Source organism: Ursus arctos, unplaced genomic scaffold (genome assembly GCF_023065955.2).
Source record: "Ursus arctos isolate Adak ecotype North America unplaced genomic scaffold, UrsArc2.0 scaffold_7, whole genome shotgun sequence".
Lineage (NCBI taxonomy): Eukaryota > Metazoa > Chordata > Mammalia > Carnivora > Ursidae > Ursus > Ursus arctos.
Window position 1 is genome coordinate 27,760,890 of NW_026623089.1, and position 144,179 is coordinate 27,905,068.

Genomic DNA, 144,179 nt, shown 5'->3' on the forward strand with positions numbered 1-144,179 from the left:
TTTTTAAATAGTTTGCCTCTCATTTTTCATAAATTACTCAGCAAATATTCTACACTGAAATTATACCAGAAAAAGTTGGGAAAGAATCTAAGTTTTAAAAGTGAGGTAAGGGACTCATTTAAATAAAGGCAAAGCTCTTGCTATACACATTCATTAGTACCCAAATCTGTGCACACTATTCATAGAGGCTACACTAACTAGCTTTCTGACTAAGGGCAAGCTCTTTCTATTATGCCTCAGTTATTCTCTTAAAATAGAAACAACAGTTCTATTATCAGTGTGTTATTAATATGAGATTATAAATATGAAAGTGATAGATAAAGCTAGTGATGAACTTCACAATTTGGGACCCTGCTCATAGAAAAGCATCTTTCATCACTAGAATCCATTCTCCCTATCTGTGGCCTCAGCTGAAAGAAACAGATATTTTGCTAACATCTATAACCTCCCCAATTTTTACTATAGGTCTTTGTAAATTGTTAGATGAACCTTATGGCTAAGTCACTTCTCTACCTGGGACCAGAGGCAGAAGTAATCTGGTAAACACTAGAGATCACTTCTGCCTTTATAAGTCTGAAAACTTAAATCCTCCTTCCCACATCTGGAAATTTTTATGCTGTACCATTTTACTCTGTATCCTTAGTGTCTTGCCCATCTAATGAGTACATAATAAAAAGAAAAAATGAAAGAAAAAAATCTTCCCTTTTATATTTGGCTACAGACCATTTTTAGCAATGTCCACAACAGCCAAAATATGCAAAGAGCCCAGATGTCCATCGACAGATGAAGGGATAAAGAAGATGTGGTATAAATATCAAAAAGAATGAAATCTTGCCATTTGTAATGATGTGGATGGAACTAGAGAGTATTATTATGCTAAGCGAAATAAATTTGTCAGAGAAAGACAAATATTTGATTTCACTCACATGTGGAATTTTCTTTTTCTTTTTTCTTTTTTAAAAAATTTTTTATTATGTTATGTTAGTCACCATACAGTACATCCTTAGTTTTTGATGTAGTGTTCCATGATTCATTGTTTGCATATAACACCCAGTGCACCATGCAATACGTGCCCTCCTTAATACCCATCACCGGCCTATCCCAATCCCCCACCCCCCTTCCCTCTGAAGCCCTCATTTTGTTTCCCAGAGTCCATAGTCTCTGAGACTCTCAAGAGACTATGGACTCACATGTGGAATTTAAGAAACAAAACAAAACAGATGAACATAAGTGAAGGGAAAGAAAAATAAAATAAGACAAGAACAAAGAGGGAGACAAACCATAAGAAACTCTTAACTATAGGAAACAAACTGAGGGTTGCTGGAGGGGAGGTGGGTGGGAGGATGGGGTAACTGGGTGAGGGGCATTAAGGAGGGCATTTGATGGAATGAGCACTGGGTGTTATATGCAACTGATGAATCACTAAATTCTACCTCTGATACTAATAATACACTATATGTTAATTAAGTTGAATTTAAATGAAAAAAAGAGACTACCATAACAGAATGGAAATTTTTATTTTACAAATGAAAAAGCAAAATTCTGCTATTAAATTGACCCTGAAGTCACACTCTAAATTCATACCTTACAGTTCAGTTTTCCCAGTTCATCAATTAATTCCACAAAACAGACTAAACCTCTGTCTGTGGAAGAAGCATAGACCACATTTAACCATGATAACAGAGATGGCTGGCAAGATTAAGAAAAGGAAGTGATTGTAGCTCTGTTCGAATTCTTTGTCTTCTTGGAAACACTCTCCATGGCCATGTGAGACTTAAACTGTGACTGTCCTGGCCAGACAGAGAATAAGGTTAAAGCTGTGTCATAATTATAGACTACTCTTCTACCTTCACCTTGTGATATCCATGTCTCTCAAAGAGGTCTGTCTAAACCAGAATATTCTTTGCAATAGCATTCAAAGTCCTTACTCGTGCCACATCTGTTACCTTTAGAGAATATTCAGAGCTAGAAAGAGAGGCTCCCATGGCAACAGAGAAATTTCTGCAACAGAAATAATAAAAAGACAGATAATTACATAAGTTGTTAAATGAGCCCTCCTACTGGCGCTTCATTTTATAGGCTATTTAATGGTTCAAGACCTATTTAATAGGTCAAGGACCCTGGATTCCCATATTTCATAATTTTTATTAATTACTTGAAACATCTAGTAGCCAAATGCACCTGACAATATACTTGATTTTATACCTAGAAATGTAATTTTAAGGCTCTTGCCTCTTTTACATCTCATTTTCCCCAATTCTAAATAGAAATAATGAACTACTAACTATTAAATTATGGGAGTCTTCTAGAGTATAATAAAAAACACTCAATAGTTTCAATTTCTCAATGGTGGTATAATTCCAAAATAACTAAAAATAGCAAAGGTTAGAGACGACTAAAGTATTAAAGGTAGGAGGGATAAAAATGACTATGACTCTTCCATCCTTATACCATAGTTATTAACTCTGCTAAAGGAAATCACAGTTGAATGGGCATGCATACATATCTAACTCATCTGAAGCTTAGCTGCTGAATTAGGGTTTATTATTAAGTGGTCTAAGTTCAGCAATGACTTAAAAATATAAAGTTCACCTACGTTCAGAAGAGCCTGCTTATGTGAGGCAGGATACAACCATTTTGTAGTTGAAAAACTGCAAAAATGACTGCAATACTTACATTTTAATTGCAATCATGCCATCAACTAAGGTTTTCCTCTAACAGGATATAAAGATTAATCTGTCCCTTGTTGTATGAATCAAAGAATACATTTTTACCGAAATTTCATTCCTGAATCTCTAGAAGACCGAGCAGAACAGTGAAATTCTGTAGCACCCGAACCCTCAAGGATCCTTTGTAGATTTCTGTCTGTTATGCCACCCCCTGTTGGAAGAGTAAGTAATACATTAAGTAGAATAGAATTCTGTATAAAATTCAATGAATAATAGCGACTGCTTGCTCTACCTGAAATTCCCATACCAAAATTTCTCACTGACTCAAGAGTTACTCTCTCTCTACTAAGCCAGAATGAGATTAGAAAGAAATGATAAAAGACATAGATAGGCTACAGGCTCTGGAGAACAACTAATAAGGTCATATAACCCCTATGATGGAATCTTATACATCCATTGGTTTATGTAACAATATCATGTGATACTGACTTTAAAAAGATTATTCTAGGGTAAGGAAAAATCACTGAGTGCTCTATCCCTGCTCCCCCTCCATTTAAGCAAAATCGAATTAAAACAAAAAGTAAGGGTAAGTTTGAGGATGAAGCTACAAAAGCACAGCCTGAGAGTGTCTGAAAGACACAAGTTCTCTCGCTAACCCAGGATTCAAAGAGCACACTGACTTCATTGGAAATGGGAGTAATGCAAGGTGTTACACAGTTTATTCATTACAATACCAACTTTGTTTTTCACAGAAGAACCTGATTCTACTTCAGTAAAACTGCACAATCAAGTACCTTGTAACAACTCTTTTGTTTTGTTGGACAATCTCTTAATTAAATATTTGTATATAAACGATCATATTCTGAACTGATACCAGATTAATATAAAATTACTCATCTTTATATCCTTCTTTCCTAATATAAAGGATGTATTCAATAAAGATTTTTTAATGAAGTAACGTGACTTTACATACTCTTTTGGAATCATTAACTCGTTTGTTTTCTTTTTTCTTAGTGGTACAGTAATATCACTGAGCCCTAAGAACCTGAAAGAACACAGACTTTTTTTAGACATGTGTGAAGACAAAATGTCATGATGCTTTTCACTTTAAAATACTAAGGGTAAAAAAAGATAAGAGATGTGGGAAAATGTTAAATCTAGGGAATGAATATAGGAGTATTCATTATGCTATCTCCTACTTTCTTATATGTTTGAGAAAATTAATATGAAAAAATTAAGATTGTCTTTATATTTGTCTCACTCTGATTCTAGATCCCCTTATTAATTCTTTAAAAATTGCTCATCTCTAATGAGCCAGTATGTACCGAGTTGATCTTATGGTTATCATCAGAAGCATATGCTCCCATTGTTCTGGCTATAAGGAAGAATTCAGTGATCAGAGATTTTCAAGAACCAAGAGAGTATTATATTTGTCCATAGATAGTGCCTAAACATTTGCTTACACCTTGTTAACAACTAGGACATTTGGCCCTAACTCAGTATAGCCATGTCAACCTTGGTGTGCTTCACCAGAGATGAACATCCATGCTCACAAAACTCTATACTATGGGAGAGCAAACATCCCAATCAATCCACTTCCCTATTTGCTACTATCTGAGCTAATTCCTGCTAGAACGCTCTCCTTATCTGAAGTTTTAAATTCCAGCACAGATCTCCCAATCTTAAATTTTTAATCAAATTACATATTCTTCTCTCTGAATACCATGTATTAATATTTTCTCCCATATTGTCCTGCCTCCTTTGTTCTTCCTCCACTGCACCTCAGTGTTATACTAACAAATGGATAGATAATTAAATACCTGGCATTACCACAATCCTCCCTTTTGCCTGAAAAAAGAAAAAAAAAACAAATTTTAATATCTTTCTCTAAAATGGGGTAATAAGGCAGTGAGAACAGAAGCATGAGTGAAAGTATATTAAATTTTAAAAACTAGTACTAGTGTCTAACTTTCAATAGTCATTTCTATTTCTTTGGGATTTTGGGTAAGATGTTTAGCATAGTAACTCTTTCTATTCAGAAAGGTTATTTTATTGTATTGCTTTGAAGACTTGTACTGTGATGAACACAAAGAGTAGGGGACTACAGTATAAATACTGAACAATCACATCACCTTAAGAAAAGCCATTGAAAAATAATACTAATTCTGAGTTCTTGGTATGCAGTGGAATGGAAGTAGTTGAATTTAAACAAGATTTCAGCAGGAAAAAAAGAGCACAGTATAACAGTAAATTACTGGGAAAAAAACAATCTACTTAAATCTTATATCCTTAACTAAATTCCCCAGCTTATTATATCAGTTAAACAAAGCCGTAAGTCCATTTAACTGGATTTTAGGTATAAAATTAGACTATACGGATTAATTTCTGATAATTCTGGATGATAGGTATTGAAATTTCCTTACTTGTATTCAAATGTTCATTACATTTCCTAAATAAGTCTTGGGGATATGCTCAGTATCACTGAAAGTCAAAAGGATATCACCCAAATGCAAATTTAGTGGAACTACTAGTAGCAGGTAGGTAGTGATGACAGAATAAAAATTACACATTATGCACCAGCATTTTTCACAGAGCTAGAACAACCAATCCTAAAATTTGTATGGAGCCACAAAAGACCATAAATAGCCAAAGAAATTCCAGAAAAGGAAAAAACTAGAGGCATCACGATTCCAGATTTCAAGCTACATTACAAAGCTGCAGTCACTGACATGATATAGTACTGGCACAAAGCCCAACAGATCAATGGAATAGAACAGAAAACCCAGAAATGGACCTGCAACTATACGGTCAACTAATCCTCAACAAAGAAGGAAAGATTATCCAATGGAAAAAAGATAGTCTCTTCAACAAATGGTGTTGGAAAAACTGGACAGTAACATGCAGAAGAATGAAACTGGACCACTTTCTTACACCATACACAAAAATAAATTCAAAATGGATGAAAGACCTAAATGTGAGATGGGAAACCATCAAAATCCTACAAGAGAACACAGGCACAAACCTCTTCAACCTTGGCCACAGCAACTTCTTACTAGACACATCACTGGAGGCAAGGGAAACAAAAGCAAAAATGAACAACTGGTACTTTATCAAGATAAAAAGCTTCTGCACAGCAAAGGAAATAGTCAACAAAACTAAAAGGCAGCCTGTGGAATAGGAGAAAATATTCGAAACAACATATCTCATGAAGGATTAGTATCCAAAATCTCTAAAGAACATATCAGACTCAACACCCCAAAAACAAATAACCCATTTAAGAAATGGGCAGAGAAGACATGAATAGACACTTTGCCAAAGACATCCAGATGGCTACCAGGCACATGAAAAGATGCTCAACATCACTCATCATCAGGGAAATATAAATCAAAACCACAAGGAGATACTGCCTCATACATGTCAGAATGGCTAAAATTAACAACACAAGAAACAACAGGTGTTGGCAAGGATGTGGAGAAGGGGGAAACCTCTTGGTGGGAATGCAAACTGGTACAGGCACTCTGGAGAACAGTTTGGAGGTTCCTCAAAAAGTTAAAAATAGAATTATCCTGGGGCGCCTGGGTGGCACACCGGTTAAGAGTCTGCCTTCGGCTCAGGGCGTGATCCCGGCGTTACGGGATCGAGTCCCACAACAGGCTCTTCCGCTATGAGCCCGCTTCTTCCTCTCCCACTCCCCCTGCTTGTGTTCCCTCTCTCGCTGGCTGTCTCTCTCTGTCGAATAAATAAATAAAATCTTAAAAAAAAAAAAATAGAACTATCCTATGATCCAGCAATTGCACTACTAGGTATTTACCCAAAGGATACAAAAATACAGATATAAAGGTGTACATGCACCCCGATGTTTATAGCAGCATTATCAACAATAGCCAAACTATGGAGAGAGCCCAAAGGTCCATCAAGTGATGAATGGATAAAGAAGATGTGGTTTATATACACGATGGAATATTACTCAGCTGTCAAAAAAGAAATCATGCCATTTGCAATGACATGATGGAGTTAGTGTATTATGCTAAGTGAAATAAGTCAATTAGAGAAAGACAAATACCATATGATCTCACTCACATGTGGAATTTAAGAAAGAAAACAGATGAACATATGGGAAGGGGGAAAAGAAAAAAAGGAGAGAAGGAAATAAGCCATAAGGGACCCTTAACAATAGAGAACAAACTGAGGGCTGATGGATAGAGGTAGGTGGGGGATGGGCTAGATGGGTGATGGGTATTAAAAAGGGCACTTGTGATGAGCACTGGGTATTGTATGTAAGTGATGAATCACTGAATTCTACTCCAGAAACCAATATTGCACTGTATGTTCACTAATTAAAATTTAAATTTAAAAAAATTACATATTATGTCAGGCTCGCTAATTTTTGGAATGAAACTATTTAAACTATATAGAAATTGAATTTTTTCATGTGTGATTCTTGAGATGAGTCTTTAATACCGGATCAGCCAATTCTACCCCTCAAAACAATTCCAAGACATTTGTCTCAACTATGTAGTTTATGCTCTCAGGGTTGGGTACATAATCTTTCTTCTATTGGGTGCTACTGAACTATAAAAATATTCAATAAAGAATCGCACATAGTTACTTTCTTTTTCCACACAAAAAATGAAACATTTGACTAATATATTCAAAAAATACAATTAATGTTGAGAATATTTAGTTCTATATCATGTCCAGTTAGGACAAATAAGAAAACAAAAAGATTGGCTTAGTGTGGGGAGAGGAAAATGGGGAGAAGAGAAAAGGAGGTAGCATGTCCAATGTGAAAAGAAGGGCAGAAAAGGAAAGGAAAAAGAGGATATGAGAGGACAGAAGAGAAGAGAAACCAAAAGAATGGAGTAAAGTAAAAATTAGTTAACACCAGGAATAACAAATGCAAAGAAGGGAATGAAACATGAGAGACTATGGACTATGAGAAACAAACTGAGGGCTACAGAGGGGAGGGGGGTGGGGGAATGGGATAGACCGGTGATGGGTAGTAAGGAGGGCACATATTGCATGGTGCACTGGGTGTTATACACAACTAATGAATCATCGAGCCTTACATCGAAAACCGGGGATGTACTGTATGGTGACTAACATAATATAATAAAAAATCATTATTAATTAAAAAAAAAAAAACAAATGCAAAGAAGGGAGGAGAAGCAGAAACTCTCAAAAGCAATGACGGCATTAAGACAGTAAAAAGGAAAGGTAATAAAAGTAGGGAAGATGATAGAGATGATCATGAGTAGAGGGAAAAACAGCCTTTCCCATACTTTTCAGACAAGTTACAGATACTTTAATGAGCTCTAAGTAACTAGCAGTGTAAAGTTAAGCATTCATTATGATTTTTGAGGATCTTTACACAATAGCAACATACTCTAGAACAGCTCCAGAGAGTTGGATATATTATAAAAGTTATCTTGTGAAAAGCATTCCAAATTTTTTAGTTAAAAAATTATATGCTGGTACAAAAAAGGAAATAGAGACTGATAAATTAGTTGCACATTACAATACCTTAAGGTGTCAAAAAAATCTCTTTTGTAGATCTGAGGCAACAACTCATACTCTATAATGTGGAAATTAGAACCCCCAGACTAGTATTTAAGTAACAGGGACTCATTAGAATAATCAAAAGTGACCTCAATGTCCAACTTCTGGTACATTTGTCACTGAAAAATCACAATTTTTCATGACAGCTGAATTATATGTCATTTTGGAAAGGTAGCTCCAAAGTTACCAAAAAAGATTAGTTTCTTTTTCCATAGAAAAAAATCAGTAGACTGCCATTTTGTAGATTTTTCAGAGAACTTCCTTCTGATCATTTTCTTAAACCCTGTCAAACCGATCTATCATCATGAAAGTGTTTATCGGTGTCACTTTACTCACTCATCCATCCATCCAACAAATATTTATTAAGTGCCTACCACGTTATCAAGCACTGTTCTGGGTACAGAGAATATTGTGGTTGAAGGGCTGGATATAGAGAACATTGTGGCTGAAAGGACCCAGAATATGCCACTGTGTCATAAAAATTATTTTGAGCTGAAAGCATTTGAGTTCCTGAAATTCCTTATCTGCCCTAAAAGTAGAGCCTCCCAAAAGAACTCAAAAAGAACTCAGTTGTCTGGGGCGCCTGGATGGCTCAGTCATTAAGCGTCTGCCTTCGGCTCAGGGCATGATCCCAGAGTTCTGGGATCGAGCCCCACATCAGGCTCCTCTGCTGGGAGCCTGCTTCTTCCTCTCCCACTCCCCCTGCTTGTGTTCCCTCTCTCGCTGGCTGTCTCTCTGTCAAATAAAAAAATAAAATCTTAAAAAAAAAAAAAAAAAAGGAATTCAGTTGTCAAAAATCCCCTCTGGGAGCAACTCATTAGCACCACATCCAAACAGACATTGTCTCAAAACTATCATATCTTCAATTTATTCTCAGTAGGGTCCATCTATTTATCTTTCCAAAGAGTCTTTCCCTCCCACCTCATAAATGCTCTGTCTTCTTCCTCTTCTAAATTCCTAAGTGCCCTTCTCCCCCACCTTCTTCACCTATTAAGATGGTATGTAAGACCCAAATTCTAAGCACCTCTGAGTTACATATCTTTATGAACTCCAATACATATACATACATAATTAAAATCTGCTTTTCCTCTCACTAATCTGTGTTTTGTCAGTTTACTTCACAGGCCCTCAAACACAAAACCTAAGAAGGCAGAGAAATAGTCTTTCCTCCCTGACATGGTAAATAAGAGAACATTCCTACTGTCATGAAGCTTACATGTTCATGGAAAGTAGACAACAGATAGGCATATTTATATAATAAAATTTCAGGTAGCAATATGTACAATGAAAAAACAATAAAGCAAGGTAATGAAATAGAGAGTAAAAGGGGGAAGGGGCTATCTCATAGAATTTAATAATTGTTCAGAGAAGTAAGTAGAACAAGACCATTTAGTATTCTCAAATGTGCTATAAAGCAAAGCATCCATAATACAAAATATTACTATCCAGAATGCTGAAATGATTTTAGGAGGGAAAAAAAAGTCACATTTAACTCTTTCTTCCAAGTGAAAGCTTTCCAAAACATGGACAAATTAAACTAATTCTCCCACTTTGGGGAAGGGGCTGTTTCCATAAAAAATTATTGAGAACTACATGCTCACCTAAAGCTATCAAAGTGATTTAACAATATAAAGCACTTCCGAAGTATCAGACTTTGTGCTGTTATCTGAAGCAGTCCACAACTATTCTAGGAGGTAGGTGCTGTTAATATGTTAACTTTGTAGATGAAGAAACTGAAGTTTAGGATGGTTAGGTAATTTGCCCAGAGTTACTGTTAATAAGTGGCAAAGCCAGGATTTAAACACAGATCTTTCTAATCCCAAAACTTATGCTTTAACCTCTAGGTTAGGTAATGGCTTCAAAAAGTAAAGTTGGCATGATCTCACTTATATGTGGAATCTAAAAAAGTCAAATACATAGAAACATAGAGTAGAACACTGCTATCAGGGGTGAGGAGGTGGGGAAGATGGGTAGGTATTGGTCAAAGGATACAAAGTTGTAATTATGCAGGATGAATAAATCTACAGATCTAATATACAACATAACTATAGTTAATAATATTGCAGTGAATACTGAAAATTTGCTAAGAGAATAATATTTTGGGTGCTCTCACCATACATAAATATACAATGAATGATAACTATATGAGGAGATGGATATGTTAATTAGCCTGACTGTAAGCATTTCACTATATATACCAATATCAAAATATCCCATACACCCTAAATACATGCAATTTTTATTTTATAAAAAAGAAGTAAAGTTAGTGTATGAGAATATTTAATCCAGTGCTTCCTGCCAACCAATGATTAAACTACAAATCACATACACAGCACAGTGATTATGAAATGCAAGACAAGACTATGGCATTATATCTACCTTATTGTCTCCTCCATAGCGATTAACAATTTTAAAATGAAAACCTGATTCATCAAGTCTTCTATTTTAAAACCCTCCAGATTTCCCTACAGACCCAAGGATAAAATCCAAACTCTTCAACAGTTTTCAAGGCTCTGGACAGCTTTCTTCTCTTCATATCCAATATTCTGGTTTCTTCAGTTTCTTAGTAAGTTATGCTTACTTTTGTTTCCTGGCCTTTGTATATACTATTTCTTCTGCATGAAGCATTCACCACCCTCCCTACCCGCTTTTACATAGGGAACTCTTTTTTTTTTTTTTTTTTAAAGATTTTATTTATTTATTTGACAGAGGTAGAGACAGCCAGCGAGAGAGGGAACACAAGCAGGGGGAGTGGGAGAGGAAGAAGCAGGCTCCCAGCGGAGGAGCCTGATGTGGGACTCGATCCCATAACGCCGGGATCACGCCTGAGCTGAAGGCAGACGCTCAACCGCTGTGCCACCCAGGCGCCCCTACATAGGGAACTCTTAATCATCACTCAAATGAGTAAGACATTGCAGTGTGTGTAATGTCTCTTCCTCTGGACAGCTGACTACTGCTAACCCCATGCCCAAATCTGGGGTTAATTCCTCTCTCATGACTCCGAGATCAAGAGTCTCCTGCTTGGGGCGCCTGGGTGGCACAGCGGTTAAGCGTCTGCCTTCGGCTCAGGGCGTGATCCTGGTGTTATGGGATCAAGCCCCACATCAGGCTCCTCCACTATGAGCTTGCTTCTTCCTCTCCCACTCCCCTGCTTGTGTTCCCTCTCTTGCTGGCTGTCTCTCTCTCTCTGTCGAATAAATAAATAAAATCTTAAAAAAAAAAAAAAAAAAAAGAGTCTCATGCTTTACAGACTGAGCCAAGCCAGGCACCACTTAGTACTTTTTTTCATAGCACGCTATTAGAATTGCCTATTCTATTAAAAGTGACTGTTGTACACCAAACTGTAAGGGCAGTGACTAAACACACACACACACACACACACACACACACACACACACACACAGTGGTCATTACCATAGTACAAATGCCCTGCAGCTAATACATACTTAATAAATATTTACAAAATCATTAAGTTCCAGACTAGCAAAGTCACATCAGATCCTTAGATGAAATTTCTGAAAATTATTTTCATGGCTATAGGAAAGTAAACATATCAGATTTCTACACAGGAGCACTAAAAAATATTAGTAACAGCAGTAATAGTAATGTAGTAAGATCTATTATACGTCAAGCACTGTGCTGAAGCTCTTACTATCTTATCTCTGCCAATCATCAGAACCTCATAAAGGGAGGAATAAACTTATCTCAATTGCACACACAAGGAAACAGAGGCTTAATAATCTACTCAACATGACACAGCAAATAAGTGTCTGAGTCTTAAATCCAGAATTCTCTTGTCTCACTAAATCCATACTCACGAACTTAGAATGGTTCTGGACTGGTGTCAGAAAAACAGATGTAACACAAGTACAAAGTCAGCTTTATACTATTCTACAAATGATGCTAACTCATCTTGGAAATTCATACAAGAGAAAAATGTATTTCCTCCTATCTTGACAGATAGGGAGAGATTAAAGAAGAATATAATTTTGCCTTAGAATTCACTTCCAAATGATAATTATTTCAAATTTTATATGGGATCCCCTGAGTATACATAGGCTGACAGTGAGATGATGTGGCTTAAAACTATGAAATGTATTAGCCATCAGGGAAATTCAAATCAAAACCACACTAAGATACCACCTTACGCCAGTTAGAATGGCAAAAATTGACAAGGCAAGAAACAACAATTGCTGGAGAGGACGTGGAGAAAGGGGATCCCTCCTACATTGTTGGTGGGAATGCAAGTTGGTACAACCACTCTGGAAAACAGTGTGGAGATCCCTTAAAAAGTTAAAAAATTGAGCTACCCTATGATCCAGCCATTGCACTACTGGGTATTTACCCCAAAGATACAGACGTAGTGAAGAGAAGTGCCATATGCACCCCAATGTTCATAGCAGCTTTGTCCACAATAGCTAAATCGTGGAAGGAGCCGAGATGCCCTTCAACAGATGACTGGATTAAGAAGTTGTGGTCCATATATACAATGGAATATTACTCAGCTATCAGAAAGAACGAGTTCTCAACATTTGCTGCAACATGGACGGCACTGGAGGAGATAATGCTAAGTGAAATAAGTCAAGCAGAGAAAGACAATTATTATATGGTTTCTCTCATCTATGGAACATAAGAACTAGGAAGATCGGTAGGGGAAGAAAGGGATAAAGAAAGGGGGGGTAATCAGAAGGGGGAATGAAGCATGAGAGACTATGGACTCTGAGAAACAAACTGAGGGCTTCAGAGGGGAGGGGGATGGGGGAATGGGATAGGCTGGTGATGGGTGGTAAGGAGGGCACGTATTGCATGGTGCACTGGGTGTTATACACAACTAATGAATCATCGAACTTTACATCAAAAACCAGGGATGTACTGTATGGTGACTAACATAATATAATAAAAAAAAAACTATGAAATGCTGACAGCAGAGAAAAGGTAAAGTTTGCTGTGGTTATCCAAGTTAGATTAAATTCTTAAGCATAGTCTATAATTTGACCTCAAGAGCCTTAACCACTAAAAACACTCATGTGAAAGAGGGTGCTTTGGTGGCACAGTAGGTTAAGCTCCGACTCTTGGTTTCGGTTCAGGTTGTGATCTCATGGTCTTGAGATCAAACCCTGTGTTTGGCACCAGGCTGAGTGCAGAGTCTGCTAAGACTTTCTCTCCCTCTCCCTCTGTCCCTCCCCCCCCCTCTAAATAAATAAATCTTTAAAAAAATAATTAACACTTATGTGAAAGAAATAATAATTATATAAATATATTACTATCTGCTTGTTTTTCTGTATAGGGGAACTATTAAGTCAGTAATATTTAGTTTCCTAACCTAGCTGAACAACAGAATATCAGGAACAACCACAGCAGAGTTAGGAAGAAAGGAAAAAAATTATATATACCTGATCTATGAGCCGCTTTATTAAGGGTAGCCCTTCTAGTGCTGAACTGTCACAGCCACTGGTCAATACTCGTTCAAATCCCAAGGTTAAGAGGGTCTCTAGAGCTGCCATTGGATCATGAACCATGTCAAAGGCTGAAATAAATAAAATTGATTTGAATTTTGTACCGATATCCTCTAATACAGTGCTTTCCAAAATGTAGTATACACACAGTGGTGTGCTGGACTTAGCTCGTACTGGCAAAGACAAAGCCAATTATTAAATATTCAGGAGTTTTGCTTTTGCAAGCATTATTTTTAATCCACTGACAGCTTGAAATCAGTCAAGGTGGGAGAATTTAAACCACAGAAATCAACAAATACTATGTATCAGAGCTCTTTTTGTCCAAGAACTAGTTTACCGGCATACCACAGTCTGTATACCATGGTGGTATGTAGAAGCATTTTAGATGGTACCCATTTGAATAGATGTATTTACTTAAACACAGATTTGAAGTGAAACATTTCCATTTTTCGCGAGTTATAAAAGTTTCTCTTTAAAATAAATTCATTTAAGACTTTATTTAAAGAAAATTATTAAATAAATTTTCACAGGTAGCACTCAGATATGGTAAAACTGTAAATGTGATAGGCAAGTGACTCAAATTTGGAAAACTCTGTTCTAAGGCTTCAGACAAACTGGACCTCAGACAAACATTATACTCACCAGTTCTAAAAAAGGCCTTGGTTCACATTCACATCATTAACTAATATTCTATGCTATTCCATTTACCCCAAATACTTAAAGCTCATAGTATAAGGACAGTTGTTTACAACAGACTATCTAGACTTACAATTCCATTCTATTTTCTAAGAGGCTTTTCTCCTCCTCAGAGAGGAAAGTGGCACTAGGAACCTCAAAAAGAAAAACTGCTTCTGCTTTGGTTCTCAGCACTGCTACCTAATTTGGAAGTTCTAATCCATGGTGGATTAGGTGCCTGACCCCTTTACTTTACACTTTAGTGTATGCAGACAGCGAAATGTACCACAGAGGCTTTTCCTTTCTTATAGTAGTGCCTCGCCGGTGATGAAACTATCATACTATCTCATTAAATACACGAGTGAAAAAAAATGTAGAACCCGGGACAATGCAAAACTTTGAAAACATGAAAATATGTTAAATGTATTAAAGGAAAAGAAATTTGAAACAATTTTCTTAGTTTAAGAACAGAGAAAAATACACCCTACATGACATCTTTACTTTTTAAACTATTTAGCATGCCAAAATTTAAACTATATATTTTTCAGATAAATGTTTACTAATTTAAATTACTTTTCATACTTTTTGGTCACTCTCAAGGTGCTGAATTTTAAACACTCTAACATCTTTTAGTTATTGCTAGTTTATGAGAAGCATTGCTAAACAGCAAGTCAAGAAAACAGTCTTCTGGTGGTATTATTCATTTCAGAAAGAAACAAGAATAACAAATGTTTTATCTCTAATTTCTATAAATAGATGCAAATGACAGTGCCCACTCTTATCCTAATCTTTGAATGCTTATTCAAAAGGCCAGAAACACATTCAACAATTTCTCAAGCATATATCATCAAGTTAAAAAAAAATGACAAGACATTTCTCTTTTCATGTATAACAGAGCGCCCTCTTCAGGCAAAACTGACACTTGTTCCTACATTTTACCAGCCAAGGTTTGACAAAAGTGTACAGAAATTAGAACTACCTGATTTATAGGTAAGAGGCATTTTTTACATGAAATTATCAGATACTTTTTAGAAATCATTCTGATGTAGACAAACCATCAGTAATATAGTTTTGTGCGCAACAGTGAATATCTCTTCATTGACTATCTCCATCTATTCCTTCTTTACTCCTTCCTGATAGTATCCAATTCTTATGTAGATATCCACCCCTCTCTCTGCCCATGAATCTAATATTCATTTGAGAAAGCTGGCTGCACCACTAGCTCCTGGAATGGTCTTGTCTGGTTTAAGCCAGGTAGTACATTCCATTTCACTGGCCACAGTGGTTTTTGGTGGTTGCATATGGTCTAAGGCAATCTAATAAAAATGAATCTCAGGGGGTACCTGGCTGGTTCCGTCAGAAGAGCTTGTGACTCTTGATCCTGAGGTTGAGAGTTCAAGCCCCACACTGGGTGTAGAGATTAGTTAAAAATAAAAAATCTTTAAAAAAATTAATCTCAAAATTCTTGCTTGAATACACTTGTAGGCAATTCCTAACCTCTCCCTCTATTATATCCCACCACTACCACTACCACCACCACTTACTTTTAACAACTTTTCATAACAAAGCTTCAAATTGTGCATCTCTAAATTTACAACAGTTAGTCCCAAGGTCAGTATAAAGAAAACAACTGGTAACACTATAACACTCTGGTATTGTGTTTGTTCCATAAAAAGGTTATGGCATTTGGTGAAATTAGAAAACTGACACCATTTAATAGAACTTTAAAATGGAAATGACTCACCACGGTGGAAAGTGACTGGTAGAGGACGGCATATAGCTATAAAAAGAAAGCCAAACAACAATATAAACGAAGAGATCATCACTGATTACTATACACAGAATTTTCCATGTTATATGGGACTTTTTTACATTTTCCTCTCCTAAGAAGTAAAGACAGTGAATTTTTAATTATTTTATAATAAAATCGCAGCTTTCCAAATTCAGAATTCCTATGTTTCCATTATCTCTGATTTTTTTAAAGACTTTATTTATTTATTTGACAGAGATAGAGACAGCCAGAGAGAGAGGGAACACAAGCAGGGGGAGTGGGAGAGGAAGAAGCAGGTTTCCAGCGGAGGAGCCTGATGTGGGGCTCGAACCCAGAATGCCGGGATCACGCCCTGAGCCGAAGGCAGACGCTTAACGACTGAGCCACTCAGGCACCCCCTCATTATCTCTGATTTTTATACCAAAAAAAATGGCCATCCACTCCTTAGCTAGACCAAATAAAAATTATGCAATCTGGTTACTATAAAGGCAGCATTATAGCTACTACTTTTACCCCTGAGTATATTTAAGAAATACTTTGGCCTAGTAATATTAGTAGTATGCTTCTGTCCTCTCCACATCTCCCCATCCTCACCAACTGCAATAGCTTTTGAAGTTTTTCATACAGTGATTAGAGGAATTAAGGTAAACTTCCCTTAAACCTTCCAGGAACAGTAACAGAACTTGATCTATAACAACTTCAACTTAGGAGTCAATAGGAGTAGAACACACATACACTATGCCCCCAAACATCTAGATAACTACTGCTTAAAGTAGGTTAGCTTAAGTGCCTGCAGGTGTGACTGAAAAGCCAGTTTTCAGAAAAACTTGCATTTTTCTTTCTTTTATTTAAAATTGAGGTGACACACAATGTTATGTTAGTTTCAATATCAGGAGTATTAAATGTAATCATCATTAGAGGCTTTTTGGTCTCAGATATAAATTCTTACCCACAAGGGACATGCACAACTCTTTGTCAATGTTTCCATCTTCAGTCAATGCTCCAAATACCAAACCATCAGCACCATAAAGCTTGGCAAGACGAATGTCAGCCTTCATCACCTCAACTTCACGATCTGAATATAAAAAGTCACCGCCACGTGGCCGAATCATCACAAAAACTGGGATCTGGACACATTGCTTCACTACTTGAAGGACACCTAAAAGAATAGAGAGCAGACTAATTAAAATTCAACTGTGAGGGGCGCCTGGGTGGCTCAGTCCGTTAAGCATCTGCCTTCAGCTCAGATCATGATCTCAGGGTCCTGGGATCCAGCCCTGCATCGGGCTCCCTGCTCAGCAGGGAGCATGCTTCTCCTCTCTGTCTGCAGCTCCCCCTGCTTGCGTGCTCTCTCTCACATACTCCCCCTCTCAAATAAATAAAATCTTTAAAAAAATAAAATTCAAATGTGAACTAACAGCTCAAGGAAGTCAATAAAATTTATTAGCCTTTTACATTTGCTCCTGTGTATCACTTCTACAAGAAAAGGAAGCAATGACTGAGGAAACCAGAGAAAGGAGGATCTAAAGGGAATGACAACATTAATAAAAAAATGTTCATATAATAGAAGTAATAAGAGAATCAAGGGTAAAAAAGAGCAATTTAGTAAACAGAAGGAATTTACTGCATTTTCAAAGCACTTGTAAGTTGACTAAAGAAAATCCTTTTGCTGGTATATGACGTTTGAAGGTGTAATAACTAACAAGCTCAATATTCTGCCAGTGTATTCCATAAGATCTGATTTTTTCCTTTCTGATTGATTATAGCTCTATTTAGAACCTACTATAGACATGGTTACATAGTTCTAAAGTTTATGACCCTTTAATGAACAAAGAAATTTATCAAAACCTTTTTTGAAAGAGTTATATAATAAAGAGCAAAGTTCTACTTGTTTGTGATTTTATGTAGAGATCTATGAATAAAAATACCTAAATGACACAATTTATCACTAGTCCAGAAACCCTCAATAGTTGCATATGACACCCATTATACGCAACTAATGAATCATCAAACTTTACATCAAAAACCAGGGATGTACTGTATGGTGACTAACATAACATAATAAAAAAATATGATTAAAAAAAAAAAGAAACCCTCAATAGTAAAGATCTTCCGTGACTTACACTGTAATTACATCTCAATAAACCCATCTTAAACTGAAAAAATCCTAAGTCAAAATGCCTTTAATACATCTAACCTACTGAACATTACAGCCTAGCCTAGCCTACCATAAACATGCTCAGAACACTTACATTAGCCTACAGTTGGGCAAAATCATCCAATGGAAAGTCTACTTTATAATATGGTGTTGAGTATCTCATGTAATTTATTGAATACACGGTTGAAAGTGAAAAACAGAATGGTTACATTGGTACAGAATGGTTGCAAGTGTATCAGTTGTTTACTCTTGTGATTGCATGGCTAACTGGGAGCTGTGGCTGCCCAGCATCATGAGAGTATCATACTACAAATGGCTAGCCCAGGAAAGGATCAGAATTCAAAATTCAAAGTACAACTTCTACTGAATGCATATTACTTTTGTACCACCATAAACTCAAAAAATCATAAGCCAAACCATCATATATCGGGAACCATCTGTATAAGTTCTGTGACAAGCATGATTGATTTACTTCTTTCTCCTTGCTAACAGAACCCCAATTTTGCATGGGATAGCAATATGCCCCATACCAAGCAATGAATCATGATCGCTATTGCAAAAAACAGACTGCAGTCAAATTTAGGTATGTTCTAGAGATTTCACAGAATGGCCAGGGAATGCCCTCCTTTAGTGAGAGGATTCCAAAGAGCTATTGCTTATATAAACTCTTTATACTTAAGAATGCTATCATCAACCTTAGAATAACATCGAAGAGTCAAAAATTCATACAGGGACTTCTGCTTTTGACCAAGACAGAGTAACAGGGACTGGATTTACCCTCCCACCTATAATAAGCAAAAAACACATATGAATATGAAAAATATATGAAACAATGGTTTGCAAGAGATTGTGTGTCACACAACAAAAAACAATGATGCCTGAAAGATGGGAAACAAATGAAGTGACCTCTATAATTGACCCAAATTACTACTTTGAGGGTTTTCTAGGCTGCAGCATAGAAAGGGGGAACCCAGGTGGAGGCCAGAGAATTCTGAGTTGAAGAGAAATCTGAGGGTCCAGGGAGACCAAGTGACTAGAGTTCCCAGGAAAGAGCATCAGGGAAGAGAGAAGGAGAATTTTGGAGATTTACAGAGAATCTCCCTCCAATATTCAGCTCAGTACTAATGAGTGCATATATGCAAGGAAACCATACAAGGCCAGAGAAAAATCCATTGAAAAGAATTAGAAAGAAATAGTACCTTTCGGGGCACCTGGGTGGCACAGCGGTTAGGCGTCTGCCTTCGGCTCAGAGCGTGATCCCGGCGTTATGGGATCGAGCCCCACATCAGGCTCCTCCGCTATGAGCCTGCTGCTTCCTCTCCCACTCCCCCTGCTTGTGTTCCCTCTCTCGCTGTCTGTCTCTATCTCTATCGAATAAATAAATAAATCTTAAAAAAAAAAAAAAAAAGAAATAGTACCTTTCATTCACACCTGTCAGGCCAAAAATAATGCCGATTTCCAAAAGGCAGATAGAAAAAGTTGAAGATTCATGGGGCAGTGGATAGAGTACACAGAAGGGTTTTGCTTCAGTAGTAGGAATAATTAACTCTAGACACCACTGTTCCAGACCTGTTTTACAAATTTTAAAGACAATACCCAAAGGAATAACCTGTTTCCAAATAACCCAACTGCTTGAGAATTTTTGTAGGAATACAAACATATCCAGGACCCAATAACCCAAAATTCATGTCTGGCAACCAATAAGAAATTATCAGGCAGGAAAATAACATGCATCACAAGGTGATAAATCAATCAAATGAAACCAACCTAGAACTGATATAGATGTTAGAATTAGCAGCCAAGTCATTAAAACAACTATTATAACTTTATTCCAAACCTTCAAAAGAGTTCAGAAACACTATATGAGATATAACAGACTCAAATTAAACTCCTAAAGATGAAAATTACAATATGTGAGATGAAAAATATACTAGGTGGGTTTAACAGCAGATTAGACATTGCAGAGAAAAGATTAGTAAACTTGAAAACAAATCAATGGAATCTATGCAAAATGAAACAAAGAGAAAAAGGAGATTAATATAAAAAGAGCCTGGGTGGCTCGGCTGTTTAAGTGTCTGACTCTTGATCGCAGCTCAGGTCTCGATCTCATAATCATGAGTTTAAGCTTCAAGTTGGGCTCCACGCTGGACATGGAGGCTACTTAAAAAAAAAAAAAAAAAGAGTAGTTCATCAGTGAGCTATGGGACAACTTCAATCAGCCTAAAACAAATATAACTGAAGTCTCTGAAGAAGGGGGTGGAGTACATTGAATGATGAAAATTTTCCAAATGTGATAAAAACTATAAATGCACAAGTCCAAGAAACATGAAGAAAACTATAATCAGGTATATCGTTATCACATTGCTCAAAGCCAGGAATAAAGAAAAAATTTTAAGGCAACCACAAAAAAGAGACATTACATAGAAAAAAACAAAAAAACATAGGTATGGATGATATTTCATATGAAAAATAACACCAGCAAGAAGACAGTGGAGAAACATTTTAAAATACTGAAAGAAGAAAAAAAACTATCAACTTAGAATTCCACACGAAGCAAAAATATCTTTCACAAAATGGGGAAAGATGTTTTGAGACATACAAAAGCTGAAAGAATTCATCCCCAGCATACTTGTACTACAAGAAAAATGTTAAAAGAATTACTTCAGACAGAAGGAAAATGAAATCAGATGGCAATAAAGACCTACACAAAGGAATGAAGAACACCAGAAATAGTAATTACACATAGGTAAATACATGATTGTTTTCTTATTATTTTAATCTCTTTAAGAGATAACTGACTCTTCTTTTTTGGAAGATTTATTTATTTGAGAGAGAGAGAGTGTGTGAGAGAGCACTACTGGGGGCGAGGGGCAGAGGGAGAGGGAGAGAAGCTCAAGCCGACTCCCCACTGACTACAGAGCCCAACGTGGGCCTCAATCTCACGAGCCTGAGATCATGACCCAAGCCGAAATCAAGAGTGGGATGCTCAACCAACTGAGCCACCTAGGCACCCCAATTGACTCTTTAAAGAAAAATACTGGGTGTTATACACAAATAATGAATCACAGAACACTACATCAAAAATTAATGAAGTACTGTATGGTGACTAACATAAAATAATAAAAAAAATAATGTGGTGTGGAGTGTATGTATTTTTAACATATACAGAAGTAAAATGTATGACAACAGCACAAAGACCAGGATGGGAGAAATGAAGACAAAAGTCAATATGCTGAAGATGCCAGGATGGAAAGATTAAAAAAAAACCAAAAAGAACCCAGGCCGTTGATATTACTGCAGAGCAACTGAACCAACGTTAACTTTGGTTAACTGGTTTGGTCAAAGTTGAGTATCTCTCAACTTTTTGAAGTATAAGGATCTCACCTTTGATAGACAGGTGTATTTACAATCATAAGCACCTCTAACTAATTCAATATCCACAGCATTGTTAACATATCAGTAACATTACTAAAGGACCTCAATGAAACATATTTTCCATTGTCTCCAAGCTCTATAAACTCCTGCGAGAAAATAAGGAAAACACTTACCCATGCTGGGTGTGGTTCCTCCTTCCAGTAAGCCAGAACATAATTCAATCCGGCCAGCACCTAGGATTACAAAAAAAAAAAAAAGCACCCATCAATACAATAAACTTTTAAAAATTAAGAAAAATTTTAAAAGGGAGCCTGGCGGCTCAGTAGGTTAAGCACCTGCCTTCAGCCCGGGTCGTGATCCCAGGGTCCTGGATTGGGTTCCCTGCTCAACAGGGAGTCTGCTTCTCCTTTTACCCCCCACCCCGGCCTTGTGCATGTACGCGCACGCGCTCTCTCTCTCTCTCTCAAATAAATAAACCTTTTTTAAAAAGAGAAATTTTAAGAAGCATTTCTCAAAAATTATCATCCAAAATAAACATTTTTGAAATAGTACATTTAACATTTTTTCCAAATATAGAGCAAAGAGTCTTAGAAACTGAGAGAAATCAAATTATAAAACTAGAGTAAAACTCTATTTTTAATCCCAACTATATTCTGCAACCCACATTGTGTTACTGATGGCCAAATTAAAGAGTTAATTCAAGTTAAGCTAGGTCTTTTGAAATTTTGTATTACAGGGTTGCCTCTCCATGTACAAGGATGTGACTCAGAATAAATATGGTGTGGATCAACCACAGTGGAACACTGACACCTCATTGACAATAACAATTTTTTCCAAGAGTCTTTATTATTCTAAGATTTATAAAAGTACAAGGTAATTTTAAATTGCTTAAATCAAGATAATTTCAAGAATAAGAGAATGCTGAAAGCAGATTAACTATCAGACTACAGCGTCATGTCAAAAGAGTCTCAGGATCAAGGCTGAAGAGGCTTGTACCAGCCAAACATGGGACACTTTGAGAATCAATAACTATAGAGGAGTAAAACACATCAAATATGTCTAAATCTAGATTCATAATGATAAAACAATTCACCGGGGGATAGAGAATAAACTCATTATCCAAAAATCAGTAAACAGGGGAAAAGGAGCAAGCATTTTTCTTGCCTTTCTTATAGTAACTGAACCTCAATATAAACAAACAGTTGATGAGGGAAAGTTCTTTATAGAAGCAGCATACTGCTAGTAAGTGAAAAGTAAACGTTCGACGTAATATAGTACGATTTTTCAAACCCTACTAAAAGATGCACTGCTAAAATTATTAGGTAACAAGGTGAAAGAAAACCTTATAAAGGATGGATCAGGCTGACAACATCTTAATCCACTGCAGGCCAAAGGCCACAGCTTTTTTTGTTATGACCTATAAGTTAAAAATGTTTGTGTGTGTTTTTAAAAAAATAAAAATCTTTATTGATATATAATTCACATACCATACAATTCACACATTTAAAGTATACAATTCAATATTTTTTAGTATGCTTACAGAGTTTTGCAGCCATCACCCAATCAATTTTAGAACATTTTCCTCACCCCAAAAGGAAACCTCATACCCTATAGCAGTCACCTCCCATTCTCCCATGCCACTAATCTACCTTGTCTCTAAAATTTGCCTAATGTGTACATTTTGTATAGGTGGAATCATACCGCATGTGGTATTTTGTGACTGTTTTTTCCCACTTAGAATAAATTTTAAGATTCATCTATGTTTTAGCACGGATCAGCATTTCACTCTTTTTTATTGCCAAATTAAGAATGGTTTTTACATTTTCAGAGGATTATTTTAAAAATACAAAGAATATTCCATGAAGACCAAATGCTGCCAGTAAAACTGAAAATATATACTATGTGGCTCTTCTTTTTTAAAGATTTATTTATTTGAGAGAGCATGTGCACACACACATGAGAGCAGGGGGAGGAACACAGAGAGAGAAGGAGAAAATCTTAAGCAGATTCCTTGAACCCTGACCCTGAGATCATGACCTGAGCTGAAATCAAGAGCCAGATGTTTAACCAACTGAGCCACACAAACACCCCTATACTATGTTGCTCTTTATAAAAAGTGTCCTGATTCCCTGATATAGTTGAAATATTGGCCATGTGCTGAAACTAATAGATACTGAGTGATGGGTACATGGGGATTCACTATACTATTCCACTTTTGTATATGTTTGAAATTTTCCATAATAAAAAGTTTTTAAAAATTTCTGATCCTGAGATGATGGGAATTTTTATGCTTCCCCATTAAAGCAGATTCAGAATGCAAAACAAACCTTGAAGTAAAAACAGATAATGCTACAAAAAAAAAAAAAAAAAAAAGATAATGGGGGCACCTGGTTGGCTCAGTGGGTTAAACATGTGCCTTCAGCTCAGGTCATGATCTCAGGGTCCTGGGATCAAGCCCCGTGTCTGGCTCCCTGCAAGGAGCCTGCTTCGCCCTCTACCTCTGCCCCTCCTCCCGCTTGCGCTCTCTCTTTTGCTCTCTCAAATAAATAAAATCTTTTTTAAAAGAAAGATAATGGTAAGTCTTGATGATGAAAATGGCAGCAAAACTCTTAAATCATCTTTAGCCAACTGTTTGAAAAAAATGAAGTCTTTGCTAAGCTCAATTTAAAAAAATGAAGTTGGTGAGTAGGCACTATTGTCCAAAATGTGATCAATTGGAGGAGTAAAATTAGAAGATGATAAAGATGATAATTTTCCAGTATGTTTTCCAGTCGGTTGGCTGTTTTCAAAAAGATTACTAGGATCCTTAGAGATCACAAGGGCTCCCAAGATCAGTTCATGGGATTCCTTTTCAGACTTTTTTTTTTTTAAAGGGAGAGAGAGGGCGGAGGGAGGGGCAGAGAAAGAGGGAGAGAGAATCCCAAGCAGGCTCCACACCCAGTGCTGAGTCTGACTTGGGGCTCAATCTTACAACCCTGAGATTATGACCTGAGCCGAAATCAAGAGTTGGATGCTTAACAAACTGAGCCACTCAGGCACCCCCATTTTCAAACTTTTAGAAGGACTTCCAACTGTCATTCATTCTCTTTCGTCTTACCTCCTCGTTCTGCATTTACAGCTGACTCTACTGAATCAACACACACTTCCATGAGAAATCCATTTGTCATTCCTAAAATACATGGAAAACAATGCAATTTCATGATAGTATTATCCATCCAGACCAATCTACCACCATTATTTTATATTTTCTGCCCAAATCCAATGTCCAATAATAGGCAAGTAGGTAAATACACTAGAGATCACGAATGCAATAAAATACCATACTGATTATATTAAACTGATGTCTCTGTGAAATAAGTACAGACATATGTGTAAGAAATTATACTGAAGAAAATATACACTGAATGCCAAATTAATTTTAAAACACAGCCTTCAGTCAGATTTTTTCAATGTTTCTCAATGTTTTCAGAATATGTTTAAATGTCTTTATGAAGATTATATGTTTTAAGAACAAGGATGGACTTCAAATCTTGGCCCCACTACTTATTTGTGTGATCCTAGACAAGTTACTTAGCCTACGTTTTCTATAAAACAGAGTAGGCTTTAGTACCTACCTCAGAGTAGTGAGGACTAAATAATTCATGTAAAGTGGAGAGTATCCATTGTGTGTACAAAAAGTTATCATTAATAAACTACATATTATTCCTCCATATACCTCCAGTCCCCCTCAATTCTCATCTCTGCTCTTGATTATGCCATCTCCTCAACCCACAAAGTCCTGCCAGCTCCATCTTTGAATGGTAAAATCTTCCAATGCTTATATTAAATCACATTTCCATATCTCTTCTCTCCCAAAGTAGGATCTCCCTCTTTTGAATTCATGTAACTCTTCATAAATTATATGTTTCTCTTTAAAACACTAATTGTATCTTTTTAAAATACGAATTACTTTCTACCTCTTATCTCTTACTACGTATGTAGATAGGTATCTGTTCACTTTTACTTGACCTAAAGTTCCTAAGTAAGGTCTTTATGTGAGAAATCTTTATTATCACCCACAGCAAGCACAGTGTCTACCTTGGTACATAATAGTCATGCAAAGACTTACTAAGGCTGAATAATTATAAATTCATAAATTTCATTCATTTATATATACTAAAAGTGTGATGAAAATAAGTTTTGAGTTTTTCTGTAAGTTAAGCACACAAGTTTGTTTTGTTTTGTTTTGTATAATTAAGAGTATTAAATGCATACTTCATGCAATAATACCTGAAATAATCACCACGTGCTGATAATGGTGACTACTAGGTGGTAAGATTTGGAATTACTTTTACACTCCTCTTTTTATCCTTTTTTTTTTTTTTTTTTTTTTTTAAAGTAGGCTCTACTTAAAAAAGCCAGCGTGGAGCTCAGTGTGGAGCCCATCCACTAGGCTGAGATTAAGACCTGATCTGAGATCAAGAGTCCCATGCTTATCGGACTGAGCCACGTGATGGCTCCTCCCCTTTTTACTTTTCTATGTTGCTTTTTTCTACCCAATATTGCTTTTATCATTTTTTAAAAGGCTATTTTTAATTTGAAAAACAAACATCTATCATCTGCTTACATCAAACTGCAACTGTCTCACTTATTTAAAAGAAGACTGTCAGTCTCGAACTGTTTAAGAGTTAAGTGCCACTTTATGTTCTTAACCAACGGCACTGCATTCAAGAGTTTCCGGAGAGCCACCCACACCAGCTGTCACATCAATCTAACTGGGTAGTGCTGCAGAGGTACCATTTGCCTCACAGGAGAAAGGACCTTGGCCAGGAGAGGGTGGAGGTGCACACGGAAGGCAGTGACAGAAGGCAGAGTGAGACACTTGTCCAGGAAGCAAAGTTATTTGTAGGAATCAAAGACATTTGTTGGGAGCAGTAGTTCTCAAAGTGCGGTAGTCCAATTAACTCCGGGGGCCTTTAAGACCTTCTCAGAGTCTGTGCAGTGAAAAGTATTTTCATAATAATAAGACTTTCTTTGCCTTGTTCACTCTCATTCTCTCACAAGTGGAGCGGAATTTTCAAGCGGCTCCCTGACAGGTCAGACTGAATGCAGAAGCAGGTATAACAATTCCATTAATGCAGATCTTAAAGAGATTTGCAAAAAATATAAAACGCTGGCATTCTATTTATTTGTTTAGGAAGACAGTTACCTGTCACACACAAAATGTTATTTGTGCTAACATGTAATGGGTTTCTAATTAATATTTTAAAATTTGTTTTAACTTCAAATACGGTCAACACCAACAGACTTAGCCTATGTAAGTAAAAGGTCTCTGAGGTTCTCAGTAACTTTCAGGAGGGGAAAGGGGTCCTGAGATCAAAAAGCTTGAGAACCACTGGTCCGGAGGAACCAAGAGTTCACGGTGGGGGGAGTAGGGGGATGGCGGTCCTACCAAATTCCCTAGCACCTGCCACGCCGTCCTGCCTGGCACAGCAGCAAGCACTCGGGACTGGGGGCAGCCACAAGCTCTGGCACCCGGCAGCTGTGCAGCTTTGGGGACAGTCCTCACCCCCGCCGCAGCAGCTCCAGGTTACCAAGCGGTCACCAGGGGTAGGCGCTGTGCTCAGCGTTCGGCATCTAACTGTCCCAGCGATGCCACGGGGTGGGAGACTGGTAGCCTCGCGTGGCGTCGGGGAACGTGAGGCTCAAAGGAGTTAACCCACTTGAACACGGTCGCACACTAGACGTGGTGGCGCCGGGATTCGAACCCACATATCTGGTTCCAGAGCCCAGTCACTCTCGCTACAAGCCCCTTCTCAGGCCCTCAGTTTCCACACGTTTAAAGCCAGAATGACAGAACGTGCCGCGCGGGGAGCAGTGAGGAGGTGGGCAAAGTACTCCGAGAGAAAGCGCGACACCCCTGGCCAGAACTCCCGCAGGCCCGCCCCGGACAGTCCGGTCGGACGACCGCCCCCTCCCCGCCCCCTTCCGCACCGGCTTTCCCGGACGGTATGCGCGCCCGTTTCCGCTCCAAGGAGGCCCCCTGCCTCTTCATGCTCGACGCGTTCCTTCCTCGTGCGTCTTCAGTTTTTACTGAGTTCGGGTTCCGGCGCGCGACCAAGGAAGCGCGCCTCACGGCTGCGCGCACCCCTGCGCGTCCCCGACACCCGGACCCAGCAGCCCCCGCGAAAGCCGAGTCGCTGGCGCAGTCGCAGTCGCAGTCACTACTAGCCCCTGCCTTCTGAGAAGGAGGGGCTCGCTCTGCATGACCCGGAAGTGTTTCTGTGTTCGGTGGTGGAGAAAGGAGACCACAGAGAGTTGGGGTGTGGAGGTGGTTTCTTTGCACTGTCTTCAGTATGCAGCGATTACTCTTTCCGCCCCTGAAGGCCTTGATGGGGAGCCCGTGTCTTCGGCCCCTAGTTCCTAGGGCGGCGCCTAGAACGCAGGTATTGCACCGCAGAGGACTCAGTCGCGGAATCGTACAGGGGTCGAAAGAGTAAGGAGGAAGATAATCGATAACCCCACATCACATTGCCGTAGTTCCTTAGGACGCACAACGCATTACTTTGTGCCCAGAGCCCTTGAGGTAGGATCCGGACCTGCCACTTACTGGCTGTATGATATTAGCCAAGTTAAGTAATCTTTTTGTGCCTTAATTTCTTAATCTGTAAAATGGGAATAGCAATACCTACTTCATAAAGTTGTGATCAAGATTAAATAATTTCATATACAGCAACCGTTTAGCACATACTAAAGCTCAGTTAGTTTTACCTAAATATTTGATTTTTGCTAAAAGCCCGCAGGTAGTCAGGTAAGGAACTATAACCCCATTCTACGGAGAAGGAAATCGAGGCTTAATTTAAATTGTTTAAAGTTAGGAAACAGTACACGAATCTTTAGACTCAGGGACAGAGTCAGAAGACGTGCATTCGCTCAACAAATAATTATTGAGTGATTATTATGTGTTGGGAACGGGGAAGCAAAAGGTAAATACCAAAAGGCTCCTGCCCTGGAGGAAGGCACAGTTAATTCATTTGTAATTCGTTTGTCTTGTTGTCTTGTTGTGTAAGGGAACTGTTAGAAAAAGTGGCAAGAGAGAAAGAGCCAGACTTACGGACACTGCTGTCCCGCAACTCATAGCTTAGTGGGAGATGGAGACAAATGAACCTGAAGTACATTATACTGTGTTAAGGGCTGAGATAGGGAAAGTACAGTGTGCTGTGAGAATGACCTGTTGCAGACCCAGGAGAATCTAGGGACATTTCATAGAGGAGGTGACATCTGAACTGAGATCTATAGTAGATATTCTCAATCAGGGGACAAGGAGCAACCCAGTCAGCGAGAAGGAAAATAATCCATATCTAGGTGTAGAGTTAAGTCTGGGGGAATTATGCAGAGACCCGAAGGTTCATGTAGTGTGGGGATGGATTGGAGTGAGGCAAAACTAGACGCAGGAAAACCAGCTGTGGCTGGATGCAGTAATCCGGATACATGATGATTTACTAGGGCAGAAGCAGTGGAGATGTGGCCATACAGGGTATTCCACTCTAGACAGAATGGGATTGTGTGTGAGAGCAGTGGACTGAGGCCTTTCCCTTTGTCTCCAGTTCTAATTTGTCTGTCTTGATCCTTAGTGTGGTTGCAGCTGTGGGATCAGACGCCCCTTGAGGCCAGGGCAATACAGCACCATCTCTGAAGTAGCTTTGCAGTCCGGAAGGGGTACAGTGTCCCTTCCCTCAAAAGCTGCTGAGCGGGTGGTGGGCCGATGGCTCCTGGTCTGCAGTGGAACAGTGGCTGGAGCAGTTATTCTTGGTGGAGTGACTAGGTGAGTAATTTGCTCGTAGTGAGTCAGTTCTTTGGGTAATTAGTAGAAGCACAGGGTGACTAAGGGGGAAGGGACCTTAGGAATCATCTAGTCTCGTTCCCTTATTTTATATATGTAGAAACTGAGGCCTAAAGAGGGACTTGTCTGAGGGCTTGCCTGCCGTAGAACAGTTTAGAGTTTTATTATTGGGAGCCCTTCATAAAGCCTGGTTTAGGTCTTACCTGTTTGCTGTGCATTATTTTTACATATTTTCCTTCTACAAACAGTTTTCAAATTTGTCTCAAAAATTTTTGTGCAGTTTGTTTAAATTAAATCCACATAAATAGATCACAATTGGTTTGCATGCCTCTTAGGTCCCTTTAAATCTATACAGAGACTTTATAGATTTAGATTCTTCTCCCTCCCTCCCAGAAACATAACTGACTGGTCCTATGGAGTTTCCCAGTCTGGATTTGTTAACTGCATTCTTGTCGTGGTGTTTAACATGTCCTATTATCCCCAGTATTTCATGTAAACCGGTTTTTGCTTGATCAGTCTCAGATTGGGAGCATGGGGCAAAATACTTCACGGGTGATTACAACATTCATAAATATCTGGTGTCCACTAGAGATGCCAACAGCCATTGATGGTCATTGCCTAGATCCATGATTTCATTAGAGTTACAAAACTGTAATATTTTATTAGCTCAACTCTAAAGAGAAACTTGCCCTCATCAACAATTTGGTTATCATAAGGTACAGTTTGTATAAGAAAGGCAGGATAAATACTTGAATCTTTCTCTTTATTTATCAATTTTGAAAATAATAAAGTGGTTCCCAAGCATCCTCCAAAGGTGATCAATAAAGGGTTTGGGTTTTTAAGTATTACAAGGTCATATTTTTAAACGTATTTGATGTTTCAATTCATTGCACTGATGATTTGCTCAAATCGTTCCATCTTTAGTCAATGGGAGCCTCTTCAAATTGCCTGCTGGGTCTTTTTGACAGAATCCTAGTAACCTAGTAATTAAATTCTTAGCTTTCTGGATAAGATGTTCCAGGTTCATCTTACACATTTCCTGCCTCTGATCTAAAATCAGCCTTTCACTTTAGGAACCCTCACTCCTTTTGGTGAAAATACCTTCTGGTGTTTATATAGTATGTGTTCCTCAAATTCCCTCCACATTGCCTGTGCTCTTATTTCAAAATACCTTATGTTATATGGGCTGTTATGGGAAACTGCAACAAATTTAAGTTGTATTAGCTTTAAATTCACTCAAGAATCGAAACTGCTTTACAAATCTCTTTTCCCTCTGTAAATAATGTCACTTATTCATTTAGGGCACGTTTCTTTGCTCTAAGGATTGATTTTACTAGTTAAGGAATGCTAGTGAAAGAAAGAAGTAAAGAGAGCTGAATGAAAGGATTGAGAGAACAAGGAGTAAAGAAATTTGGGGCGCCTGGGTGGCGTAGTCGTTAAGCATCTGCCTTCGGCTCAGGGCGTGATCCTGGCGTTATGGGATCGAGCCCCACATCAGGCTTCTCCGCTTGGAGCCTGCTTCTTCCTCTCCCACTCTCCCTGGGGGGTGTTCCCTCTCTCGCTGGCTGTCTCTATCTCTGTCAACTAAATAAATAAAAAATCTTTAAAAAAAAAAAAAAAAAAAGAAATTTGTACCTAATGGCAGCTGTTTCTGGTGAAATGTTAAGCAGTAAGAAGAAAGCAAGGTGTCAAAAAAAGGATACAGTGAAATGATGTGTTCACCTTTAGAGGGGTTAAGTTCAGATCCATTTGTTTCTATAAACCATTAATGAGAAATCCAGCATTGTGTGTATGTGTGCGTGCGCACACACACTTCTTTCTTATCTTAAGGTTGACAGAGTCTGGTCTCTCAATGGTAGACTGGCATTTGATAAAGGAGATGAAGCCACCTACCAGTCAAGAGGAATGGGAAACAGAATTCCAAAAATATCAGCAATTTCCGGAATTTAAAATGTAAGTATAGGGGCATCTGGGTGGCTCAGTTGGTTAAGCGTCTGCCTTAAGCTCAAGTCATGATCCTGGGGTCCTGGGATTGAGCCTGCATCAGGCCCTTTGTTCAGCGGGGAGTCTCTTTCTCCCTCTGCCCCTCCCCCCACTTGTGCGCTCGTGCTTTCTCTCTCTCTCTCTCTAATAAATAAATAAAATATTTTTTTAAAGTAAGTATAATAGAAAATCAGGTAAACATCCCAGTAAGCCCTTTCAATCTTTTGCTTATTTAAACATTTCAGAACAGTTAGATTCCATTATTTCTTGATATTTGCTTCACTTATGTTTAGTGAGCTCCCTACTCAAAACCTCCCATTCCAAAGTGATCCTGAGGTCACTGATGAGGAAGAAGGCAGGCCTTTCATTTCAAGCTTCAAAACGGAGAATGCTCCTGCATTCTCTCTGGAAATAAATATGGATGTTTCCTCTTTCTTTTTTGACTTCCCTTTTCACCCAGCTTGAATCATGACATGACATTGCCTGAATTCAAGTTCATCTGGTACATGGAGTACTCACACCGAATGTGGGGTCGCCTTGTGGGCCTCGCGTACATCCTGCCTGCTGCCTACTTTTGGAGAAAGGGCTGGCTCAGCCGTGGCATGAAAGGACGTGTTCTTGCCCTGTGTGGGTTAGTCTGCTTCCAGGTAAGATTCATTCAAGTTTGGGAAACCAGAGATGCTTCCAGGAGCTTCCTAGTTGGGATTGTTTTTAAGGAAGGCATCTGAGTTTGTACAACAGAGTGGGAAAGAAGATGAATTTTAGTGTTACCTGCCCAGCCCTGCCACTTAGTAGGGCAGGTTATCTACCTTCTGTAGGCTATGCTTTCCTTACCTGTAAATAGGGTTAATAATAGTGCCTACTATTAAATGAGAGAGGTCATGGATATCATGCATATAAAGTACTTCGTTTAGTGCCTGGAATTAGCGCTCAGTCAATATATTTTTGTGTCACAAGAGGTTCTTTCCTCTCATGGCTCTCCTCCTGGGTTCTTGTCTCCTCCCCTTTTCTGACTTGTCTGCTAGATGGGGAAAGGGATTCCTGTGCTAGAATGGCTAAAGAAGCGAATTTGAAGAACCCCACAGTTACAGGTTCACTGAGACTGAGAGCCAAGGAAAGCAATATGAGAGAAGGTACATACAAATATTTGGGTCACGATTATAGGCCCTCAGAGAGTCTTAGAGCATCAAAGAAACATCAAAATTTGGGAAGAAGCTAATTGGTTAATTAAACTCAGAAGTAGTAAGAATAAGAACCAGTTAGAAGGAATTAAAGAAGGAGATGGAAGAGACAAAATAGAGGCAATAGAAACAGATAAAGAGACATTAATAAAAGTCTAATAATAATTAGGGGAGGGTTGGTGGAACAAAGTGGAAGTTTATTTTGGGATTAAAAAATAAACCACCCCAAAGACAGACTCCCAGGAACACAGCAATTTGAAGATGGCCGATAGGATTATGGGAAGAAGAAGGGAGGCTGGCAAATCACACGGTATACTCCTTTGTCTTCCAGTGTCCTATGCAGATGAAAACAAGATGATTAGAACATCCAGGGTAATCACTAAGAGGGCAAGACATACCCCAAAAGATTTCCTGAAGAGATCTATGTAGAAGAGGTGGGAGAATCCCACCTCTCTGACACGCTTCTGTTCACTTGGGAGGGTGGGGTTGAAAGGGCTGTATCTTATCTGATAGAAGTGAAACCGACAGTTGTTTGGTTAATTGAAAAAACTAAAGCAGGGTATCAGAGTAATACATACCTTGAACTTTTAAGCTTAAACTTGTACTTTTATTACTTTTTTTTTTTTTTAATGAAGAGCTAAGGCCTGTTCTTTGAGTTCTCTGATTGGAGTTTAAAGATTTTTTTTATTTATTTGACATAGAGAGAGGCAGTGAGAGAGAGAACACAAGCAGGGGGAGTGGGAGAGGGAGAAGCAGGCTTCCCGCTGAGCAGGGAGCCTGATGCGGGGCTCCATGCAGGGCTTGATCCCGACATTTCGGGATCGTGACCTGAGCCAAAGGCAGATGCTTAACGACTGAGCCACCCAGGCACCCCTCTGACTGGAGTTTAACTTCAGATCTCTTGCATCCCCGTAAACTATCATTTCATTTCATTTTCCTTAAAGAGGAGTGGGAACTGATATTTGCAAAGCCATCAGCCAGCAAAGCCTTACAGATTTTTATGATTCCCCTCCACCCAAGACTTTTATTATTGTCTATTCCTACTAACTTGACAGTAATTGTTTTTATTTTTTATTTTTTTTAAGGATTTTATTTATTTATTTGACAGAGAGACAGCCAGTGAGGGAGGGAACACAAGCAGGGGGAGTGGGAGAGGAAGAAGCAGGCTCCCAGAAGAGCATGGAGCCCGATGTGGGGCTCGATCCCAGAACCCTGGGATCACGCCCTGAGCCGAAGGCAGACGCTTAACGACTGAGCCATCCGGGCGCCCTGACAGTAATTGTTTTTAAGCAGTTATCTTTATCAAAGCTTTTCCAAAATGCCTAATCTAGTTTTTATAGAAAAAAACTTTCCTTTTATTCTTACATTTACTTAAATTTCACTTTACATAATGTTAAATTATATCAGATATTTTTAAGGTTTTGCCTATAAATAAGCTTCTGTGTACTTTTCTACATTTGACTTATACTTCAGTAAAATGTTAATCCAAAGAGTGGTCAAGCATTTATGGTGCTTTATGTGAAAATGTGGGTAGGGTATGACTCCTGGGATATTGGGGATATGGGAAGGTATGGAAAGGAGAGGTCAGGTTGGGAGTACTCCTGATAACTGACAACTCACTTTCTTAAATAGTACAGTTGAATGGACAGATCCAGCCTTGTTTTATTTGCCTCTTCTGTTTTTGGTTCCAGGGTCTGTTGGGATGGTATATGGTGAAAAGTGGATTAGAAGAAAAACCAGACTCCCACGACATCCCTCGGGTCAGTCAGTACCGCCTCGCTGCCCACCTGGGATCGGCCCTTGTTCTGTACTGTGCCAGCTTGTGGACTTCACTCTCACTGCTACTCCCTCAGCACAAGGTAAAAGTCAGTCTGTATTGTTAGTATATCTGCACAGATCCTGACAAGGTCAGAGCAACAGAAATTCTGCTTCTAATGGGAAATTATAAATCAAACTGCACACATTCCCTTAGTAACATCTACCTATTTACCAGAAATTGGGTATAACCAAAGATGATAGAAACACTGAACTTTGAGATGCTGGAAAGCTTTGGAACTGCAAAATAAAATGTGCCATGATTCTTTTGAGCTGGAACAACTCATTCAGAGGAAAATTAGTACAGGGGCCAAATATTCTGTCCGCATTGCCTTTTGGGAAAAGTGAAAACATGAATTTTAGGAATGGTGGGAAGGGGTTGCAACAGCAGCTCTCCCAACCATGTTTGACTCCCAGATGAATGGTGGCTACCCAGGTGAGGAAGGCCATGATGAAAGTTGTTTCTGGACCTCTGATGGTATATAAAAGCCGTGAGAGTTGTTTGTTCTTTAGATGGGGACCTACCATTCATCAAGTCCGCCAAGTCTGATCTTGTGATCTTAGTGATCTTGCCTGTAAGTATTTTCCTATACGCTGATTAAAGGAAAATATTAGTTTTTCTAAAAATGAGTATTATCTTAGGAATTAGAGCCATGGTTGACCTGGATAACCTGTTGATGGAATGAAGTTTGAGATGCCGGTAGGACTTTTAAGTAGAATTATCCAGTAGGTATTGGAATGAGTAGCCTCGATTCCAATAAGGAAAGGAGTTGTGGATTTGGTGGTCATTCCGATGGGAAGCCAGATGGGGTCAAAACATTGGCATAATAGATAGTCTGCATTGGAATAATTCTTGTTCTCTTTCAAAGCCAAACTTCCCAAATGAATTGCTTACGTCTGTAACTGTACTTGCTGACAACCCACTCTTTACTTCTTGTCATCTGGCACTCCCACCCACCCACCGCTGTACATACACACCCGTGCATTCACCCATGTGCCTGCACATATACCCATGTATTCCTAAACACTCTGTACTGGAAATGGTACTCTGAAAGCTTGCCAATGACTTTTTAATTATCAACTGTTTTTCTCTATTTATTTATAGTCCACTAATTGCATAAAGGATTTGAGACGATAGTCAAACATGTCATGCTGTGCAACACAGTATCTACTAGTCACATGTGGCTATTTAAATTTTAATTCAAATTAAATAAAATGTTTAGTTTTAAAAAGCAGTTATTTACTTGAAATTTAAATAAAATTAACTTTTTAAAAAATTTTCAGGTACTATGGCTTCATTTCAGGTCCTCATTAGCCACATATTGGCCAGTGCAGATAATAGAACATTTCTATCATCACAGAAAGTTCTGCTAGATAGCAGTGATATACGGTCCTATGATATCTTCGTAATGATACCTCACTCTTCATATACTAGATTATAGACCATTTAAGGGCAGCACTCTGACTTAACTCCTTTGTATCTTTATGGTAATCTGTTTATAAAATTCTTTATAAATATTTGTTGATTCATTGATTAGTATCAGAAGTTGGCTACTGTAAAAATAAAATGAAATTTTGATCTTACCAAAACACTAAATGCAAGAATCCCTACTTTGGGGACTTTTTTTTTTTTTTAAGATTTATAGATTTATTTAAGAGAGAGAGTGTGTGTGTGTGCACGGCGGGGAGGGGCAGAGGGAGACAGAGGGCCTCAAGCAGGCTGTGGGATGAGCGTGGAGCCTGACGCAGGGCTTGGTCTCACGACCTGAGATCACTACCTGAGCCGAAACCAAGAGTTGGGCCCTTAACCGACTGCGCGACCCAGGCTTCCCTCTACTTTAGGGATTTTATACAGTTTTCATTCTGACTATATTTGCTAAACACGAAATACCGCAAACAACATGAAAATCTAGTCCTATATCTTCAGCCGCATCATTTTAACCATGGTGAAGCACTTTTCCCTTGAACAATGCAAATCATTATTGGACATATATGTGTTCAGTACTTACGTACCAAGCACTGGGTTAGGATTAAGCAAGACAGATGGCAGTTCCTGCCTTCGCAAGACTTACAGGATAATAAGGAAGACAGATAATAAATGTATCAATGTAGTAAGATATGATGCATATTAGACCAGAATATCTGCGGGGAGTGCTTACCCTATTTAGGAGGTCAGAAAAGATCTGACATTAGGTTGTCACTTGTGTTTGGCCTTGGAGATCTTTGCTGCCTCCCTTAGTTCCTGCAGCACAGTGTCTCTGAATGGTTTTCTTTTCTTCTTTAGTTACCTGAAACTCGTCAGCTCCTGTGGTTGAGACGATGTGCGCACGGAACAGCAGGCCTGGTGTTCCTTACTGCTCTCTCAGGTAGGATCCTTCTCATCCAGCGTGGTCTAGTTTTGTTCCACGCTCGGGTCTCTTGCTGAACGCTTTGTCCTTTCCTCCTGCACCTCCATATTTCCCTTTCACACCTGCCTCTCTCATACTCACCATCTTCATTCTCTGTTTTCTTTTCTTTTTTTTTTTTTTTTTCCATTTTCTGTTTTCTGTTCCTTCCTTCCAAAAACCCTGCTTTCCAGGCATTTGAACACAAATATTGAGCATTTATCTGGATCCAGACTGCGTAGGTTTGAATCCTGGCTTTAGCACCTATGAACTATCTGACCTTGGGCAAGCTGTATAACCTCCTGGGCCTCAGTGACCTCATTGTAAAATAGGGATGGTGGTAATAGTATGAGTGATACATGTGACGTGCTCAGAACAGTACCTGGCATGTAGCAAAGGCTAGGTGCAAATCAGAGAAAAGCCCTTTCCTCAAAGATGGTCTAAGATGAGGAGCTCATTGGGGTGAAGAGACTGACACAGGTCTTTTTCGTTCTTTAGATCACACCTGTACCCTACCTCTCTCACTCGAGAAGTGTACTGTCCAATACATTAATCACTAGCCTCATGTGACTGTTTAAGCTTAATTAAAATTAAATAAAATTTAAAATTTAGCTCCTCAGTTACACTAGCCACATTTCAAGTGCTCAGTACCCACATGTGGCTAGCAGCTACTGTGTTGGCTGGCAGATAGAGAACATTTCCATCATCACAGAAAGTTCTTTGGAGTAGCACTGCTCTAAAGAAAACCATCAAACCAGTGATTCATCTCCCCCCCTTTTTGGTGGAAGAACATGAATTTTGACTTTATAAATGCTATTTATAAAAACAAGGAATGTGATCTAAACATCCTTGAGTCGTCTTTGATCATAAATAATGGATCAGTCATCCATTAACTCATGGATACTTTATGTGTTTATCCAGGATTTAGTTTATAAATTTTTTCACTTCTCTGTTCACTCAACAAACATTTTTTTTTTGAGCACTTGGGGAAGACAGATAATAAACAATGAAAACATATGGCAGATGGTGTTCAGTGCTGTGAAAAAAATAAAGCAGGATAAGGGGATAGAGGTGGGTTTGGGGAAGTGCTGTCTTACACAGGATCATTGGGGAGAGCTCTTTGATAAGGTGACATTGAGTGGAGACCTGAGGAAATGAAGGAGTAAATTATGCAGATATTTGGGGGAAGAGCATTTCCAGAATAGATCAAGTTCATAGTGGGATAAGGAGGGCATCAAAATCTCTAAGGGAATGTTTCCATCCAATATGCCTCTAGTTCACTCCTTTATGGGACGCATGCAGAATCTTGGGGTGGGAGAAGGTGAGGATGCACTTGTGTTGTGGTTTTTTTTTTTTTTTAAGTTTCATGGTGATGATGATGTGTATTCTGTTTGAGAACCCCTTCCGTAGATCTTTTTATTCTCTGACTATTCCTTTTGTCTAACTTTGGGATAATAGACTTTTTCTATGTCAAATCTAGTACTTGAGCTCTTTTCTATCTCATTTTAATAAATACCATTTCCCTTGGAATATAGGGGCTTTTGTGGCAGGGCTGGATGCTGGGCTTGTTTACAACTCTTTCCCGAAGATGGGAGAGTCTTGGATCCCAGAGGATCTCTTTACCTTCTCCCCCATCCTGAGGAATGTTTTTGAGAATCCCACCATGGTGCAGTTTGATCACCGGATTCTGGTAAGTCTGGCTGGTGGTTACTGGCTGCTGAGCACAGGGAGCCTCACAGGCTTTGGGGGCGTCCGAGGCACTGATGGCAGCAGTGAGAGAGGATAGAGCAGAATGAGCACTAGATTTCCTTTGCTTTTTAGAAGAAATTTAGCACCAGTTCTCTGCTGTGATGTTTTTGTCCTAATTACCCACACCTGTTCCAGCCAAATTCTGGCTTTCGGGATACTGTCATCTTCTTGAAGTTCAAATATGCCTTTTACCATCTGGCAAAAGATAACTTCCCTCAATCCGACACACACATAGGAGAGTGATTTTAGTGGAGATGAGGCTGAATAGAGAGAGGGCAAAGACAGTGGTTGCTGAACACATAGTTGTCAGAGCTGACCCAAAACCCCAGGAAGCTAAGAACATCATAAATATTTCTCATCTTATTTAAGCTAATATTTATTAAGCACCTGCTGGGGTCATGTCAAGATTGGCTTCGGAGCCTGGGCATGATACATTGGAGCAGGGAAAAGACTGGCAACAAGGAGGCCAGCAGGGAGCAGAGGTGCCATTGCAGTAATACAGGTGAGAGCGGTGGGGCTCTAGGCTGCATGGAGGAGCGGGACTTGAAGAGAATGGGAGATCACAGAGAGGCTCTGAGGAGGAGAAGATTGGTTATAGGAATGAAGGTGAAGAAGATGCAAAGTTTGTTCTGTGGCATGCTTAAGACACACCCAGATATGGACTGTTGAAATGAGTGTTGGGCTGGAGATGGAGGATGTCATCAGACTGAGGTGTGCTGGCTATGAGATGATTGAAGCACACCCAGAGAGAGCTCCAGAGGCCTCAGATCCCCAAAGGCCACACTGGGGCTTGGGCCAGTTACCTTGTGTGGGCTCAGGCCCCTCCACCAACAGCATTTTGTAGTAAGTAAAGTCTGGTTGAAATTGTCATCGTGAACAACTCTGAAAAGGAAAAGTGAAATAGATATAGAAAGTGATAGAAAAACGTTCTCCTTGGCATCACGGAAGTGGGGAGGAGATCCTATTGCCAGTGGGGGGAAATGAAAATGAGACTTTGGGTTGTTTTAGCACTAGCTGCCAGCACCATCACCTCCTCTACTCACAGCCCAGGAAAATAATAACCCTCATGTGCTGGGGTCAGCCCTGCTTTAAAAATACAGGATTAGAGAGGAGGTAAAATTAGGCATTAGGATGCAAAGAATGAGGGCCACACCTGGGGAGGCACCCACGTGAGAAGAGAGAGTGAGAGTGTGTACAGTGATAGGTGCAGAAACTGCAGGTAGAGCCTTGGGGCACACGAGCATTGAAGTGGCAAGCAGAAGAGCGTGGGGGAGACTGAGGAGTAATCCTAGGAGGAGCCACCCATGGTTCTGTGTCTGGCCCAAGAAACCTCATGGTTACTCACTGGTTCTAGCGGAGAGATGTATCAGATGAGCAGAAAGCAGGAGGGTGGAACATTTCTTCCTGGCACTTGACGAGATGCCTTCCTCCCTGCAGGGAATCACTTCAGTTACAGCCGTGACAGTGCTCTACTTCCTGTCCCGGAGAATTCCCCTTCCTCGAAGGACCAAGATGGCAGCAGCGACTCTGCTAGCTTTGGCATATACACAGGTATAAACCACTTCTTTTTGATCTGAGGGTGTCCCCAAAACTAAGTTAAAAAAGAAAGGTGGGGCGCCTGGGTAGCGCAGTCGTTAAGCGTCTGCCTTCGGCTCAGGGCGTGATCCCGGCGTTCCGGGATTGAGTCCCACTTCGGACTCCTCCGCTATGAGCCTGCTTCTTCCTCTCCCACTCCCTCTGCTTGTGTTCCCTCTCTCGCTGGCTGTCTCTCTGTCACATAAATAAATAAAATCTTAAAAAAAAATTAAAAAAAAAAGGTGACAGTCTAGGAGAAAATATTTTCAATATTTATAATATTGATTATATCTTTATATATCTTAATAAATTTTATTTATTTATTTATTTAAGATTTTATCTTAATAAAGAATAATCAGAAAATAAAATGATATCAGTATACACAGTTCTCACAAGAGGAACATGTGTGGCCAGTAAACATGAAAAACTCTTTCGCCTCATTATTATTAGAGAGGAGCAAATTGAAACAATGCAGGCCATTTTGTGCCTGTCAGATTGGGGGGAAAATTTTTTAAGAGATAATCAGGTATTGGCATTGGCTTCAGAAAATGGATACATTCATATATTCTTGGTGAAAGCATGAGTTGGTGTATTTTCAGAGGGCAGTTCGGCAATAGCTTTTAAAATAGTAAATGTCTAATCCTTTGGTCCAACAAATTGACTTCTTAGTGCCTGCCCTAGAAATATTCTAAGGCACAAAGAGTTGTACGCAAAGTAATTCATGGTAGAATTGCTGTGATAGTAAAAAAAAAACCCTGGAAACAAAGAACTATGGTACACACATACTGTGTAATACTTTGTAGCAATTTAAAATAATAAGATCTCAAGACATACATTGCCAAGTGGGGAAAAAAAGCAAGTGACAGAACAATCCCATTTTTAAAAACACAAAAGTATGTTTTTCTATAAACATAGATACAGAAGTACAAGTGTATAGAAACTGATGACTATCTTTGGGGAGGGTAGCTGGGCTAGGATGAAGGATAATTAAGGAGAATTTTAGGTTTATCTATTTTGTTTGAATTTCCTTTGCTGTGAATATATTTACTTGTGAAAGTTTTAAAATACATTTTTAATGTTTTGATGGTAGAATATGGAAATTTATGTATCTGGTTGTCTATCCCCAGTCATTTCAGTTCTGAATTTGTGGTTCCTGCTTTTTTTACTGCATTCTTTCCTCCGTAACAGGTGGGCTTAGGCATTAGCACTCTGCTGATGTACGTTCCAACTCCTTTGGCTGCCACTCACCAGTCGGGCTCCCTGGCTCTGCTCAGTGTTGCCCTTTGGCTCATGAGTGAACTCCGAAGAGTCCCAAAATAATTCTCAGAGGATCAGCTTCCTAGGACTGAAAGTGCTTTTGAGAGCTCATCAGAGACCACAAGAACTTGGGGGTTTTCTGAAGGATGACCTTGGAATACCAAGTGGTTTCCAAATTGGTCGAGTTATTTAAAATTCTTTGTTTTTGACAAAGTTACCGGATCAAGAGTGTCATTAAGTGTATTTAAAGAGTCCTTTTTTAAATATTTGTACATTTGGTTTTCTCGTTGAAAATCATGTTTAATGTAGAGAAAGAAACGTCTGCCTTTGTTTCTTCTTCATAGACTGTCTCAGATTTCTTAATGTTGGCAAGCTCTTGATTCTACATGCATCATCTCTTGTCTCCTTGACCTCCTGAGTCCTGAATTATGCCTATGTAGAAATTCTTTATGATCTCAACTTCCCTTACATCAGATGAAGATTCAAAGGGAAGGACTGGCACACACCCTAAAGTAGCCAGAGAGCCTTCAGTGGGAAATAGTGTCTTCTGGAATTCTGATTTTCACAATGGAGAAAGGATACAGTTTGACAAGCTTAATGTCTGTTTGTAGCAAAATGGCTTATAAGTACTTAGAAAAGGAGAAAATCACTGGTAACCCACTTTGACTCATCCAGCACTAACTTAGTTCTTCTTTGGATTGTGCTGTTCATCGCTAGGTCAGATGAATGGAATGGATAGTATAAATCAATTCCTGAAAGGGTTTCCTAACAGCCTCATGGATAATTAATGTATGGCCTTGATGGTATATGTAGTGAATGGACATCTATTCAGATACGTAAACAAATTTTTGTTTAATGAATTGTTGTAATTTTGGTCTTTTGGTCTCTGTTGATATTTAACAGGGCTCTGTCTTATTCAACTTTATTTTTTAAATTGGTGATTTGGATGAAGGTGTCACAAAGATCAGATTTGAGGATGGAACAACCCAACATTGCTAATACAATATAGATGTCAGTCACAACTCAAAACAGTTCCAGACTGGCACCAGCAAGATGAAATTAAACAGATTATAAATGTAACATCCTTATTTTAATTAAATGGGTTGTATAAGTTTGAGGTGGAGAAACCTGGCATCATATCATTTCATATAAAAAAGACAGGGATTTCAGTTGGCCACAGGCTCAACATGCACCAACAACGATGACACTGATTAAAAAAAAAAAAAATTAGTGGTGTTTCAGATTTCATCAATGGAAGTGTCACAGCCACACACAGAATACCTCAGTGCAAGTGCTGTGTTTTACCATGCGTACCACATTTAAGGAGGACATTGACCACTAAGTATGTATCCATCCAGAGGAAGGGACCAGGATGGTGAGGAGTCCAGAATCCTACACCCCACAGGGAATACCTGAAGGAACTAGGGGTATTTAGCTGGAGGAGAACATTTGGAGAGAGCGATTCCTGCCCTTCAGAAGTTGAAGCCCTCTCACAAAGAAGGAACAAGCTTCCCTCAGTTACCATGCTCAAGTGGTTCTTAGCAAAACAGAATAGTTTGCCTTTGATTTTTTTAAAAAAAATTCCAGACCCTGGGGCTTATGCTATTGTTGGAAGTAGTTTCTAACTTTTTTCACATTAGAATTTTTGAAAATCTTGGGGCTCCTGGGTGGCACAGCAGTTAAGCGTCTGCCTTCGGCTCAGGGCGTGATCCCGGCGTTACGGGATCGAGCCCCACATCAGGCTCCTCTGCTATGAGCCTGCTTCTTCCTCTCCCACTCCCCCTGCTTGTGTTTCCTCTCTCTCTGGCTGTCTCTATCTCTGTCAAATAAATAAATAAAATCTTTAAAAAAAAAAAAAAAAAAGAATTTTTGAAAATCTTAAAACCCAAGCCTCACCCAAGACCAATTAAATCATGATCTCTGAAAGCAGTAATAGACATATTTTAAGTTCCCTAGGTCATTTCAGTGTGCAGGCAATTGGGTACCACTGGCCTAGGCCCTAATAGCCTAGTCACCTTGGAAAGTTTGACCAGCTTATTGCCATCTCCTCCAAATTTCTACCCACCCCCATCTGATTTAATCTGATCCTATTACTGTGTTCATAGTTATCACCTCTTCTATACAGAATTCTTTAAAGAAAGGAGACTGGTCACTGGGGCAGGTTCATATCCATCATCTCATGATCCCCAAACTGAGGTTGTCCTTAGTTAATAATTGAGTCAGCAGAGAGCAGTCTGACCCAACCCCAAAAGCCATATGCTAGTGCTTCTACAGTTCCCTCCAACAAAGTGGCAAAGAATAAGATCAAGTTCCTGATGCTTTACTTCGTTTTTCTTTTATTACAGATGAGTAAGTTTGGAAAAGCAGATTCTGGTTGCATTTAGCTGTATAACTGTATTGTGCCTGTCTATGAGCTCTTGGTGAATGGAGATTATCTGAATTACTTTTATCTTTCATTATTCCCAGCTTCAGACATACACCAAATATCGCATGAATGAATGGGGAACGGACAATTACCGACTGAGGTCCCAGACACTTCCTTCAGAATAAGTCATCATATTCCTAGAAGATTAAGTGAAGTTCCCTTAGTATTTTTTAAAGTCTTGATAATTCTGTCAGTTGTTTTTAAAACATCAAAGGAAATTAAAACACCTGGCTTTTTTATCAATCCACAATTTTTGTCTTTAACTTACACTGACAAATGTCCACTGTAGACGAGGTATCGATTAGCTACTGCCTAAAGTGATGATCATGACATTAGGATAACCAGTCGATCTGCAGCGTTCCTTCCAGTTCTGGAATGAATGGTGAGTTCTGTATCGGCATATGTAACACATATACCCATGTCCCTACATAAGGGACAGTGCATCTGTCTCTGATATGCATTGACTTTTGTTCAACACTGACTTAACAGTATTTCACAGAATTTTAAGAACTGTTGAGCAAAATTATTTAATGTGAAGCATTAGAAAAACATACAGTCTTAGCAACCCCCCAGAGTGATGCAATATAGGCAGCCTTTGGTTTTTTAAATCAAGAAGGGAGTGTCTGGCTGTGGGTCATAATAGATGCCTTTCAACACTGTGCAGTTCATTGTTGAAGGCAGAAGTAATAAAGGAGATGAGGCATACACTTCAGGGCTTCCACAAAGGGAATTGTAGAGTGAGAATTTCAAACACAACATAATGACAGCAATACCAAAACTCAGAGGATTTGTCTGGGATCCTTGCTTGCAGAGAAAGAGTTGTGAAGCTAATAAGGTACAGAGCCTTCACCACTAGCAGTTTTAACGGGCCAAACCTGGGCAAGTCCTCTGCAGGAGGGGCTCCTCAAGAAAGCATCAGGGCTACCTGAATACCGGAGAAGCAGAGTGGTAGGCCGCCAGGGGGTCTGTGAGCAGAGGCACTACTTAGGAGAGGCTCAGGAGCAGACGTGTCCTCAGGCTTGCTTGAGATAATACGTGCATGGCTATAAACATCCTGTGACTCAGAAGTGTTTTTCAACTTTGGTCTTTATAAAAATGGCAGGCCGTGACTGAATACACTTTCAAAGCAAAAAGCCCTTATAGTATGAGTGATGACTCGATTTTACAAATAGAAGGATTTTCTTAGTGCTCAGACTTCCAGAGAAACAAAATGGTCAACAGATGCTGACCTCCTCTGTCCCTCTAATAATGGCACTGACAAACTGGAAATAATGAATTAGAGTAAAAGGGAAACACTTCTGTAATAATACAAGGGAAGTCTATTAGCATATAATAAAAAGAGTCCTTGTTTTTTAACAAGTATTTTTTGTTAACACCAGCCAAATCCTTCCAAGTGTGACAGAGCGTGTGGCCCTAGTGGCTGGACTCTGAAACTAAGCATGACCAAAGAGGCCAATCTGGGAGAATCTGAACTATCTGTTGCTACTTCTACCTTAATTCTTGATCCCAGGTGAAGTTACATCACATACCACAGCACACAGGGAAATTATACTAGTTCTGAATTAGTATGCAAAGAAGTTTAAAGACAGCAGAAAGAAACAGCGTTTTATTTCTGTAAGGGAGTCTGAGAACTGCCCGAGAATTACAGCCAAGTTCATTAATGAGGTAGATCTAATAGGCATTTACACCTTAAATAATTTCAGTTATAACCATCAAATGAATTGCTTAGAGCTGTGGTTAAGAAAATTGTACAAAATTAAGCAAATTGTTTGAAAGAAACATCTAAAATTTTAAAGTATTAAAAGAAATATAGAAGGTAGAATAGATGTAGTAACAACTTGGTGCTATTTCTAACAAAGTATTTCTTTCATATTTTATTCCTAAATGTGAGCAAAGCAATCACAAATGAAGATCAGAAGCAGTTATAAAGATTGGGCATGGCTACTTGCAGTCAGCTCTGTTATAAAGAATAGATTCTGTTGAAATACATAATCTTGCAGGAAGATTCTGTCAATGAGAATTTCATTGCAGCTGTCAAAGGTATGTATCTGTAGTACAAAGAACAGAGAAAACGAAATCCAGGAGGCCATTCACTGTGCACACATTACCACTGCTCTTGGCCTCAATTTCATCATCCATAAAACCAAGGGGGTTAACAGAAAATAGACCTCTAAAACCCCAGCTGTAAAAATCTCATCTTCTGAAATTTGCATATAATGATTGCTGTTGGAAACTCCATTCCCATCAACCTTAATGTCAGGGACAATGGATAAAGTAGGAGATGACCACTGGCTCCCTTGAGCAACCTGGCCTTTTAAACCAAAAACCAAAATCCACTTCCTGAAACTATCACTTTCCTCCATTCTCCCTCACCTTTAGTTCCTTAGGCCAATGTTTGGAACTAGCCTCAGAGCATCTTGTCTAGTCACCTTGTTTTATAGATAAAAAATGAACCAGAGAGGGCAAGTGACTTGCCTGGAATGCCAGAACTAGTCATTGACAAAGCCAGGACAAGAATCCAAGTCTGCTGTTCTGACACCAGTGTTCTTTCCCCTAAGTCATACCATCCACTTGTCTTTCACTCCTGACAAAAAGCAAAACAAAAGCATGGGAATAGGGGTGGAGAAAGCATCTATTTAGATAATACCAATGAGAAGAAGAAGTTATTTTATTTCAAAAATGTAAATATGGATGTGAAAGGCATCATGCTCTCTGATTTCAAACTATATTACAAAGCTATAGTCATCAAAACAGTATGGTATTGGCATAAAAACAGACACACAGATCAATGGAACAGAATAGAGAGCCCAGAAATAAACCCTTGCATTTATGATCAATTGATTCCAACAGAGGAGGCAAGAATACACAGTGGGGAAAGGACACTCTCTTCAATAAACGGTGTTGGGAAAACTGAAGAGCCACATGGAAAAGAATGAAACCGGACCACTATCTTACACTATACACAAAAATGAACTAAAAATGGATTTAAGACTTGAATGTAAGACTAGAAGCCATAAAACTCCTAGAAGAAAACATAGGCAATAAGCTTCTTTACATCACTCTTGGCTATATTTTTTTAGATCGGACTCCAATGGCAATGGCAATGGCAATAAAAAACAAAATAAACAAATGAAACTACATCTAAAAAGCTTCCGTACAGCAAAGGAATCCATCAACAAAACAAAAAGCCAACCTACTGAATGGGAGAAGATATTTTCAAATCATAAATCTGGTAGGGAGTTAATATCCAAATTATAAAAAGAACCATAACTCAGTAACAAAACACATGATTTAAAAATGGGCAAAGAACCTGAACAGACATTTTCCAAAGACATACACAGATGGCCAACAGAACACACGAAAAGATGCTCAGCATGAGTAATTACCAGAGAAATGCACTCAAAACCATGAGATGTATCGTCTCGCATCTGTCAGGGCGGCTAGTATCAAAAAGATAAGAAATAACAAGTGTTGGTGAGGATGTAGGGAGAAGGGAACTATCGTGCACTATTGGTGGGAGTGTAAATTGGTGCAGCCATAATGGAAAACAGTATCGAGGTTCCTCAAAAAACTAAAAATGGAACTACCATGTGATCCAGCAAGTCTACTTCTGGGTATTTATCTGAAGAAAATGAAAGCACCTACTCAAAAAGGTCTATGCACCCCTATATTCACTGCAGCATTATTCACAATAGCCAAGATAAAGAAACAACCAAAGTGTCCACTGATGGAAGAGTGGATACACATGTACACAACCCCCAACACGCACAAAGGAATGCTACTTCAGCCATAAAAAAGAATGAAATCTTGCCATTTGTGACATGGATGGACCCTGTGGGCATTATGCTAAGTGAAATAAGTCAGAGAAAAACAAATATGTAGAATCACTTATATGTAGAATCTAAAACAGAAAAGGAGAAACAACAAAACTCATAGATGCAGAGAAGAGATTGCTGGTTGCCAGAGCCGGGGGAGCAGGGAGGGTGGGCAAGACAGAAGAAGGGGGTCATAAAAGAAGTCATGTCATGGGATGTAATGTTCAGCAGGGTGACTAGAGTTAATAACACTGAGTTGCATGTTACTTAACTTTATACGGTGACGGGGAAACTAGACTCATTGTAGTGATCATTTTGTAGTGTATACACTATCAAGTCATTGTGTCGTACACCTGAAGCTAATATGATGTTGTATGTCAACTATACCACAACAACAAATATGGATGTGATACTAAATGTTAAAAGCTGAAAAGATTAGCTTAGCAAGTGCATGACAGACTCAATCAACCACATTTTAATAATCACTGCCCAAGGCCTTTGAATTTAAAGAAAGCTGTCAGGCTGAGAGAAGTGGAGGCGGAATGCTTTGGATAACATGAAAGATTAAGACAAGTTTGTTAGAAAGTGACTAAACTCCCTACACCAAGGAAAATCAATCCAAGGAGCTAAGGTACAGAGACAAAGATAGTATAATTTGGCCTAGAGTTAACTGCAACTTAAGTCAACGTAGTGCCATATACATGGGTATTATACATATTTTCATTTTGTTCTAGTGACAAGAATTCAGAGAAAAGTGATGGGTTGTGCCACTGTAAGATTATTAAAGCATCACCTCCTATCCGCCACCAACTCTGATTTTGACATTTGTGGCCTGTCTCAATGATAAAAGTACTAAAACCGTTCACATTCATTTTGCTGTTATCAAGAAGACTGAACTGCTGGGATGTGAATGTAATGAAACCATAATTATCTTCATAGGGAAACCACTGAAAATGCAGAAATACAAACATATTTTTAAAAATCTTTAAAAACTAAGAGCTAAAAGAGGGTTAAACACAAGATTGATTCCATTTGCAAGACAATTATGAGAAAGCAAAATATATAAGTAATTGGCATTCAAAGAATAAATGGCTTCTGTTTCTAGCTAATGAGATTTCATTTAAAATTATTAATTGGGAACAATGAAAGCAGCACAGGAACCAATGCCAACAGCAAATACTCAATTTTTCTGAGGAATATGATAAAAATTTGTCCTTCTTACATTTCTACCATAGAACTCTGAAAAGTCATACAGTAACCAAGACAAGCCTAGATCCTATAATATTAAAATAATAAACAGGATATAATACACTAAACAAAACCTCAAAAACGAATTAAAATAAATTAAAAATAAGAAATACATTTACATTGAAAAAATGATAAGCATAGGATATCCTGAGTTTCTCAATTATAAAAAGAACACAAAAAGTAATATCCATCTGAAAGGCTGTCATAATGATTAAATAATATACATAAAATGCTTAAGAGTGTATGGTACATGTGAATGCTTCACAAATGGCAGCTATCATTATTATAACCAAGAGGAAGAATAACTTCATTAATAAGAGCTTTCAAACTGGACTCACCACCACCTCCTCCCGGCTTCAGCTTCATTTCGAGCACACGAATGTGATCACTATTAGCCAATTAGGTAGCTTTTGACCAGATCCTGACCAGATCTCACAAGAAAACCAAAAATAGTATTTGGAAACCAAGATGAGGGAAAAAGAAAGAGTACCTGAGAAGGCCCTGGCTAGCAAAAACCATATTCTGACATTATTTACAAGCAGCACTCATAAGGCGAGGGCTCACTCACAGTGACACGAACGTTAAGAGGTCAAAGAAAATCAAGGCAATTTAGAAGTCTTCAAGATTAAGGGAAATTGCTGTGACATAAAGCCCTAATGAAAAGTAAAAATATTTCCAGAGGGAGCTATAAGACTCTTTGCTTTTATCTAATTTGTAAACAGTTTAAGACTCATCTTTTCACCTACCAACTAAGAGTATACTTATTTTCATCTCAGTTTATTTCTACGAAGACCTTGATTTCTTTTTCTGTTTTATGAAACATTTAATTCCTTTCTGATCCCACTATGGAATTTATGTTTTAATAATTCTACTTTTTCCCCCATTAACGTCAGGGATCATTCCCTGTACTCAACTAACCCTAAAAATAAAGTGACAAAAAAGAAAACAAAGCTACTTCAAGTCTGGGAGCATATTCTTGGGAAAGACAATCAAGCCTACGTGTAGGAAAGGGTAAAGCATGAAGATCCCACGGGGAAGGTACAAGTTAAAGGCTCCATGTAGGGAGGACCAGAGCTCCTAAAGGGCAGTGGATGAAAATGTCATCATATGGCTTTTCTTCTCTCCTCATGAATGCAAATGTGGTCTCTGACTGAGCAATCTCTTAACACAGGTTCTTAAGGTTGCCAGGCGGCTTATTAACAGATTTACCTATTTATTCCCAAGTTTAGAATTTGGTTCTTTTCAGACATTCCAAGAGTCAAGTTGAGAAAATTTCTATTTCTCAGGAAGACATTTATAAATAAGAGCTTGGATTGTATTGCCTTTGCCCACTCTCCTGACACTGTTCTTTACTTCTTTAAAAACAACCCAAATATAACCCCTTCCTGAACTATATATTGATCTTAGTGAAATAAAGGAACTCTTTTTGAATTTTCCTATAAATGGGCTCATAAAAAATAGGCCTAGAGACAGTGACTTAAAACCAGACAAATCCAGATCTCCAATCCCATCAGTTTCTCCATCCTACAAGCACACTTAAGGCTCAAAAAGAAAAATTAATGCCCAAACAGCCGGTGAAGCACATAGACACAGAAACATTTTCTATCCTGGTCATACCAGGTATCACATAAGATACTGTCAAAGTCTTCAACTGACCATTCACTTAGAAGGGGTTCTAACCTTTCAAAATCACATACTAATTAATTAACATCAGCAACATTATGGCAGGGATCTTGGACCACACTCAATGGCTTCTTTGTCAAGTAAGCAAAGAAACCACGTCGTTTTGTTTGCCTGGAAGTTCGTATCTGTTCCACTGAAATGCAGATATCTTGGATCCCTACTAAAGGGTGTGGATATCCACATAAATGATATCTCTGTTACAGAGAAAGAAGGGCCTGCTGCACTTGCTGGAATGTCTTCGGCTTTGTATCGGATGCTCCAGCTTGGTTATAACCAGGCTTCCAGTTTGCCCAATGCCAAACTTCATGCTTTAGCAAGGGGAGGAGTCTAGATGCCAGGAACATACCAGACCTCTCAGATAAAGGGGTAGAAGCATGCTTCAACTGGAGTAAGGTTGGTCCTCTTTGTTAGCACCAAACTCTCATTATTTAGTTCTTCACAGACTAAATTACAGCTTCTCTCAGAGAAGAGGACCTAGATATTGAAAAGGAATTAAAGTAGAAACTAAGGTAGAAATTCCGAGGCCACGTATCCCAAGGTCAGGCAAAGCAGCATCTGAGGCCAGAACAAGAAAGTGGTGGAATTCAATGGGCAGCAACTCCAGGGTACTTGGGCTTCCCAAGTCCTTGTCTGGCCTCACGGCCCTACCTGTACCCCAATCATGGGCACCACCTCCTCAATCCACAGCAAGTCCAATGGAGCCGAGGTTCGAGCTTGTCGGTGGTGAATTCGGCGTAGCCGCAGAAGGTACAGGATGATGGCCAGCAGCACCACCAGGATACAGGCAAAGAAGAGATAGTGGTTGTAGACAAAGGAGAGGCGGAACCAGCTACCATGGGCCGGCCGGACACCTTCTTGCCGTAGATCCCTAGGAAGAGTTGGAAGGTGGGAAGTCATGTTAATTTCAAAGAGAAACAGTTATGCTTATTGAAAAGACCAGTGGTGTTATCCCATTTACTCTATTCATGCAAGTATGCTAGGATACCAGCTACACAGGGCAAGCGAAGCTGAAGAATGTCTCCAGCCCGAGGACTGCTATGTGATTCCTCCTGTACTTTCTTTGCCAGAGCCCACAGAGGGAGCCTCACAGGCCTACATCCTCCAGGATCCGGGGACAAAATTAGAAGGCAAAAAAAAAAAAACCGGTAAGATAAGACTGATCATCTGTAATCTTGGTCTTAACAGTGACCCCATACCATTCCGTAAATACATAACATCCCGTTTGTAAATATGGTACTAACAAGAATAGGGTGGCCCCTAAATCCAGTCAAGAAATCAGAGTGTATCTAAATCTTTTAAAAAAATTGACTGTGCTTCCTGAGGTTTAGGCTGTGTCTAGAGAAAGCTGTCACCTGGCCAATAGGACTGTAGTCTGGAAAAAAGTCAGACCTGTAAGCCAAAGTGCAACAGCGTGCATGCTTAGAACAGAAGCCGCTCTTTGGTCCAGACACCAGATCCATTTTTGTTTCGTTTCACCTGCAATGTTTTCTTAAAATGTGAATCTCCAAACTGAAAGCCTACCTATAAAATATGGGCTTCTGGCTTGTCCTGACAAATGAGAACTGGCAGACTGGGACAGCGTTTCTGCACGGCAGTCCTCAGCCCTTCATGTGGAGAGCATACTCTCCAGCTCCCCGCTTCTCTCCCCTCTCTCTGCCGCCTGCCTTCTGAGGTTAGAGAAACAGGCAGCAAAGATTAAAAACTCATTTTAGTTTATCTGAAATAATCCAAGGGAGAGAGAATCTAAAAATTATCCCAAATATCTAATGGTACATAGAGCAAGACATCAGGTTATCACAGCTTGAAGACAGTACCCCCCTAAGGGCATCTCCTGTGCTGGGCTCTAATTCTGGCCCGCCAAAAAGCCTTCTAAATCAATGACATGATCTCTAGACTGACTCTACCCACTAGGAGAGACTGCTCTATACACACAGCCTACCCCAGTTCTCTAGTCTGATGTTTTCTCCAGTAACTGAAGAATGGCATTTTAGTTTATCACTCGGTATCTTAGAACTGGTTAAGTAACAGCTCAATCCTAAAGACTGAATTGTTATGGATAAACAAATAAAACTGAATTCCTGAAATTGTAAAGCTAAAGAACAGACTACGGATTAAATTCTCAACCTTCTTCCTGTTTCCACATGCCTGGGTAGTAATAATAGTTCATGGGGTAGTAAAAAAGGGAGTTAGTTTGGATGCTTTTCTGAGGGAGAGAGGTCACTTAAGAAACCTATTCTGAGAAACCAACCAACATCCTCTGATCTCAAGATGCCAGTTCAGTTCACTTTACCTGAGTGGTAAGAATCTTGTTTTATACAGAATGGCTCCCAGTGTCCACTGAACCTCTCGGTCATATACCAGCTGGGCTGTCTGCAGGTGCGGGTAGTCATAGGGAAAGTGGAATCCTTCATGAAGGACTTGGTACATCCACGCTGATTTAAAACACTGATATCTGTGTGACAAAATAATATATTTTTAAAGAAGAATAAGGAAAAAAAGAATTCTAATGCTTTCTATATACTCCTAGTGGATGCCAAAAAAAGACAGTTCTCTCTCCACTTCACCTTCCTCGCCTCTAGGTGGAGCCAAACCTAAGCCTACTTTATCTTAGGGTTTACCACAAAAGTGAAAATTGCTTTAATCAGTAATAATATCGTGACTGTGCTTCCCGCCTTCCTTCTTTCCTTCCTTCCACCCTTCCTCCCTTCCTTCCTTTCTTAAGAGAGCAAGACAGGGTGGTGGAGAGGCAGATGGAGAAGAAGAGAGAGAATCTCAAGCAGGCTCCATGCCCAGCATGGAGCCCGACGTAGGGCTCAATCTCACAACCCTGGGATCACAACCTGAGCCAAAATCAGAGAGTTGGATGCTTAACCAACTGAGCCACCCAGGTGCCCCCTTTTTTCTTTTTATGAGTCCTTATCTTCAAGGAGCCTGCTGAAGTATCTACAAGTCTACTGACATGATGTCTGGGATTTGCTTTCAAAATAACCCAGCTGTGTTAAGAGGGGAGTAGAACGGTGGGAAAATAGATGCAACAAGATTGGGCAGAAGTTGATAACCACTGGTAGAGAAGCAGGGTGACAGCACATCAGAGTTCATGATACTGTTCTATTTTTGTTTATGATTAAGATATTTTACAAATGCTTATAAAAATGGGAGGACCGATGAACCAAACTGGCAAAATATTGGCATTTGTTGAAGCTGGGTGAGGTTTATGTTACTTTTGTTTCTACCTTTCTGCATGTTCCATATTTTAATTTAAAAAACCCACCACTTTTGATTTCAAGCCACTAAGAACTTTTCGGTGACCTTGGTTTTCATTGACTTTGCTAAACTGGCTCACTGTTTTGGTCCCTATGGCTCAGAAAACCAAAATCTAAAATAATCAAATTCTCCTTCAACATAAAATCCCATCTGTGCGCTTACTTGGTCTCTCTCCCTCATTATAATCTGCCATCTACATTTTCAGGCCACACCTAAGGGAGAAAAGGGAGTTACTTACTTGAGTCGATGCTCATCTGCATGTGATGAAAAGAGGCCGTTCTTGAATCTCTGAGTCAGTACTGACCAGGCCATGCCACAGTAATCCTGGAACAACCACACAGAAATGGTGCAACGTGAAATGAAAGCCAAACGCTGTAACTTCCCTACAGTCACAGCTGCTCCATGTCTAAAGTTACTCGTGGACTACCAGTTGACAAAGGAAAACAGAACCACCAGCTTCATTCACTGGACACTGTGCAACACAAGTGCCAAAATGCAGGCTGTTGGAGGTCTCCTTTTTATTCCCATCACCTCAAGTCCAGTACAAAGCCAGCCCAACATGGCTCCTGAGCCTCCTCGGCTTCAGACAGGGAAAAGGTTAGGACCAGGAAGAGCAACATCAAAGCCAAAGGGAGCCTCATTCTACTCTATGTCAGACTAACATGAGCAGGTAAAGTAGATGGTACAGAATGGTCAAAATTCTACCACCAAATTCTACCAAAATTCTACCTGTCTCCATGTTGTAGTTTTCCCCAAAGGAATCATTCCTTTTGGTATGATCAGTAAATTAACGTTTCCTGAATGTCTCCTTTGTGCCAGGTGCTATTCTGAGTGCCAGGGAGATCTAGCAGTGAACAAAACAGACAAAACTTTCTGTCCTCATGAAGCTTACGTTCTAGTGGTAAGAGACAGATGGTAACCAAATACATACACGTGCATACATACATACAACATGCACATACGTACATACATATACACATACGTATAGTGTGTTAGATGATATAAGCGCTCACAGGAAAACTATTATTATTTTTTAAGATTTTATTTATTTGTTTGAGAGAGACAGCCAGCGAGAGAGGGAACACAAGCAGGGGGAGTGGGAGAGGGAGAAGCAGGCTCCCAGTGGAACAGCCCGATGTGGGGCTCGATCTCAGAACTCCGGGATCACGCCCTGAGCCAAAGGCAGACGCTTAAGGACTAAGCCACCCAGGCGCCCCTCACAGGAAAATTAAAACAGGAAAGGGAAACGTAATATATTGGGAAGGGCTGCAGTTGTGGATATGGTTGCTAGGGAAGGTATAACTGGGAAATTAACAGTTGAGTCAAAGTAGAAAAAAGAGGGAGAACAAAATGATCTCTTTTACCTGGGAAAGAGAACATATTAAGCCCTAGCAACCTGGGTAAGCAGTAACTTGAGCCCTTTGGTGTTCAAGGGAATAGAATCTGAAGAAGTTTTAAAATGAGAGAAAGATGGGGGCCATGGACATTTAGGGAGCCCTGGATGCTGGAAAGGAAAAGGAATATGAGTGTATTCCTGGAGGCTGGAGAAGAAAGAACAAATACAAACCAGGTTTTCCTCAATGTTTCTTTTTTTTTTAAGATTTTATTTATTTGAGAGAGAGAGAGCACATTGTGGGGGGTGGAGGGAGAGGGACAAGCAGACTCCCTGCTGAGCAGAGAGCCCAATGTGGGACTCGATTCCAGGACCCCGGGATCATAACCTGAGCTGAAGGCAGATGCTTAACCGACTGAGCCACCCAGGCGCCCCCTCAATATTTCTTAGGGACTGCCTTTAGGGAACAGAATATTATACATACTACAGATATATTTTTTTAAAGATTTATTCATTTATTTCAGAGACAGCACAAGTGGGAGGGGCAAAGGGAGAGGGAGAATCTCATGACTCCATGCTGAGCACAGAGCCTGACTCGGGGCTTGATCTCATGACCCTGATATTAGGACCTGAGCTGAAACCAAGAGTCGGATGCTTAACTGACTGCCACCCAGGCACCCCACAGTATTATTAAATTGCAAGTCTTCTTTCCAGAGAACCCTAGAGAACTGTAACAAAGCAGAAAGGAAAGAATAAAAAATATAAGAAAGGACAGATTCTTCCCATTAATTTCTATGCTAAAAGAGAGATCAGAAAGATAGGCAAAACTTCAGAAAGGAATCTAAATTAAAGGAGATTGGGCGCCTGGGTGGCTCAGCTGTTGAACATCACTCTTGGTTTCAGCTCAGGTCATGATATTGGGGTTGTGGGATCGAGCCCCACACTGGGCTCCTTGCTCAGTGTGGAGTCTGCTTGAGATTCTCTCCCTCTTCCTCCCCCCTGCCCTCCCCCAACCCCAACTGTACTTGCACACAGGCTCTCTCTCTCAAATAAATAAAATCTTAAAAAAAAAAAATTAAAGGAGCTATACTCTCCCTCTGCCTCCCTCCCCCTCCCCCCCCCCCCCGCTTACCTGCTCACTCTCTCTAAAATAAATAAATCTTTTAAAAAAAAAAGAAGGAGCTATAGAAAGCTAGCTAAACTTTTACCTGTTCAGGTAACTAATGATTTAAGCCTATAAGCTGCTAATGTCCTGGATGTGCTCTAAATGAATTTTTATTTCTTCTGCATTTTAGTTTTAAATAATACTTCCACTGACATTGCTTTTCCCAACATCTTTCTAATATTCCAAGTGACCCTATATACCATTCTGGCCTCCTAATGACTCAAACCAAGAAAATGAAAGTGCACTTGCCCACCTGTGTGACATCGTCTCCAAAAGCACATTGCAACTGAGAATACGCAGTAAGGGGAAAAATATCTAGGGATGACACTCTGGCCACAAACATTAAAAAAGATTATTGGAAAACGAGAGGAAAAACTGTTAGCCACCACCACAACTTTGGACTAGGGTGATAATTTAGGTGATCCCGACATGCATGGAAACCTAAGCTTAATGAGCAGTCCAGCACAGTGGGTTCCTTAACTTCTGAGTCCACTTTCTCATCTATAAAATGAGGGCTCATAGGGCCCTTGCGAAGAATCCAGTGAGATCAGGCATGCGAAGCTCTTTGCACAGCATGTGGCACAAAGTTAGACAGCCACTAAATGGCCGCAGCTGGCACGAGTCATCTTTATTACAAATAATTTACCTGGGCAGCCTTGGCAAATGTGGGCCCGTGATAGTGGCCACCGATGCGTAACACATCCTCTGTACAGTAAAAAAACTCAGAGAAACCGTAGAACTCGCTGTTGTTGAAGTCAATCGGCGACTGGTAGATGCCATTCAGCGAGGCCTGGCTGGTGTTGGAACGAGCCAGCAGGGGGCTCAGCATCGCCCCGCAAGACGCCCAGTCTCCTCTTCCCCGGATGTGCAGCACCTGGCTGTTCCTCTCCACCACATCTGTGAGGCCCACCGGCAGGCAGGGATCCAGATATGGATTGTTGGGACTCAGACCTGTCTTCTGGCCCAGCAACCTGTCACAATGACAAAAACACACAAAACACATCACTAATGTACTCAACCTCTTCTAAGAAATGCCTAGAGTTTAAGAAACTTGGTCTAAGAATGCGCTTCACAGATCATCTTGTTTTACATGGCATCCCGAGAAACAAGACTGGAGCTTTAGCATGCAGTCGTAACACACCAAAATTTACCTTAAGCAAATGCAATTCAGTAGAAGGAAAGGGAAAGGAAAGGGAGGGGAGGGAGGAAAGAAGGAAGAAAAGGAGAGAAATATGGCAGTGATCAAGCTTTGTTCAACTGTTCAGTCCACATGTCCATCTCCCAGTGTAGAGTGAAACTGGAAATGTTAATCTGCTGGCCTCCATCTAGTCTTCATTTCCACTGGCCTCTTAAAAGTGTCGAGATCTCACATACCGAGTGAGGTTCTTACGTTTAACAAAACACCTGGGAGGAGGTAAAGAGGGAAGGCCTGGGACAGGCTCCTGAGGAGGGGACCATGTCAGTGGTGCAGTGACAACTGCTGGCAATAGGAAGGACATGCCTGGCCCTCTCGGGGAGAGGAGGGGCAGGTTTTCATCCCCACTGTGGCTGTCACACAGTTCTGGCTATTTCAAGTCAGCACTTGCCCAGCAACAGAATTCCCATTCCTAAGGGGATGAAATACAGATCTGGCCGAGAACAGAAATTAAGTGAAGACCAAATAATGTTGCCAACCACAGTTAGTCATTCACCAGTTCCTAAAGAGACATGTGTTGAAGAGTGGACTGCCTGGGGTGAAGATGCCCCCACAAGGTAAAGACTAAAGGAGAGAGTGGGAATGTGGCAACACCACAAAATGCTTTGGAATGACTGGAACCTATTTTAAGGATGTGACACCAACTATGAAAAAAAACCAACCTCAGAAAATCATATTAAGAAGAAAGAACTAGGGACACACTCAGTCAGTTGAGCATGCAACTCTTGATTTCGGCTCAGGTCATGATCTCAGGGTCGTGGGCTCGAGCCCCACATCAGGCTCTGCACTGGGCATGGGGCCTGCTTGAGAGTCCCTCTCTCCCTCTCCCCCCACCACACCCCTGCTTGCTCTCTCTCTTTAAAAAAAAAAAGAAGAAGAAGAAGAGGAAGGAACCATTATGTTCTGAAATCCCAGGAAGCACAGGTTTCTTTAGTAGATTAGCAGCTACACAAGATGAAGAATAAATCTTCTGAATTAGGAACTTAGAAACACGGCAAGAAAATACCAGTGCATGGGAGGAGAAGGATGCAGCCTGGTAGGTTCTGACCAGAAAACAGCAAAGAGAAAAGGGCATCAGAACAACAAAGGAAGGAAATGGAAAAGGAAGCACAGCAGCTAACAGAGAAGGAACACAACAAAATTGGTGTGAAACTCTCCTAACTGTTCTCCAGATGCCGCGGGGCCAGCAGCCCAAGCAACAGGAGTACGGACATGAGAGTATTTTCAGAATGCAAACACACTGATTGATTTTAATGCATTTGTCAATCATCGGGGATAACAGGATTCTCCCAAAATACTGTGAACTCTTGGTAGTTGAGACTCACAAAAACAAGAAAGAATTATGAGACAGTATTTTCTTTAACATGGTCGCAATATAAGACAATTGCTGCGGAGAACTTATTACAAATAGGCTATCCTGGTCCTTCTTCAAACGAGTGTTTCTAGCAAAACAAACGGAGGTAAATAATTTTACGGTGAAAAAAACTCTGCTATTATGCTTCCTTCGATGCACATAATGATACAACTTTAAATAATAAAAAAAAAAATCTTACAACTGTTTGTACATTACAGCCTAAATACTTCACGTGGTACTCAAATGAAGAGTCCGTGATCTGTCCATGCTGCAGGGAAAACTGGCTATTCTGAACTTAATGAGAGAACAATGTAAAGCTTAATTCGGACTTCACATGCTTTTTATCTTTTATGCACACTATGGACCTCACTCCCACATAACATGCAAATCCACTGTAATTCAACAAATATGTCTTCCATGTAGAGGGAACTGCTAAGAGCTGTTACAGCACACTGTAAATTAAGAACTTAATCTCACTGGGGCACCTGGGTGGCTGAGTTGGTTAAGCATCTGCCTTCGGTTCAGGTCATGAGCCCAGGGTCCTGGGATGGAGCCCTGCATTGGGCTCCCTGCTCGGCGGGGAGCCTGCTTCTCCCTCTGCCTCTGCCTGCCGCTCCCCCTGCTTGTTCTCTCTCTCTGTCAAATAAATTTTTAAAAAATCTTAAAAAAGAAAAAAAGAACTTAATCTCATTTATCCTATGACACCATTTCTGAAACAGGACACTGCAAGAGGTCCCAATAAGCTACAGTAGTTTTTGAGTCCGAACTGCAAAGACCAGAATGCACCCTCACCTAGATTGAGTGGGACTATTAACAGAGGGTCTCTAAGCAACACTACCCCATTGTCAAGAGTGGTCAGGAAGAAGGAGGAAGCAAAAACGTATCTATCTTAGTAGGATAGGAGTATTTCCTCCTAGTATCTGCACCTTGAAGACATTCTATTTCAGAGGCACAGATCCCCACATCAAACGTACCTATTTTTGGTAAGGGTTTCATTCAGCACAAGGTCTTCATAGCGCTGCCGGGCAAAGTTGCCCCCAAAACCCAGGAAGGTCGTGACATAAACCCTATACACGTGTTCAGTATGCTGCACATCACAGCCCAGGTTGAATTCAGCCAGCAGGATCTTCGCTTCTTCTTCCTATAATACAATGTAAAGAAAAGAAAGGGAATTTTAGTTTTGGCTGATTGACAGCTATGACATCACTAATACACCAGTCTTGACGTGCTAGAACTTCTCTTTAAGATCTGTTATAGCGTTCTCTCATTCTTATAGCATTATTTTCAACAAAGATACAAAATGACAAGCCTACATAAAACAGTACAGAAACTAAATACCAAATTAGAGACTACAACATTATCTGTAGTTCTACAGAAGGTAGAATCATTATTACAGATGATGTCATTTTCCTGCACGTACTTTTCTGATTTTCCAATTCTCCCAAATGAGAATATACTCTTTTTATCATCAGGAAAAAAAAATCCTTTAATAAAAAATAAATTTAAGGAATTTGGGAGATCATCATGAGACCTATGCTATGGGTTTTTCTAAAACTATTCAAGAGGATCCCATGTTCCCTATCACAGGGACTGGGATTGGGAAAGTTCCCTTTTACTGGACCCCCAATGAAAAAGTGGCTCTATTTTTTTTTTTTTAACTTCAGGTTCATAGGTTGAATTAATCATACTCCTCAGTTCATGGTACATTATTATGCAAAGCCCCATTTTTGTTTTATTTATTTACTTCCTTTTATCCTCATATTCACTCCCATTCCTGCTCCTACAGGCAACCATTCTAATGTGCTTAATGTGTAATATATGTTCGTACATACTGTTGTAAAATGAAATTATTGTTTTGAATGTATTTGTTTTTAATTTATGAAGATGCTATTGTGCCCGGCAACTTCACTAAGTATATACACAAGAGGAGTGAAAACTATGACTAATCAAACGTGTGTATGTGAATGTTCACAGCAGCATTATCCATAATAGCCAAAAACTGGAAATAAAATCCAAAAATCTATCAACTGATGAATGCATACACAAAATGTGGCGTGGTCATATAATGGAATATTATTCAGCCACAAAGAGAAAGGAAGGACTGATATGTGCTATAACAGAGATGAACCCTGAAAACATTTTGCTAAGTGAAAGCGGCAGACATACGATGTCACATATTGTATGATTCCATTTATGTGAAATACTCAGAACAGGCAAATCCACAGGAGACGTGAAGCAGATTATTGGTTGTCAGGGCTACAAGGAGAGAATGGCAAGTGACTACTAATGAATGTGGGGATTCTTTGGGGTAATGAACATGTTCTAGAATTCATGGTGGTTGGGTGACTTTGTGAACGTGCACAATTTTGTGAATTGTTAAAAAAAAAAACAACACTTTAGGCACTGAGGATTATTTATATTTTTTAAAGTGCTATTGTGTTATGTCTCGTTCTTTTCCTTCTTTACCAAGCACTAAGATCCATCTTTAAGACCGGTATATTGCTATGCATACATCTAATTTGTTGCTTGCAAGTATACTTTCTACACCAGTGTCGCCTTCTAAATCTACACAAACAAAAAAGTCATTTGTTTAAGACTTTAAGGATCAGTGCCTCTTACCGGAACCATGCCTTCAGTCTACATGTTGACAACATACGAACAAATATAGACTAAAGTTAAAATGTCTTACAACCTAGTTCCCTAAATTTCCAAACCTTGCACAGACCCCTGCTGATTATCAAACCCACATTTCCAACAATCTTGTTGGATATTAGACACATATGTTCCTCAGATATTTCAAATTCAACATACTCAAAACTGAACTCACTGGTCGCAGGAGACCAGAAAGACACTCTCACCCAAACCACCCAGGCCATACTGATTTGCTTAGCATCAACCCACCCTTTACCCTGGGGTCTCTCTCAGTGACTGAGTTCCTTACCCTACCAGGTACCTAGGCGGGAACCTCAGCATCACTGGCCATCCCTCCCTGTCCTACCCACATAACTATATTACACTGGTTTTTTAAATTCCAAAAATCCCCTGAAATCTGTCCCCTCCACTCCATTTCCACTTACATTGCCTTATTACTTCTCACCCAAGGTTCCCTAACCTACATTTCTTTCTCCTACTGACACCAAAATTATTTTCCTAAAAAATCAATTATATCATAGTCACATAATACAGAGCTGGAAAGAACCTTAGAAATTTAATTATTTCACAGATGATGAAACTGAGGCCCCTATGACTGCCCTACTCAAAAACTTTTGCTGGTTCTCCTCTCTCTACAGATATAAAAGTGAAATTCCATAGCATGGCACCCAAGACTCCTCACCATTTAACTTCATCTTATCTTCCTAGACTTAGCTATACTACACTGGAAAATCCTATACTGCAACAGGCTATTCACCATTCCCTGGACATTCTGGGCTCTTTGCTGCATCTTCTGTGCATACTGTTCCCTCCGTACAGGTGGCCTTCCTCCACCTCCACTATGCAAAAGCCTATTATCATCCAAGACCCAAGTAACAAGCCAGGATGACTCCCATTCATGGAGCAGGGGACATGGGGTGGGGACATTGCTGGCATCTGGTAGAGGCCAGAGGTGCTGCTAAACATCATATTATGCATGGGACAGCGACAACAAAGACCTATCCAGCCCAAAATGTCAATAGTGCCAATGATGAGAAACCCTGGTTTAGATCAAATGATAGCACTGTTGTGGTCTGCCTGCTTTCACTGGCTGTCTTCACTGATAGATTATCAGTGAAGCTTTGGGGGGCAGTATAATATGTCTCAGTCTTTGCCCATAACAGGTGTTTAAAAACTGTCTGCATTTCTTTTTCTTCTCTATGATATAACTTCTCCTTCGAGATACATTCTTTACACTCTAGTCAGGTAAGGAATATTAGAAACACAAGAATGGGATCACAAGTAAGGGAAAGGAAATAACATTTAATAAACAAGTATGTATAAAATACTGTGCTCTGGGATTTATATGTATTATTATGTTTAATCTTCAGGCAGCTCTAGGAGATGGGGAGTATAATTATAATTGCTAAAATACATTAAACATCACATACTGGGAAGTTTGTTAAGTCCTTTACACACATGGTGTCATTTCATCCTCCCAACTTTATGAAGTAGATACTATTATTATTATTCCTTTTATATATGAGGAAGTTATAAATTTTAAATTATAAGTGAGGCTCAGAGAGGTAACCTACCCAAGTTAATATAAGCTAGCAAGTATTTGAATAAATATTTGGACCCAGGCAAGTTGGTCTAAGTCCAAAGACAGTGCCCTTCTTCTCAAATACTGACATTTCTAGCAACCGAATTTCCCTAAAAGGTAAAATACCTGTTTTGGAGGAAGGACAGAGGTTGAGGTAGGAACTTCATAAGCAATCTGAAGAGAGGCTCCTCCCATATCCAGTATCCCTACTGTCCTTCTGCGCCCTGCTGCCAACTCCTGGGGAGCCTCGGCATCAGATTCTGAAATAAATAAGGGAACAGAAAGGACCTAGTAATTAAAAAACAAAATTAAATCAAAAAGGAAAAAAAAACCCAAAACAGAAATCCCTTAAAAAAAGAGCAAACTGAAATAAATTAATCTAACTGTATCAACTATATATTATAGAGAATTCTTTCAAGTAACTTAAAACATAGCATTTTTACTATGTCCCCTTATAGAATGTACCTTAATGATAAAAAAACAGATATCTTAAACTGCATTTTAGTAGTCTTATTGATAATAATTTTATTGGTATTATTATTTTTAACCATTAAACATATATTATGAAATAAAGCAAATGTTTATATTAATATCTTTAGGAACATAATCAGCATAAGAAAAAAACATATAAATATAAAATCAAAGATATTAAGCAATAACCTTATCGTTTTAAATATGAATTGGAACTATCACCATGAAATCATGATTTATTTTTCTCTTTCTAAAAATACGTATTTTCTAGCTCTGTTCACTGAAAGGGCCTAGGGGCAAGGATAATCCAGGAGCAATGAGCACCCCTGGCATCCATAGTCACTAAATATCATTTTCCAATAAAAGAAACCGGTGCTCCTTAAAAAATGGCTGATGCTAGGTCTAAGGTAGAAAAAACAAGATGAGCATGGAATACCTTACTGTGTCAAAAAGCAAGTGACATAGACTACAAGACTGTTGGGATGTTAAAAGGTACGGGAGCCAACCTAAAGGTGCTCCTACTGGCCAAGGATGGTGTAATTCGAGCACCGAAAAGAATAATGATGGGGAATTTTTATAACAGATTAGATCAGGCTGACAATACCTGAATCCTGAACACCTGATCATCTTAACATGACTAAAAGTGAGACAACCAGACATTATAAAACTCCTGATGTGATGTAATAGGAAACAGCACCAATATTTATGATTTATTCTTGCCAAAAGAATTAAATCTGTGTCTAATCAAGGCTCTATCTCTAATCTCCAATTCACAGGACATAAAGAGGGATGAGAGGCATGTTGCAGACCCCACAAAGATGCAGTCAATCAAATCAAGAATGTGTCCAATTCATTCCATCAAGTGACCCAGTTATGTTTTTGTTTTCGTTTTTAATGAGTGATTTGAGGAAAAGAGGTGGGAGGGGGGAAACTGTTTCAGATTAAAAAACTGATCAATCAAACGTAACATGTGATCCTCATTCAGATTCTAATTTTAACAAGACAACTACAAATAAACATTCTTTATTCAATAAGGGAAGTCTCTACCTGGATAGATGGATGTTACATAATATCAGAAATTGTTAATGTATTTAAGTTTAAAAATGTCATTGTGTATATTTCATTTGTTTTGAAACTCCTCATTGGTGAGAAATATACACTGATGTACATGAAGATAAAATGATATGTCTGGGGTCTGCTGTGAAAAATTCAACAGGGAGGGCGCCTGGGTGGCTCAATCGGTTAAGCATCTGACTCTTGGTTTTGGCTCAGGCCATGATCTCATGGGTCCTGAGATCAGAGTCCCGTGTTGGGCTCCATGCTCAGCGGGGAGTCTGCTTGAGATTCTCTCACACTGCCCCTCTCCACACTCCCACTCTCTACCTCTCACTCACTCTCTCTCTCTCTCAAAATAAATAAATAAATAAATATTTCTTAAAAATCCAATAGGAAAAAAACCTGTATTGTATGAAGGGAGTGTAGGGCCAAAAACTGGCCAACCACTAATTAGTAGTGAGTCTGGGCATTGGGTTCATGGAGATTCATTCTACTTCTGTGAATGTTTGCAACTTTCCATATTAAAATAAGTTAAAAAATAAAAGAAGGCAAATTAGGACTGGAAAATGAAGCATCTTAAAAGAGTTTTTAAAAATGAAAGAAGAAAGAAAAACAACTCAAACACAGCACTTACGTTCTACTGATAGGTTATAACATAAACCTTCAGTGCTTAGAACTCTCGTAAGATGACAGCATTACTCACCATCCTCATGGTCGAATCTTCCCAAAACAAAGTTGATTCCGATCCACGCATAAACTCCTAAGTAAGAAATATGAAAGTCCTCGCTTAATTCTCTATTGCTAGGTCATGTCTACACGTCTTCCCAGGTCCGCTCTTTTCCCCCTTTTCTTAGAAAAAGGTGATGACAGTATTTTATTCCACACTCTCAGTGTTACGAATTTAAAATCTCTTATGATGCTTTTCCCTTTAAAATGATTTGCATTGTCTAAATTTCCTACAGATGACTATGGATTAATGTATAAAAACAAATAGTGAAAAATGTGACTCTTGGTAGTTCTGGTTCTGAGCGAGATGGAGTAAGCACCTCCATCCTGTCTCCCCACCGAATACAAGTGTAAACTCCGGACGGAATGTATAGAGCAGATTTGTGAGACCTCTGAAAGGAAATGATAATGGGCACACTGAGACAGAGATCAGAAGTTAAAGTACCATCAAACCGGTAGTGAGTTCCCCATTAACCCCCCCCCAATATTGCCAGGCCTGGACTCAAAAGCAGCTTGAAACACAAAAGGACATACAGGTGTGGAGAGAAAGAACTTCAAGACCTTGCTTTCTGGTCCAAAGAGAATTAAAAGGGACTCCAAAGGTTCAGAAAGAATGGAGGAAAATCCCCTGAGTTTTTTCCCCTTTATTTGTTCTCTGCTACCCCAGGCAATCCTGCAGGGGTAGAGGCAGAAGTTGGGCAGGTACCTGAAACTCTGAAGGATATGAATCCTCTTCTCTGACTAGAGGAGCTACAGCCTCAAGAGTTGGGGAAAATCTCTATTGCTTATTTTCTTCTCTCTGTCCTCTACCAAGTAGCCCTGGGTGCAGATACAATCATGGGAAATGCATGGCAGAGAAGGCAAATTAAAGTCCTGGCTTTCTGACTGGACGACCATGAAAGTGAGCCCCAGGGAACCAGAAAGTATTGGGGAGATCACGGAGACTAAGGAATAGAGTGGTGTATCAACTCCCGGGCTCACATGCGTGGATCTCACGCTAAACAATATACCAAAGGTTCTGAGAACTGAACTACTGGCTAGACAACCCATTTGTATGGGCTATGTCCAGGTTCTAGACTGGCCACAGGGCGACACACAAATGCGACAAATCCAAATAGCAGTGCCAAGGTTTTAAAAAAATGAATCAACAGAATCACAGACAACAGAAGGCAGGTCAGAACTTGAGGCATGAACCTAACCAGGTCAACTCCCTGCTAAAACAAACAATCAATATTCTACTTATGATAGAAAAAAGACCCAGCGTCTCGTAATGTAATATTCAAAATGTCCAGGATACAGTATAAAATTACTTGGCATAAAAGGACCAGGAAATTATCAACTCATAAGGGAAAAGATGCCAACCCCAAGAAGACACAGATGTCAGAATTATCAGAAAAAGATATTAAAGCAGTGATATAATCAAGAAATAAGAACAGTCTTAGCATGAATGGAAAGACAAAGAAATAGAATATAAAAAAGAACCAAATGAAAATTCTGAAAAATGCAATACTGAAATTGAAAAAGGTAAATCTTTTCCCTTATGTGAACTGTAACTAGAATGCATAGATTTTCTCTTTTTCAAGAAATGGAAACATAATGTGTCATACAAGCCACATTGGGGCCACATGAGAACACACATTCAACTCCACCCCCAAACCGCAAGCTTTTAGGGAAATATCAGTATTACACAGTAAATGCAACAGAGGGAGAGCCCATAACAAAAGAAAAGTAAGTAGTGATCATCCCGATCACCCCCTAAAATTAAAGTTTCCCCTTACTTTAATCTAATAATTTGCTTTACATTTGAACTTGGCAAACTCAGTAGAACTCAGAGAAGTATGTATGTTTTCAAAACTACGATTAGCTAACCAAATATCCATTTGGAATCATCACTAAATACTAATGCATTCTTATAAACATAGTACTTAGCACAAAGTTAAAAACAAATATAAACATAGAACTTCTAGAAGCAGCATTCTTTTTTTCCCATGTTTTAAAAATTTAAATTCAATTAATTAACATATAGAGGATTAGTTTCAGAGGTAGAGTTCAGTGATTCATCAGTCTTATGTAACACCCAGTGTTCATTACATCACATGCCCTACCCTTAATGTCCCCCCACCCACTCCCCTCTAAAAGCAGCATTCTAAAATAGATACCAATGCAGAATATAAATAATAATAAAAAAAACCTATACAGCAGAATCAAGAAAGTTATTCAAAGAAAAATAAAAATCAAATATATAAAGTAATCCTAAACCCCCACCAGAAAGACTATGCCATAGTTGGCTTCCGGGAACCAAACCAGTGTGCCCCTCGAGGCCCAGTACCTTCCTGCTTCCCAGAGATCACTTCTGCCTGAGACTGGGAAAAGAGGAAGTCAAACTCCAGCGGTAAATCTCTCACTAGATCAGCCAAGATGGCCAGCTGCTTTCTGCAAGAAAGAAAAAAATATAAAAGTTAATCGTTAAACACCCTTCTCACAATTAGCTTCAACTTGACCTTCTACTCAGACTTGTTACGACTCACTGCTCACATACCCCATCCACCAGTTGAGCCCTGCTTCTTTTTGGTACAAAAAGACCTTTGATTTCAAAGGTTTAAACTGCTTCCAAAGTACATCCTCCTACTTAAAGGGCAACATGGTACTAGTAATACTTTTCCTTTTTTATAATTTTACGACTCAAATAGCGTTAAAAGATGAGACCATGGTTCTGTGCCTCTCACAGGCTGAACATGTATAAGAGGCAGGAAGCACAGTTTCGTAATTACATGATTCCTAACTACTGTGAACGGAAGCTGTTAGACTGAGGAACACAATCTCATCCTCAGATCTCACCCAATACAGAAACAACGTCTCATGTCACCACACCACGAGCGCAGTTAGGTCCACAAGTTTTTAATAATGCTTTACACAAGCTGACAATGAACTTTTTAATCTCCTTTTACATATTTCAAGGGTTGGGGTTTTTTTTTCCTTTATAAAAATCTTATCATGTGAAAAACCCAGATCAAGATCAAAATCCAAAGGTTATAACAATCTGGGGACAAAGTCTGAGACTCAGTACCTAGGTTGTTTTCTCCTCTACAGTTTTGTGTTATCAGTGTTATTAAAGAAAAGCAAAGAAACAAACCTAGAAGTAATAATATCAATGTAGAGAAAATGATTAAAAATAAGAGCAATTATCCTCGATTTTTAAAATTACTCATTACAAAAATATTCCATTGGCTCAGATAGTTGTCGGCATGACTTAGTGGAGAATGTTAACACTTAAAAGTGAAGAATACATTTAAAGTAATAATTTCCCCGTATACTGTCAAATATAGTGTCCAAAAAAGCTCATCGGTATACATATTAAAGTCTTGCAATAAAAATTTTGCATGTGGACCAAGAGGGACTGTTTTGCCCTCCCTACTGGAAATGCTTCTAAAATACCCAAAGAAGAGGGCTTGCTGGTTTTGGCGATGATATGAAAGAATAGGCGCCAACATACACTGCTGTTTGGAACATAAATTACTGGTACGATCTTGCTAAGAGCAATCCAGGACGATGTATCCACATTTTTAATGTGCTTAACCTCTGACTAGCTATTACACTTTTAGAAACTTTTGCAAGGAAATCATCAGATAGGAATACAAAAAGGAAGAGAATATTGCAACACTATTTATAGCGATGAAAAAGTAAAAATAACCTAAATGCACATCCTTAGGTATTGGTTAAATAATCTGTGGTATATCCATACAATGTGATACTAGACAGATGTTAAAAGAAATGAGGTCAATATAGATCCATATGTACTGATGTGAAAAGATGTCTGATATATTCCGAGTTCTAATAGGATACAAAACGGTATATATAATATGATTCCAGTTTATATTAAACAATAAAACAAAAAAAATTCTTCATGTACCACACAGGATTCTCTAAAATTCAATTACTGTTTCTTTATTAAAATAAAAAACTTTTTTTTTTTAAAGATTTTATTTATTTGACAGAGAGAGAGACAGCCAGCGAGAGAGGCAACACAAGCAGGGGGAGTGGGAGAGGAAGAAGCAGGCTTCCAGCGGAGCAGGGAGCCCGGTGCGGGGCTCGATCTCAGGACCCTGGGATCACGCCCTGGGCCGAAGGCATACACCTAATGACTGAGCCACCCAGGTGCCCCCCCAAAAAAAACTTTTAGTGGCAAAATGTTGGTAACTATTGAAGCTGGGTGGTAAGAAAATAAGGATTCATCATGCTGTTCTATTTTTTTTTGATGTTTGAAATTTCCCATAACAAAACTTTTTTTTTTTCCCTTTAAGTATCACCTTGTACTATCTTTGTAATTTTTTAAGGATATTTCCATTACAAAATGAAAATGAGGTAAAACAAACTATTAGTTCAGGCCTTTGGCAAAGAAATAAAACCTAGCGCTAACACATTTCAAAATACAGTCCAGGTGATTTGAACCATTTTGAATATTCCTCACAAATGCTAATAAATTAGCAAAGCATTAATTAGACAAAACAGGTTCTTGCAATGATGGTTACATATATGTCAACAACTACACGGGGCGCCTGGGTAGCGCAGTCCTTAAGCGTCTGCCTTCGGCTCAGGGCGTGATCCCGGCGTTCTGGGATCGAGTCCCACATCGGGCTACTCCACTGGGAGCCTGCTTCTTCCTCTCCCACTCCCCCTGCTTGTGTTCCCTCTCTCGCTGGCTGTCTCTCTGTCACATAAATAAATAAAATCTTAAAAAAAAAACAAAAACCCAACTACAGCTGCCTCAGTTGGTAGCAATGATTTCATAAGCCCAGGAAGAGATCCAGGCATTATTAGAAGAGGTGATCAGAAGGCAAGTTAAAATGCAAGCTCTTCACAAGTTCTTAAGATAAATGAAATATTAATATTCAGAGCTTCCATGCAGACAGTGAACATCTTAGACAAATGGAATGGAGCTACATAGTGGGTTTTGTCTGGATGGAAACTTCTTTGACAGAGTCAATGATGAGCGGCGACAGGAGATGAGACACTCTTCTTTTACTCCAGACCCACAAAACATGGCCAAACCATCACCCTCTGGGTCGGCTCTGCCTTTTTGACTTCCGAGTCAGCTTCTTCTCTGGCCATCCTCCCCCTTCCTTGGTGTTGACCGCAGACCACTCACAGAACTGTGATGTGGCAACCCTGTGTCACCTATACTCTTCCTAGGATTTCTAAATTTGGAACTATGTGAATATTACTTATGTCAAAACCAAAATTCCTAAATTGCATGTGCAATATGGTTACAACTTTGTAGAAACTACACACAGATGTACAGAGAGAAGGGAATGTGACAAGACAAACACTTTTGATAGGGCAGTAGGAATATTAGTGTTTTGGGTTTTTCTTTTTCCTTTTACGATTCCTTTAATGCAGCTATAATATTTTAAAATTTGGTTTTAAAAATAAAAACAAAACAAAAAATTTTTAAAGGTCAAGGTATATGGAAAAATAAGGGGCTAGATCTCCCATTTCCACAAATGACTATATAAAATAATCTCCTTCTCAACAGTAGACCAGAGAGTAAAATAATAACCATGTGTCTAAACAGAAGGAAAGAAGTCCACTGAAAGAACTGTGTACATATGTTATCTGGCACATCTGGCATATCTGGCATAAGCAGCACGAAGCCCTATATGTAGGGCTGAGGTTTTTGTTGTTGCTGGCCAAGAATACAAAATAAAACTTTCTGGAAAAGCTTACTGTTACTTACCAAGAAAAAATATTTAAGCTAATAAAAAATACCTGATGCCTATGAGACTTTGAACATTCCAGAAGGACGAATTCTAAGGTTAAGGGAGTTCACTCCCATCCCATGACCATAGTAAGTGTGGAGGGGTCAGGAAGGTGTCGAAGGGGAGAAATCACAAACAAGAAGGGGTGTGACCTAAGTATAGCCACTGCCTCTTCCTCCTCCTCTTCTTCCAAAGAAGGAAGAGGGATCAGGTGGTAAGATCCTGGGCTAAACTACAAGGTCAAGTGGACACTGGACTGGTTGGGGTTGAAAAAACTGGTCTAAAGCAATGGAGACTGAACTTTGCAAGCAGCACCGACTATCACCAGGGAGCCAGGCAGTTACAGACAGAGCAGCATTCCTACCAGAGCCTTTCCTACTGGCCTCCAGGTACCTCATCACTCAGAGGAACCTCCTACGACCCTTCTGTACCCTGTCTAGTGATCCAAATTTATCACCATCACCATTGCTTCTCAAGCAAAACTAACAGTCATTACAGCCATCTCAGATAGATATCGATCCCAAAGAAGCAAGTGACATGAAGCGTTGAACTACGGCTTGTGAAATAATGACGTGCGGGGGTGGCTCTGCTCTATTTTGAGCAAGGAGTCTTTTAGTGCCACCTGTCAACTCTGTGTGGTATACCCACAGCCCAGCTTCAGACCAGGGAACGACAGACAACAATGCATAGAATCAGTCTTGCAACTCTCGTGCCACCCATTTTCGTGTGTTTTTCAGACCCTGCAGCTCACCTCTCAGGGAGAAGCCGCATGCCTGCTGTGCACAGGATGTAAAGGGGTGTCTCCTTGTGCTTCTTCACAGGCACATGAGCAGCAGCAAAGCTCAGCAGAGGACGGAGGTAATCACTGGCATGTTCCGGGGTGTCTGCCATTGCAGAGATTCCTTAAGTAAGACAAAATACTTTAAAAAGCAGATCACATTGACTCAGAAGACTGATACTCCATAAAGTTCTGCTTGAGGTCCTAAATGCTTATTTATTTGCAAGGATGGGAACAGCAATGAATGAGATATCCCTCCCATTATCGAGAATCTCAAGGAAAAAAAAGGTAGCTTTCCTTCTCCCTCTTCTCTCCTCTCTCATGCCTGCAGCAGATAAAAAGAGATTGACAATAGAATATATTCTGATTAGTACCTGGCTTGATTTTTTTAACGACTGGTTGGCTATTTCGGTCTCTCATCTGTTTGATGTCCAGCAAATCATGGGGGTTGCCATTATGTCTTGGCCAGAAATAAACAAAAATCCGGGAGCCACTGCTACCACAGTCCACAACAAGTCCATAATTTAGAGTTGGGTCTTCAGTGTTGGTTGCTTCAAGATCCCCTACTCGAGCCAAATACCTAAGCCAGACAAAAAGAGAAACTGGTATCAAGCATCCAGGTCCACAAAAGGCACCACCACTTTAATTCATTTGTCATGAGTCTTCATTAACTGTCCATATGTACCAGCCACAAGGAACCATGCATCTTAAGGAATGAAACAACACTGATCATAGTTACTGATGTACAGATATGAGCCAACAGCTGGTCTGCTCACCTAGAGGCCGCTGGAATCAGAGAACTAGAAGATTCCTCCATATTTGGGGGCAGTTCTGAAACTGGCTGGGGTACCAAATCTTTCGCCAACTTTAAAGAGCTTCTAGGCCTGAGTAAATAACTGGTTTTTGTTGTTATAAGCCACTAGGATTTGGGGCAGTTTGTTACACACACCAGTTAAATAAAAGAATTCTAATAATTTCTCTTCTATCTATCCTTTCTGTAAATAAAGAATACTTTGGAATGATTATCACTTAATATGTGTTTCTAGGTGGTAAAAATTTATGGGGCTTTTTGCTTTGTACTTTTTATTGGTAGACTTGCATTAATAAAAATGTATTTCATAAATACAATAATTATTCTTCTCTACAATCTTTTAAAGTATTTTGTAGTCATAAAAAGAATGTATATAAAGTATGTATAAACAATAACGATAAAACAATGCCTCTGTACCCAACACCCAGTTTAAAAAATAAAGCATTACACTGCTTTAAAAAAAAACCAAAAAGCTTCCAGGCCCTAGGACCTCAGTACTTTGTCTTGGGATTTTTTCAGATTCTCATTACAAGATATTTATTTGGCTGACAGCAGAAAGATGAAACAAGTAAAGATGTTACCATCAAAACACCAAGGTTTGAGTCTCAGCTCTAGCCCTTTCTATGCTGTGTGACCTTCGGCAAGTTACCTAACTTCTCTCAGACTGTTTTCTCATCTGTAAAATAAGGGTATGGGGTCTCCGCCCTCAGAGAGACAACATATGCTGAGTGGTTAGCACAGCGCTGTGCTGTCACTGCTCTTGTTTTTACGCGATGAGTATTGGGAGAGCAAATAGTAGAAGACTCTCTAGAGAAAAGGGCTGAAAAGTCCAGAAGAAAAGGCAGCTAAGAGTTGGTAAAATGCTCCTGAGCTCTGAGGCTTTAATAAACATTAGAGCTCACTCAGAACCTGAGGGTCTGAAAAGTACAAACACTGCTGACTCCTCTTCAAAGGCTGCACTTGAAGAAGAGCCCAATGAGAACGGCTTTTAGCTTATCATATGGAAAAAGAGCTGTTTCTCGGTGCTAAGAATACATACTGCATGGCGGACAGATTACAATGTCTTGTAAATTCCTTTAAATTTGACTAAGTATTACTATAGGTTGAGCTAATAGTTGAATAAACGCTCTGAAAGCAATGCTGTGAATTTTTTCAAGTATCACAGCTAAACAACCTTCCTTATATCTGCCCTAGTCACCCATCACTGTATTTAGAGCTAATTCCTAGGTCCCCTAGACCCTTACAGAGAACCCCTCAGAACCAGGTTTTGTGAAGGGCATTCTTTTTTTAAGAAAGATTCAACATTACAAATACGAAAGGAGGTCACATATGTTTGGGGCCTTGAAGGGTAGGTATCATTAGCTCTGCAGGAAATCCACCTCTGATCAGACAATAAGCCACATGTCCCACCCCTCAGGACAATTTAGCTCATGTTTACTGCTGATTTCACATTGCTATGCAGACCACAAAGTTCGCTACTTTAGACAGAAAAGCAAACTTGACGAATAGATGAGCATGTAGAAACGGTTTTGAAAGAAAAAAAGTAGAGCTAAGTACCTTTCCCAACGTACAATGCAAAATAAGCAAAGAACATATATTTGAGCCCAATATAATGCTGTAATTATATAGGATAGGGTCAGGTAAAACTTTTTTCTGGATCGGATATCAGACTGAGTTAAGGGAAATGAAGCAGGTGGTAAAAATCTGTTACACTGTAGTCAATTTACAGTCCCAAAGACTCTGTTCCACCACATACTTACCCATTCTCATCAAATGACTGGGCTGAACTGGGCTTATAATCCACAAACCAACTCATAACAGCTCAGTGCTATCACATGAAAGCTGGGAAGACATCTGGGTTCAAGTTACAGAACTTGTGCAAATACTGACCTCACAGGACACCACAGGCAAGATAAGCCATCTCTCGCCCAAAGTGACTTTTCATTTCTCATCATAGCAATCTTTCTACTTCATATGCTTCACAGATCTTTCTCTGCTTTCCCTCTCTAAAAAACCTCTCCTCTACTTTTCTCACTAGATTCTGGATCCCATTCCCTCCTGCTTAATGAATAACTTTTCTCCAGTTGTTGGCTCTCAAACGTCGTTTGGGGCTCAAGACCCTTTATATTCTTAAAAATTATTGGATCCAAAAGAGTTTTTGTATATGCGGGTTATATCTATTTATATTTACCATGTTAGAAAATAAAACAAAAATTTTTAGTATTTATTTATTAATTTAGATATAATAAACTCATTACATATTAATATATTTTATAAAAATAACTATTTTCTAAAACAAAAAAAAGAGCAGCACTGTCTCATGGTTTTGTGAATCTGTGAAGATTAGTAGAAGACAGCTAGATTCTCATATTTGCCTCTGTATTCATCTGTTACAATATATTGTTTTGGTTAAAGTTTTTGAAAAAAATCCAGCTTCCCGGAGACATATTATTGGAAAGGGGAATATTTTAAGAGCCCATTTGGATCACTGTGCATATTCTTAATACTACACTAAAAATCAACAAGTAAAATTTCTTAAAGGTTAGTTGCAACGTGAAATCTAAAACCCTATCTAAGAATGTTTCATACTCTGTAAAGTTAACCATCGGTCTATCTTGCACTTCGAATGGCTTTTATCCCTGCATAATTTTGGAACATCCTATACTAGAAAATACTGGTTCACTGAGTTATGCATATCCTCCTAACATTGACACATTTCATTCTACAACATTAAAAAAAAAAACCCACCCACACATTCATTAGTATCACTACCAATATTATCAAAAAAGTCATTTAAGTATTGAGACGCTAGCAAACTCATAGTGGTAGATACAAATTTTCCAAACTGCTGATTTTCAGTTGAAAGCTCAAATTTCATCATTGACAATAAACACTGACAGTTGTTTTCCTTAAAGTGACAGGCTTTTACTTCATTCATTTTCAAGAAAATATCTATGAAATACCCAAGTCTGAAAACAATAGCTTTTCTGGCAGTCATTCTTTCAAGTAAAAATAATATTCCATGATAAAAGCAGTTCATAACCGAAACAATTGTCTAAGGGCTTTTCCTCAAGAAAACTCCAGTGGGCATCAGAAGTAGAATAGCAGGGAGATTACCGGGAGAAGGAAGGGAGGGGATAACAGAGGGGGAAAGGAACCATGAGAGACTATGGACTCCAGGAAACAAACTGAGGGTTTTGGAGGGCAGGGGGGTGGGGGGATGGGTTAGCCCTGTGATGGGTATTAAGGAGGGCATGTATTGCATGGTGCACTGGGTGTTACACGCAAACAATGAATCATGAAACACTACATCAAAAACTAAGGATGTACTGTATGGTGACTAACATATCATAATAATTTAAAAAATTGAAAAAAAAGTGCTTAATGTGTATTTCCAATTTTGTCACACAGAATATGAAAAGGATATTCTTAAATGGAACTGGAATTTTTCCCCCATTACAACTATGTGACAATGATGACTACACTAACTAATAGTATAATTTGGTGCCTTCATCTTGATTTGCACTAAGGCACCTGCAGTTTTACCTACCCGTGGCTTTGCATCACTAGTGTAAATGTCAACTCAGTGGAAAAGGCAAAGAAACATCACAACAGCCACGAGGGCGAAGCAACATAAATATCCATGGACAGATAAATAAATGAAATGCAGTGTATACACAAAATGGAGTATTATTCAGCCTTATAAGAGAAGGAAACTTTGTCACATGCTATAATATGGGTGAACCTTGAGAATATCATGCTAAATAAAACAAGCCAGTCACTAAAAGACAAATCATGCTAAATAAAACAAGCCAGTCACTAAAAGACAAATACTGTATGGTTCCACTTATATGAGAGTAAAGCAGCCATAGTCATCAAAACAGAAAACAGAATAGCGGCTACCAGGGGTTGGCGTGGAGAGGGAGAAGAGGGAAGCCGTTGTTCAATGGGCATAGAATTCAGATTTGCAAGATGAACAAGTTCTGGAGCTGAATTAACAATGTGAATATCGTTAACACCACTGAACTGTATACTTAAAAGTGGTTGAGATGGTAAATTTTATGTTATGTGTTTCTTAGCAATTAAAAAAAGAGCAATTAACATCTTAGTAGATATTATGAAAACAGTTTTGGCCTAATTTTGACCTCATAGACCCTATGAAAAAGTCTCAGGAACTCCCAAGGGTCAGTAAACACTTTGACAACCACTGCTCTAACCTTCTTTTTCTCTGGAACATCCATCTGCTTCTCTACCTATTTTTCCCCCTTCCCTTCTTTGACATGGCTTCCCAGTTCTTAAGAAGCCTCCACTCGACAATGTGACTCTTGTAATACTCACAATGATTTGAAAAGGCCGCCTCCTTCTGTCTTAAAATGTGGAGTGTCGTTATTCCCTCTAAGCAGTTTGTTTATATTCCAGTATGAGCCCCTAAGACTTCTTTCATATTTGTTTGTTCCATCTCTGCACTTAGACTATCAGTTTCTCAAGTGCCAACACCTTATCTGCAGTATCTCCAAACTGTCACAGTGTTCCTCACATTTCTCTGATATGTATCAACCAGTACTGACTCGTTTGGTCCTAAGATCTCACAACATAGAGCTGTGTGTTTGTTAACTCCTCTACGTCTTTGTTAGCTGTCTAGCTATACATACTCAAAATCAATTGGTCTCCTTCTCAGAAAGTTCCAATGGCTTTTCAAAGCATCCTGTCATCCTCCTGGGTTCCTGTCAAGATAAGCAGCTCTAATTTGGGTGCAAGTCAACTTTGCTTTCTCTTCTCTTAGAAGTCTCCCTGTGTGCATTGGCAGAAAAAATGTCAGCTGACCTTTGAATACAAGAGTGAAAGCTAGGACCAGACAGCATGTATGTTACACTTCCCACTTGAGTCTTTGCCCAATGGTTGCAGTCAGCAGGAAGCCTCCATCTTTCTCATTATGCATACAAATGACTAACTGAAGAACAATTTTCCCTTTTGGGAAGTAATAATAACACCTCTTTCTGAAACTTTAACCTCTAATGATCTAATCAGGCTTCTTACACTTTGCAAACACCTGAGGGTCTTCCTCTGTCCAGGCTCCTGACATGAATGATCAATGGTCCTTTCTTGGATGTTTTCATTTGTGATTTGCCGCCCTGGACTTAGCCATCATGATCAATTACTTGCATTGCTGGACTCTCCTGCTTTGCTGATATTACACTAAATTAATCCCCAAAGAGGACCTAAAGTCCAAGAGAAAAGTTCCAAAAGCTATGGAATCCCTCACATCCACTTTCCCAGGAAAGATCTGACTCACTATCACACATATTTAACCCCCCTACATACATACACACACTGTTTCTATTTGAGAAACCTGATTTCCCTCTAATTACTGCTGGGTGAATGAAAAGAAAATTACTCACATATACATTACCCAAGGTAAAACTGGAAGACAGTGGCTTTCACTGCCATTACCCTGAAAACAACATTAGGGCAGTAACTGACCAAATCATTACCCAGCTTACAATCAACACTAAATATACCACTTCTAGAGTTCAAATAGAACGCAGTGATGCACCAAGAGTCCATTAAAGCAACCCCCCTCAGGATGGAGCTACCAGCTTTTTGCTGAATGTCATCATACTCTTTCAACTCCATTCAAGGCTCAGAACCAAATATAATGACTTTATAGGGAAGGTAGCTGTGCATGACTGATGATAGTAACACATGTGGAGGAAAGCATCTTGAAGATTATTGCTTATCTCCTAACAAGATCAATCAGAGCAGTCAGGAGCATTTATAATTGGAAGCTCTGCTTATAAACACTATAAACACCATTAAAGAACAAGTAAGTGAATAAATGAATAAATGTCAAAGAATGCAGGTAAATGCCTTCAGTTTCACCAGGAAAAATCTCTGAATTGTTCTATTATACATAAGAAACCTTAACTTCATCTGCTTATCTTAAAGTTTATCATTTTTATCCTAACTAAAAGTAATGTCTCTTTTCAACTTGCTTTAAACAGAACTGAAACTCCTAAGAAAGGCCAGCTCTGAGCCCACTGCTGACGCAGAACCTCTTATTCACAGTTATACCCAGATGACAAAGGAACATGAAAGCACCACCTTTCTTTCGGGAGGGGGAGGAACAGAAGGAGAGGGAGAGAGGGAATCTTAAGCAGGCTCCACGCCCAGTGCGGAGCCTGACTCGGGGCTCGATCTCATGACCCTGAGCCAAAATCAAGAGTTGGATGCTTAACTGACTGAGCCACCCAGGAGCTTTGGCACCACATTTCAACAGCTACCAAAGATATTCTTCAGAACAAAAGTCCACCAGATAAAAATTTCCTTTCTAATGAAGACAGTAGTGAGGCTACAAAAAAGTGAATACTACTAAACATTGAGGTTTAGAAGAAATTCATTGAATATACAGAACATTTAAGTAAGAACAGTTTACTATTTGTCTTGCACTGTATATACGTATACGTGCTAAAAGTGCCCCTTATGCTAAAAATTATTAATAAACTTTAACAATTTACCTAGGGCTAAAACTTTCCAACAGAACTCTCTGCTATGATGGAAATATTCCCCATCTGTCCAATAGGATAGCCACTAGCCACATGTGGCCAGTGAGCTGCAGAAATGTGACTAGTGCAAGTAAGGAACTGAATTTATTTTATTTTAATTAATTTAAACTTAAATTAGCCACTGTGGCAAGTGGCTACCCTATTGGATACCGCACCATAAACAATAATATTTGTCGAATAAGTGAACAGATGAATGAATAAATAAATGTAAAATACGGATTAGTCTGATGAAGCTGTTGGAGCACTACTTACATGGCACAGGCCAGATAAAGAGTTGATTCAAACACACATCTAAGAAAAATTATTCTTAAAAATAGCTTTGCTGTGCATGTAGGGATAGAGGGTATCTGGGAAACCTTTGTACTTCTGCTCAGTTTAGCTGTGAACCTAAAACTGCTCTAAAAAACAGTCTCTTAAAAACAGCTCTGGATTCTATCCTTACTGATACCTCATCACTCTCTAAATTTATCTTTTCTTAAATTCTAGTTCTGATGCAGACCTCCTGCTTTCTTCTTCCTAAAGCAATGTGGGTACATGTTCATAATAAACAAACAAATACAATAACTCTTCAGTTTTAAAACTATGGAGGGAAAACCCTTACGCAGGCTTCTAAAATCCTGGGTCACATTGCCTCAGAAGAGATATGTTAAGTTCCACCAATGGCTGAAAAAAATTCGAATTAAAATATTTTTTCAATACCACCTACTAATATAATTTCATCATGCGAATTGGAACAACTTAAGTTGGAAAGAATATGACTATATTACATGCCTATAATAAAAAAATCTCAACCATAAGCACTTGTCCTATTTTTTTATAAACTGTTGAACTAAAGTATTTCCATCAATTCCTAGTTATTTGCTTAATCATCTTATCATCAGCTAGTGCTCACCAGTATTTAAGCAACAGCAGCAACCAGGAAGAAAAAAATTCTGGAAGGAGTATTTTAAATGCAGATAATGCTGCCCATTATCCTCAGTGTATATCTACAGGGCAGAAAATGGAATTAGAGGACAGAAAAATCAAGATTATTTCAAATAAAAGACTCTCTCCTGCCTCACTGTCAAGATGTCAGCATATTATTTATTGACAACTGACATCAGTGTGCCCACATCTAATGACCAGCATACCCTTCCTACTACCACCATCTAATTTACTGTTTACCTACTGTGTTCTGAGACAAGACAGAACCAAGCTAATTTAACACAGTGTGTAAAATAAAAGCAAACAGGTTCTATGGGAAAGACTATCTTATCAGTAAAGTACACGAGCTTTTAGTTCATGAACTTAATGATATCAACTAAAGTTACACATGGGCCTCTTCTGATTAATTTCTGATTCTCGATTGGGTACAGTTCCTGATTCTACACAGATGTACATAAACGATTATCTCATTGGGAAATAATTCTTCCTTCACATCAGCCTCCCTAACTAAATCATGAACTCCACTGAGTTCAGGAGCCACGTTTTATTCATCTTTGTACCTTAGTATCTACAACAGTGTCAAGCACCCAGCAAGCTCTCAATGAATGTTTGTTTCCGAAATGACTCACAGGGGCTGCCATGAGTGAAATGTAATGATATACAGTAATTTGTGGCAATATGCACATAACCTTTCGTTAAAGAACAGGAGCTCTAGGCTATATGGCTGCTGGCTGCTCAACCAGAGCATTACAGGGTGTCAGGACTTTGGCAAGATAATCACACAGGCACAGTGTATTCCTTAGCGCTGCAGCTACCTTGCTGCAATTAAGTCAGCTTCAGTATTTATCAGATCTGGCCACTTGGGGTATAGCGGTAGAGGAGAATATCAGATCGCTCTACCTCCCGCATATTCCTCAAATGCATTTACTTCTCTCCATTATCGCTGCTTCCACCCAAGTTCAGGCGACCATCATCTCTACTGGAGTATTCTAGTTCATCTCCCTCCCTTCATGTTTACTCCCCTCTAATTCATTCTCCACAATGCCACTAAAGTGAGCTTTAAAAACAAATTCCAATCATATCACTCTTCAAAGCCTTTCAAAGCCTTCCTTCTGCCCTGAAGATAATGTCTAAACCCTCTCAGATGACTTAACAGGCTCAGCCCGATTTACCTCTCCAGCCACACAGCTCACCACTCACTCCCTAACTATCTTTATTCTCACCATATTAACCCACAGAGGATTCCATAATTAGACCATGATGTCTTCCGGTGGAAAACTGTGCTCAGGTGTGTCAAGAAAATCTCAATAAGCATTAAAAAAAACTGAAATTACGGATTTAGTTCTCTGAAGCTAACAGGCTGCTTATGGTCAACTGTTGACAACTACAGTCATCTAAACAAATGTTCTTTCTTCAGAAAGAAAGAATGAAAAATACAAATGAAAAGTGCTGCTAGAGGAGAGGAAAGGTTGGAAACATAAACTTCTTGAGAAAAGGTACCAAAGTCTCCATGTCCTGGTGCCTATTATTATCCAGCACATAGTGGTTGCTCAATAAATGCTTGCTGAATGAATGAATGACCAAAATGAAGTGGAAATAAGAAATTCTGGGGCCAGAACAACCCAGAGATATTCAGGGGAATGGTCATGTGTCACAATTCTGACCAGAACAGACTGAAAGAAAGGGCTGCCGGGGGTTTCCAGGAAGGGCCTTCTTCATTCTTACACAAGAGCATAGAAGGCTTGTTTCTCTCCAGCAGGACATGAGTAAGGATGCATGTAGCCCCTACTGGCTACTGGCTGCTATTTTACAACCATTCAACAAGTTGACGCTGTGGAAAAGAGAGCCAGATTCTCATCCTGACAGCCAACGTTGAACTTATGGTCCCTTTACCCCTGGACTTCTAGTTATGTGAGCCAATAAACTTTCTTTTTATTTAAGTCAGTTGGACCGTCACTTGCAGCCCAAAGTCTCCTCATACTGAGAAGCAACAAAGAGAAAGTCATGTTGATGATGAACACAACATGTCATCATTTCATTTTATAGCCTAATCACAAACTAACCTCAAAAAACAACAGCAAAATGAATCATTGTTATAAAGGAATACAGATCTTCTATATAACTGTTAAGGCACTGAAACTAAATCAAATAATTCAGATATACCCTCTGTAAAGAAAAAAGAGGTATTCCGCTCTCACTGAATGGAATTAACAGATTAGATTTATAAAAGAAAATACTAGTGAACTGGAAGACACAGCATATAAAATATCCAGAAAGAAACACAGAGAGAAAAAAGACTGGAAAAATAAAATGAATGAGCCGTGAGAAAGCTTTACATGGTTCAATATATATGTGATTGGAGACACTAAAGGAGAAGTGGAAGAGGTCAAGAAAAAATATTTGAAGAAATAATGGTCAAAATTTTTCTGAATTTGATTAAAAAGCATAAATCCATAGATTCAAGAATCAACAAATCACAAGCAAAAGAATCATGAAGAAAACTACACCAAGGCACATCATAATTGAATTGATTAAAACCAGAGATAAAATGTAAAAAGCAACCAGAAGAAACACACATGATGTACGGAGAACAAATCTAAGAATTACAGCAGACTTCTCCTCAGAAAGAATGCAATTCAGAAGACAGTGAAGCATCATTTCTAAAGTAATAAAAGAAAAAGAAAAAAAAAATCAACCTAGAGCTCCATACCCAATGAATATTTTCAAAGGAATGCAAAATTACTTTTTCAGTCATAAAAGTTGAAAGAACTCACCAACTACATACTCACACTACCAGAAATGTTAAAGGAATTCCTTTAGGCAAAATGAACATATAACAGATGGAAATATGAACTACAGTACAAGAGAATGAAGAGGCCCAGAAATGGGAAATATACCAGCCTTTATTTTTGAAATCTCTTTAAAAGACAAACGTTTAAAGCAAAAATAATAAGAATATATGGTGGAGTTTATAACATATGTAGAAGGAAAATGTTTAACAATAGCAAAAACACCCAGGGGAAGAGATAAAGAGGTATGCGGGAAGAGGAATTATATTACTTGAAGGTAGTCTATGATAAGTTAAAAATGTATACTGTAAGGGCGCCTGGGTGGCTCAGCCATTAAGCGTCTGCCTTCGGCTCTGGTCATGATCCCAGGGTCCTGGGATCGAACCCCACATCGGGCTCCCTGCTCGGCGGGAAGCCTGCTTCTCCCTCTCACACTCCCCCTGCTTGTGTTCCCTCTCTTGCTGTCTATCTCTGTCAAATAAATGAATAAAATCTTTTTTAAAAAAATGTATGCTATAAACCCTAAGCCCTAAAGCAACCACTATAAAAAAATTAAAAAATTTAAAAACCCAGAATTATATCTACTCAGCCAACAAAAGACATAATATGGAATATTAAAAATGTGAACTCAATTCAAAAGAAGGGAGAAGAAGAGGAAAAACAGAGGACAGATGTGACAAGCAGAAAACAAACAGCAAGACAGATTTAAGCCTAAGCATAATCAATAATCACATAAAATGCAAATAACCTAAACACTTCAAATAAAAGGCTGATATTGTCAGACTGGATAAAAAGCAGTTACTTATAAAAAGACTGGATAGATAGAAAACATAAAGACATAAAGGCTAAAACGAAAAGGATGGGAAAGCAACTATAATGATAACATTAATCAAAAGAAAGCTGAAGTAATTATATTAATACCAGATCAGATTTCAGAGCAAAGAATATAATCAAGGATAAAAAAAGCCATTTAATAATGATAAAAGGGTTCATTCATCAAGAATACATAACAAACTTAAACATTTATGCATCCAATAAGTCAGCCCACCAAAACAAGAATATAGAAAGATGCCTTTCATGGTTAAAATGCACCATCAGCATTCCTGAATCAAAAGTGAACATCGCCAAAATGGGACTTAAGATCTTTATGTAATAAATGGCATGCAATTCTACAAATAAAAGTGCAGTATTCCCCAAAAGGGTCAAAGGTAGTAGTGTGTTAAATGTCAAAATATTTATGACTTCAATGCCAAGTCTGTTCAAAGTGATCTAAAGCTGACTCACCTTTCATATTGCCTATCTCGTGGTAATGAAGCACCCCAATGTCGAAAGTCCATGATTAACATAAGTAAAAGGAGACAGGATACGAAAAAGAGTCCTAGGAATGCCACCCGCTGACGTGGAAATGGGCTCACTGTGGGCACAGTGAAGTACCAGGAGGCTGGGCAGAGGTAGGAAAAACTGATCCTGAAATGAGACAAACATTATTAGTAAGAAAAGTCTCTACAGTTGAGTGCTTAAAAGGGGTTTTTTAACTGGATTAAAGCCCTTCCTAATAAAGGCAAAATTTTATGTCGCCAGAAGTCTATAAATGTTCTCTTAGTCTCAAACTTTAGAAAAGAACCTATATGGTTCATGGTGCTTCTATAAACAGAAAAGCCCTATCTGCTCTCTTCCAAATGTCTGCACTTTTGGGTGTAATTCAAAGAATTAATCTCATGTTTATGAAAAGATCACCAGTCTCCCTGGTCAACCTTGTAACATTGTAGAATCAAAGCAACCACAACACTCCCATCAAGAATGATGTAAAAAAAACGGAGAGTCAGAATATTTATCCAATGAATTTTTAAAAATATTTTAATAAGTAATATGTGCACATGGTAAGAAAAAAAATCAGTTTGAAAGAACATATAGTGGAAAATGACCCTTTTGCCTTCACCCATCATTTCCCACTCAAAGGCAACCACTGGTACCCAGTTCCTATGTATTTTCCCAGGGATATCGCATGTTTACAAAAGCATAAATGTATATCATATATGACAATATACATATGTGTATCGCCAGTCCTCTGGTTGTACACCATACCTACTGCTCTGCATCTTTCCCCACTTACTCTATTTGACAACTGTTCCATTTGATACATATTGATCCACATTAATCTTTTCTGAAAGTTTCAGAGCGACGCAATGTATGGATACACATATTCAACTATGAAGTTCATTTTCCATATTGATTCAAAGGACCTCACCCTATTTTGAAAGTCCATTAAAAAAAAAATCTTTGTTTAACCTCCTCAAAAAGCACGTAGCCTCACTCAAATGGAAATCTGAAAGCACATTACATTTTAGCATTTTTCAGATCTCAGCAAGCACTCACTCCATCACCCTGGGGTTACGTGCCAGAGACTACAGTTGCGTCTGCCTTCAAAAAAAAAAAAAAAAAAAAAGTCACTTTGATCTTTGCATCCATCCGACCAAGCTGCAAAGTCCAGAAGCAGCACTAGGGCAAACCTCACTTGTAAAAACATCCCAGGGCTCCTCCTGCCACCCCCAACTGAGCCCCAAGCTGAGGAGAAAATGTGCAGCCTTACCTAGCCATGGGATTCCTTCAGTGGTCTCAGCGCCTGTCACCTCCTTTTCTTTTTGCCCTGAGAAAATGGTCTCCTTGTCTCAGGCATCTCCTAAGTCTGCAGCCTGTTAAGAGTTCGTTGGGTTTCAGGCTCACCTCCAGCAGTGCCCAGGGGGAAGGCCAAGGCGCCCACCCACTCCAGCTGCATCCGCTTTCCTTCCCGGGGCCCAGCTGACGCTAAGCCGACTCCCCGGGAGCCGGGCGTTCTCGAGGCACCGGCTCTCCCCAGGTGGCGGGGTGGGGGTACCCACTTCCCCTCCCCGCCTAGCCCAGCTCCGCGGCCCTCCCGCGCTCGCACTCACAGGTCCAGCGGCCCGCAGGCTCCCTCCGCAACGTTTCGCACGGTCCAGAGCGCTTCCCCCCGGCCTTTAGCCCAGCCGGAAAGAGGCCTGGGCGGGCGGCGGCGCCACGTCCCCAAGGAAACCGAAGGGAGCCAATGACTGACGGCAGACCGGCGGAGAGGGGCCCATCCTCCACCCAGCCCGGGCCGCCGGCGAACTAGCTCCGCCGGCTGCACGTTCGTTCTGCAGAGCGGCCAATCCCCAAGAGCGTTTGGCCTCTAATGCCCGCCCCGGGATTTCGAGTGCGTCCAATCCGGAAGGGCGTCGTGCCGCAGCTCCGCCTGGACGGGCCAGCGGTAGGCGCTCAGGTGAGCAGTGCGAAGCGGGGCAAGGGTGCCCTGCGCCGGCTGCCCTCTCGGCGGCGCGATTTCTCTGCTGGCTGCTTGCTAGGCTGCCGCTTACAGAACTGAGCGGCCCCGGGGGGTGAGTGTTAGAGTGGCCGCGAGAGAAGTGCATCCCTTGCCCACAACCTATCAGAGATATTGTGTCCCCAACCCTGATCGCCAGAATCAAACCTTCCCTAGAGCCTCCCAGACTTATGCCCCGGCTTCCTTGTCTGTTCTGTTAGAGAAACATTAACGGGGGGCAATATCGTTTACCCCGAAGCGCTTATAGCTATTCGTTCAAGGTTCATTGAATGTCTACTGTGTGCCGGACGTGAGCCGCTGTGTCCCTGCCTTCCCAGACCTTACAGTAATACATACAAAGGTAATGTTTCCTTAATGTTTTTCTTCCTTGCTTAAGCCAGCCGTTTCTCTCATTTCAGGAGGGAGCCATTTGGACAGGATAAAGTCCAAGTCCTTACAAACGTGGCACATACATGGCGACCCAGGACCCGCCCATGCAGCATCTTCTGTTGCCCCTCACCTCCCTTACTATGCTTCTACAAGCACATCTGTGGCTTCTGCCCTCTTAGGCTTTCTTCATTCCGCCTCCTCCACCCTTCCATCTGCCTTGAATAGCCTTCCCTTCTCGGCCTCTTAGCCAAGCCAACTCATACTCATTCCTTACCGCTTAGCTTAGGGGTCACCTCCCCTGAAGACTTACTTGACCTACAACCCCGTCATATATGCCTGTTGTTTCACTTACCATATTGAATTACAATTTATGTGTCTGTCTGTCGCAGTCAACAGAATATGCTTGAGGGCAGGGACTGTCTGCTTCCACAGCAATGCCAGGTACTGTCTGGAGCATACAATGCAGCTAATGTATGATAAATAAGTGAATGAATGTAGAAATAAATGAAGACCGCCCAAATGAGATTAAAAAAAAAAAAAGAGCTATCTGTTCTACACCAGCTGTATAAAGGCAGTCAACCACTAACACTTACATCTGGCAGAGACCTAGACTGTCAGGGGAATGGGAAAGCTTAAACTGGAGGGAAGAAAAAAAAAAGGAAGGCTTCATGTATGCTCTGATTTGAGAGTATTAGCATAGGGAAGCTGGCAGTGGGCTTACAAGGAGCAGGGCGTCTTATATGATTGTTTGTGGGGAGACTATTTGGCTTTCTCTGGTTGGTCCTGAGTTAGAAGGCAGGGAAGCTCATAGTCAGTGACCAGTAGTGAGAGCTCTAGGCTGATTGCTGTAGAGGTCATGGGTCACAATTCTAACCATCATATATGGTCTGACATTGTCCAGTTTACATATTCAGGCTCTCCCGACTATTGTTCTTTTCCCCTCTCTTCCCCTCCCAGTCTGGGTGGGCTTCCTAACTTACTTTTCCATCGATTCTCAGTGTTCTTTTCTTCTTTGTCCTTCAATCCTTGCTCTGCTTCAGGTGTTATATTTTATCTGGGCCCCCAAAAATCACATAGGGTAGAATAGTTGCGTAAAGTTAGGATTAACTACAAGATTATACAAATATCAGGTGTTTATATTATTCCAGAGCCCAGTTCAGGTAGTCATGGGAAAACACAACAAATGTTTTGGAGTATATATATTTTTTAATTCTTGAGGTTGCTTGCCAACTGTGCAGTTCTGTCTAACCTATGTATATTTCAAACTCCAGTGGTCCACTAAACGGATGTTTTGGAGTGGAAATAGAATTCCTACTTACGTTTTAAATAGTACTTAATTCATTGATTTATTAACTATATTAACTTAGAGCTTGAAGGTGCATTGAAATATCTTCTAACTTACATTTCATAACTATACTGTTATAAAACAGAAAAGAAACCCATGTTTTAATCTAAACACCTAATTATACTTTCTTTGTCCATTGCATTTGGATAATACTTCCTTCAATAAGTCCATATGCATTCAGGAATTTGTAAAACATGATTCTTTCCAAAAGCCTGCAATGCTTATCTGATTAACATCTCACAGGGCTGAGTTCTGAGGTTTCCAGTCAGGAGGCCAAAAAAAGTAGGTTGAGATCATTTCCCCATCTCATTTGCTGTAAGTCTCAACATGTCGAAACAAATTACAGAAATCCATATTTCAAAACCTGTCTTTAACTGCTTTTCAAAGCCTTTTCAAAGACAATGTAATTGTCTACAATTACATTTACAATTTTCTCAAGAAGTCCTCAACTCTACCCAGCTCTGAACAAAATCAGCCATAGCAGCCCCATACTCGGTATCAGTTGTCTGTATCACTTTATTTCCCCCAGATCTCCTTCATTCCACACTCCATCCTGCCTTAACCTCTAAAGCAGTTGAAGTACTGTGGTCTTCACTCTTCTTTCCAAGTTTACTCACCTCCCTTCGTGTGCCTTGTAGGCACGTCCTTGTCCATGACAAAACTCATTGTCTTGCCACTCTTAACTTTATCCATCCTAACCTCCTCCATTCATATTCCCAGCTTTGGTCAACTACCCTGTGATTCACTCAAGAAGAAATTTGCAAGTCATTTTAGAATCTCTTCCTTCTACTTCCTTTCTGCTGTAGGGGAGCAAAATTTGCCACCCCCAAATGGGTCTCTTTTGCATGTGGATTATTTTAGGCTGATTATTTTAAACAAACAGAAGGCTCAGGAAGGCTCTTTCAAAATCCTCCCCTAACTGCCTATAAGAATTTGGGTAGAGGACAGTCTCCAGGAAGGGAGCTAGCACCACAAATAACTACAGTATAGTATGAACTAGGTTTGACAGACAGGGAAGAACTCAGCAAAGTCTGTTTATTAAAATTCCTCTCTGTGTCCCATTTTTTCTGTATGGATCAGCAAACATTTGTTTACCAAACATTTACTCTTTTTCATCTTCCTGTGAATTGTCCTCCTTCCCTTTGAAGTCCTAGCTCAGAATGGCATATAAGCCTCAATTGCCTGACTTCCTGTAGGCCTCTTAGTCTCATGGAACTCCCATCTGTATGTAATTAAATTTGATTTTCTCCTGTTAATCTGTCTCATGTCAATTTAATTCTTAGATCAACCAAGAGAATCTTGACGGGCATAGAAAATATTTTCCTTCCCAACACCTATTTCATCCAGTTAGTTACTAGTTGTTCTTAATTCAAGTTTCTAAAATCCTTTCCAAAATCTTCTGATGAAACCTTCTAGCTGGTGACCCTACCTCCAGACTCATGCCCCTCCTTAGTGCCCCTCCATTCTGATATAGTGAAATATAATTACGCTAATTCCTGTTTTAACATCCTCGTGGATCCCCATCCCAATCGGATATAGTTCAGATTCCTTGGTATGGTGTGGGAGATTCTGCTGACTGCCTACCCAAAAAGCCAACAATCTGTCTTCCACCTTTACTGTATCCCAATTTTATTCTTATAACCACACTGCTATGCTTGGCCATATGCTTAAAGAGTGCTAGGCTCCAACCCCAGCCCCAGAGAGTAAACTGTGATTGGTCTAAGTCAATCATGGTGTCCTGCTCCCTAACCAAATATTGAGCTGGGGCATATGACGCAATTCTAGCCAATGATACTGAAGGAAAGCCAGCTGTTGGGAGGAATGGGAGGAAGGGGGGAAGCATTTCTGGGAGAGGTTTCATCCAACTTAAAAAGAGTATAAAAAGTTTACATAATGAGTGTAAGAAGAGAAAGCCCCTTTTCTGCCTCCAGAAATAATCTTAAGGATATGATGCCTGGAGATGCTGTAGTCCTCTTACAACCATAGGGTGGGGGAGTCAGGGTGTGGGGGTGCGGGGAAGCCTAGCAATAACAGAATAGAAATACAGAAAAATTCTGGATCCTTGATAACATCATTAACATCAGTGCTAACTTAACCAACCCAGGAGCAGCCCTACCTATGGACTTATTATTTGAGATACTAAATTCATTACTGCTCTCATTTTTAAGTCCATTGAAGCAGGTAGTTCTGTCACCTGTACTCTCCTAACTGATACATGTGGCTTCCAGTGCCTGATATGATCTAGCCCCCAACATCCTCTGAGCTCCCCAACATGTATTCTCACCCACAACCCTGACATATTTACAGTTCTCAGAATTAGGCCTTCTCTTCCTTCTGAGCCTTTGTACTTGCTATTACTTCTGCATAAATAACTTTCTTTCACTTCTTTACCAAATGAACTCCTGCTTATCCTTCCAAACTCAACGCACACATCACCTGTGAGCTCCCCTAGTCTGCCTAGGTGCTTCTTTTTCTCTGCTCTTGTAGCACTTAACTCATGTATGCTTCTATTAGGGCAAGAATAATTGTTTGAAAAGCTGGCAGCTTTGTGAGTGGACCAGGTACCAGTTGGCCTGGAAGGAAAAAGAATAGCTAGGTTTTGAACCTTGATGGGTATGTTTGGTCAAGGAAAGTGGGATCCCTGGGCTTAGCCTCAGTGGAAGAAGTTTAGACCAAGAAGACTGATTGCTCTGCCTAATAAAATACAGGATTTTGAGCATTCCCTCTAGAGCCTGGTAAGACAAAAAGACATGAAGGAAAAGAGGGACCTATGCAAGGTGCTAGCAGGCAAGACTATAGAGAACACCGCATGAGAGAGTTCCTGCATTATTTTTCTACAGTTGCATCACACATAACCCCAAAACTTGTCAGCTTAAAACAACAATAAGCATTATTATCTCCCAGTTCCCGTGGGTCAGGAGTTTGGGAGCAGCTCTGCTCAGGGTCTTTCATTAGATTGCAGTAAAGATGTCAGCTGGGGTTGTCTGACATCTTAACTGGGGCTAAAGGATATACTTCTAAGATGGCATGCTTGCACGCCTAGCAAGTGGATACTGCCTGTCGGTGGGAGGCCACAGTTCCTTTTCACATCATGGACTCTCCCAGGAATGCTTGAGTGTCTTCATGATATGGCAGCTGGCTTCTCCCAGAGCCATCTGAGAACAAGCACCAGGTGAAAACTCTATCCCTTTTATTTCGTAGCCTCAGAGGTCACACATCTTCACTTCTGCCACATATTATTTGTTAAAAGCCAGTCACTAACTCTCATCCCACTTTCAAGGGGATGGCAATTAGGCTTCACGTTTTGAAGGGAGAAGTATCAATTTGCAGACATTTTTATTTTTTATTTTATTTTTTTAAAGATTTTTAGTTATTTATTTGACAGAGAGACAGCCAGCGAGAGAGGGAACAGAAGCAGGGGGAGTGGGAGAGGAAGCAGGCTCCCAGCGGAGCAGGGAGCCCGATGTGGGGCTCGATCCCAGGACGCTGGGATCACACCCTAGGCTGAAGGAAGACGCTTAACGAATGAGCCACCCAGGTGCCCCTGCAGACATTTTTTAATCACCACAGTCCATAAGGTAAAGTGGTCAGGGAAATTTCAGATAATAGTATTGACTTCTAGGGTTCAGTTTTGAGTTCTGTGCTATGTTATAATCCTCTCCACAACAGCATACCTTCAGTAAAAGTCTGAAAACGTATAGCTGGCTTGGTAGATGGCTTTGAGAAGAAGTTTAATGCGTGGAAGTTTCCTGTGCTAGAGGATAAATGTACTGTTCAGGTGGATGCAGAAGAAAAAGAAGATGTCAACAGTTGTGCTGAGTGTTTGTCTCTCTCAAATGCCAGGATTGAGGAATATAAAAAAGAGCTGGAGAAGATGAAGAACATAATTCCATTTGATCAGATGACCATTGAGGACCTGAACGAAGTCTTCCCAGAAACCAAATTAGACAAGAAGAAGTACCTCTATTGGCCTCACAAGCCAATTGAAAATTTATAAACTTGAGTTGGGGAGAAAGCTCTGACCCTCGTGTTATAAATGCTGGACATTAAAAATAATTATATGATAGAAAAGCAAGCAAACAATTCTTCCAATGATAAGTGGAAGAAATATTTAGATACTTAACAAAAAAGATATACAGATAGCAAATAAACACATGAGATATTCAACATCATTAGTGATGAGGAACATGCAGATTAAATAGACAAAGAGGGTATGTGGGTAGCTCAGTCAGTTAAGCGTTTGCCTTTGGCTCAGGTCATGATCCCAGGGTCCTGGGATCAAGCCCCACATCAGGCTCCCTGCTCAATGGGAGCCTGCTTCTCCCTCTCCTGCTCCCCATGCTTGTGTTCCCTCTCTCTGTCTGTATCTCTCTGTCAGGCAAATAAAATCTTTAAAAAAAAAAAAAAACTGTGAAACTACAAGGAGATGCTACTACATCCCGAATAGAATGGCTAGAATGAAAAAGACAGTAATTTGCCAAGAATGTGGTACCATGTGCTGCGATGTCATAAGGACCCTTAGCAGCTCTCTGGAGAAGCCCAAGTGGAGAGGAACTGAGGCCTCCTGCCATCAGGCAGTATCAACTTGACAGTTGTGTGAGTGAGTCATTGTGGAAGTGGATTCTCCAGCCCCAGTCAAGCCTTCATGTAACTGCAGCCCCTGCTGACATCTTGACTGGCACTTCATGAGATACGCCAACCCCTAACCATTCACCTAAACCACTATCATATATCTCACCTGCAGAAACTGATAATAAATGTTTATTGCTGTTTTAAGCCACTATGTTTTATAGTAATTTTTTTAAAAAGATTTTATTTATTTATTTGAGACACAGAGGGAAAGCGTACAAGCAGGGGGAACAACGGACAGAGGGAGAGGGAAAAACAGGCTCCCCCTGGAGCAGGGAGCCCCATGCAGGGCTCGATCCCAGGACCCTGGTATCATGACCCGAGCCAAAGGCAGACGCTCAATTGACTGAGCCACCCAGGTGCCCCTGTTTTATAGTAATTTGTCACAGAGCAGTAGATAACTAATCTACAACCGCATAGGATTAAAAGAAATAATATATACGTTGGCTGGCACATAGTAAACCCTTCATAAAAGTTGGCTGTTATCATTGTTGTTGTGTAATGCATACATGGTTTGTTTTTTTTTTCACGAGCAACTGCAAGTTTCTTGCAAAGGAGGACTTCAGTTCATTCCTTTTTTTTTTTTCTTTTTGCACTCTCTGCCTCTCCTCATCCTTCTTAGCCCCTCAGCACAGTGCTGGGCACACATACAGGAGAAGCCCAGTAAGTAACTCAAAGGGAGGCAATGAAATCCAAAGGTGAAACAGTTTTACCTTTGTCACTATAAGGATAATTTTCCACTACGTAAAATATTTGATTTACCCCAGGCATTTACATTAACTAATGTAAATGCCTGGGCTTTTTAATGTTAGTTTGTAATGAGTAAGCTATAAAGGCAAGGAAGACTAAGGGGTGAAGAGAAAAGATTTGATTAATTAAAAGGAGATAAGAAACGAGCATCGAATAAGGCAGAAGACCAGGTAAGAGGGTCAGGGATGTGCCTGTATAAAAAAGAGTAAAAAAATGGGAATTGCACCCAGAGGACAGCCAGGAAAATCACACTGATATATCAGGGCTTCGGGGTTCATGGGTTGGAGACCCACAGCTGCGGCCATAATTTGTTGTTTGTTGGTAATCATGTTGTTCTTATTTTCAGTAATGTTTGTTGCCTCCATAACTGTAGCTAGTTACTTTGAGAATATATGCCATATTTATAAAGGATTCAATACCACAGAGCATTAAAAATACATCCTGTCTACTTAGATAAATAACCCAAGCCTCATCTCCTACTGATAGCTTATCTTCTTTGTATGTCACGGACAACAGACCATTACATTCTTTGATAATATTCAAGGGAAGTTTTGTAATTCCAGCCACTTTACTTAAGAAATTAAAGATACTTAAATCTACTGTTTATGATATGAAGTTCATACAATAATTGAGGACACATATGACATGGACCTGAAGTAAGGATATTTTTGTTCGGAGAAAAGCAGGCTTATTTGTGAGATATTTAGAGCACATTTCGTGCTCTAGTCTAGCAAAGGACCGTGACGAGTCATGGTTTCGTGGTCAGCAGTTAGGTGACATATTGCCAGCGATTTCTGTCATAGCTGGAAGGGTGGTCAAAAAGGAAAAACAGGTAATAATAATTGTAATGATAGTAATAGCGATCAACCTTTGTCAGGTTCTAACTACATGACTGATATTAGAGTAACAGCTTTATTCTTTTTCTGATAGAATCCTGAAACAATCCAAGAAAACACATGCTACTATCATTTTACGGATGAGGTAACTGAAGCTTAGGTCAAGTTATGGAACTTCAGCTTCTCCTTATTTTCTGACAGTCATGACCAAGGTAAAGTCAGGATGAGTCAGAGATAAGGCTCTTGTTTCTAACTTTAAAAAAAAAAATCATTTTAACTAACTCTATTTTGGTGGTTTATTACCTTGATCTAGAAAGACAGCAGACTGTGGTTAAGTTTTCAGACCAGTGTTTGAAGCTTGGTTTCATCACTTACTAACTATGTGGCCTTGAAGAAGTTATATTCATTTAAGCTCATTTTCTTATCCATAAAATAAGAATAATGACTCAACTTCCAGGGTTGCTGCCCTCAATCTTTCTTTGCAGCCAAAGTGACCTTTCCAAAACACAAAATTGACCATGTTATCTCACTTCAACCTAAAATTCCACAATGGGATCCCATTTTTCTTAAGATATACACTGATTCCCTTAACATGACTTCAGAGCCTCCCATGGTGTGGCCCCCACTCGCTCCCAGACTTATCTCAAAACTATGCTTCCCCTAGCCCTGAATCACTGGCCCAATCCTCTCATGACAGGACTTTTGCAGTATGGTGTTCTCCTTGTCCAGAAGGCTTTGCCTCCCTTACGCCCTTTACCACCCCCATCTGACTTAGCTTAATTAACTGTCCATATCTTTAAGATCTTATTTCAAAGGTGATTTTTTAATAAACTCTTACAAAGTAGTGACACGGGCTTTTTCCAGTCCTGGCTCCTGAACTCACTGTAGGGCCTTCCAAGAGTGCTTCCCAAAATTAATGCCAAGATTAGGACAGGGATGAGTTTTGCTAGCACCCTGTAAGGTGGTGTCCCTGGTTACAATTGCCAGGACACTGGGAGGGTTAGGCCTTGGTTTGGAGGGAGGCAGTGAAAGAACTGGAACTCACTGGATGAGTTATTGCCACCACTCAAGGGGAGACATAGTAGCTCAGGCCCAAGATCCTTCAATGTCTCTTAATCAAATAAATGTTACCAAGTACTTACAGAGTTTGAAGTACAATGCTATTCTGAAGATATAAAGGTGCAGGGGGATAAAGAAAGTAAAAAGATGCTCCCTGCCCTGATGGGGCTTACCATCTACTAGTAATACAGACGTTAATGAAATAATTTTCTAAACATATGCAAAATTATAACTAAGCTCTACAAAGTAGAGGACCTGAAGCATGTGATGGGGGAACTGATCACTCTGGGACATCAGGGAAATAATGACTGAACTGGAATCTGAAAACAATTGTTTTCAGTAAGTAAGGGGTGCCTGGGTGGCTCAGTCGGTTAAGCATCTGACTCTTGGTCTGAGCTCGGGTCTTGATCTTGGAGTCACGAGTTTGGGCCCCGAGTTGGGCTCCATGCTGGGTGGACAGGCTACTTAAAAAAAAAAAGTAAAATTCTATTGTCCTGTACCTCTTAATAGATGGATGGGGCTTTTAGAACATTTTAGATTACATCATGGATCATTAGATGACTGCCATCTCTTGATAGAGTGGGATGGAGTGCATCACCAATTCTTGTCCTATTTTTTGTTATTAGAGGTAAGTACCAAGTAACCTTTTTATACAAATAAGTGAATACAAAACAAAACAAAAACAAATAAGTGAATGAATGGAGTTTTGCCAAATGTTTGTCACAATTTTTCCATCTCCTTAAATTTTGTTAAAGAATTTGGAACCGTCTCATTTGCAAAAGGATGTGTTACTCATTTAAGTAATCATTGTTTCAGTCTCTGGAAGCGACACCAAAGTCAAGTGACTATTAGTTGTTCTTGTTCCTCTCTCACTTAAAGCTATTCTGGTTTTGGAGCCAAAACCCCACAAAACTGGTTGTGTTTCATAATTTTTCTTGTTGATTGTAAACAAAGACCTATTTCAATTATTTAGGTCATATTAAAGTAACTTAAGAAGACCTTTCAGATGGGTAGAAATTGGTATAGTAAAAATATTATATATAGGTTTGTAATTTCAAGATTTAAACAGTTTAAAATTACACATTTGACAGAATTGAAAGAACATGTCACCATCTGAGAAGGAGATATTCTAATTAACTGAAATGGTTTCCTCACATTCAGGACATTATATCTTGAATTATATTTGGGGTACAGTTTGTTTTACCAGGTACATAAGTAGATGCTATTTAGAGTGCAGTTTTAGGGGCTCCTGGGTGGCTCAGTCAGTTAAGCATCTGACTCTTGATTTCAGCTCAGGTCATGATCCAGGGTCATGATCTTAGGGTCCTGAGATAGAGCCCCATGTCTGCTTGAGGTTTTCTTTCTCTCCCTCTGCTTCTCCCCCTGCTCATGCCCCCTCTTCTCTCTCTCAAATAAATAAATAAATAAAATCTTAAAAAAAAAACAAGGGTGCAGTTTTACTTTGTGGAAATAAACAGCAAAAAAGAAGAGAAGGTATTATATGATTAACTGGTAGGTGCAGGGCTTACAAAAAGGTGTAAAAATAATTGTTTGGGGGCATTATTTCCAGAATTTACGTGTTCCTGTCAAAGTAATAAGGATATGCTAGGAATGTATAAATGAGGATGAAAATGAGTGGCAGTAAGGAGACTGGTGCCCAGTAAGAGTGACTACGATATTTTCTTCCTGTGTCTGTTTCAGCTCAATTTGAGTATCAATTGAACAGAAACTTTCTACTAGACAAGAAACAGTGAAGCAAAGTAATTTTTCTGGATTTTTGCCTGTGAGTCAGAGGTGAGATTATGTTTGTTCCTTAGATCGAAGTTAGTAATGTTCCTTGTTTTGGATTTTTTTCTTTCACAAACAAGATCCTTTAGGAGAAACTTTAAGAGACAAGAATGGTGAGAAACTTTAAGAGACAAGACAGTAACTACCCCCCCAAAATAGATGTGCAAAGGGTTACCGTTTATTGCTTAAAGGATGATGAAACTGGAGTCCAAAAGAAGATACTCTTCAGCGTCTCTTGATTAGACCTCCTGGTGTGTTAAGAACAGCTTTATTGAGATATAATTTATACACCATAAAATTCACCCAGTTCAGTGGGTTTTACTACATTCACAGGATTGTGCAACCGTCACAGTATAAATTGAAAACATTTTCATCAACCAAAAAGAATCTTTGTACCATGAACAATTGCTGCTCAGATCTCTCACTTTTGTCTGAGGTAGATTCTCTTCAAGTTGATGTAGGGCGACCTAGGAATTGTATGACTGGCATAGAGCTGCTGTTTGGAGTTACAGAGGCACAAACACTCGAGAGGAAAATGAGGGCCTAGTTTATTCAGCTCATCTGTGGCGTGCTAGCCAATCTTGCCTTTTTACAATTGAGGTGAAAGTCATGTAACATAAAATTAACCATCTTAAAGTGAACAGTTCGGTGGCATTTAGTGTATTCACAATGTTGTGCAACCAACACCTTTACCTAGTTCCAAACCATTTCATCACCCCCAAAAGGTGATGTACCCTGTGCCCATTAAGCACCTTCTCCTATCTCATCACCCCCACCCCCCACTGCAGGCCTTGGTAACCACCAATCTGCATTCTGTCTCTACAGAGCCACCTCTTCGGGATATTTCACAGAAGTGGCTTCTTTCAGTTCACATATTTTCGCGGTTCATTCACATGGTAGTATTTAGCACTCCTTCAGTCCTTTCTACAGCTGAATTCTAGTCATCTTGTGCATGTACACAAGCTGTTTCTCTAGTCTTCTGTTGATGGACACTTAAGACTGTTGCCACCTTTTGCCTCTGTGAAAAGTGCTGCTATAAACAGGCGTGTGCATGTACTTGTTTAAGTCCTTCTTTTCAATATGCCTAGAAGTGGAATTGCTGGGTCATATGGTAACTCTACATTTAACTTTTTGAGGAACCGCTAAACTATTTTCCACAGTGGCTGAACCATTTTACAGTCCTAGCAGCGATGTGTGAGGATTCCAATTTCTCCACATCCTTGTCAACATGTATTTTCTGCGTTTTTGATTATAGCCAGCCCAGTGGGTGTGAAATGGTATAGCCAATAATCTGTTGACAAAAGAAAATGAATATGTTTTTGGTACAAGCCTGAATAAATATTCAAGAAGAAACAAAATATGAATTTACTTTTGACATATTTCCTTTTACTTGAAGGCTTGATGTCGATCTGTGAAAATAAAACAGGACTTTCCCTATACTTCTAGAAATTATGCAAAATATAAAATTGAGACCAAAGTTGAGACATGAGTAAATGAAGAGCTTCACTCAGCTTTCTTTTTTCTGACTAGAGAGGGAGGACTGCACTTTGTAGCACAATTATTACCTCCCAGCATACATTTTTATAAATCTTGAATATCCCTGTCCCAAGATAAATAGATAAGACACAGATCTTACCAGAACTGTGTCAACTGAATGAAATAAGGCACTGCTACCTTTAACATTTAATTATGCTCTTTTTGCTTTATTCTAAGGGAAATCTCCCTCAGAAACAACATATTCTTTGATAATAGGGGTTCGAATAGGTGATGTGGTTAAATTAAAAACCCATCACTCCACTGTACAGTATGTATGTACACCAAATATCCCACAATGACCAAAATATCCATTTCTAAAGCCATGTTTTGCCCTAATCGAAATATATTTAAGTCAGAGAAAGACATGAAATCTACAGTTGTACCTTGATTGAAGGGGGCCTTGCTAGCACCAGGATCGCTCAGCTCCCTGGAGGTCTGTATGTCCCAGGGCAGTGAACTGTAACAAGATGGATAAGAGAAGGCACACTTCCTTCATAAGGTGGGAGGACAGACTAAGAAACAGAAGGAAGGAAAGGAGATATGCCTCAAACGCTTTCTCAGATGAATTTTAGTAAAGATGCCGAAGACAGGAATAATAAATTGATTCCCTTGAAACTGTTCCCAAACACCCCTTGCAACACCCTTTTGTACACATTCTCTAGCTGTAAACTGCTCAAACACATAATGTATTCTTATCCTTTCTGTCCTCACTGATTGCCCCTCTCTGAATTCCTACAGCTCTTAGAGTCTACTCTTTATAATTTAGGAATCAATCTCATTCTATAGAATACATGTACCTCATATGGTCATGTGGGATGACAGTTCAGGGAAAGAGAGTAATGGTCATGTAAGCTGGAAGGAGTCTTGTTTTGGACCTTCAAGAATGAGAATTTTGATAAGAACAAGGGGTGAAATGCATTCTAGGGATGAAGAGGTGTCAGGATATAAATCTGATACTGGAACAAAGATTCAGACTAACAGCAACTGTTAAAACAAGTTCTCTCATGTACCAGAACATGAGTAGTCCAAAGGTACTACTGTTACTGCCCATAAGGCAGCAGGTTTCTTCTACCTTTTGCTCTGCTGCCTCAAGTATGGGCCTTGTCTCATGGCCAAAAATGGTTGACATCTTCTGAGGGGGTCTGTATTCTAAATGACAAGAAGGGAGAACATAGGAAAAAATACTCAGAGAACATTGTCTTTCCTTTTATTTATTTTTTAAATTTATTTGAGAAAGAGTGAGATAGAGTATGAGCTGGGGGGAGGGGTAGAGGGACAAGCAGACTCCCCACTGAGTGAGGAGCCCAACGTGAGGCTCCATCCCAGGACCCTGACTGAGATCATGACCTGAGCTGAAGTCAGACGCTTAACTGACTGAGCCACCCAGGTGCCCCCATAATCTCTCCTTTTAAAGGCAGAACCCACTTACACTCACATCCCATTAGCTAAAACTTGGTAACACTAGCTGTAGGGGAAGCTGGGGGAAATGCGGAATTCAGCTGGACTTTTTGCTCCAAGCTAAAACTCGGGGTTTCTGTTACTAAAGAAAACAAATGAGACTCAGTAGTGAGACAATGAATAGTCTCATAGGTAGAGTTAGAAAAGACAAAGACAGTACAGAAGGGAGAATATGGAAACGATTATCCCAGGAATATAAGAAAACAAGATTCTGCAATGCCCAACTGAGGAGCTGCAGGAATGGGAGCTACTGAGGGCTTAGAAAAAATATCTCCAAGAAACGTCTTTGCTTGCTAATTGGTTTAGGGAAGTTTAAGTGCTGGGGAGAGGCAGGGTAGTGCGTGTAGATGTGTTGAGAGTGGTATATCATATGGTCAGGATGCGTTCTTGCTATTCAAAGTGTGGTCCAGGGTCTAAGAGCATCAGCATCACCTGGGGACTTGTAAGAAATGCAGACTCTCAGGCCCCACTACAGAATGACAATCTGCACTTTAACAAAGTCTTCAGGTGACTGACATCACATTGAAGTCTGAGCAGCAGTGGGCTAGATTTTGCTATGGTTTGGAATAATCCTAAAATCTTTTTTAAAAACAAAGATTTTTTTCTTACTCATGGTGAACGTCCACCTGGGAGGAAGGGGGTGGCAAGTAGGCGACTTTGCTTCATCCTCTTCACCAGGGTCCCAGGCTGATGGGACCTTCTAAACATCACCAGTCATGTGGCAGGGAACGTTAGCGTGTGGCTCTCACGCTTCTCTCACATTTCATCAGTCAAAGCAAATCCACAGCCATGCCTATCTTTAAGGAGGTGGGAAGAACAATCCTACCATGTGCCTGGAAGGATGGGAATCAAAATACTGATGAGGGCAGGGGATCCCAGAGGTAGTGAGGACATTCAAAGGTTATTACAATATAGATGTGAAGGGATCAGATACTGGGAAAGTATATCAATAGGAAGGTAAAGGAAAGCACAAACGAAAGAGAATATTTCTGAAGGGTAGCTACACAAGCCGCCCAGCTTTAGAGTCTGGTTGGGTAGAAAAGAACAATTGTGGAGGAACTGGTTGGGGTGGGAAGTGGAAAGGTTAAGTTTGGAATGAACATGCCAAGTCATGCCGGAGATTAAGGTGGATGTTCCCCCTCTGACTATCTTTCCAATCTCATCCCGTGTCACTTCCCCTTTCTCTCAGCATGTTCCAGCCACACCGACTTTCTGTTCCTTCACACACCAACCTTGTTCTCACCTTAGGGTTGTTGTGCCTGTTTCTTCTGGAATGCTGTTCTCTGGGTTCATCATGAGCTCCTGCATGTCATTTAGTGTCATCTCCTCAGAAAGGCTTTCCCTGGTCCAATAAATGTAGTCACCTAGTCACACTTCATCACATCTCCCTATTTCAGTTATCAGAATAGTACCTAGAGCTAACTGGTGTTTCTGTCTATCCCCATCCCCTCATTAAAAAGTAAGCTCCATGACAGCTCCATGGACTGTGTCCTGTGTCCTGTGTCCTGTGTCACCAGCTTCAAGTACAGTGCCAGGCACAGAGCTGGTCCTCAATAGATATTTACTGAAGGTTCACATGGAAATTTCAGTTACGAAGTATGCAGTGAGGGGCTCCTCGGTGGCTGAGTTGTTAAGCGTCTGCCTCCGGCTCAGGTCATGATCCCATGGCCCTGGGATCGAGCCCCGTGTTGGGCTCCCTGCTCAGCGGGGAGCATGCTTCTCCCTCTCCCACTCTCCCTGCTTGTGTTCCCTCTCTAGCTGCCTCTCTCTGTATCAAAATTAAATAAAATCTTTAAAAAAAAAAGTATGCAATGAACCCCAAAACCCAAAAAACCCAATAAAGAAATGGGCGGAAGACATGAATAGGCACATTTCCAAAAAAAGACATCCAGATGGGTAACAAAAGATGCTCAACATCACTCATCATCAGGGAGATACAAATCAAAACCACGGTGAGATACCATCTCACGCTTCTCAGGGTGGATAAAATTAACAAGAAACAACAGGTGTTGATGAGGAGGCAGAGAAAGGGAAACCCTCTCACATTCTTGGTGGGAATGCAAACTGGTGCAGCCACCTGGAGGACAGTTTGGAGGTTCCTCAAAAAAGTTACAAATAGAACTACCTTACAATCCAGCAATTGCACTACTAGGTATTTATCCAAAGGATACAAAAATACAGATTCGATGGGACACATGCACTTTGGTGTTTATAGCAGCATGATTAACAATAGCCAAACTATGAAGAGAGCACAAATGTCCACTGATAATAAAGAAAACATGATATATATATATATATATATATATATATATATATATATATATATACTCAGCCATGGAAAAGAATGAAATCTTGCCATTTGCAACGACAAGGATGGAGCTAGTGTATTATGCTAAGTGAAATAAATCAGAGGAAGACAAATACCATATGATCTCACTCATATGTGTTATTTAAGAAAGAAAACAGATGAACATATGGGAAGGGTGAAAAGAGAAAAAGGAGGGAAACAAGCCTAAGACACTCTTAATGATAGAGAAACTGAGGGTTGATGGAGGGAAATGGGTGGGTGTGGGCTAGATGGGTGATGGGTACTAAAGAGGGCACTTGTTATCATGAGCACTGGGTGTTGTATGTAAGTGATCAATCACTGAATTCTATTCCAGAAACCAATATTGCACTGTGTGTTCACTAAAGTTTAAATTAAAAAAAAAAGTAGTAAGTGAGGAGGAAATGTAGGTCCAATGGGGAAAACAGATTTGGAGTGGTAAGATTCTCTAAGGTATTGAAGATGAACAAGAAGCATTAAACCTTTAGGAATGTTTTCCCTCGGTGTTTAGAGAAGTGTAGGAGACTGAGAAGTCTAAAACATTGAACAGAATAGTTCCTTGGGAGGAAAAAATTTCAGTGAGGGATGGGTCAGTGGGGGCAAGAGGGAATAAGAAAAAGACCATTGCATTTGGTAAGGTCATTTGTGACCACTGAATGAAGGAGTGAAAACGTAGGGGTTGGGGCGCCTGGGTGGCCCTGTCAATTGTTTCTGCCTTGCGCTCAGGTCATGATCTCAGGGTCCTGGGATGGAACCCCACATGGGGCTCCCTGCTTAGCCAGGAGTGTGCTTCTCCCTCTGCCCCTGCTCGTGTTCTCTCTCTTGCTGTCTCTCGAATAAATGAATAAAATCTTAAAAAAAAATTTTTTTTTAATGTAGGGTTAAGGAGAAAAAGGATATAGCAGGTATAGCTCATTACTGTAGTAGTTTGGCAGTAAAGGGAATTAGTACTCTAGCAGGATTGAGTGGTTTATCTTTTGGGGAGACCTATTCATTTCTCAAGGGACGCGAGCTAGAGAAGAGGGAAGATGTAGAGAAGAGTTCTTAACCTAAAGTTCATGGACTCTAGGTGTGTGCATGGGGGGTGGGAAGTGGAGGGAAGAGGATTTTCATTACTTTCCCAAAGGTCCAGAGCCAAAGGTTAATAACCACTGCTGAGGAGGAAGAGAAAAGGTGAGTAAAACAAAGAGAATAGGTGAGTTAAAAACAAAAAAACTCTGAGGCCCAGAGAAGGGCTAAGCTTTAAAGAAAAACGGAAAGCCTCTTCCTTAAAGAAAAGTTATAAGGAGATGGAAAAGTTCACAACTGCATCATCTCGATAAAACAGGTAGTAAGGGCAGAGCTGGAAACAGTGGGGAGGCTTGTGCAAACACGCTCCAGAGGAGGGACACTGAAGCAGGGACGGAGGAGTGGAGGGAGCTCCTGTTCCTCCACCGAGCCAGCAGCCCTCGCGTAGCTCACGGCCCAGGAGGTGGTGCTCCAGGCTGGGAATCGCTGGCATTGTTCTTTAAGCAGTGAGTGCCCTTCTCAAACTCTGGCCGACCCGTCCGACCCGCCTGGAAGAAACAGCGGTCTTATCACGACCAGGCAGTGGTGGTCATCAGGGTGTAAGCTCGGGGAAAAGTTTTATGTCCAAGCTTCTCCATAGTCGCCGTACTTTCCCTGCTGTTTGGGCAGCTGCCTCCAGACCGGCCTCTCCACCTGTCGTCATCTCTGAATCATCCCGCCCCATTTCGACATCTCTTTTTCCTGCCTCCAGCTCTCGGCCTGGCGCAGGGCCCAGCGGCAGCGGGCCCCGGAGAACTCATTCATTGAACAACCGCGGGGTTTACTGGGCGACTTCGTGTGCAAGACCAGGGCAGCATGCCGGGGCCTGAGGAGCATAGAGCCCTCAGGAGTCGGCTCGCGCCCGACTTGGGGCGGGGGGGCGGGGGGACAGCACGCCAGATCCAACCGGAGTCTAACGGGCCTCCGCCCCATGTCGCAACAGCTTCCCGGACGGGCCCGCGGGCCGCGCCAGGGGATACCCGGCCCAAGCTGGCTCCACCTCACGCCAGCCCGAGATCCCGCGGGAACAGAGCTCTTGGGCCAGGGCTGCCCGCCCGCGACCAGCGTCTCCCGGGATTTGGGGCCCGCGCTCGAACGCAGTTCTAACGGTTGACTGTAGCGGTTTGACCTTGAAAGCCTGGCACCACCCCACCCCCTCCCCGAGATGATCCGGCGCGCAGTTCCCCCAGCTCCCCAGCCGCCAGTCTGGGGCCCAAATCCGGTCTCTCTCGCCCCTCGGCTCTTCACTCTCTTCCCGTAGCCAATCGGATCCCGACGTGGTGATGGCCAATGGCCGAGGTCAAAGTATCAAGAGTGGTTGAGCCTATCAAAGTTCTGCCTTAAGTTTCTCCCGCCCTCCAGAAAAGTCGGTGGGCGGATCGTTCTTACATGTTGGCCAATCAATGGCCAATAAACAAGAAGCTTCCAAGATCAAAGGGGAAGGGGTGGGATCTAAACCGTAGCAACGCCGCAGGGCGGAGGAATGACAGGCAACTTCTCTAATACCACAGACATCTTTTTCCTACGTAAGCAGAGGGGCGGGGCTATCTTGGCGCCGCACCAATGGCTGGTTGAGGGGCGTGTCTGTGGGCCAAGCGGGAGCCGGAGGCCCCGGGCTCTCTGGGCCGCGCCTGAGGCGGACACGACGGGGCCGGGGGGCGGTGGCGGCAGCGGCAGCGGCGGCGAGGGTGGGCGCCGCAGCTGGCCCGGGTGGATGGAGTTGGAGGGGCGGGGTGCTGGCGGTGTGGCGGGGGGGCCGGCGGCTGGGCCGGGGCGGAGCCCCGGGGAGTCGGCGCTGCTGGACGGGTGGCTGCAGCGGGGCGTGGGCCGGGGGGCCGGCGGCGGGGAGGCCGGGGCCTGCAGGCCCCCGGTACGGCAGGATCCGGACTCCGGCCCGGACTACGAGGCGCTGCCGGCTGGAGCCACTGTCACCACGCACATGGTGGCGGGCGCCGTGGCAGGGATCCTGGAGCACTGCGTGATGTATCCCATCGACTGCGTCAAGGTGAGACCTGGACCGGCTCCGAATCCGACCTGGGGCTGACCCGACCCCTGGGTCCTGTCCAGAGCCAGGATCCCGGCCGAGAGCCGGAAACAACATGGGTTTCTTCCTGGCTCCTGCCACCGCCACACGATTCGACCGATACTCCATGCAAGCAAGGTCCGGGCTGGGAATTGAGCCCAGCCAGGAACCAGGACCCATTTCTAACCGTCAGTGAGATCTGAATCGGGACCGTGGAAAGAAAATCTGTCAGCCAAAGCCCTGGATCCTAGCTGGGACTAAACAGGAATAGGGTGGGATGGGATGGAACAGGTAAGTGCTACTAACTTGATTAAGGTGAAGCCAACTGAGGTGAATCAGACCCTGAATAGGATCTTAATGGCTTGAGATGTTCTCTGAGTGCTTTTACAAGCTTCTTGCTGTGTCTTCCCTTAAAGGTGATGGGGCAAGAACCGAAATCTGAAATCTTAGCTAGATAAAGTATTTCATTATTAGATCTTAACCCATGAGTGAGTGGAAATCATTTGTGCAGTCAGAATTCATAGTTCCAGACTGGAAGTAATTTGGGAAAGACCATGTTCAGGAAAAGGTTTCGGTTTCTCTGCCGCAAACATGATACCCCACCTATTTCCTGAACATGAAAACTAAGCTGGGATTAGGATTTCGTATGTGCAGGGAGCACATCAGCGCCCAGAGAAGAGATGGACCTGACAGTGTATTTCTTTAGCCACCTGAAGTTGACAAAAGGGGAAAGTTGCCTAGAAGGGAAGCATGACAATATTGAAAATGAAATGGGATCAACATGAAGGCATGATTCCTCTTAAAGTAAAAACTAACTGCAACCACGACCAAGCGGACTGATTAGTGGGTAAAGAAGTCAGGTGCTTCTGAAGAAAGCTAGGTGAAAAGGGGATTCTTTACAGTTCTTATTCTTGTGCATTAGCAAAGGTACCAACCTCTAAAAGTGAGGACTAAATTGAATGAAAAGTAAATTCAAGGGAACTGTTGCAATAAATGTATTGACAGAGACTGATGCCTCCTTTACATGTTAGGGGTAATAGTCAAACAGTATCCTCACAGCTCTTTGATGTGTGTTTTTTCCTCAAATTAGGAAAGTGTTACGTATTCAAAAGGAGAGAGTATTGAGTTGGGAAATACAGAGTCTTTTCTGCTTCTCCCTGGTTCTGGTATTCTCACATGTTTTCATTAGTAGTGTGGATGAAGGAATGGGGAAAGTGCTCATTAAGCTTTGTGAATGACATTGAGTTGATAGTTTTCTAGCACATTGCAAGGCAACTCCTACCAACAGCCATAGCTATTGAAACTGGTAGAGGCACTTGGTTAAAATGGATATTAGAATTTTAAATACCCTTGCCAATTGAGGGAAATAGAAATAAACAGTAAAATCCATGCAAGAGAAGTAAGGAAATGGTTAATGCTCTAACAATATTAAAATGTCAAGTGGGTAAGTACAAATAAAAAAGATTCAGACATTTGTGTAGTAAAGTCTAGGCTGAATGACTGTGAGTTGTTGATGCTATATATCCAAAAATTAAAATGACCTAACTGCAGAGTAAAGTCAATTCATTATACTTAGTGAGTAGAGAGCAGGGTCTAGGGTGCTGTTTCAGGATGGGTATCACATGAAAACTAGATCAAGGAAAGCAATGAAAATTATTTAATGACTTGAAAAATACAATGTAATAATGTGACTGACTTAGAAATATGATTATAACTAATCAACTCAAGTGTTGTCCCATTACCCTGGGAGGCTATCTCCTTATTCCATATATTTACATAATGTTATTGTTGCTGCAAATATTTTATAGATTCCTCTGTTAGAAATGCCTCTAGAATATTTGGGTGAATGTTCTTAAAGAGGGCATATCTTTGTGACAAAACGGAGGTGTTTTGTTTTGTTTTGTTTTGTTTTGTTTTGTTTTGTTTTAGTAACAGACCATTTGGAATCAAAAATGATAGATAAGGTGGAAGATCAAAGAGAAGGTAGGACCAGAAAGCAAGGAGATTGATTTATTCTTGAGGCTGATAAACCCACTGAGGGAACACTTCTGAAAGAGGAGTTTCAGAAATATTTTGCATAATCACAGCATTGCTGGAATAAGTTACTTCTAGCCTTCCAAGGTAACTGTTTCGAAGAACAGTTCTTAAATCATTTACATAAACTTTGAAGTGTTTGTTTTTAAAAAATTAGTCATATGACATTACAGCCATGCCTCAGAGCCCTATATTAAATAATTATTTGATCCAGAGGGGAAAAAATGCTCAGGAGTCTTCAAAGATACAAAAGCTCATTTTATAAGACTCATTCATTTGCCATTAATGCTGGGATTTAAATGACTAGAGGGAACAACTAGGTGAGACCAGCAGGGTTTAACGTCAGTAGGATGTTAGACATTGTTGTGCAGACATGAAAATAAAATTCGAATCTCTTCCTTCAGAAAGGACTTCCCAGTTCACTTGTCCCAGGGCTTCCCAATTCCTCTTTTACCATAAAGGGTGGTGGAGAAGAAGAGCAGCCCAACCGTCCCTAAGTCTAGAGGCAGGTAACAGTATTGGAGCCGAAACAGCAACCACAGTGTTTGCAAATGAAAGTTAACATTGCCTCTTGGCATGCAAGCCTGTGCACCCCAGCCACTTAATCAGGGTCAAGTTGATTTAAAATATCCTTGGGAGGAACCTAGCACAGCCTCGCTAGGCCATAGTTATTCAGCCAGCTATTTACATGGTCATGACAGGGAGGTTTGCGAGTACAAATATATCCCAGTTTTCCTTTTCTGGGTCTCAGAGGCAAACACCAGACTTTATCTATAGGAATAGGCTCTGCAATGAAAGTAGTCAGAATCTTCTCAAAATCATCTGGCTAAGTACCCACCTGTCACCAAGGTGCTACTTTTTGGCTCTGTAACGATGACATAAATAATCTACTTACATAATAAGTTAAAGTGAGAAAGAGCAAGGGAAATCTTTTCCAAACTCCAGATGGAAATGGTTATCTCTACACATTTACCAATGAAAGGTTAGGAAATGGAAACATTGGCTTATTTGACTTTCTTGTATCTAACAATAATACTTATTATTCAATAAATGGCAGTTGTTCTTGTTTGCCAGCACTAAGTGATGTGCCTTACATGTATTTATTCATTTAATCCTTGAAGCAATTTCACGAAGTATACACCATTTTCATTATTTTACAGATGAAGAAAAGGAAGCAAGTTAAGTGGCACCATCATGATTTGAACCCAGTCTGACTCTCAGGCCTTCCAACACAGCCTCCCAGAAGTAGATTTCCAGAGCCAGGCAAGGCACAGAGTTTCACAATAGTGCTCGTTCCTAAACATTACCTCCAGCCAGATTAATAGCTGCACATAAAAATTATAGCCACAGCGAAACTTCAAAGTAAAAACAAAAAATACAAAATTAAACCTGATTTACTAGTGGCTAAGAACCAGTTAGTTGCCCATACACATTTGTGAAATGATGTATACAAGAGACAGTACTGCCATGATGTATAGATTCTGTGATATGAACAAGTATGTCCAAGAATCGTGTTTGAATACCATAAAAAAGCCTTATATTTCTAGTGCTTCATAAATTACCAGTGGCTTGTACGTGCCCCCTTTGAATCCGCACAACAGCCCAATGAGCCATGCTTAGTCTCATGTTTTAGATGACAACACTGAAACTCAGGTTAAGTAACATATCCAGACCACACATCTAGCAAAGCAGGGGCTCATACTCAGGCTTTCTGACTCAAATATGGTTTGTCTTTTACCAAACCACTTATCTCCCTATTAGTTCATTTGGCTTTTCTTCAAAGCCAGTGTTTTTTCAATAATTAAAGGCTATTCATAAAGTTGTAGAGATTTCATTTTTCTCCAAAAGAAAGATTTATTGGCTCACACATCTGGGGAGCCATATTGATTTTTATATTTGGCATAGCTTATGCCTGGGTCCTTTCCATAAGGGTATAAGTAGAATTGTGAGTTAGATGTAGAGGTGTGTATAAAATGTTCAAAGTAACTTTCCATCCAGGTTTTTCTTGGGGGTGAAAGGTTCCAAGTCTCTGAGATCAGACCTTTCAAGGCTGGTTGCCCAAATAATGCCACTGACTTCAGCAGAGCAACGCAATTTCTGAACATTCTCCCTATACAAGATCCATTTCAAACAAACCTATGGAAACAGTTGTTAAGCCATCAGGCCCAGTTTATCTTTATCAGGAGCCATACCCGGCAAAGACGTATAGTCACTGAATAATTCCTCTAATGGATTCTATACCCCTGGGTGATGTGAAAGATTCGTAAGCATATCCTTTATTGGAAGTGTATGGTATTTATTTTTTTGAGAAGTAGAATGAATGTGTCATATTGTAATAAGTGATACTGTATTTCTGATTGGACTTACAGTATTAACCTTTTAAGCTTCCAGTTCTTTGTTGGTAGCAAGCAGAAGAAAGTAACTTTAGAAGAATGTGGATTGCTTGCAGCTAACTAGGACCTGTTAATCTGGTTAGTTTTTTTCCCCCCATGCTCTTGAGAAGAGGCAGTACTCTTGGATTCCAGATGGCCAAAGGAAGGTTCAAACTGAATCAGTAATTGAATGAAGTAGGAATTTAAACTGTACTTGGGCATTAGTTGCCCCCACTGACTAATAGCCTACTTTTTACTTTGTGAACTGGTACAGACTGCTCAGATTCATTTGTTCTTTCATTCATTCATCCATTCATTCATTCAACAAACAAATCTTGAGTGCTTACTCTGTTCCAGGCACTGGACATTGATTTTATATTGTTAATCTCCATGCTACCTTAATCTTGAAATGGATCAACAGACAAGAGATTTTCATTAGGAGACACACCCTTCCCCCCCCCCCCCGAGGGTCCGTGATTTGGGAAATGTTTTGAAAAGATTCACTCCCTAAATTTCAATCCAACTTTGTCCAGGAACATTATACCAAGTGTCTACCATGTACTTTTGTCCCAGTCCTTGAATCCTGTGGAAATTCCAAGGATTATGTTTCATGAAGACTGAAGTTATTTGATGCCAATTTCAGGATTCATTCAGTTTACATTAGAGATCTGGCAATCCTTTCAGTTTTAGAGACTAGGTTGGTTTCCACCTTTCATAGTTTCAGGGTAAATGTTCTTTCCCAGGAACTTAGAGCAGCATTGATTACAGATGCTACCTTTGCCAAGAGTTTAACCTACAGGCCCAGCTGCCAATGCCAAATAATCCGAGACACTCAGATAATCATCAAGGATATAACAAAGGATGAGCTGTCATCTCATTAGTGTAGTGTGTGGTCAGGAAGCAGGCCTAGGATCGGTCTTCAGAGTAATGCATAAAGTATGATGCAGACAGTAAATAGTTGACTTTAAAATCCATTTGTAAAGAACTCTTAGCCCAAGTTTATTAAGGCACAAAAGCAACTTCTCCTGAAACACAGGCTTGGTATTTGTTGCTGGGGCTATGAATCATTTCAGAGTTCAAGGACACTCCCCAAGCAGTGATGTTCTCAGAGACAACAACGGTGTTCCCCTCATAGATGACTAGCAAAAGAAAGGTCCAAGTCTTGGAAAGATTGGACACAGATTTGGAAGGAAGTAAAACTGGATGCCAGGTGGCACTCCTGCACGTTGGCACGATTCCACATAGAAGTGCCCACAGCCTTCGTGTCGAAGTTGGGAAATTGAGAAGTTGGCATCGCTGACCCTGCACTTCTTTCTGTAATTGCAGACCCGGATGCAGAGCCTACAGCCTGACCCAGCTGCCCGCTATCGAAATGTGTTGGAGGCACTCTGGAGGATTATAAGAACGGAGGGCCTATGGAGGCCTATGCGGGGGCTGAACGTCACAGCGACAGGCGCAGGGCCTGCCCATGCCCTCTATTTTGCCTGCTACGAAAAGTTAAAAAAGACATTGAGTGATGTAATCCACCCTGGGGGCAATAGCCATATTGCCAACGGTATTGAGCCTTCCTGTGCTGGTTCCCCCACTTTCTCAGCTCTCTGGGCTTTGCAGCTGTCAATGCTTTCCAGTCTCAGCATGGTTTGGAGCTGAAGCTCTGGGCTGGGGTAGGCCAGATTATAGGGGAGGGACTTCCAAACCTGATGCTCTCAGACAACGGGCTGCTTCAACCCCACCCCTCTTTGGGGGCACCTCAACAAAGTGTTACAGTATCTTCCCTTACCTACCAGCTCGACTTTTTCATCTCCCTGCATCAGCTTCTAATGCCCTGGTAATGTGGAGACACACCGAACTACCTACCTCATTGTGTATTTCTTGATAGTCGGGTGCTGTCCTGCTCCTCAGGGCAGGATCAGAGGTGACCCCGCCGCCCAAGGAAGACATTCATGGTGCCCCAGCTCCTTGCCTCACCTTTTCAGGATCCTAACTGACCAGAGGCAGTTTGTGTTGTTGAGGACATGACCAGGCCTCAACAAGTGAATTGGGGTGGGGCCGAGGGACTTCTGCACAGAAAAACCAGAGGGTTGGAGGTTATGTGGAAGAAAGGGGAGGGACAGCAGCCTCATGCTTGAGGATTGAAAACCAAATTGAGAATGGAGAGGAGTAGTGAGGAATACAGTTCAGGACCTGAAGGAAAGGTCTAGGCGGACAGATGTTAGAGTCTGGAGATAGACTGGGCGGCACAGGGGCAGCAGGAGGGAAGATGAGATGCTGTGGTGCAAATCTGACCACCCCACTGCCCCGTGTTCTCCCTGCACTGGAGGTAGCTGATGCTGGCATCCCTTGGCCACAGTGGATCTGGTTCCTGTCTGAGGTGTAAACTGTGTTTATTCTCAGAACTGTCTTTATAAAATCTGGGCTGTTTTCTTAGGCTCTTCGGGCCTTCCCATTATACCTATGGCATATAGATTGGTGACCTTACTAAGCTGGTGGGAACAAATATCTTAATTTCTCAGAACGGGGGTTTAGAAGTAGTGGGTTCCCATCTTTTGAACTGGCTCTTACATTCCCTCTCCCTACTGTGGCTTGGCCCCTGCCCACCCTCCCAGCCCTGGGGCCTCAGTGAACCGTTGGACCTCTCCTGGCCTTACATGTGGCAGTTGTTTTCTCCTTTGCAGGTGCGGCCGGGTGTGTAGCAACATTACTGCATGATGCAGCCATGAATCCAGCAGAAGGTAATGATTCCGCCGCCCTTCCCTCTGTGGGCAGCTGCATCTGCATCTCTGGGCTTTTCCTTTATTTCTGGTTTGTGGAAGAAAGCCAGGGAGCACCTGGTCGGTTTTGGTGGGAAAGCCTTCTGTGCTACCGTGTCTTACCAGTAGAGGGCACTCCCTCCATGTTGTCGGTACTGAGGAAGAGGCCCTTAGGAAGCAAACTCACTGAGGTTTCATCCGTCCTTGGGGCTTCTCTGAAAAAAGACATGGCTCTACCTGGCGTAGTCCAGGGCCTTCTTGGCAGTTCCCTCTGTAGTGGATTTGATCTCATCTGAAAATTTAACAGATTATTTTACTTTTCTTCAAAGAGGTGAAGATGGATTTTAACATTTAAAAATCCTGCCTTTCTTGTTGGAATGAAGATAGTTGAAATAGGAATGAAAGGGTAAATTGTAGAGCTCAGTTCCTGCATGGCTGCTTGGATCTTGGCTTTCCAGGTGGAGACTGAGGTACTCAAATATGAAGGGATAGCATGGTTGCCATGTTCTTTAAGTTCCAGTTCTTTACCTGTCTGGGCAAGGCCATGGTGTGGAAAGGGCCAAACGTAAGCTGAAGATCCAGAACTCACACCACTTGAGGGAGTAGATGTTTGGAGACTAAAGCCACAGTCTTCTTGGTTAAGAATTTCGTTTTCTTTTTGGTAGCCCTTCTCCTGTAGGATTAACTATCCTTGTGTCCTAAGAGTTGGGTGCTCTGCATACCTGAGGATTGGGATTAGGGCTGTCTGTTCATTATTATGTTCACTGCCACTGAGTCATTTCTTGTCTTGAGCTTTATGAAAGGGTAAGATAATAACAGTAGGTAGGTACTTATTTCAAGGAAACCCTCTGGAGTCTCTAAATCATACATATATTCTGTGTGCTCACTGGTTTTGGGGTTTTTTTTTAAGATTTTATTTATTTGAGGGGCGCCTGGGTGGCACAGCGGTTAAGCGTCTGCCTTCGGCTCAGGGCGTGATCCCGGCGTTATGGGATCGAGCCCCACATCAGGCTCCTCCGCTATGAGCCTGCTTCTTCCTCTCCCACTCCCCCTGCTTGTGTTCCCTCTCTCACTGGCTGTCTCTCTCTCTGTCAAATAAATAAATAAATTCTTTAAAAAAAAAAAAAAAAAAAAGATTTTATTTATTTGAGAGTGAGAGAGAGCATGAGCAGGGGAAGGGGCAGAGGGAGAGGGAGACTCCCTGCTGAGCAGAAATCCCAATGCAGGGCTCCATTCCAGGACCCTGGGTTCATGACCTGAGCTTGAGCTGAAGGCAGACGCCCAACCAGCTGAGCCACCCAGGTGCCCCTCACTGGTTGGTTTTAAAGAAATCCTACTAGAAGTGGGTCTGTTATTTTTTGGCGCTTTATCAGTCCTCTCCTATCCCCTCTCAAAAAAAGGGAAACCTTAACGTATCAGATGTTAACGTATTAGTGACAGCGCATTCATATTTTTTTCTCTCTCCATTCCAATGGCTGACCCGCTGATGTGGAACTCTGAATCTGGATACGCTTGCTCACCGGTTGATCGCCGGCATCGTTTCCTTTCTTCCTGTTGATGGCACCACCAGTGGTCAAGCAGAGGATGCAGATGTACAACTCACCGTACCACCGGGTGACAGACTGTGTGCGGGCAGTGTGGCAAAATGAAGGGGCTGGCGCCTTTTATCGTAGCTACACCACGCAGCTCACTATGAATGTTCCCTTCCAAGCCATTCACTTCATGACCTATGAATTCCTGCAGGAGCACTTTAACCCCCAGAGACGGTACAACCCCAGCTCCCACGTTCTCTCGGGAGCCTGTGCGGGAGCTGTAGCTGCTGCTGCCACAACCCCACTGGACGTTTGCAAAACACTGCTCAACACCCAGGAATCCCTGGCTTTGAACTCAAACATCACAGGACATATCACAGGCATGGCTAGTGCCTTCAGGACGGTGTATCAAGTAGGCGGGGTGACCGCCTACTTCCGAGGGGTGCAGGCTAGAGTAATTTACCAGATCCCCTCCACAGCCATCGCGTGGTCTGTGTATGAGTTCTTCAAATACCTAATCACCAAACGGCAAGAAGAGTGGAGGGCAGGCAAGTGAAGAGAAGCAGCAGACAGTGCAGCCAGGGGATCCGCACTGCTGCGTCCTGCCTGCTCCAGCCACGTTCTCCGTCTCCTGGCGCGCTCCAGCCTTGAGTGGAGTTGGAGGGAAGGTAGAGGGTTCTCCCCAGGCTGTTGGTGTTTTGGCTAACACCAGTTCTGCCAACCTCTGTTGCCGCCGCCTTTCCTTCCGGGCCCTAAGCAAGTGCAGCAAGCACACCACAGCACCTTTGACAACCTCTCTCCATCCTGGGCCTGCTGACCTGCTCTAGACTGTTACAGAGGGACAAGCAGCTCATTCCCTTTGGTTCCTAATAAAAAGCCTTTAAATTAAATTGTTTCATTGGGTTTGTTTTGCCAAAAGGGAAGTGAAATGTTGTCAACTGCTCTTGACATTAAGCATAAATCAAGGGGCCCAAAGGGAAGGTTTATCGCGTGTGTCCGTAGTTTGGATTTCTGCTGATTTTCACGGTGACTTAAGACTTTGGAGCCCTACTCCCTTTGTTTTAGTAACAGGCTTCAAGGAATCTCCCTGATGGCAGGAACAATGGCCTTTGACAGATCCTAGCTAAACAGGCACTCTTGATCCCCACTAGTGCCTTTTCCCGGGGACAGTGGTGTGGCACAGAAGAGTAGATTGCTCTGCCTGCCAAAGCAAAACTTCCCATGTGGCACTTTGTTTTCTAGTGTCGTTGCAGAACAAGAGTTACTCAGTGCAGCTGCAAGACCTAAAGATTATGTGGTAAATAATAATACCTTTCATTTGGCCTTAAGGCTTTTACAAAGTACTTTACCGTACATGACTTCGTTTGGTTCTCGCAAAATCTGTGAAGTAGGCAGTGCAAGCATCATCTCTATTTTACAGGTAAGGAAAGCTCAGAGAGGCTGTCCCCTGCCTAGGTTCTCACAGCAAGTGAGGAACTGAAACTCCAACCCAGATCTTTGGTCCTGGAAGTGAATCTAATTGTGCCTTCCTGCAGATAGGAAATGAGCGGAGGGCACGTACAACCTGCCTCCTGAAGAAGATCCCTCCTACGACCACTTGGGCTCTGTCTGGAGACTTTCAGAGATGGGGTTTTCACTGTGCTTCGTGGGTTGGTCTGTTCCTTTGTTTGGATATCACCAGTTATCAGCAAGTTCTTTAGTACACCGAGTGGAAATCTACCTCCAAGAACACCCATCTGTCATCCTTGTTATGTCATCTGTCATTCATTCATTCATTCAGTAACTATTGAGTGTCTCTGTGTCAGACACTTGTGTTGGGGTTATAGTGATAAATAAAACCATCTCAGCCCTCAAAGAGCTTATTGTCTGGAGAGGAAGGCGAATGTAAACAGGTGCCTACAAGATAAATGACAAGAAACATGGTAAGAAGACCCAGCCTGGCCTTGGGTGACTAGGGGTGGCTTCTGGAGGAAGTAACATCTAAGGTGACACCTGGAAGGCAAATTAGCTAACTTGGTGAAGAGAGGAGGGGAAATGTTCTGGGCAAAGACCTAGAAGTGTTCAGGGTTTGGTGTGCAAAGGATTTAGTAGGGCTGACAATCTGGGCAAGGCACGCACCTGGAGAGCAAAGCAGGGGCTGAGTCTTAAAGGCAATGCTAAGGAGTTTAGAGTTTATCCTGAAGGCAACACAGAGGCATTACAGGATTTTAAGCAGAGGTGTGGTGTGATCAGATTTACAATTTAAACAGATCACTTCGGCTCTCTGAGAAAGGATTAGAAGAGCAAGACTGGACGGGCAGGCCGACCTGCTGGGAGGCTGTCGCAGTCACGCAGGCAAGGCTGCACGGAGGTCTGGACCAGAACTGTGGCAAGGGAGGCAGAAAATGGCAGACTGGCATGATGTTAGGATTGTAGAAGCATTAGAAATCTGATACAGAATATATCTTGTCCTTCTTCCAACCAACGGCCCTTCAAGTATCTGTGGAGAATCGTGTCTGAATACACCTGAAAAAAACCATCAAGGGAACAGCAGGGTCTCCTGTTCTAAGCCTGATTTAAGTAAGCTGTGCTGCCCCTCCGGTGTAGTGATGGAAGAGAGGTGGTACCAGCTAAACGGTGGCCACTGGAGTTTGAATCGCATAGGGAGTAAAAACAGCACGATGAAATTGTTGCAGAGGCCATTTCACAGGGTTTGCTGGTAAAAATGTAAGAGAGTCATTGCGTCCCAGCACAGACAGATTGTGAGGACAAAGGGATGCCCCTGCAGACCTCGTCCCCGCAGTTGGCTGGACAATGCTACATCTGGCATGGTATCCAGACCACGGTAGGCACTGTAGCAACAAGGCCATTTTTCAAGAATAGGATACAGGGTAACATCTGAAAGAATGATAGTCACTAAAGATTCTCTCAGCTCTAATGTCAGTTCGCAAACAATGAGAAAAGAATGCGAAAGTCACCTTCCCTATCTCCAGTTATGCCCTAGCTGCTGGAGGGCAGTTGGTTTGGAATTTGGGACAGGGCCTTAGGCTTTGCAGGTCTCTTCATCCAATCACTAGAGCGGATAGAGCTAGAACAATGTGATAGGGTTGAACAATCTTGGTTCCTGAATACTTGGGTCAGGAGCCAAGCTTCACTTCCAACCCCATGAGAGCTGTGGGCATTTGGGGCATTCCCAGGTTCAGGGCCTCTCTGGAAGCCAGGCAGGTCATGTGGCACCTTGAGGATCCAGGACCAAGCCGCTATCAAGTGGTCAATTCCTGCACAATGCTACACCATGCAAGAAATTGTACCAAAGCACGCCTCTATGCCAAAGCAAGAAAAGAAGTCACACGTTAGTCAGAGAAAACTTTTCTTAATTGTAGAGACAAGACTAACATGAATGAAACGATCTTCTAATAACACAAGACAGAATACAGCCATGTAGTGGATTACACAGAACCAACAAGACGATTTAGAGGCAGAGAAGCAAACTGGAGGTCGGAGTTAATGGGAAAGAGGTGGCTCTGATGAATAGAATTTAAAAATAATTTCGTAAAAGCCAATAAAAGTCAAATCATGCTAATTTTATAAAATTTCTAAAAATAGATAAGAAGAAAATAACTCCAACCCCATTACCCAGAGAATATGACAACATTTTGATGTACTCATCATCCAGTATTTTTTCTATGAATTTTTTTGATTAACATTCAAAATTCAGGTCACACTATAAGCAGCTTCTTTCACATGACAGTATATGGTGCCCATCTTCCCACATTATTAAATCTTCCATCACTTCAATGTCAATAGCCACACAACATTGCATTAGATGAATGTACACTAGCTTATTCTGTCACTCATTGCACCCTTATAATAATTTATTGTCAAGAGCATGGCTGTGCAGTTAGAATGGCAAAAATTGACAAGGCAGGGAACAACAAATGTTGGAGAGGATGTGGAGAAAGGGGATCCCTCCTACATTGTTGGTGGGAATGCAAGTTGGTACAGCCACTTTGGAAAACAGTGTGGAGGTCCCTTAAAAAGTTAAAAATTGAGCTACCCTATGATCCAGCCATTGCACTACTGGGTATTTACCCCAAAGATACAGACGTAGTGTAGAGAAGGGCCATATGCACCCCAATGTTCATAGCAGCATTGTCCACAATAGCTAAATCGTGGAAGAAACCAAGATACCAGATGACTGGTTTCAAAAGATGTGGTCCATATATACAATGGAATATTACTCAGCCATCAAAAAGAACGATTTCTCAACATTTGCTGCAACATGGACGGGACTGGAGGAGATAATGCTAAGCGAAATAAGTCAAGCAGAGAAAGACAATTATCATATGGTTTCACTCATTTATGGAACATAAGAACTAGGAAGATCGGTAGGGGAAGAAAGGGATAAAGAAAGGGGGGGTAATCAAAAGGGGGAATGAAGCATGAGAGACTATGGACTCTGGGAAACAAACTGAGGGTGTCAAAGGGGAGGGGGATGGGGGAATGGGATAGGCTGGTGATGGATATTAAGGAGGACACGTATTGCATGGTGCACTGGGTGTTATACGCGAGTAATGAATCATGGAACTTTACATCAAAAACTAGGGATGTACTGTATGGTGACTAACATAATAAAAAATTATTATTAAAAAAAAAGAGCATGGCTGTGGGTAGGTGGAATCTGAATGACACAAAGGAGAGCAGGCTGGCATGCAGGGACGGTTCAAAGTGGGGAGCCAGTTTGGCGCCACCTATCGGCAGACACTGAAGAGATCCTGGCTGGAGATCTGGGGTTGGTGGGGAGGATTGGATGCCCGCGGTGGGGGGATGTCAGAGGTAGGAGGGTTCTTGGAAGTCATCTTGCTCAGCATTCCTCCTGGAACCCCATTTCACTCTGCAGCATCCCTGAGGGGGGTTCCCCATCCCCACTCCTGTGTCCGGGAGCTCACTGCAGCTCAAGGCCATCCATGACATCGCTGCCAAGTTCACTGCTGTTAGAAAGTTCATTCTTCATGGTCTCCTGCTTCCATTCTAGGATCGTGTCACTGCCCTGCTTCAGCTGCCAAATTCCTCACCATGGCCAACAGGGCTTTCCATCATTGGGCTCCCGCCTGCCTCTCTAACCCCAGCATACCACACAAGCACAAGGCATTCAAAAAAAACACGTATTTTCTTGAGAATCTAAAATATTCCTTCTGTTGTTTCCACTCATTGATTTAGGAGGCTTGGTAAACAATAGTCTGTCTAAACTATCAGAAACGTCACACAATTGATGTTCAGACTGGATGTGCGGTATTTTGTGACTTCCTGCCCCCTGAGGCTGGTAAGTGGAGAAGTCCTGCGGGTGCTGCGCACCATATCCCACACGCCGTCAGAGCTCCACACACACCACCTTAGCCCCCCGCCCGCAACCCACATTCACACACCAAAAACCCAGGAGAATAATTTTTTCTATTGAGGCCCCCAGGTCTCCCCATAGTTTCCATCTATGATTTCCTTCTGCCTGCAGAAGCAGCACAAATCAGACTAATCCGTCTTCTCTCTGACAGCCCTTCACAACTATGAAGACGGCTGTCGTGGCACTCGGGGGGGGGGGTCAGATTATGGGGAGCCCGAAAGCCAGGCAAAGGTGTCTAGACTTGACTTGGCAATGAATGAGGAGCTCTTGCGGTTCTTAAGCAGGGAGGGAGATGACCGAAGTCCTGTCTGAGGACAACTCCACCAACAGCCCAGACATAGGACAACCTGGAGGGGGGAGCTCCAGCTGAGGGGCTGTCATCATCTAGAAAAAAGGAACCTGGGAAAGGTAGTTATATGAAGATGAAAGGGACTTGGTGGTTTAGATATTCACGTGGGGACGTCCCGGTAGGCTGTCTTGAACCCATCTGGCTGTGTTTCGTCTCCCTAGACTGGGCGATCTGTAGAATTGTGCCTCTGTGGTACCATCCTTGCACTGTGCTTGAATAAGCACCTGCTGACAGTGTGATGAATATATTGTTGTGGTCAGACACCGAGGTTTGCCTGGGAAAGTGGTGCTGGTGAGCCGTCTCACTTCACAAACATGGACTGAGCAGGTAGGGGTCCCGGGATAGATGCTGGGCCTATGTGCTAGTCCGTTTTTCGGTGACAAAGTGGCAAGGCTATAGTCTCCAGTTTTTCAGTCAAATACTAATCTAGAGTTGCTGTGAAGATATTTGTGGATATCATCAGTGTATTTTAAGTAAGGAAGATTATCCTAGATAATCTGGGCGGGCCTCATTCACTCAGTTGAAAGGTCTTAAGAGCAGAACTGAAGTTTGCCTGAAGAAGAAATTACACCTGTGAACTACAGTTTCAGCCTGTGCCCAAGAGAACGCGTGTGTAGAAACATGTATGTACACATGTATGTAGATGTGTATATGTGTGTGTGTATATGTAACACTGATACAAAATTATTATCTGATCCACAGTTCATATGCAAATTTTACCAACTGTTCCAACAATGTCCTGCTTCATAGCTATTTCTTCCCCCTGATCTGGTGTCCAATCCAGGATCACACATTGCACTTACTACATATTCCTGTCTCTTTAAGTCTTCTTTAATCTAGATCAGGTCCTCAGCTTATTAATCTCACGAAATAGATTTTTTTAAAAATCTAGATTACAGGCCAGTTATTCTGTCAAATGGCCTTGAATTTGGTTTGCATGATGGTTCCTTTACCATTAGATTCAGGCAGTTCTGGCAGACGCACCGTAGAAATGATACCGAGTCCTTCTCAGGGCAGCGTATCAGGAGGCACATGAGGTCAGTTTGCCTCTTTGTTGGTATTGTTAACTGATTCAGTGTTATGGTTGTGTTCACCAGGTTAACCCACTGTAGAATTACTAATTTTCCCTTTGTAGCTAATAAGTAATTTCTAGAGAGGTGCTTTCAGTTTATGTAAATATCCTGTTCTTCATCGAACTTCCAAGTTGTAGCTTCCACTGGTGATTCTTGTCTATGTCAATTATTACTGATGGTCACACAATGATGATATTCTAATTTCATTATTCCTTCTACATTTATTTGTTGATATTCTCCTATGAGAATTCTCCCTTCTTATTTATTTATTATTTACATTAGTATGTGCTCATAGATTCTTTCTAAAAAGCTTTTTATTTTAACTACACTATAGTTAGCATGCAGTGTTATATTACTTTCAGGTGTACAATACGGTGACTCAACAATTCTATACATTACTCAGTGATCATCACGATAAGTGTACTCTTAGTCCCCTCCACCTATTTCAGCCATCCCCCCTCATCTCCCCTCTGGGAGCCATCAGACGCTATAGTTGGGTCTGTTTCTTGGTTTGTCTCTCTCTCTCACTCACTTTTCTTTTCCTTTGTTTGTTTTGTTTCTTAAATTCCACATATGAGTGCGATCATATGGTATTTGTCCTTCTCTGATTTATTTTGCTTAACATTATACTCTCTAGCTCCACCTATGTTGTTGCAAATGGCAAAATTACATTCTTTTTATGATGAATAATATTCCTGTGTCTGTATGTGTATCTTATCTTCTTTATCTTCATCTATGGATGGACACTTGGGCTGCTTCCAAAATTTGGCTATTGTAAATAATACTGCAGTAAACATGGGGGTGCACGTATCCCTTCGAATTACTGTTTTTGTATTTTGGGGGGTAAATACCCAGTAGCGTGATTACTGAATCATAGGGCAGTTCTATTTTTAATGTTTTGAGGAACCTCCATACTGTTTTCTACAGTGGCTGCACCAGTTTACATTCCCACCAACAGTGCACAAGTGTTCCTTTTTCTCCACATCCTCACTAACACTTGTTATTTCTTGTGCTGTTGATTCTAGCCATTCTGACAGGCGTGAGGTGATATCTCGTTGTAGTTTTGCTTTGAATTTCCCCAATGATGACTGATGTTGAGCATCTTTTCATGTGTCTGTTGACCTGTATGTCTTCTTTGGAGAATGTCTGTGTCTTCTGCCCATTTTTAATTGGATTATTTATTTTTGGGTGTTGAGTTGTGTAAGTTCTTTATTTGTTTTGGATACTATGAGTTCATAGATTCTTATTTATTCTATGAATGTTCTTCGGGAATGTTATTATTGTTATTTAATGCTCAGATTGCCCCAGATTTGACCAGTGGGAGCCTCTTCCAATTCCTTCGTCCTTTTGACATATTGCCCCTATCTTTTTAGCACTTCCTTGACTTCTGGAACAACATGATATTCTAGGTTCACCTTGTATTTTCCCTCTCTGAGCCCTTAAACCAGCCATTTCTCCAAAGAGTCCTTTTGGTAGTGAAAGGTATTTAGAAACCAGATCTAGATACCAGGTGTGCTTGGTGCTCCTGGGTGTCCACTTCTAAGCCTTTTAGCAGACAGACTAAGAAATATAGGTTGATATTTGTATCTTATTTCTACATCTATGCACACACACAACCATGAACTCACATAGGTACCTCCCATTCTAATTCAATACCGTAAGGTTGATTTTAGTCTTCCTCCTTTTTATCTTTGTAACTCTCTTCTCCAACAGGAGGAACTGGCTCCCCTTATCCTCAATGTATTTATTCATTTGCTCAGTTCTACAGCACATAAAAAACATTTTAGGATTGCTAACCCATGCCACTATAGGAAAAACTCCTTCAACTAGAATTCAATATTCATTAGTTTTTGTTTGTTTGTTTACTTTCCCTTTGGTGTGGTAATGTTATTTATCTGAAATAGAGTTAGGTTCATTCAATTCTGTTTTGTTCCATTTTTAGGTTGTTTTGAGGGGTTTTTTTTCCCTCTCTTCACCCTTGTTAATTTTTTTTTTAAGAGCAGAAGTATTCCTTACCTGCGGCCTGTGGGTTTGTAGATGGGCTTCATGGGGTCTGTAAACCCCCTGGAGTGTAATGCAAACTACTGGATATGTGTGCACCTTGTCTGGGGAGAGAATCCATAGCTTTCAAAATATTCTCAAAGTGGACTTTAACCCAAAAAGTTTAGGGGAGGAAGAGAAGAGAGCAGGAATCCAGGGGCCCTCTTTAGTAGTCTCTTATCAGTGGGGGAGAAAGTTCTACCAGCTTACAAGACTCTGCAGAGAAGACAGATTCCTATTTATCTCCTATCTGTGCCAAGTGCCAAGCACACACACAAATGCCAAGCGAATGGAAACCAAAGGAGGGAAGAGAAACTTGGGAGCAAATCTGCAAATGGAGCTCAGGGCTGCTCTTTCCCAGGGAGGCCTAGAACCAAAACAGAGGTACAGAGAGGTGGGTGGGGGCATTTGTCTATAGGTATACACAGAAAACTAAACTAGGAGAAAAACCTCAGGTTGTTAAAGAGACTGACCCAAGGCTCTGACACACTCCTTGCACGGGTTTCTTTTGGTTTCAAGGTCCCTGGCCAATTAGAGAACCAGAGCAATTATACCCGAGTAGGACAGTGGTGAGTCATGAATGGTTTACCATTTGCAAGCACCATCTAAAAGCTTTCCCTGGGTGTGGTGGGAGGTAGGGACCCACCTTGGCATCTGACATAAGATGTTTCATGGAAGGGTGGTACTTCTGTTGCTAAAGAGGGGCCTAAAATGGAGACAATGAGGTGAGAGCCTCATGGTCAAGGACAACCTCCTCAGATGTGTATAGAACATCCCACTAAGTGCCAGCCAGGAATCCAAAAGAAACCAAAGAAGACCTAGTCCTTGCCACGTGGCTCAAAGCATGTGTAGAAAGTCAGGGGCAGGCAAGAGCAAAGTCATAGAACACAGACTGAGCCCCTACAAGCTGAGTGATCTGTGGGGTGGGTGAACCAGAGGAAGTTTCCTAAAGGAAGGAGCTGATACAGACCATGGAGGGTGGACACTGAGGATAGATGAGAGAAAAGACAAGGGTGTTCCACTTGGCAGTGACAGCTCAAGGGATAAGCAGAGGTATGGGGAAGAGATGGCTGATCCCCGCAGGAGAGAAGGGGGTTTGCATCAAAGACCGATGTGGAGGGTGCTGAGGTCGCATGCCCATAAAAGACATTGTTCTTCAAGAGAAACAATGCAATGGTTATGATGTTTGAGGAAGAGACTGTGTGGGCTGAACTGGGAGCTGCAAATGCAAGGAGGACAGCAGGGGGTTACTAAAATCACCTGCATGGGAAGTAGCTGCCCGGGCCGGAACGGGTGGCAGTATAACCACAGAGAAGAAAAATGAAAATACGAATTCACATTTCGTATGGCTCTGTGGCCTAAGATCACATTTGCACATATAGAATTCTTATGAGCAACAATGCGAATTATTTATAATGCTTTACTGAGCGTCTATTATGTGCTGGTGATCGAGTTAACGGCTTGGGTGAGCCTCACAACCACCGTGTGGGGGAAGCCATGTCCTTTCTACCACTTGATATAACGTGTTGTAAATTTGCTCCAATGTGAATCTCATAAGAACCCTGTGTGTTAGGTGTGTCAGGAATTAGTATCCCCACTTTATAGTAGAAAAAACAAATGCTAGAAAAGGTTAAACCCACAGAGCCCACAACCACATAGCCAAGGGCTGTCAGCCAGCTCTGTGGACTCTTATTTTGGGGATCCCTACACCTTACTTTCTCCCTCGTTTCACGTACACGGTATTAACAGAGCCCTGCAGTGTCAAACATCACTTTGGCCTAGATCTGCGGCCCACTTCAACCATACACACCAAATTCCTGGCATTGGTTCACCCAAGGTCAGTAATGCGGCTCATTCAAGGGTCACTCAGCTGAGTCTGGCCTGCCTGGACAAAGAACCCAAGAAATGGAAGTAGAGGTGAGGGCAAGGGGACCAGCCCTCTGGTCACCTCCCCATCTTGTAGAAGACATAAACACTCTCCAGTCCCCCTACTCCTGACTCAGAGAAGTGGGGGAAGACACATTCAATCTGCATTACATCAGGTTGCACAAGACAGAAGGAGGGCAAGGTCTCAAGGTCGCCATTATTTCTTCATGCAGGGGCTGGGTCTTAGGAAAGCAAACAAAATGCTGGTGGCCGCTTGGAATTGGAGCAAGCAAGGAGGAAATCCCTGGGGAGACACTTTCTAAGGCTTGTTCTGCAGACGCTCCTGCCAGTCACCGGAATCAAATCCACTCCCCGGCGGCCTGCTGCCATCAGCTGACTGTAGCCAGACAAGCACCCAATTCCTGCATTTGAGGTGTTCTCCACTTTTCCCTTCAAATCCTCTTTTCCAGGACCATGAGCTGCTTGTTTCAATTTTCTAAGCCACACCATGACATGGGTAATTATGAACCAAGATGGTTGCTGCTGGGCTCACCCTTTGGAACATGCGAACTTAAGGTATGTTTTACATCTGGCCAAATCCTGAGATTCCTGCTTTTTACCTTCTGCCCAGCTCACCTGACTCTAAGACTGCTTTCCACAAATCACAGAGATGACTACAACACGGCACCAAGGTGGGGTGAGTACAAGGCCCGCATCAGGCTCCAGAGAGGGCTGGGGGGAGCCCGCATGTGCGGAAGCTGGAAGGCAGCCAGTGTGAGGTGGGAAGCAAATGGGCTGCTTTTTAGCTCCAGGCAAAGATCAGGCACTGTGTCTGTTCTTATCAAGTTAATGGCTTGACATGTTTTCCATCTGAGAACAAGACAGTAAAGCAGGCGGGCCCTGGAGCAAGGAGTGAGATTCCGGGATTTAGCTCGCTGGCCTGTCTCATAGGTGTTCCAGGACAAGGGCTGTGTCCCCCTGGGGGCACTGCAGATCCCCTGGCAACAGCAGCAGAAGAATATGAAATTCTCCTTGCAGCGTTTTCTTATGCTAAAGCTTCCATCCCACAAAACGTACTGAGCACTTACTATATGCCAGGCGTCTGGACTAGGGCACTGTCAATGAGCAATGTATAATTTTGCACTTATTATATGTTAGGCCCTGTTCGTTCTCATAGCAGCCCTGTGGGTTGGCTATAAAAACGCCCCCACTTCACCGATGAGGAAACCAAGGCTCAGAAAGACAAGGAACATGCCTGAACTCACACAGCAAGTACATGACAGAACCAGGATTCCAACCCACACTTTCCCAGGCTGCTCCCCACCACCCCACGGGAACCCTCAGAAGTGAGAGGCACTCCTGCCCCTAGAAGCCATGTCCCCGTGGGAGACTGACATACACACAAATCACGAACGGTAAGATGCTCCTGGCTCTAATAGAGGCACAAAGAAAGTATTTTCTTTCCATCTGCGATGGTGCGCATGGGTAGGACCCCAGGACCGGTGGAAATGTCAAGCTTAATTCTCGTCTTTCTGCGACTGCTCACTTCTTTGTTAGTTGTCAGAAAGTCAAGAGACCAGTGAGGTGGCCACGTTGGAGGGTCCTTCTGTTCCCATTTGATAGGCCAGGACTGTCACATCTGTTATCACGCTTAAACCCACTCTGCAGCCCTTGCTGTTTCCTCTGCATCGAATGTGCTCCCCCAGATGCCACCCGGCTCACTCTCTCACTTCTTCCAGGCCTCTGCTCCAGTCTCACCTCCCCAGAGAGGTCTTCCTTTAACACCTTATCTAAAATAGCTTCCTGGGGCACCTGAGGCAGCATGCGACTCTTGATCTTGGGGTCATGAGTTTGAGCCCCATATTGGGGGTAGAGATGACAAAAATTTAATAAAAATAAAATAAAATAAATGAAATAAAATAGCTTCCTCTATTCCTTTATGCCTTTCACTCAGCTTTATGTCTCTTATTGAACTCATCAGTCTGAAGTTTTATTATACACTTACCTGCTTATTGTCTGTCTCCCCAGGTGAAGGCTGGGCCTATTTCTGTCTAGGTTACTGCTCTACCCCCAGCACCTAAAACAGGATCTGGAACACAATAGATAATAAATAATTTGTTGAGCAAGTGAGTCAATTTGAACCTTACAACAACCCTTCAAGAAAAGTATCCTTAACATCACGAACCTCATCACCATTTTAAAAATAAGGGACCAGGCATATAAAAGTTAGCTGGCAAGTCGAGTCACGCAGGGCCTGCCCATGGGTCTGCATGTATGTCCAGGCCCCTCTCATTCCCACACCACCCGCCTGGCCCCACGTTGCTCTCTTCTCCTCCCTTGACTCAGTCCATTGTTCTGCGGTCCAGGGACTGTTCGCTGTTTGTAGAAAGGGAAGAAACCCAACACCACCCAGGAGAGCCACTTACAATCCCTGGGCAGGCAGAGTGGCATCCTCTGAATAGCACAGCACAGCACAGCACAGCACAGCCTCGGTGTCACCACCTCCCTTCCTTCTGCCACCTAGCATCCAGGGCAGCGCTGTGGGCCATGCTCGGGTCACCCTCCAGACGGCAAGAGTGGCTCAACCTCCCTGGTGTTACAAGGGACACTCGCCTCTCTCTCTCCCTCCTGGCCTTCCTCAGGGAGCCCCGCAGCAGGGCACCCACACTCTTGTCTCAACGGGCCCTGTGTTGAGTGAAAGAAGCCATCTCACCATCTCCACTGCCCTGCCGTGGGCAGCAGGTCACTCCCGGCACCGTGAAGGTGGAGACGCAGGGAAAGACCCACTTTTGGGTTCCTTGTATTAGGCAGAGGCCACCTGAGGGAGTGGAAATGAGGGCATGACCACAGGTTTGTGCGTGAGCGGGCGGCAGGGCTCCAGAGCTCACTCAAACAAATGAACAGACACAGGGTCTCAGGGAGCAAAGAAATGCGAAAAGCAGCTGGCAGATCTGGGTTCCTGTCACAGCCCGCCTCTGATAAGCTACATGGTGTGACACAAGGGAAGCTGTTTCCTTTGCAAATGGGGAAAATAAAATAAAAGCTGCTCAGAGTACTTTCAGGGAGTAAGAACAAAACCCACTAACACGTATGTGAATGCATCTTGGAAACTCTCAAGTGTCTATAAACACAGAGATGTGTCACATGTGTAGTTTTTCTGATTAAAAATGACTCATTATAGAAAATATAACCAATACAACCAGTACTTAAAAGGTATAAAGAAGAAAATAAAAATCACCTGTAATTCCACTACTCATAATCGCTGTTATCATTTCGTACATCCCTTTCAACCTCTTTTCCGAAGCCCATGTATGCAAGTATATATTATGTGCGCTCGTGCCCCTCACCACAAGACTGGCCTGCACAGGCTGGCCCACCCCCCAGGCATTTTCATCATTAATTTCATTAGAGCAGTAATCTCAGTCTACACTGGAACTTTAGCATTGTTCTGGCTGAGTAAGAAGTTTTAGAAACTTACTGCTAATAATTCCTCAGTCCTTTCATTTAATAAATACACAGTTAGTTCTCTGCAACATGGTACACTGGGGAAGCCATTACACCAGGAAGCAGGAGATCTGAAAGCTTCCCCTGAGTGTGCCGAGAGCAGTGTATACACTGGCAAGAAGCCTCTGTGTCTCAGTTTCCCCGTCAGTGAAATGAAGGTGAAAATCTATGCCCTGAAGGTCAGATGAGAGCAGGTAGGGGAAGGTACATAAAGCACCCCTCTGCGGGAGGTTCTCTTCATGTCCTCCTCCAGGCACAAAAGTACAGCCAGGGAACCAGTGCACTTGCATTCATCCCCATCCCACTTCACAAGCCCTGACCCAGGGAGCAAAGGCCACCTAGAGTCTGCTAGTCTCTAAGAGGCTAAGACGCCATTCCCTTTGCCTCCAGCACTTACCAAAGAGTCATTCCGGTCTAAACCAGAGCTAGAGCGTGCCCGAAGCAGTTGGCTGTTACCCCAAGAGGTGAGGATTACTGTACACCTCCCAGTCCCTTGAGGAGTCAGAGCCACATCCTCTCTGAGACCATAGGGTCCTGTTTTCTCAAAGTGAGCTCTTAGAACGGCTCGCATCCTAGGGCCCTAGGCCAGCGTCAAGGTCTTTGGGGGCAGGGCTCAGGAATCTGCATCTGTAATAGCGGGCCCACCCCAGCTCCAGCAAAGACTTTGACACCCCCCCCCCCCCCGCCCATCACCATCATGACTCAGAAGTACTCATAAAGTCTGAGAACTGACCTGTCAACATCTCAGTTGGAAAAGACTGAGGATCAAGGTTACAAAGCTATGAGTGGCCAAATCGGGGCCAAAGGACCAGAACTCAAATTTCTTTCTCCATCTCTCTCTGCTTCTTTCTCCTTCTTCCTGTCTTCCCTCCCAGCTTACCCTCCTCCCTTCCTTATTTTCTCTTTTTATTTTGAGAAGATAGACTTTTCTCATCACATACAGCTCAGCACTGGGGTTCCCATTCACTGGGCAGTTCTGCTCCACATGGTTATAGAATTCAGATTTCTTGTTTGTATTTAAATAATGTTCTAGGGTGTTTTCCTTTTAAAGTCATAATTCTTTTAAAAGTCAATAACAAGAAAAGATGGCCTGATGCATATCAATAAATCGCCATAATTTTTCCTCTGCCGGTGGGAGCTAAGACATGGGAAGAGGGAAAACAGGTGGTGTGGGAATAAACCAAAGTTCCATTAGTGCATGCGTGCATGCATTCCTTTATTCACCAAACATCTCGAAACACCTAGTAGGTAACTGGTGCTCGGAATTCAATAGCCTTCGCTCTAAGTCAGCTCACGGCAGAGCACTGCTGACTGAAAACTGAAACCAAATGACTCCGTGAGCAAGCCCTGGGCCAAGAGGGGCCAGGGGCAGCTGCGGGGGGAAGAGAACACGGTCCCAAGCCCCACTTAGTTCTCTCGTGTCACCTTCTCTCTCCCTCTCTTTTTTTGCTAATTTTTGTACTGTTTTTTAATTTTTATTTATTTATTTAATTACGTTCAGTTAGCCAGCATATAGCACATCGTAAGTTTTTCTTGTTTGTTCAACGATTCATTCGTTGTGTCTAACACCCAGTGCTCCACCTCTCTTGGCTTCCCTCCTTTTGGAGGGGCCGAATCTATGGTGCAGGAGTCACATACGATGCTTTTATTCCCAGACTGGCCACATCCTCGGCTCAAGAGCAGAATCCAGGGTGGGGAAGGAAGGGGACTTCCTCTCTCCCAGAGCATCAGTGCCTGGTATGCTGGGAACGCCAGGGAGGCAATCCGTGGCGTCCCTGAACAGACCGGCAGCCTTAGCTGACCATGCAGAGCCAATAAACATCATCTCCCTGGATTTTAATAAGGCTTTGAATGGGTTCCCACACTGAAGTAGTCCTTGAGAAACTTAGAAAAGATGGCTGAGTATAATAGTTGTATTAATAAGCTGGATGTTGGGGAAATTAGGGGTGCTGTTTAGCACCCCACCAAAATTTTTGGCATGAATTTGCTCTGCCTCATGTGGTCTCCTAGTTATCCTTGTCGTCTTCCTCCTCGGTGCCTCCTAATCTCAGTGACCCTTTAACAGTGTACAACGTCTTCCACAGACCGGTGCCGCTCTGCGCAGGGCTGTACCCTGGGACTGGCATAAAGCTGCGGTCACGGGAGGTACAGCAGAATGATCTCAGCAACAAAGGCCACTTTATGTGCCAACCTTAACGCTGAAAACATAAAACCATTCTTAAATATGTGCTGGCTGAGTATATGGAGGATAAAACGTCCTTTTGAAGATAAACTTGGTCTTGTACAATCAGTTCATTATACACCGTCGCAGAAGTCTGGTCCTGGCAGAGGGAGAAGCACCGTAAAGGTAGATAAAGGAGCCAAAATTGCCCGGTGGGGTCAGAGTGGGGAAACATCGGGGTGGCAGCAGCCCAGAGGCATGAGGTGACCGAGGCTGAGGAAACTGCTCGGAGCTCTGTCTCCTTCCTCGGACAGTCTCACCCCATAAACTGACAGCTACCCACCTGCAAGATACAGAAAGCAGAACGGAGGACAGAACAGCACCCAATCTTCAAAGCCACCGTTACTGTGCGTCTCCGAAAAGCAAAGCACTGTGCTGAGGAGATTTCTCTCACGTTCCTTCTCTGTACTTTCTCTCCCTTAATTTCCTTAATAATTATGCATGGACGGCATTGTTCCCTACTTCACAGATGAGGTAGCCATGGTCATCCAGCTAAGGTGGGACTCAAACTCAGACCCTCCCCCTCCAACGCGCACACCTGAAAGCCTATACCTTTTTTTTAAACCACATCATAGAGAAGATGAATAGAATTATCTATGTCTGTGGTGACATGAGAATTTCTCAAGGCTTCCCCACATTTGTCAATATGTTTTGTTTTTGAAAAATCATTTACTTTTTTAAAAAACCATATAAGTCATACATAGTTATTCTTATCAAGCCAAACAATTCGGAGTAAAATGAAAAGTATGACTTCTCCTTGACATTCCCTATAATTCAAAGTATAGATGTAACAAAAGCATACTGGAAAAAAAAACCACATTTTTTTTAAGAGAGAAGAAACAAAATCTATAGTCCTCTCACTTTAATGAAACAACCAAGAGAAATTCAGAATATTACTTTTCTTCAATTGGGGTGTTTGTTGCGTGATGTACATTCACTGTATTTTGTATCCTGTTTTCCTCGAGTTATATCACGGGCATTTCCATGTCATCTGTCATTACTCCTTGGAGTTAATGGCCGAGCGACATGAAACTGAGAACACAGTTTGCTTACCCATCCCTCCGTTGCTGAACATTTAGATTGTTTCTAAGTATTTGCTATTATCAAGTATATTGTGATTAAGATCTCCAAGCATTTTTTTTTTCTTTCTCTAGTTTGGATTATTTCCCTAGCATTCCCAGAAAGTAGAATTACTGGGTCAAAGGGTGTGAACATTCTTAAGGCTCTTCATCCATAGTGCCAAATTGTTTTCCAAAAGGATTGAACGAATTTTCACTATTTGGACGCTTGCTAGTTTCTCTGTGTGAGAAGTTCTGGGGAAAGACTTTGTTTAAGGCTTCTTATTCTGTTTAACTGAAATCACTACACTTTCATGTTGCTGTTTCATACGGCCCCTTTCAAAGTCTGTTGACAATGTTTGACCATCTGATTACTGGGTGGAAGATTTATACTGGTCTCCCTGTCTCCAGCCTCTTCCTGCCGTCAGTCTGTTTTGCACACTTCAGCCAGATTCATTCTCTTGGAAACATCACTTGCCTCGTGTCGCTGCCCTCTCTCAGTAATGGGTAGTGACTCTCTATTTCCTCCGGGATGAAATCCAAACTCCTCTAATGGGCCCTGAGGACCCACCAAAATAGGGTCCCACCTCCCCCCCTCCTCATTCCCAACTCAATCTGATCTCCACTACCCTCAGCAGAAACCTGCAGCCACTTCCCGTCTAGTCCCCCAATTATGCTCCATCTGCTTTTCCCTTTTGCTTATGTTTTCTCCCACCTGAAAGCTTCCCCCTCCTTTCTACCTAGTCCAAACCCTCCTCTGCTTTCAGGGTACTTCAGTCCCACCCAGTCAGGTGAGAATTCTTCAAGAAGAGCCATGGAAAGTGCGGCAAGACCTAGAGTCAGGATTTTAGAAAGAGAGGGAAACAGAGGAGGGAAAGCAGTGGGGATACGAGGCACACATTCAGGGGCCAGGGGGATGCGGGGGGGGGGGCACGTTAAAGGCACGAATAGATTGGCAACAGAGATCAGAACAAAGGCAAAATTCACTGTGCTGTGGGTGCCATTCAGCCTGATTCTACTGACCTAAAAATGGAATCTGTGCGTGAGCAGGATTGTGGGCCAGGGCTAATAAAACAATGAGGACAATAATAATTTTAGTATATTAGTTAGGATTAGCTTCACTTAGGGAAACTAAGACCTAAAAAAATAATTGTTTAGATATGAGAAAAATTAATTTATGCTTTATGAAAAGAAATCCTCAGGAAGTCCAAAGCTGGAGTGGCAGCTCCCTGCTCCTTAAGGACCCAAACTCTTTAGCTCTCTGCAATGCCAGCCACCCTCAGAGTGTGGCCCTCCTCCTCATGCTCCAAAATAGTAGTTGGGGCACCAGCCATCACATTTAAAGTTCAGACCAGTAATAGGCAGAAGAAGGATGATGCAGAGTGTCTTCTCTATTTAGGGAGACTTCCTGGGAAGTCCCATACAATGCTTCTGCTCAGAACTCACTGGCCTAGTCACATAGCTGCACCTAGCTGCAAGGAAGTCTATATGCTCAGATGAAAATCAAGGTTACGTTACTAAAAGAGAGAGAATACATTTGGGGGCACACAGATAATAGTCTCTGCTACCATTTATTGAAGAACTGTGATAATCAATTTATATCTACTCTCTCTTTTCATTTTTATACCAATTCTACAAGCAAGGTTATGGTGGAAAGGAGAGTAAGACCTGGACTGTGAGTCCAGAATCTCGGTGGGCTCCTTTTTTTTTTAGGTTTCATGGAAACTTATTTTTCATGATATAAAAAAAAATCACAAAATAATTGGTAATTTGGGGGAGGGGGAGCTTGGCCAAACACACACACACACACACACACACACACACACACACACAGGGTTCGCCTTTCAGAGACTGAGTCTTACAATCTCACCATACAGAACTCACTGGAGTCCCTCCTAGGTATGTGCTTAGTCATATTTTTTGGCATATTGTAGGTCTTATTTGTGAAGAATATATAAGACTTCTCCATATAAGACTTCCTCTACCGGTCGTAAAACACAAGCAGTTTTCAATAGATAATATTGAAATGATGTTCTAAAGGGAAACAACAGCAATATATTCTTGAGAACATTCGAGGTAAACAGTTTCCACAAATGAGAGGTTTACTAACAGTTGTGAACGCGAAGGAGTGTAAGAGAGACGAAATTCTTTCTCCCTTCGTTTGTGTTGTTTTGGATTGTTATTCCAGTTTTCCTGCAGAACAAATGAATGGAAAAACTGCCAGATAGAGAGGCTGGGCAGGTCCACTAATGCTGATTTTGTGATTACTTGGTATCCAAGACACCAGGAAGCATGAACTCCTGGTGGAGCTGGATGGGTATCAGGGCTGCGGTTGGGGAGGCGGGGGGGGGGGGGGCAGGACGTTGGGTGGGGTGGAGGGTACATTTGATGACAAAAGGAAAGCTATTTGGAAAAAAGGGTTTCAGACTGATAGGGATTACAGACAGAGAAGGAAGAGAGAGTCTAGAGCAGAGACTAGCTTAAAAAAATATATAGCGGGCATGAACGTGGGGTGGGTGGGACAGCCGATTAGAGTGTAAGTATTGGCAGCAAAGGCAGTCTCAGCTTTGCACCACGGGCTACCCTGAGTTTCTCCCAAGGCTGAATTATACCCAACGAGTGCAGCTAAAGAATGATCAGGCCCAGTAACTGCCAACATCTTGCCATTGTGTCCTGCCTTCTGTGGCTGTGTGAGCCTGAGCTGTCTGCATGCTACAGTAAAGGAGGTTTTGCATTCTGGAAGAATGACTAAGCCTGGGTGTTGCCGAGGAGAGGAGCCAGAGAAAACCATAGGGAAAGGCTAGTTCCTAGAATTTAAGCAGCTGCAGGTCAAGGACCAGGTCAATTTTGTTCCGTGTTATATCCCCATGCCAACTTCAGTGGCTGGTCCACGGTTCCCACTACCCTTACCCAGTGAAATTTTGTTGAATGAATGAATGAATGAATGAATGAATGAATGACTATGGCCCCAAGGTCACAAGGTAAGAAGGATCCATAAGCACCTTCCTGCTGGCCCTTTAAGATGACCAGTTGGGAATGTCAGGAAACATTCTGCAGGAAGCCTGCTTCACCATATGGGTAACAGCCAGTCAACTCCAGGGGCTGAGCAGAACAGTATGGTGGGTCTCTGGTGTAGGGTCTAGGGCCTCAAAAGACAAGACTGAGAAACCACTGAGATTAGATGAGGAAAGACTTTGTACTTCCTGTCTCTTTTTGCCCTCTTCCTACCATGTAGTGACCCCTTACTAAGCCTCAGGCATCGTCCTAAATATTGTACGTGGCTTAGCTCATGTAATCTGATATTCTAGGGAGGTCCACATTCACATTCCCATTTTCCAGATGATAAAAACTAGAATGTGAAGAGGTTAAGTAACCTGTTCAAGGTATGACAGCTCTTACGTTGGAAAGCAGCAACAGGCCAACCCCACTGGCCCTGACCCTGAGGCCCTCATCTTAACCACTTCACTTCCCACTTCTGCTCCATGCTATTCCTCATGTTCTCACTCACTTATTCAATCCAGTTGCAAAACATATTTTGTCCACCTGTCTAAAAAACATTTTATTTTCAGATATTTTCAGATATCAACAGTTATTTGCTAAAACAATATGAAGATTCCCCATATACCCTCCATCCACATGCCCCTGATGTCGGCCTCTTACTGCCTGGGGTCAATATTAATTACATTGTCTGACAACATTTTTATATTCTCTTGGACTTAAATTTTCATTCATTTTTTGAGGATTGCAGACGCTGTCCAAGGGCGATGATAAGAAGCAATGTGGCAGCTGGCTGGTGGGCAGCAGGCTCCACTGACCATGTGTGAACCCTGAGCCCCTGGAACAGATGTGCCGACTCCCAGCATTCCCCCAAAGGACAAGAGGGTCATCCAGTGACTCGCCTAATAGGGAGGCTTCTGAGGAATGTCCTAGACGCCAGGCTTGAGAGATTCCTCAGCTACAAAAGATGTCTAAACAAGGGAAACATTAGTGATGACAGCCCCACAGAATAATTCTGCCTCTTACTCCCTTGCACTGTCAATTCAGAGCAGAAAGATTAATGTGAACCTATTACACTTCAGGACTGAATTAAGCATCAGGGCAAATGAGAAGACTCAATGATGCTGCCCTCTATGAACTGACAAGCAAGACGGCTGACTAGAAAAGATAAGGGAGGCTTGGTAGGAATTTCCCTACTAGTAGTCAACCAGGGACCCTCAGCTGGGGAAAAACCTCACAACTATTTTGGAAACAAAATTAGAAGCTGGGAGGAGGGGGGAGGGAGGCAGGAGAAGATGGAACAAGTTCTCGCATGAAAACAAGACAATCCAGCTCTGTTTCCTGCCTACTGCTGGTGGTCTTTGGAAGTGGGGCGGGGAGGGCAGCTCAGGGGAAAGGGGGCCCCCGTTAGGTGTGGCCGGAGAAGCCAGGGGCCAGAACACTGCGTTCCAAGGGCGGAACCGGCTAGCTAGCAATGCAGGTAGAGCCCCAGTTCGGCCCCCAAGCAAATCCACAGACTTTAAAAAGAAGAGGAGATTTAGCTAATGCCTCTGGGACAATATTTGCATGCCGAGTAGAGGGGAGAGCCGCGGAGAGGGAGGAAGAGGCTCCACACACACAGCCAGGATCATTCATTGTCCCTGTAAGCCTTCCTGGTCCTTTTATCTGGCATGTTCTCTGTGCCTCCCCCATGTCCAGTTTCATCCTGCACTTTCATTGACCCCAAAAAACCCCAGTAGGGACCTGCTGAGGCTCTCAAGTCGGACAGATCTAGATCGAAGTCCTAGCTTGGCTACTAACCAAGTGAGTGACAAGCCAACCCCTCCAAGCCTCAATTCCTCAAGTGTAAATCTGATGTGACAGTTGAAGAGGATTATGCGTGCAAAGTGCCAACATGGCTCCCTGCGAGCAGTCTTCTTTCTCGTTTCTCAAGCGCCCTTTCCCTCCCACCTGCCAGCCCTTGATCTCTGATAACACTGGTGGCCAACATGCTACTCTCTTGTTGCTCATTTTTTCCAGGTTATAGTGGAAACAGACCAAGAAGCCTGAATCTGGATTTTTACTCCAGGTTCTGTCATTTAACAGCTGTGTGATCCTGGAAAAGTAACGTAACCTCTCTGAGCTCCAGCTTCCCCGCTTGCAAAATGGAAATTGTACCCGCCTCAAATGAGATAATGTAGAGAAGCGCTTTCTAAGTGTTAAAGCACTTGATGACAGACAGCTGCTGTTTGGCTGCCCTTCCCACATTCCCCCACACCAAGCCCAACTTGGGTGGAAGGAGCACTAGACAGAGATTTAGGAAGCTCTGAGCTCACGTCCCAGCCCTAACATCTATTTGGTACCCTTCAGCAAATCATGATTCTCCCAGGACCTCAGTTTCCTCACATGTAAACTAAAGTGTTTGAATGGAAGATCCTTTATGGTCTCTTCTACAATGAGCTTCCACACATTTGTTGTTGAAGGGGTCAGGAGTTTATTTTCTGACAATACAGTTGGGCTTTGAGAATGTCACTGAGTCTGTGCTCAGGTCTGCTCTCACTGAATTCTTCTATTCATATGACCGGGATCAGGCACTTCTGGGCCATGGGTGGCCTGAGGGTGTCTCCAATACTCAGTTTAGGGTAATTAGTCTTTTTGACCCTTAGCAGGGGAAATGTCTCCAGTTGGGGGGAAATGAAGTTGTCAAACATGGTCCTTAAGGAGAGGGAGATTTATAGGGGATCACATACAAAAGCACAGGAATTAAACAAACAAACAGGGAAAGAGCACTTAAAAGCTCAGACCAAACAATATATACAGCACGCTATGCTCAGGCAGGTCAACCAGTGGTCCGAGGTCTCCTCCAGCACCACCCAGGCGTAGCAGCCTGGACAATTGTTCGTCTTCCAAGGAGCCCTTCCCAGAAACCATAGGGTTGCAGGAAGGTAAAGCCAATGACTTCATCCAGGGAAAGAAACAGCAGTAGGTCAGTACAGTCCTTTGGTGACCATTTGGTTTTTAAAACATGCCTTTATGTGGCCTAAGATTTGGGCCCTGCTATCTCTCCCACCCCTCCTCATGGCACGCTGCCCCCTGACTATCCCAGTCACTTGCTCCTCCTTGTGTCCCTCCAACTCACTCCCTCCTTGGTCCTCTCTGAGGTAAGGTCTCCATAAAATACAGGATGTCCAATTAAATTCAAATTTCAGGTAAATCACACATACTTTTTTTAGTGTAAGTGTGTCTCATGCAGGGGCGCCCGGGTGGCTCAGTAGGCTCGGCATCTGCCTTCAGCTCAGGTCATGATCCCAGCGTCCTAGGATCGAGCCCCACGTGCAGGGGGCCTGCTGCTCCCTCTGCTTATGCTCTCACTCTCTTCTGCTCTCTGTCTCAAATAAATAAATAAAATCTTTTTTAAAAAAAGTAAGTCCCATGCAGTATTTCAGATATACTAAAAATTATTCATGGTTTAGCAGAAGCTTAAGTGAACATTTTGTATTTTTATTGGCTAAATCTGGCAATCTCCTTTCAAGGCATTTGTACTTGCTGTTATCTCTGTCCAGAACACACCACCCCCACATCTTCTCTTGGCCAGCTCCTTGGTACTCAGGCTCTACTCAAATGTCCCCTCCTTAGAGAGACGCTCTCTGACCTCCTTCCCAATTTAAAGTAGCAGCCCTGCCCCCATAGAGCCTCTCTAGCAAATTCTCCTGTATTACTTTTGTCACTCTGAACTGAGAGTTTGCCTATCGGTTTTCTCGTGCAATGACTGTTTCCTCCAGCTAGAATGTTAGACGTGGCTGTTCTTCCCTGATCGCTGTCCGTCACCTGAACACACATGGCACCTGCGAGGCATTTGATCAACAGTGGTTGAAGAATGAATGAGTGCGATGTACGCTCCAGAGCAGTGCTTCACAAACTGGAAGAAGATGCTAGAGATTTTGCTCAAGTCTATTAAAATCCAGATTCTGGTTCAGTAGGTTGGGCACTGGCCTCAGAGTATGCATTCTTAACAAGCTCCCAGTGACGGCAATGCTGCTGGTCCATGGGCGATGCTTTAAGAGGCAACAGAATTCTCTGTGATGACAGAAATAGTCCATCTCTGCACTGTCCAATACGGTAAGCCGGTAGCCTCATGTGGCCACTGAGCACTTGAAATGCAGCTAGTGGAAGGATTGAATTTTGAATTTTACTTGATTCTAACTACTTTGGGTTTCAATAAGCACATGTGGTGAGTGGCTACTGTATTGGATGGTACATCTTTACGGAAACGGTTCTCAATTGTGGCCGCACATGAGAATCACCAGAAGCACTTTTCAAAATCCAGATGGCCAGGACCCACTCCAGAGCAGTTAACTCAGAATCTCTGGGTCTGGGTCTTACAGCATTGGCTTCGGCTGTTGTTTTAAGTCACTCCTCCCCCGCCACATTATTCCGGAGTGCATCCAGCCTTAGCGTGTTCAGATCAGTCCTGCTTTCCTTTGCTCATTTAACCCTTGCCACAGCCTGGATAGTAGATAAGACAAGTGTGACTAAGTGTCACCAATCCCGTTGTACTGGGAGTAACGGAGGCTCAGGCAGATGAAGGGCTGCCCAGGGCTGCACAGCTGGTAACTGATGGCGCTAGGACCCACGAAGCCCTCAGGTTTTCACAGCCACCCGTGTCTCAAATTCTTTATGGAAAAGAGGCAAACGTTTATCCATCAGTTACCTTTGCGAAAAGAGGCAAACTTCTGTCCTTCAGTTAGACAGTCAGGCAAGCCCATCCTCTCCCCATAGCTGCCTCCAGCTTCGATCCACCTTGGATGCCCCCTTTTCCAGGGCCTTGTCTGGCCATCATTCCTCAGGGAGGTAAGCCGCTTAGAATCCTCACCCTGTTTTCATCGTTGATCAGTAAAAGAATGGGTCTCTCTCTACCAGAGATGAAGGAAATCTAACTTTGAGTGGAAGAGGGCACCTCGCCACGGAACTCACCACTCCCAGGGTGGGACCTCAAGTGGAACGACCTGCTCCTTCCTGCCACATTTGCCCACAGAGGCAGACTGAGTGGTTTCAGAGAACGAAGTCAACAGTGACGACACGATGTCCCAGAAGCATCTCTTTAAGAGTTTACAGACCTTGCCGGGGTCTCTTGTGGCTGGGCTGAGTGGTTTTAGAGGACCCATGGGAAAATGTTTAAATGTTTCATACTTATTTTACTGTATTTATTTTAATATATTCAGAAAAATGCAGCTCATTACATCTGCAATTTCACAGATATTTCTGACACAGTTCCTAACAAAATTAACTTATTTAAGACAGAAGGGAGCACCTCTAAAGAAAAATATTAAGGAAATAAGAAGACAAGCAGGACTTGGATATGGCCAATGCAGTGATGAAAGCCTGGGTATACCCCAAAGGTACAGTGGGAGCAGGTAGACAGCGTCTTTTGCATGGAAGGTCAGAGGTGGAAGGGAAGGCTTTCGGGAAACATTCTTGTCAGTAGCATGTCTTTCAATAATAAAGAAATGCTGTTGCTGACACGAAATCCATTGTCTTGGAATAATGGCCAGGAATGAAAACAGCACAGCCTCAAGCCCTCATGGGCCTATAGCGAAGTCCAGCTGAGAGAAAGAACTAGCAGCTTCTGTAGCCCTCTCAAGCCCCAACAAGCCTGCATCAGACCACACTCAGCCCAACACCTCAGTCCTGCTACAGACTTGCCAAGGGAGCTGTGCTCCACTGAGCCCAGTGTCCAAGGTCAGGTCCTAGTGCCGGCCAGAAAGCCTGGTCCCAGATGTTCAGGGACAGGATCTCCTCAGTCTCATCAGCCCCTGCCCGGAGCCTGGGTGGGCTAAGCGCACAGTGGTTATGCCTAAAAGGGCACCCCTATGTCTACAGGGCCAAACTCAGGTACACTCAATTCACAACTTTGTCAATGGGACTCAGTTCCCTGGGGTATGGAGGATCCTGGATCGTGGGTTGGGGAAAGGATGTGTGTTCCGTTTAATGGGCTGACAGTCCCACTCTGACAATGAAAAGGGATAGGATCCAATGAGAGTCGCCATCTTTAAAATGTTCCAAGATGGGGGGAGGTATGAATGGGTGGAGCACAGAGGATTTTTAGGGCAGTGAAAATAATCTGCATGATACTATAATGGTGGAGACATGTCATTACACATTTGTCCATAGTGTAAACTATGGACCCTGGGTGAGTATGATGTGCCCGTATGGGTGCATGAATGCTAACAAGTGCGACTCTGGTAGGGGATGTTGATAAAGGGGGAGGCTCTGCATGTGTGAGAGCAGGAGAGCATGGGGGATATCTCTGCACTTTCCTCTTAATTTTGCTGTGAATCTAAATCTGCTCTCAAAAAATTAATTCTTAGGGGCGCCTGGGTGGCTCAGTCGGTCAAGCGTCCAACTCTTGGTTTCGGCTCAGGTCATGACCCTGCAGTTGTGGGATCGAGCCCCACGTCTGGCTCTGTGCTCAGTGTGGAGTCAGCTTCAGATTCTCTTTCCCTCTCCCTCTCTCTCTTAAATAAATAAATAAAATCTTTAAAAAAAAAAAAAGTCTTAAGAAAAAAGTCCCAAGAAAATTTGTGAACACCAAAATCCAATCAAAGTAACCTGGAGGCTGGGGTGGGGTGGGTAACTTCAGGAAAACCCAACTTGATTGTGGGTATAACTGAGGCAGCTGAAAGTGTTTATATTTTCTGGGGCTTCCAGCCTGTAAAGCTGAGACCCATGCCTGGGAGTTCCGCGGGGGTGCCCAGCAGGCCCCTCCCAGGCACCAGCCATCTGACACAAGGAGCCACCTCTATGGGCTGCCACAGGATATACCTGGGACACCCCGAAGCTGCTAATCCTAGCATCAACACTGTGCTTTTCCTTGAAGGATTTCCTTTCCTGTGAGAAAACTGGTATTGACTAATATTAGAACATAATTGCCAATTGTCAACATCAATGCTTGTTGGACGTGTGCCCTCCAAGACATTTTCATACATGTGTTTAAAAAAACCATATTTTTTTTTAAATTCAGTTTTACGTACTGATTTTTCTTTTCCACTTACTACATGATAGAAATCATGCCGTGTCAGAATATATGGCTCTGTATCATTTTTTAAAGTGCTACATAGAATGCAGCATACTTTTAAAAAACTGGCCAAGGAAGACTGAACATTTTTTCTTTTTACTCATGTACATTTTATAATTTTTCAACAAAGAAGATATATTACTTACGTGAAAAAGAGATCATACTCTTTTTACAAATAATACTGAAAAGACAATGTAACAATACTTTAAAAGCGAACAGAGCTAGTTTCATTTTTGTTAATTGTTTTCCAGTTCTTGTCCCCATACAAGAGCTAGAACAAATATTTTTACCTAGTTATAGCCATGCTGAAATACTCCATTAGCACGTTATCAGAAACATTCGTCCATGTTTCTACAGAGCTTCTTAAAGGCTTGTTTCAAGGGGTGGAGGTCATGGGGGCGGGGGGACGTCCTGGGCTGTTCCACAGGGCAGTGTCTAGAACAGAGCTCCAGGGGCAGAGCCCCTAGAGTCTGGTGAAACCTCAGGACCCCTTCTCATAGCCACACTTTCAAATGTATAAAATAAGATGTATGGGATCCCCAAAGAAATCAATTACACTGATATACAATTATCAAAATAAAAATATGTAATATAGTAATAATACATACTTCTTTGCACATTAAGGAACAAGACTAGCAGTGAGTCTAATTTCTATCATAATTCCAAAGTAGTGATGGACACAAATATTTCATAAGATCTGCAACACAATAACATGATTTGAAAACATCTCTGATTTCTTTTGGCGACAAGTCTCAGCTTCACCAATACAGCTGGTCTGCGTGTACATTTTGTAATTGAAGGAAATACTACATTTCATTTTATGTTAAGGAGGGAAAAAAAGATGTCATTTTTTCCCCCAACCGAGTTCATAGACCTCCTGAATTTTACAAGGGTAGTGGTTTCTAGCTTAACGGACATCTGTGCCACAGAATTTCTACACTAATTAGCCAGGGAAAGGTGAAGGGAAGAGATTATTTCCAAATCTCTTTCCCTTTTCATTTTTTTTTTCTATCCCTTTTCCCCAAACCATCAGCTTCTCTGGCTCCCATGACTATGTGATCATTCAGAATTAATTTGGGGGTTTCTCCCATCTCTAGCCATCAGCCCAGCCCCAACCACTTCCACCCCCTGGTCATCCTCTGCTCATACACAGAAAGAAGCTTGTCTTCCAAGTCAGCACGCTTCATATTTGCACTAGATTTAACATGCACATCCCTCCCTCTTCCTTCCTGACAGTTAGGAAGTCGTCTAACAAGTCCAGTCAGTTCTGAACGAAGGAAGCTGGATAATCCACCTACTTACTGGAGACTGCCTAATCCAAAGAGATGTTTTTCATCACTGAAAGTATTTTCCAGGACTCTGCAAATCCAGAGGCTCAGTCTCCTTCCTTCACACAAGCATCGGCACTGGATTCATTTCTGAAAACACCGGCACCAACCAGGCTCTGGTTCTTGGCCCAGGTTGCAGAATGATCTACGATTGTACTCTCTTTTCCTTCCACCAATAATTATAACATACTGCAATTGTGTAGCGCCTTATGTGGAGGTGATGTTCACATACAGAGTGCTGATATCCCAGACGCAGAATGTGGACCGAAAATTCTGGATTTCTAACCCAGTGTTCACTCCGTGATTCAGTTATTATTATTTCTGCTATAAAACAATAAACTTAGCTCAGTTAAGTGTCCGACTCTTGATTTTGGCTCAGGTCATGATCTCATGGGTCGTGAGACTGAGCCCCACATTGGGGTCCCTGGTCAGCAGGGATTCTGCCTGAGATTCTCCCCCCCCACCCCTCCCCCCTCTCACACCCCCCTCAAATAAATAAAGACCTCTTTTTAAAAAACCAATAAGCTTGTGTTCTCTTTAGCTAAACACGAAAATCTCATGTTTTCCTTTAATATTATTTGAAAATTTAAAATACTTAAAATATTATGGCTAAAACAAACCAAAGCAATGGGAATTTTAAAATAAATACTCTTTTATCTTTTAAAATATCACTCTTAGTTCTACTTGTTCACACTCTTATACTATTCATTTTCATTTCCATACCCGTGCTACTCCACAGAGATATGGTTCCTCCCCTATCAGTGCTACATTAAATGGTCACATTTAGCCAGATGGAAATTTTTAATCAAATATTTATTTCTCTAAATGATTTTAAAAACTAAAAACATATTTAAATGCCAAAAAGTTTGGCTTCATCGGTTGTAAGTAACAGAAACCAACTCACTCCAACTTAAGTGAAAGAAAGGAAGAAAAGAAAAGAAAAGAAAATTCCTTAGAAAAATATGAAGTAGCTCACAGAAGCCAAGAAAACCTGAAGAACCAGGCTTTGGAATGGGCAGGAACCAGGATAGCTCCTGGGATTTTAGGCAGCAGGAATTAATGGGAAATCCCTTTAGGGCAGAGATTAGCAAACTTTTTCTAC

The 144,179-nt window shown here is 41.4% G+C and overlaps 4 protein-coding genes across 8 annotated transcripts; 2 read left to right on the plus strand and 2 right to left on the minus strand.

Annotated features, from left to right (window-relative positions):
- Positions 1–1,498: 1,498 nt before the first annotated feature.
- Positions 1,499–27,737, minus strand: CUTC (cutC copper transporter). Its single transcript, XM_026493857.4, has 9 exons — positions 27,637–27,737; positions 24,761–24,832; positions 21,837–21,896; positions 17,080–17,289; positions 16,104–16,139; positions 13,622–13,755; positions 4,490–4,517; positions 2,775–2,880; positions 1,499–2,001 (listed from the first exon to the last, which is right to left on the minus strand). The coding sequence occupies exons 1-9, from the start codon at positions 27,695–27,697 to the stop codon at positions 1,887–1,889; spliced, it is 822 nt and encodes a 273-aa protein (XP_026349642.2). The 5' UTR covers positions 27,698–27,737; the 3' UTR covers positions 1,499–1,886.
- Positions 27,738–27,816: 79 nt separating this feature from the next.
- LOC113251817 (cytochrome c oxidase assembly protein COX15 homolog) lies at positions 27,817–56,234 on the plus strand. 4 transcript variants are annotated; one of them, XM_026493854.4, is made up of 9 exons: positions 27,817–28,088; positions 29,277–29,467; positions 31,316–31,438; positions 31,929–32,115; positions 34,341–34,508; positions 36,749–36,830; positions 38,384–38,538; positions 40,035–40,148; positions 41,361–42,289. In XM_026493854.4, the coding sequence occupies exons 1-9, from the start codon at positions 27,999–28,001 to the stop codon at positions 41,490–41,492; spliced, it is 1,242 nt and encodes a 413-aa protein (XP_026349639.1). In that variant the 5' UTR covers positions 27,817–27,998; the 3' UTR covers positions 41,493–42,289. The 4 variants fall into 4 exon arrangements, with proteins under 4 accessions (XP_026349639.1, XP_044237974.1, XP_044237973.1 ...); XM_044382039.3 differs by lacking the exon at positions 41,361–42,289 and adding an exon at positions 51,668–56,234 and having other exon boundaries at positions 27,824–28,088; XM_044382038.3 differs by lacking the exon at positions 41,361–42,289 and adding an exon at positions 43,896–44,097 and having other exon boundaries at positions 27,824–28,088.
- Positions 45,433–86,152, minus strand: ENTPD7 (ectonucleoside triphosphate diphosphohydrolase 7). Its single transcript, XM_026493851.4, has 13 exons — positions 85,950–86,152; positions 85,610–85,712; positions 84,304–84,486; positions 72,307–72,512; positions 71,906–72,056; positions 67,728–67,831; positions 65,376–65,432; positions 63,272–63,405; positions 59,886–60,052; positions 57,009–57,333; positions 54,103–54,188; positions 52,891–53,052; positions 45,433–51,468 (listed from the first exon to the last, which is right to left on the minus strand). The coding sequence occupies exons 2-13, from the start codon at positions 85,615–85,617 to the stop codon at positions 51,237–51,239; spliced, it is 1,815 nt and encodes a 604-aa protein (XP_026349636.2). The 5' UTR covers positions 85,618–85,712; positions 85,950–86,152; the 3' UTR covers positions 45,433–51,236.
- Positions 86,153–105,198: 19,046 nt separating this feature from the next.
- SLC25A28 (solute carrier family 25 member 28) lies at positions 105,199–115,100 on the plus strand. Of its 2 annotated transcripts, none has more exons than XM_026493849.3 (4): positions 105,199–105,504; positions 111,255–111,483; positions 112,604–112,660; positions 114,249–115,100. In XM_026493849.3, exons 1-4 carry the CDS (start codon positions 105,214–105,216, stop codon positions 114,764–114,766), a joined length of 1,095 nt encoding a protein of 364 aa, XP_026349634.1. In that variant the 5' UTR covers positions 105,199–105,213; the 3' UTR covers positions 114,767–115,100. The 2 variants fall into 2 exon arrangements, with proteins under 2 accessions (XP_026349634.1, XP_026349635.1); XM_026493850.4 differs by lacking the exon at positions 105,199–105,504 and adding an exon at positions 105,511–105,813.
- The last annotated feature ends 29,079 nt before the right edge of the window (positions 115,101–144,179 follow it).

Bases quoted from the DNA above. Each gene is read 5' to 3' on its own strand.
- CUTC (XM_026493857.4), bottom strand. From the start codon at position 27,697: ATGAAGAGGCAGGGGGCCTCCTTGGAGCGGAAACGGGCGCGCATACCG. The intron at 21,897-24,760 runs GTAAGACGAAAG...TTGTAATCCTAG, and splicing joins TGTAAATGCAGAACGAGGAG to GTGCTGGCCGGATTGAATTA. The intron at 2,002-2,774 runs GTAAAAATGTAT...TTTCTGTTGCAG, and splicing joins GATTCAGGAATGAAATTTCG to AAATTTCTCTGTTGCCATGG.
- LOC113251817 (XM_026493854.4), top strand. From the start codon at position 27,999: ATGCAGCGATTACTCTTTCCGCCCCTGAAGGCCTTGATGGGGAGCCCG. The intron at 34,509-36,748 runs GTAAAAGTCAGT...TTTCTTCTTTAG, and splicing joins TGCTACTCCCTCAGCACAAG to TTACCTGAAACTCGTCAGCT. The intron at 40,149-41,360 runs GTATAAACCACT...CCTCCGTAACAG, and splicing joins TAGCTTTGGCATATACACAG to GTGGGCTTAGGCATTAGCAC.
- ENTPD7 (XM_026493851.4), bottom strand. The intron at 53,053-54,102 runs GTAAGTAACTCC...TTTGTCACACAG, and splicing joins GCAGATGAGCATCGACTCAA to ATATCAGTGTTTTAAATCAG. The intron at 51,469-52,890 runs GTAAAGTGAACT...AACTCTTCCTAG, and splicing joins ACAAGATTCTTACCACTCAG to GGATCTACGGCAAGAAGGTG.
- SLC25A28 (XM_026493849.3), top strand. From the start codon at position 105,214: ATGGAGTTGGAGGGGCGGGGTGCTGGCGGTGTGGCGGGGGGGCCGGCG. The intron at 111,484-112,603 runs GTATTGAGCCTT...TCTCCTTTGCAG, and splicing joins CAATAGCCATATTGCCAACG to GTGCGGCCGGGTGTGTAGCA. The intron at 112,661-114,248 runs GTAATGATTCCG...TGGCACCACCAG, and splicing joins AGCCATGAATCCAGCAGAAG to TGGTCAAGCAGAGGATGCAG.